Source organism: Sturnus vulgaris, chromosome 4 (genome assembly GCF_052056855.1).
Source record: "Sturnus vulgaris isolate bStuVul1 chromosome 4, bStuVul1.hap1, whole genome shotgun sequence".
NCBI classification, from domain to species: Eukaryota; Metazoa; Chordata; class Aves; order Passeriformes; family Sturnidae; genus Sturnus; species Sturnus vulgaris.
In genome coordinates, this window is record NC_142246.1 from 30371745 (window position 1) to 30515923 (window position 144179).

General features: G+C 35.7%; 1 long non-coding RNA gene across 1 annotated transcript; it reads left to right on the forward strand.

Moving 5' to 3' along the window:
• The first annotated feature begins 28018 nt into the window (after positions 1–28018).
• Positions 28019–80243, forward strand: LOC148223928 (uncharacterized). The gene is made up of 4 exons (XR_015803100.1): positions 28019–28215; positions 74978–75013; positions 77049–77130; positions 79828–80243. It is a non-coding gene; the product is annotated as an uncharacterized LOC148223928 (long non-coding RNA).
• Positions 80244–144179: the final 63936 nt, after the last annotated feature.

Sequence of the window (144179 nt, forward strand, 5' to 3'; positions counted from 1 at the left end):
AGATGGAAATACCAGCTAGCTCTAAAACGGCACTATAGTCCTCTGGTTTGATATGTGAATGTCTCCCGTAATTTCCATTCCTTCAGGAACATAAGTGCTGTGCTGTCTTCCAGCTGGATTAGTGGCGGTTTTGATTCAGCAGAGTCAGGTTTTCCATCTCCATCTTTTCTTTGATTTCTGTGAGCGGCACTTTACAAGGTGAGTTGGGCCTTCTTTGGAGAGAATAATGTTGTAAAACTTTTCTTTTTCTCTGAATTCTACCATCACAGGTTTTTAAATAAGCTCAGAATGACATGTTGGAGAGTGTTTACTAAGTGTAAGCCTGTATATGACCTTCACTTGCAGGGAATACTTTTGGTTACATTTCACTCCTGGAACAGGCAACACAGGACCAAGATCTTTGTGGATCTAGTCTAGGATTTCAAAAAGAGAGAAATATGGTGAATAAGCTAGGTATCTTATCCACAGACTTTAGTAAAATGAAGCTAATTAATGTTTCTGTTCATACAAATGTAAAGGTATAGTTTAAATGGCTTTGGCTGACATTAAACGTGACTTTTCCCCTTTTCTTAATCTCACAAAAATCTCTTCAAACATTGTTTTGGGAGAGGAACTTGAGAGAAAAGATCACAAAAAAGAAATCTATCTTATTGACAGCCTAGAATGTAGAAAATTTGTTTTAGTCTAATCAGTTAAGCCCCCTTTTTTTTTTGTGAATATTGAAGTAGAGAAAGAGAGCAGGCCAGAGGCTTTTGGGTTGCTAGATGGGTTACTTACAGTTAGTATTCACTCTCTGATGAATAGAGATAGTTGAAGCAAAGGAAGTTTTGACCTTAAAAACATTTTTATTAAGTATTTTCTGAATATTGATGGGAATTAAAATGATTCTTATTTTTGTAGGGCTCAAGATAGTAGAGGGATATGATCTAGTGTTTCACTTTTTTCCACAATGCCAATGTTGACACATGAAAAATCACTTGCACTTGGTGGGGTAATACAATGTGTTTTTTTAAAAATCCACTGTCCTATAGATGGAACTGCACAATGCTTATTCAGCAGGAAGAATTGAAAACCAGCCCACTTATGCTTGCTTTTACAAGTTCACCAGGTGGTCAGGTACGACTTTGGGGTTGACTACCCCAGGGCCCACCAAAGACATCCCCAGGACAGAAGACCATATCCATAAAGAGGAGGCAATATATGTTAACAATTTCAGGATATGTATGTTTATTCTGTGAAAATCAATAAGCATGTACCTACAATATAGTGTATGCATCAGTGTTAAGGACTTTTCATTTTTACCAATTTTTGGTAACACCAGGAATAGTTAGAATAAAGAAGTAGCAAAAATTGTTGTTCCAACATTTGAATTACCAGTTGCCCCTTGTTTTACAAAATGGTTTTAGATGGCCATTAGCATTTCATGAAACTCACTCTCTGTGCTGAGATTATTTATTTCTTTTTTAAATTGTAACTCACTCTAATTAAGATAAACTGTTTCTAGTTAATTGAAACCTGGCATTTTTTTGACTGAATTCTAAATGTCTGCAAAGAGCACAGGAATCAGAGTCAGATAAGTGATATTGATTTTGCAAGTGTCTCATTTATTTTCCTGGGTATGCATTACTCATATGCACATCTATGTAAAAAGGCTCCAGAAATCTAGCAGAAAGTGAAAAAAAATCACTTGCTAACAATTAGTACAGCTGAAAACTAGGGATTAGTGGGACTACACATTAGAGAGGGCTATCAGTTACATGAACATGCTTCAGGAAGTTTAATTTTCAGTTGATGATGGCTATTTTTTTGACAGTAAGAGGACACAGCTATTGTCATATATAGAAAAAAGTCACAATAAATGGATGGTGTTCATGTTGAAATAAATGCTTATTATCTTCCCTTTGACCACTTGAAGCTTGATGTGGTGTTTCAAGCTGAAGAACACTTTTATGGTCTGCCAGGGAGGTTTATTATAACTCCAGTTTATCCAAGTAATATCTCATTAGAGCTCTCTGTCAGGGAATTAGGATTCACAATTCCTAACCCCTAAAATCAACACTCTCTAGGTCAGGGCCTGGAGACTCAGGGTTTTGTTCAGAAATAATGGTTAATCAGTATTTACCTTGCACATATCATTGTGACAGCAAAAGGATATACACTCTTTCAAATTCCACAGCTAATCTATTTCTATTTATGTCTCTGAGATGACAGTAGGGAAGGAGGGTGTCTTACTCAGAGGTACTATTTTTCTCACCAGGCAAAGTAGGGACAGGAATTAATCAGCAACGTGCCTGTTGACTCATTTACTTTCAAAACTAGGAAAATAAACAATAAATGCTTAGCAACCAAAGTCATGCACAGTGACTGACTCATGAAAAACCCCAGCTGCAGTCCTCACTGTTTTCCTCCCACTATTAGTTTCAGTAACCCGTTCTATGTTTGGGGGTTTTTTTAAGGGATGACTTAATGACTCCAACATTGCCATCAAAGATGAGTCTAGAGATATGCTTTATATGATTATAGTAACCTCGGTGACAAATGGTAGGTTTAGTGATGTTTGTTAACATAAAACACCTTACAGTGAGATTCAGCATCTTTTCATCTGTATTTTTTACTACCTTTTCTCCCAGCCTACCTGGTGAGCTAAAACCATTAAGCCTTCCAATAATTCAGATTGGTAGGGCTAAGAAAACACAAGGGAAAAGCAAACTTGGATTCAAAAAATCAGCCCAAATTTCATATTCTGAAGTGAATAGTTAAAGAAAAGCATTTGCCTGCTTGTGATACAGTTCCCTCTCTGGATCTTTCCTGAGGCACACAGAAGACGCTGAATCCATAACGATATTTAAGTTCTCTTTGAACTTGTCCTCAAGTCTGTAAATGCCATTTCTCTGCTGCAGTGCCTACTTTTACCACCTGTCAGCAATCTGCACCATCCCTAGAGAGCAGTGAGGTTGCTGAACTGACCCTGCAGGCACCAAGGTGCCAAGTATGTTGTATGTTTGAGAATATCCCTGGGCTTGCATGCCTCAAGCACAGGCAGCTCTCTGGTGGCATTGTCCAGGGCCACAGGTCCCCCCTTGTCTTCCTTTCTGCTACCCCTGGTAGATGGGAGACAGAGAATACATGAAAAACTCCATGAAGTTTTTGGGACACAGTTCCCACAGCACAAGGGTTGCAACGTGACTGAAAAATAATACATGCTGTGGGGGTGGCTTTTGAGTGGGTTTCATGTTGCAGCGTAAGTGGGACAAATGTTACTCATGAGTGCAGCAATGATCTCAAGAAATGAAATTAAAAATTTGAACTCAGTCTATTTCCTAAGAAAATGATGGGTTTGTTGATGCAGTTCATAAAGTAACAGGAATTCATTCTTTTTGCAGAATAGCAGGATTGATGTTGTGGTTCTGAAGGAGCCACTAAGCCCTGATGTTACAAGAGGCACTTTCTCCCAGTTCCCTTTGTTGCAGAGGTTTAAGGAAAGGATATAACCATAATCTACTTCATCCACTTTAAATGAAGCTGAGCTCGTGATAGCACTTAGTCTGCTGAACTCAGTACATAGCATATGGGTTTCCTAATCTTTCCCTCTCTGAAGTATTTCTTTTTCTAAGACTGTGCTGTAGGGTCACTTGTTTGGCCAAGGTCAATTCAGCTCTTTCTCTCAGTAGAATAGTCTGATTTCTTTAAGAGGTACAGAGAACTAGCTCTTTTATAAGTTAAATAAGCATGAATGAAGAAAAAAACCACAGAAATCCTTGACTGAGTAGAGAGGTATGTACAGTGTTTTAAGTTGTTACTACAAATAGATATGAGCTCAGTCATTCTGGTAGTTAATGTCCATTGAGATAACTATCGAAAAGAACTACACTTCTTTATAGATGTAGCCTTATAATCCTTCTGTAAACAAAAAATTAAAGAAAGGTTGCCTGAATAGTGGCTCCAATATATAACCTCTTATTTTAAATAGCAGAATCAAATAAAGCACCACAAAGACACACAATGCACAATGTTTCTTTAAACACATGACAGATAAATAAATAATCCAAAACATATCTGAAGGCTTCTTATTCATATAACTAGGGATTACAATTCAACCATGTGTACCATAAGTTATTTATTACAACACAGAGCAAATATATATTTATTTCAGACATCAATTTGCAAAAGAGAAAAATATGGACAGAACGAACTTTTATTTTGCCTAGATATAATTCATCATGAACTGAGCTCTTCAAAACCCAAATCAAATTCTACTGAAGAAATAAAATATTTTCACTAATATCTCATCCTGAAAATACTGTAAATATTTCATATCATAATATGGAAATGCTCCTTTTTATGGTATATGGCTCATAAAAAAAAAGGACGAAGAAAACAAACAAACCCACAAAATCAACTTCCACCTTTCTTTTCTGGACAAATTTGTTTATTTGCTTGATTTTGCTTTTTAACTCAAGAATGAAAATTTTGGACTCTAAGTGAAATGAAAGCCCATTAAAACAGACTGATCCACTTAAAGATCTGTTCAGGTTTTCTGGAGTCCATTGCAAGAGCAGCAAACTGTGCAGCCTGATAAAGGTAAGACATTTGTTTAGAAAGTTTAGAAAAATATGACTCTAAAGCACATTTTTTAGCATCAACTGTACATAGGATTCAGTTAGTCAGTAATGAACTATTAGATGAACTCATGCAGGGGTGTAAGAGATTTCATGCCTTCCCTTACACCCTTGGGGCTCTTTTCTGTGGTGAGTAACTCCCATTTTTTGCAGATGACAAAACAGTTGCTCTTCCTCTGGTGTCCAGTTTGATTAACAAAAAGACTCTACAAAAATGCCAAAGCAAAAGATCATTTTGCAGAACTAGAATTAGGCATTTTAAATTCTTATTTGCACAAAGAGTATTAACTATTAATAACAGTTAATAATGTAACTATTATTACATTAATAGCTGAAGAAAATGGAGTGCCTGTATTCAGGCCCGAGTACAGTTGCAATTGTCCCACCTACAGGATGCAGCCTCGGGCTGGCTGGCTACAGGTAACCCAGAAAGAGCACAGGAAATCTGGAGTCCTCCTGTACCCCGTTGTGTTAACTGGGTGTCTGCAGGGTGAAGAGGTTACTCTGCACTTTGGAAGACCTGGGAGGGCCCAAGGGTTCTTGTGACATGTGAGAGTCTTAAGTTTGCTTTGTTGTCACCAGTTTAAATCAACATCAGTATTGAATCCTCAGTCTTTAGAAATTTTCTGTAATTTTGCCTTAATCCTAAAACACTCCCCAGAGAACTTAGTAAGTGAAATGTAATAAAAATATTGTGCCAGTGCTTGAAATATAGTAATGAATTTTTTCTTCTTAAAAAAGGTAACATAATCTTATAGATTCAAAAGTATGCTTGCCTTTTAGTAGAATACTAAATACAGGAAGTGGAATACTTTCAAATACAGGAACTCCATAATGTTAAATCCATGTTTTAAGTCATTTTGCAGTATAAATAACCTCTTGTTTAAAATAAGCATATATTTTTAAGTGATACTTTAAATCTACATAGCAAATATGAACCATGGGAAAGATATAAACTCCTACTACATTCTCTGGCTTAAAAAAATATTTTCCTCAAATGCACTTGCAATGAAATAAGTAGTTGCTTAAATTGGAACATGGAAGTCTGAGAAAGGATTGCTGTGGGAAAAAAAATTCCCCCTCTTAGATAAGATCTAAATTATTTTTGCCTATTGTGTTTTGATCTCCTCAAGTTAAGGAGCAAATCCGTAAGAAGCAGAGGAAAAACTATAATCCAAGACTAAAAGGAACAAAACAGGTATTGAAACACTTTGTTTCTCATTTCCTGAGGTGTCATAATCTAATTTTTTAAATTTCAGTACTTCTTCTAAATATCAATTTAATCTTCATTCTTTTTTGTTATTCAAATATCAAGCAAATATGGGTTTTACAGAATATTTTACTAGAGTGAAATGCACATAAATGATAGCTCAAGCCTAAAATGTTGAAAGTAGTTACCCCAGGTCTGTAGAGTGTATGACTTAAAACTCTGTAGGAAGCCATTTTTCAAGTGCCTTTGTACCTCAGAAGAATGCAAACTGTGTCTGAGGATTTACAGTGCATCAAAATACCATTCTTCCTCAAAAGATTACATCGATTTCTGACATTTCTGTAATAGTTCATTAATAAAAATATGTGCTCTACATATATTAACCCTGATGCTGTCTAATGATGAGGATTCTGAGTATAATTTTGTGTCATTACTGGGATGATCCCTTTTTAATACATCCATGGGAGCTGAAATTTGTGATGTTCATGGACCTGAAAATGACACAGGGCTCTCAAAGTAGCTACGGTCACTTGGCACATCTTTAGAGGTGACTTGCTATTTTCAGTACTCAGGTGTCTGGCAAGAAACAATGGACAAAAGCAAGCACTGCCTAAAACATTTATCATCATAAACCAATCCTGAGACAGCCTTTCAAAGGTATACATTTATTCGTGTATGAGAGCAATAAAGAATAACCAAAAATAAAACCAGCAGATGCTAAAAAGAGAAACTTGCAATTACATGCTTATTATTTGTTGCAATTTATTTTTTAAGATTGCTCTGTGAAAAACAGAATAAAAGGCACTTCAGAAAGGTATCCATTCAGAAATATTTTTTTTCTTAAAATCAGAGGTGAAATAGTGTTCTTTCTCAAAGTTGTTGTTTTGCTTGTTTTTCATAAATGAAGCTGATGGTTTATTTACAAGGAAAGCTTTTAGGCATCAGACTAGCAAGGAAGATCATCTTTCTAGACTTCTAGAGTTATGGAAAGTTGGGGTATTCTTGTGAATTGTTCTCATGTTAGTAGTCATGCTTTTTATCTCACTAGAATTGCTATGGCCAGGAAACTCTATTGGGAACATTTCAAATGGGCAAAATGCATGTAACATTCATGTTATCAATTTCCATCATAAAAGTAACAAGCAGCAGCAGTAGGGAAGAATTATTAATTTAGATGCTCTACTTTCATTCCTAGTGAAGGATCAACCACAATAAATCTGCCAGAAATATCTCTCACTGTTTGTGGGATGCTGCCTTAGAGAATGACAAGGAATAGATTTTTTTTGCATACAGCAGAAGCTGGAATTAAAAGCAAACAAAAAGGTGTCTACGATATGCACATCTATATATACACATTTAATTTTTTAATTTTTTTTTTACATGTAGGTCTGTAGGTGGGAAACTAAGGTAAACTTTAGCAGGCTCTCAAGTGAAATATCTGAGTGCTATCTCTAGGTATTCAACTGTTTCAAAATGTCAGTAACCTACTCTTGTTCTCAATCTACAAATAACTTTTTTCTAATTTGGTCTAAGTAAAATTTAATGCCCCAGCTGTACATACAAAGGCAGTACACATGTATGCACATTAGAATAATTGGTAGATTATAAAATATACACAAATCCTTGGGTTTTTTGTAATTGGGTAAGTGCTGTATTTTTTCAAAGAAGAAATTAATTCCTTTGAATGCATGTTAAATGACAATTTCAACATTTTTTCCTCAAAGAAGGCTGTTATATATTTTTAAAATATTTTTGCATGACTTGTCCTTTTCCTGCATACACTTTTAACTGTAAACAAAGAATGTAAGATTTAAATTATGTAGTCAGCCATTAAATCATTTATTTTAAATCTATTTTTCCACTGAGAAGAAAATAATTCCTTCATGATTCCTTTTATATAATTTTTTTTCTCTACTTTGAATATAATATATATAGGATGATTGCAGAAAGAAATTACTGTAACAGTATTTTACTAGTTCTTATTACTATTTTGGAGTACAGGAAATCACACAGGCCTTTTGCCTAGTCATAATAAATCCAGAATTTGAAGCAACACACTGTAACCCTGATTTTTATCTCTTTTTGCTTAGTTAATCAGATTTTTACTGCACAAACAGCAAAAAAACCCACAATTATCTATGCATTGTGTCCTGAAATTAAGCAATTATTTCCTAGAACAATAAAAATAGCAGCCACCTCTACAGATCTTTTTCTCAGTCATATAGTGTTAAATCTAGAAAGATCTACAAAGACAAGTCAAATAAGAAGCAATTATTGCAAATAAGATATGGTGCTTAGATGTCCTTTCATCAAACTTTGGCAAGGAGGAAATTATAAAACTGTCTTAGACTGGAATTGTCAAAATTGTAACAAATAGCACATTTTTAAATTGAAGATATTTTTAAAGATTGTACATTATAAGTACTTGGGATTTTATTCTGTTTGTAAGTAAATAAAGTGAGCAAATTATTATAACTATATATATTTATAAATTGCACATATATAAAGTGTTGTTGATTATAATTATTTTATTGCTTTCAGTTTAGGATTATGCATTTCTGTCAGAAATTTTATATTGCAAGTCAAACTGGTACATTTTTCAATCATATTCATTTGAAAGTGATTTGAAGACAAAATTATCAATGTTTAACCATCAAACTGCCTTTGGTCTTTTCATGAATGCTCCTTTTCAAAACATCTTACTCTTTTCTAATGAAAAAGATGAAGCTTTTATATATCATGCTGAATACTCCACAATTTTGGCACCGTTTCAAATTGCATAATTTAATAGAAATTGTATAATATTAATATAGCATTAACAATTGCAATGAATTGTACTGAAAGATTATTTCAAATTGTAAAAACAAAGTCAGTGAATTACCTAGGTTTTTCTCATGGTGTCTGAGGTACTGTGTTATACAGAAATAAAGTTCTAATAATCAAGATTAGTACCAGAAGAATTGTTCTGGTGTCACCTTTATGAAAACCACCCAGAGTTATTACAGTACCAAAGATCTTCTGTCTCCTGGACTTGAGAAATGAGTGCTTGAAGATCAGTTATGATGTGTCCAGAGTGATGTTAATGTACACAGGTTTCTAAACAGGCTGGTGACCGATGCTGAAGTTACACATGCTGAGAAAGGAACACAGGTCATACTGTAATATCCAAGATGCTACAATACATTCTGTATTGAAACAACCATGATTTAAAGAACAATTCTGAAAATGTTAACGTTTTTAAGTAATCAAAGTCTATGGATCAGTTATACTGAAATACTTCTTGTTGAAAATGAAAGTAAGATTGCCTAAGGATCGATTTGCTGGTTGTTTGCTAGTTTCAACTTACTGTGAAAACCTTAAAAATAATGTGACAATGTTAACAAAATTCATATGGTTGCTATACCAGTGGACACAGTGTGAAAGACATGGTGTTAGGGATCAGGATCTAACTGGACACTGTACAATTTACAGTACTCTGCTAACATTTCACTTGGAAACGTAATTATTTTGTTGCACATATGAAAAATTATTTTTCTAGTTTCTCTATGTTCATGAAGCATTGGACAAGTTTGTGATTTAATAATGAAACTTTATTAAATTATTTTTCTCCTGTAAAACTTTTTGAGGGAGATGATTGCAGGAGTTGGAAATCACCAGCCTGAGTTTGCAATGTTCTCAGAGCTTACTGTCATTGTGATTTAAAACTGAAGTAAATCTTGCAAACTGATTTAAATCATGTATCCATTAAGTCTTAACTGTACTCCGTTCACTGTAAACAGATTTATACTGAAATTATTTCAAATATAGACTGTTTGCAAAAAAAGGCTAAGAAGTACTGATAACACATTCACTTTCTTTCTGTGATTATGACATGCCTATTTTTGGGAAAAGAATCTTTTAAACATATTTGCCTGAACACTCACTGGTACTTACCTGTTTTGTGCAATTTGAATGATGGAACCACCCTGAGCAGGAATGGTGCCCGCAGGCCGTGTCTGTGCATGCTCCTCGTGAGATATGAAACACTAGCTTAGCTCCAAATTCCTGTGACTACACACACATTTTCTTCCCTGAAACTCATCACCAGCTGAAGATCCTTTCTTTGTTCTCAGCAAATGTGATAAATCCTTTCCCTTAGACTTAGAAGACAGAAAATTTCATTTAAATTTAAATCATATTTTAGCGCAATCTGAAATCAACTGGGGAACTAATGTTTGATTATTTCTATTTTTAGGGGAAATGGACAAGCAGTATATGTTTTTGAGAGTCTCAGTGGGGGCACTAAACTGGGGAGTAATATTCCTAAACCATAACACTGACCTAGTGGCAACACAAAGTATTTCTGTCAAGCACTTGTAAACCAGCAGCCCAAATGAAACAAAACAATGAATTTTTTGCATTTCAAAAATTTACATCTGCTCATATACCTGTTCCACATAATGCAAGTTGGCACACATCAAGTCAGAACACATAGTTCCCTTGATACTATGTTAACAAGAACCAGAGAGCAAAATTCAGTAACTGTAACTTTACAAAGTTTTGACAAGTTTTACAAAACTTTTACAAAGTTTTGTGTTCTTTGAGGTACAGCCTTCTGTCTGTACCAAAAACTGCTAAAATTTTGTTGCTGTGAATCTCTAGGTACTAAGGCAAGGGCTTCAGTCAGAAAAGAAACACAGACTGGTGTTGCTGATGTGGAAAGCAACAGCCTTTGCAAGCTGCCCATTATTGGCTGTACTGGTGTGTCCATTGCTTTTTCAGAAAGAAGTTGAGACACATCTTCAGTGAAGGCTTCCTTAAAACCCTATTTATTTATATGAAAGGTATTGGTTTTGGAGAACTGTTGTTCCTTCACATGCTTCTCCTTCCATCCTTCAAAAAAACTAATACAAATACAACACTGGAAATAAGGGTGGAAAGAAAAAATCTATCTGTAATGCTGGTATACTAATTCTAGATGATAAAGATTATATTAGCATGAAAAGAAAATAAATCTGCTTTTAGATGGTAAATTTTTAATAGTTTTCTCTTGCTTATCTATTCCAACATGAAAAGTAAACAAGTAAGTTAACAAGTCAACCTCATATATCACTTATAATGTATTTCCACTTTAACATTTTCGTAAAGATATTAAACAATATTGAGGGATCTTTAGTTACCAAAACACATAATGTACATGTTATTGTATTATATATATTAAATGTATCATATTCTTTAAGGTATTCTATCACTTCAAGAAGTTATGAAGTATTTCTGTTTTGGTGAAGATTACATAGGATCCCTAACTCACTCACTAACTCAAGTACATTGAACATTAATAATTACTTAACAGGTTTTCTGTCCTGGGACTTTTTGCTGACAACCAGGTCCTACTGACTGCTCCTGACAGTCCAAGCTGTTGAAGATGTAACTGCTCAACCACTGGTCATAAATAGCTGCTGGAATATCTGTTTCTTTCACACCTTTTAAGGTACTAGAATAATTCGAATTTACTTAGCTATAAAAACTTATCTGACACTGGATTTATCACATTTCTTTACCCGATGTGGCTATAGAGAACAAGTGTAAGAAACATGGGTGATCCAACAGCAAACAGTTTTAAAGTCGCAGTACTTCAAGTGAAAAAGTGAAAAAAATTATTTGTTTAGGTTTCACTATGATATTTAGTGCCCACAGTGAGTTATTGAATATACTGAAGGAAATATGGATTCATGTAAATGGAAAAAATGAAACGCCTTAACAACTAACAGGACAATTAATTTGATTGCTTTGGAGTGACTGTTATTAGCTCATAGGAAAATTTCTACAGCAGTTCCTTCAAACCAATTTAAGGATTAGTTTTGCATAGTATCCATGATCTTTTCATAATGATATAAGGCGTTGAATGACCAAAAAATGTAAAAAACCCAAACCCCCTAGATGATCTAAAAACTAGGATAAAAAAGAAAAATTACTAGTCACTTAACAAGAAATTTGACTATGAAAACATAGATTAAAATGATCTTGTCATTGAAATGATAGTTCTAGGTCCCCATAAATAATGCCTGTTACATCTATCCATGTGAAACCAGTGAATCTCATGTGCTGCTTACATATACATACACCTTCACCTTCTCCCATTGCACCCTCCCTCCCCAATTTGTATTAGGGGCTCGCCAAAAGTTTTTAAAGGATATTTTCCCTACAGTTTCCTTAAAACCTGTGCAGTTTTAAACATCTCTCAATTAAAAAAAAAAAAAACTGCTGAAAAGCATCTTATCTCTTGATCTTCAGCTCATTCAATAGTAACATTGCCCTTTTCTCCACATAGATCACTGCCAGCCTTTTTTCTCAGTCATACACATTTTTTGACCTGTGATGAAATCTGGTTTGACATATTACCCTGAGAGTGACATTTCTTCAAACTACACTTTCTATGGCCATGGGGAAGAGGAGAATAAACTGTCCAATTCTATATCCATGAACATTTTTGCTTCATTCATTGTTTCTTTTATATTTCTATATACAGTTGTAAAAAAGGAGTCCATTCTTCCATGTGAATTATTTTTCTGAGAAGAGTTTTCATTACTTTTATTTGAAGTATTTTCCTATTTGTCTGCTGGAATTACACTCATTTTCTGCAACAGTCTGTGCTTTCTTTTGCTTATTGTTAATACAATATTCTTTTTTTTAACTTAAATCTGTTTAATTTGACTCATCTTGGCATTTGGGATGTTTCACATTTTCATAACAGCCTGGTGCTTTACAAAATAAATAGTTCAGGTTTTGGTGTTTTGTTTTTTTTTCCAAAAACAGAGCAAAGACAGACATAATTTTTTCAACCACAGAATTAGAAGCATGAAGTCTGATTGGAGGCCAGTAACAGCCTAGCAGTGTACCCAGGGATCCAGGTTGCCCAGAGTTCAATCCTGTTGAACATCTTCATTAATGAACTGGATGATGGAGCAGAACATAGTCTCAAAGTTCACAGATGACACAAATCTGGGACGAGGGATACCCCAGAGGATCACGAGGATCCAGAAGAAACTGAGCAAGATGGAGAAAAGGGCAGACAGGAACCTCATGAAGTTTTACAGAGGACAGGTGTAGAGTTCTGCACCTGGAGAGGAACAATCCACTGCACCAATATACAAAGGGGCTGCCTGTCCCCTGTTTACCAAGTGGCTTGCTGAAAAAGGACCTGGAAGTCCTGGCTCCCATGGATAGAGCCAGCAATCAAGCAATCAAGTATGAGCCAGCTAAGTGCCTTTGTGGCAAAGAGTATCCTTGTGCTGCCTATTGGAGTATTATGTCCAGTTCCAGGCTCTACAATATAAGAAATATTGGCATACTGGAGAGAGTCCAAAAGAGACCATGAAGATTTCATGAGCCTAGAACATTTCTTCTACTAAGAAAAAATGAGAGGAGGGATGCTGGGTGCACGGGGTGATGAACTGGCTGAAGGGCAGAGCTCAAAGTGTTTGGCAAGTGGGAGTACGTCTGGCTGGTGTTCTTCAGTATTTTCCAGTTCAATTCAGTTCCAGGACCAATTCTACTCAATACTTTTATCAATCATCTGAATGCAAGAGTTGAAAGGACCATTAGTGAGTTTGGTGATGGCACCAAGTTGGGAAGTGCTGTTGACTGTATTGAGGGATAGGAGGCCTTGCAGTTTGATGTAGGTAGATTGGAGTTTTGGGCAATGATTAATTGGATGAAAATTAACAAGTCAAAATGCTGTATTCTGCATATAGGATAAGTTAACGCCCTGTGTACATTATAAATTGGAAGAAAAGTGGATGGAGAGCAGTCTGGTAGAAAGGGATCTGGGGGCTCTGGTTGACAGCAGGCTTGGCGTGAGTCATCAATTGGCCTTGAAGCCAAGAGGGCAAACTGCAGATTGGGGTGCAATGAACTCAGTATAACCAATTGGTCAAAATAGATGATTATTCTGCTGTATTTAGTGTTCACCTTGAGTACTGTGTGAACCTCTCAGCCCCACAATTTAAGAAGGATGTGATGGTTCTTGAATTCATCCAGAGGAGAACAACAAAGTTGGTGAAAGGGCTGGAGAGGCTGTGCTGTGAGGAAGGGCTGGGCACTTTGGGCTTGTGTAATTCTGAGAAAAGGAGGCTGAGGGGCAACCTCGTTTATCTCTACAGATTCCTGAAAAAAGGATGTGAAAAGGGAGATACTTGTCTCTTTTCCCTGGTATCCAGTGGTAGGAAGTGTGTGGGAATGGTTCAAAGTTGCACATGGGGAAGTTTAGACTGGACATTAGGAAGTATTTCTTTACTGAGGAGATGGGCAAGAACTGAAACAGGCTTAGAGACGTAGTTGATGCTCCAAGCCTAACAGTGTTTAAGAGGCGTTTGGACAGTGCCCTTGAATAACATGTTTAAATTTTTGGTCAGACCTGAAGAGGTCAGGTAGTTACACTAGAGGATCATTGCAGGTGACTTTTAAATGTGTGGGCATTTTAAATGAAAAATTCTGTTATATCTATTTAATTCTTTAGTAATTTTACTACTTTGGTTTTGGCGTCATGAGTGTGTTCACAGGCTTGACACAGTCTCCTGATGCCAAAAAGTGCAGACTTTTTTATATGCCCACTTTCACTGCAGACATGTACAAGCTTGCCTTCATTGACAGAATTTCCTTTTGAAATTTCACTCCCTTTCCACCTAGCTCTTCTTTAGCACACATTTTGCACTATACCCTATAAAGTCATAAGAACAGCTTTCTGTTGGTGTCACCTTATGAGAAGGGAGCTCTGTCATATGATTCCACTGACTATAAAGCCTAATTTTATCCATTGATATCTCATGTACCCAGGCAAAGGTAATTGAGGTCATACAGGTAGTATCCAATGACTCCTCAAACTTTTATAAAATATGAGGGCTTTTGTAAAGGTATTTGAATGCTAGTCCCAATTCCTGGGCTTACACTTTAAAATCTGTTTTTTTTCTTAATTTGTCCTTTGTTTTGCTTTATTCTCAGTTTAATTTCTACCTGCCACTCAGTACTGGAAGAAGAAAACTTTTCATTCTGAGAGGTCACATCAACACTCCACTAATATTAAATAGGTCAAACTCACACTCAGGTTAAATTGATGCCACCTAGCAAAATAATGCAAGATTCTGATTGCCTAGAAGCAGAGAATAAATTAGACCTTACAGGTTTAACTATCCTAACTACACTAAACAGAAGCAGTTTTTGAAGGTTAATACAGCTGACAAAAGTGATTAAGAAAACTACCTGACCTTATAGAAAAGGAAGCACAGAGCCATTTAAGAGCCTTTGATGTTTCATTGTGTCAAAACCCTATAAAACAGTATGGTTTATCATAGATCACTACTCACTGGGGGAAAGATAATACTCTTACCTGCCCAAAGTCTTTAAAGACAACGCAGCTATCTTGTTTTCATGTAAGCTGCTAGACTCATCAGAAGGACAAAAAATGTAAAGCATCTGCTGAAAATAATTTATAAAATAATTGGTTTTAAAAGTTATCTCCTTGCTGCAGTTCCTGGGAAGAAATCACATGGCACTTTGTGAACACAGGATTTGAATTTCTTATGAGGATGAGAAATACGTTTTTTTAATATATGTATATGCAAAAAAAGTAAACAGATTATTTTTTTTCATTTCAAAAGAAAGAAAGTCTTTCTTCTAGGAAAATCAAACAGAAAAGACAAGAAAATGCATTTTAAAAAATATGATCTTACAATGAAAGCTGTGATTTTTCTACCTCTTTTTTTCCTTGTAAATACCTGCTGTTATTTTGTAAACTCAGGTGTAATTGCCTCTGGTCATAATGGTCTAGAAGGGTTGATTGTATATTCAGGGTAATTACTTACCATTTCATCTAAAATATTTGGATTACTTTGCGTTATTATTATTGATATTATTATTATTATTATTATCATCTCAGGTAAGAAAGAGTTTCTGTACCTACCAATTGCAGACTTGGCCACAAGGGTGGTTGTGTACTTTGTGCAGGTGCAAGAGGAAAAAAATGGACATGACAGTAACATTTCTACAAGGATACATTTGTGAACATAAATTAAGAAGTCTCTTAGGGCTTCTAACTAATCATCTCACCTGGAGGAGATGTGAGTTACCCATTGCATGTGCTCAGACAGAATAAATGGCATGCAGAGTTTCATGGACTCTCCTTGGAAATGCATATAGTTATAAAAAACTTTTTAGTTCCATTTTTCTTCATTTAATTTTTCAAGACAGTTTTTTTTTTCAAGATAAGCACATGCTAGAACTTCTAGTAGGGAATCTATAATTTGCTGTACAAAGCAAATAAGATGATGTTTGTTGTTTATATTGTTTAGTAAAGAAATAAAACTTTAAACAAGTTTTACTTTGGCTTTCCATAGCCTGTTTCTTCATCATGATACAGGGGGTTTATTTTTATTTTATTGTTGGAAATAGCTTTAATAAAGAAATTTTCTTTTCTTCCTCAACATCCAAATTGTAGGGTCTAGACTAGTACCCATATCTGGACCTAAGCTGCAATTCGGGGCACTTTTAAAAAAAAGCTGTTATTGTAATGATTTTGTGTCTCTCTGATTCCAAATTTTCCCCCTTATTTTCAGCATAATTTGAAATTTAAATCTCAAGTATTGGATGTCAGAAGACTTGTACAACTTAATATTCATTAGGAAATAAGACTTCAGTAATTAGACTTAAATATAAAATATTTTTGGTATATAAACATAATACCTTAGTATGGCTCAACTTGGACTTGGAGGAAAGTTTTGGAAAGGAGAGACCATGTTTCTACATTCATGTGTTTTGTGAAAAATAATGCTATCCAAAAGTCTATCTCAATGTAAAACAGACATCTGATCCTGTGATATCTATAATCCTTGTCTAACACTAAAAGAGACAAATTGCAATTTTGTGGTAATGGAAATGTTTTCTTTCCAAATCATCTCCTTCTGACAGTTTCTGCTATTCTGAAGGGCATTCTGTAAACAGAAAATAAACAACTGAGAGTGCAAATATATTTACTGACCAAGAGATGCATTAAACTGCAAGGACTAGCAAACTCCCCACTAAGCATTGGTGCATTCACCATCCTTGATGAGTGTCTGCAAGCTAGGCAGAGTCAGGAGAGATTGCTAAGGGCTCTGACCTCCTGCCTCCTAATTCCTTGACTTTATCCTTGGGATTTTTGTAAACTCTCACATCAGTATTTCTGCTTGTGAATCGTTGCTTTGCTAATACTGTCTCAGTAATTGTACTTTTGTCTGTGCTTTTACTTGTTTTATGTCTCTTCCTTTCACAGGCTTTCTCACAACTTAACTGTTAGTAAGACTGGGTCAAGGTCACGGAGCACTGTGGCACCAAACTAGGGCATAAATTACAGACATCAGAGCCCTAGGGAGAAGGGTTTCAGAAAAATAGGACAACTCTGAACTAGTTTTCTGGAAAGAAACCTATTGACAACCTGAAATTGCTGTGCAAATTATGGATAATTATGAATAATATATTCTCCAAATGTAAAAAAAATGAAAATGTAGTGACATAATTGTGTACAAAATTGAAAAATGTTTTTATTATATTCTTAGTAGGACAATTGTATTCTTACTTTAATTTAGAGGAAAAGATTGAACATAGTTTCAGAAAATGGTAACCACAAAGATTTAAAATTAAAATGCTAGAAATCTAAAACTACTAGTTTAAATACAAAACTAATTAAAAAAATAAATATTTAAACATCTTAATAGGGAAAATATCAAAATTTATGGTGTTTGTGTGGGTTTCATTAAGATGTCTCAACTCAGCCAATGGTGTGTAAAATCACAAAGATTAACATAAAAACTCCAAATGGAAGCAAATGGGAAGCCTGATTGTTGAAGCAATGAGAAAAGGCAACATTGGTCAGCAGTCCTGGCTGATGATAATGTTTTGCTTTTTGGTTCTTTATGACTGATCTAAAATCCTTAAAACCTGCTGAGGAATTTTATTTAAAGAAAAATGAGGCTCTACAAAAACTCTCCAGTCTTTCACCAAATTTATCCCCTTATTTTGGAAGAGAAAAATATACATTCTTACCTTTACTCTGGACACTTTATTTCATCCTTAAGGAATACCAACACCATTGTAAATTATTAGTACAGACAGATTACTTTGCTTGTCACTTTAATTCCAAACAAGTTGTTTTCCAGAATTAAAAAGGACAAAAAGAAGAAAGATATTGGCCGTTCCCCAACTTCTGTACAAAAGCAGAGTAAAGCATGGCAGTTCTGAGGGGATTTTTGTACAAACTGTTCTGATAATGTATCTCGGGTTTTTTTGTGTGGGTTTTTTGGGTGTTTTTTTTTGTTTGTTTTGTTTCTTTTGTTGATGTTGTTTTTGTGGGTTTTGATTTTGTTTTGTTCTGGTATGTTTTTGTTTTGGTTGTTTGGTTGTTTTTTAGTTTTTGGTTTTTTTTGATGCTTATTCCTAACCCCATTAAAAATCTCATTTTGTGTTCTTTGGATCATATCATTCCTTATTTGTCAGTTGCCATATTTATAGACAGAGGTAACATATTTTTAGTCGAATAAGTATATAATGTCATAAATATTTTATATTTACAGCCTAGAAAGGAGTAAAACTCTAATACAGATGAGCAAAGGTTTATTACAGCTTTCTGGAAAAAGGTATTTTCCTGGCTTCATTTCTGAGTATAGTGTCATCTTCTTTTTTAGAGAAACCCAAACACAGATTGGATGTTCAGATCTCTGGTCTTCTAGGATGTGCCTTCTTCTTTTCTCAATCCTACTGAATTGAGAATTATTATTCTAGAAATACACTACCTAAATATTGCCATCCCACAGAAACTCAGCTGAGAACTACACTCCACTTATACTCAAGGTCATGCTATAAGTAGTTCATCTGAAATAACTGAAACGTTCCTTCTAAGATGGGATGAATCTCATCTAAGGTTTACCTGCTTCTATTGCCTATGCAGACAGATTCAAATGTATAAGGTATAAATACAAAAGCCAAGGAAAATATGTACATCTATGAACTAAGATAATACATTTTTATATAAATCAGTATAATGGTAAACTTTTCAGATTCCTTTAATATGTCCCATTTCTCATCCTAACCCCCTTTTTAAAAAATCTTTATTACACAAATATTATTCTGGTATATACAAATACCTGTGTTAGGTATACAGTAATGGATATGATTTCTTCCCTTTTTCTAGTTTACAAAATTTTCTAAAAAATTTATATACTCAGTAAGATCAGCAATGCTTTATAAATGTCTACTTAGCACATGTTTAAGTGTAGTTGAACTTAATGCATTAATCTTGAATAAAAAAGATTTAATTCATGGCTATGCTTCCTGTTCACATCTGATATACCATCAAAATTGTCAGCTAAATAGAAATTATTTAGGGATTTTAAGAATTTCTATTTCAGCAGTAAATCTGATTTGTTTTTAAATTAATTAGCTCAATTTGTCCAAGCTTGTATAAAAATATGAAATTGCAAAAAAGAAAAAATATGACATACAGGCATAAAATTTTGTGACTACAACAAAATAGCTAAATATTTTCCATTATATGTCTGATTTTCCCAGAGTGTGCAGCATCAGACCTTAAGCTGGTGCCAATATGTATCAGGAAATGAGCATATTATGGAGAAAAATAACATAATTCAGAAGTGACTGAGTCTTGTAGAAAATTAAAATCTTACTGCCAGCTCAGAAAGCACTCGAAGTTTAAAAATAAAATTTCACGTTCTGACAATTCTGCAAAGTGTGTTATTATTATAGCTCAAGAGGTTGAGATAACAACATCAGTGAAAAACTGGTAAATACAAGTGGGATTGAGTGATCTCTGCTTCCATTGTAAATTTATTCCTGGTAGTTTTTATTTACTGCAGCTTTCTGCCTGTGGACTTGCTGTACTTCTCTGGGTATGTTCAGCTCCAAACTGTCGGGAGTCAGATTAATATATGGAGAATTCCACAGCCATGTAAGAAATGAATATGTGTGAGATGATGATGAATGGAATTTCATTGCCTAAACTTAGTGTTCTGTTCATTATATCAAGATATAATGAACAACATCAGAAGTGGCAGGCATATGAAACTGCAGGTTCCTTAAACAAAAAGCATTGTTAAAAGAATCCCAAAATATAAGAACCCTTTATGAGGGTCTTATGATCCATTAGAGTTTTATTACTTGAACTAGAGTATATTGTTCCAGTTTCAGGCGAATTTTGGAGGAAACAAAATTAGCAAAAAATTATAAACAAAAAGAGCGTTTTATAAAAAGCATTTTCAGGGCTATGAAAATCCTACTAGTGTTCCTTGTTGATGTGTTATTGCTTTCTCTCCTATCAACAAGTTCTTTTATTTATACACCTCAGAATTTGCAATTTCACAAATTATCAAGAAGTAGATTTCCACTGATGATGTGGGAATTGATGGTGCTGCACTCTGGCAATTACTATGACAATGTTACTGAGTACCTTTCACAGGGGTAAAGCAGAGAGGTTATTAGACAAGAGCTGAGGAGCTGACAGCATGCTTTTCATGTCACACAACAGTGAAGCAGCAACTAGAATATTGGCTGACCATTGTTTTGATGCACCACTTCTCCTTTGTGATATTCCTCTTGCCCTTGTCTCTTCTGTATTATTCTACTGCCACCACAGAGACTATAAATAAATGCTAGAATCCCATCTCTGCCTTTAAACTGGTAGACAAATGTACTGTTTCATTGAGATTTTTCCCGGACCAAGAGTCAGAAGGAAACTTATCAAAATGGTGGACATTTTTTGTTTTACTCCGTGGAAAATTTGTACTGTAATAAACTTTTGTTGGTAAGAGGAATACATTTAATTCTGTAGCCTTCTGGGCTGTCCTCATGGTTTCCAGGTTCTGAGTTAAGTTCAGGCATCAGTGAGTAGATCCTAATGCAGAGCAAAACATTTGCCACCCACCAATTGTAGGTTCTTCAGTCTCTCTTTCTGTCTCTGCCTGCAGACACATAAGTAACCTTTTCCAAACAAAATATAATTTTCTCACAAGAATTAATTTCCAAAAAAGTTACAACATTAAACTTGATTTGGTTTTGCAAGGTTATATGCTCTTCAGGGAACCTCTGTAAGGCTGCATGAGGATCACTTTTTGCCACATTACTGTTAAGCTACATACCATATATACCCTGAAGGTTGTATCAAAGCAGCTATTTTAAGAAACCAAATAGTATGTGTATGAGTACATGCATGTGCACATGCACATGCAACAAATACAATTTTAGTTTCTCAAAAGACATCTCAAAGTTGTAATGTTATCTAATGCTATCTTCTCATTGCAGGTGAAAATCAGTTTTAGATGAAGAGTCTGTTTAATGTTCATTTATGTATTTTAAGTTTTAAAGTTATGATTTTGTATGTTGTATTGGCCAGTGAGTAAGTTAGGAAGGCTGTTCTCTAAAACTGAGCCTGACAGTGCATAAATTAAATAGCAGCTCTACTTCTCAGCTATTAAATCTTTATCTACACATAAATACTTGAAGTGGCTCCTGAGTGCAAGTTCCATAGCTACAGACAAGTATACACTCATGCACTCCCTCTGAGCACCTGGACACTTAGCTCCATCACAATTCACAAATCAACTGGAAAAGGACTAAATTACCCCCATATTCATGGTAACTACAATCCGGTAGTCATGCTCAGACCATGAATAAGCTTTGAGCTTTCTCTGAATCACAGCAGTTGCATTGGTTTTATTCAAAAACTTCCTGGGCTAGATAGAATCTGAGGCCCAAACTCATTATTCTTAGTACCAGAGGATTCAAAAGCAAAAAAGAAAGCAATATGAGCTACAAATTTATTTGGAATGCTTCCATGCTTCACTCAGCTCGGAAATACTCAACCAAAGTTATCTAAGGTGTATATAATCACATAATCACAAACCATATAGTATATACCATGGAAAATTTCTTTTTGCTGGGTTATACTGTAAGGAAGGAATGCTACTGTGTACTTAGAAAAGTAGGTACTAAGATTCTTACACTTCAAAATCTTCTAAAGAGCAAAAGTGAACACAACTCTTACAGAGAGATAAGAATTTCTTCTTAGTCCCATTCATGTTTCGACTTAACGGTTCAGATTATTAATGCAGAAAATCCTCATTAACAATACAACTGAAACTTTTATTTAAAAAAAGCACTTAGTCAATCCTAGTAGCTCTCCCTGTTCCCTGGTGTGGTAGTCACATCTAAGAAATATCCCTGAAAATCAAAACTTAGTCCTTCCTTGAGAAGAAGAGGGATGGTACAGGATATTGTGATGAGCTGAGAGTGCTCTGCCCTCTCTGCTGAGGAAAAAATTGAGAAAAAATTGTTCAGACATAGACCAAGCATTAAGCATCCACTCCCATATACAAGCATCTAAATGCTTTACAGAAAACACTGACTGGTCTTACCATCTGGGAGATGGTGTGAAATGTCAAAATATATCATATTACATCATGCATTTTGTGATATTTGAAAATGGAAATATATCTTCAACAAGGAAAGGGAAAGTGAAGGTTCCACAATTTATACTGGAGCGGGTGCTAACAAGTTGAGAATAGGTTTAACTTTTTATTCAGGATGTTGGTTAATGCAGAATACATTCAAAACTATAATTTTTTGGAAATAATGTTGAAATTATGTGATGAAAATATGTATCAAAAAATATGTAAAAAAATTATTTACTTCTGCAGGTTTTTGTGAGCCGTAAATCCAAGATGTTGAAGGAAAAAAATATTGGAGCAACTCTCTACATTGAGAATAACATGATATTTTTTGTATTTAGATAGTCCATAACTACGGTGCCCTTATATTGCTTTTTTTATGATAATCTGGAATAGGTCACAAGATATTTGTATTTACACAGAAGCAGTCAACATTTCCTTTTTTTTTATATATACTTTGTTTCAGTTTGGGACATGGTGCTACTTCTGATGTTCATAAAGAAGCTCTTCCATTCACAGAGTGATAATTCCCCCTTTTTTGGTTGCTACTATAATCTCATGATTATTCTAATTTAGTTTCATTCATTTGTTTTATGGTAAGATAAATTAAAGCTTCATTTCTTATTCTAATTCTACCAATGTAAAAGCAATAAAAGGTAACTCCAGATCTCACTAAAATAAAAGTGCCTTTTTGGTAAACAAGATAATCCTCCCTGTCCCCCCACCCCCCATTTTTTAGCCGCCAGTTATTTAGGTCTGGAGTCCTTCCAAAACTGAGAGTCATAGATGCATTATGCTAAATTCAGCTGCAGCACACATTTCATCTTATGTTTCTCTATATCCTAAGCCCTCATTTGAGGAAGAACAAGAAGTTTAATTAAATATGTATTGAGACTTTCCTCCACAATGTCAGCCCAGGATGATGATAAATGTGAGTGGCTTGCCAGCACTACAACTACTCCTTTTATCTCTCTCTATTTTTCAGCTGCCAAGAGAAAAGTTCCTCAATCTAAAGTTTATAAGCAACAAAAATGTACAATTAAACCACCCTATGACATTTATGTACCTTTAAAATTACACACACACACATACATATATATATATATATAATTGTACACATAGTTATTGACTTATATGTGCCTATTCAAATATGTCTGTATATATTTATATCTACATATATAAAAGCTTAGGAAGACTTTTTTCTATTGAAAATAATAAAACCTACTTGTAACAGCCTTGAATATACTGAAATGTCTTTCCCATACCAGGGAAATGGACAACAAACTGTAGTTTCAGTAGAGGAAAATCCTATACAATTCAGACACTGCAGAAAGGGAGTTATTGAATGTATAAAAGGAATAAAGAATTTCAAAAGGTACACTTTCCATATTTTGCTTTTACTCTTCTAACTTTATGTTGTCTAAAAGTTTGAATGTCTATTTTTTTTTTAGAATCCTATCTACAATTAATCCATTAGTAAGTTCAAATTCAGCATTCTTGGCTTTCTTTATAATCACTGAAAAATTAATACTCTGCCATTAGACCAACTGCTGTTTCGAATATGAGTTTTATAAATCTGACCTTTGCAGAGAAAGCAAAAGAAGGCTTCAGGTTGGTGGATAGTCTTTTCCATGCCTCTGTCTCCCACTTCTCACTCTTCTGTTATCAAAGAGGGAATGAATCAGTCTTCAGAAAGGATGAACTATTCACTTTCTGCTCTTATGACTGAAATGAACCTATATTCTCAGTATAAATTATTTGCTTTTTTAGATGATTCAAACAAGAACTAAATGAAGATCTGTTTCAAGCAAGTGGGTCATTCTGTCTAATCACTGCTGGCAAAAACCTGGAACTTTTTATTAATCCTCATTTAGATTAAACAGGGCATAGGAGTGTTCTCAAAATAAAATATTTATTCTTCTGTAAAGTTGTATTATTAATGTTACGTGTATAATTTAACATCAGTTTTACATAAAAAAATAAAATTTTAATATGACTGTTTATTTCCTTTACTTGGTAAGTACACACATCCTCAAAACACCAAAGAAAATAATCATTTAAATGACCATACTATACATGCTTTTGTTTTAAAATCCTACATATTATATAGTTAATCTTTACAACAGTGTTATGAAAAACCAGTGTTCCTATCAGAGTGATGGTATACTATAGCTGTGCATTGGCAATTTTGTAAAAGTACACTGATGATATAAAACCATGGAAGTCCTAAAACTATACACACATACATTCTTTCTCAGCCCACCACAAATTTTTCATTCTAGTTTGTGCACAAAGAATGTATGTCTCAATATTTCTATTTCTTTTCTGGTGACTGAAACTGCAATTCAGGCATATTGAGGAAGAGCAAGAATTTAAAAAATATATGAAAACCTAAAAAAAGGAAAGATATTAGTAGTACAGTCTAAACCTGTAATCAATATCATAAATTATCTGTGAGATGTGAGAATAGTTTATGTCACTCCAGTTTACCTCAGGGCTCAACCACTCAAGCTTATGACTTAATAGCACAAACTGCAGGAGCCTTGGACACAAGGTAAGGAAGCTTGTGTCAAAGTGCATGAAAAAAGCTGTATTATCACTTAACCTCACAAAAACTACCATAAGACTTTTACTGAAAGAAGATTTTTGAGTTAGTTAAGCTTCGTCAGTTGCTACAGAACAACCCAAACTTGAGTCCCTGGAAAGCAGCAAAATTTTCTGTAGAGCAGGTCAGGGATCTCTGGCCTCTGCAGCAGGGAGTCATTTACTGCTATCAGCTGTTGCTTTATCCTGCTGCTCCTTTGTGGTCCAGGGTTCCTGTGCCCGGCAGGAAAGCACAGCCAGCTTCTCAACTTGAGGGCAGTGAACCTATTCAGTAGCTGCAAATGTTCAGGAATATCAGGAGCCTTTTTCCTGATACCAGGAGGCACCTTCACTTTCCAGCCTTCACCTGCCTTCCTCCTTCCAGTTTCCTCTTGCCATCCTTCTAGGAACAGATTCCATATCTAAGCTCATGGAAGGAGCAGTGTGGCACCAACTACACAAACTTTTACCACATATAGATCTCCTCGGATATTTTGCACACCAGTGACTATGTTGCCATCTCTTACTGAATAATGAGAATCACTGTACAAGGCTAACTTATGTTGGGTAATTAGCCAGTAGATCACATTCTAATTACTTTCTGAGTTCTGTCATTTAAATGTTATTGAGGGTAAAAAAATGAAGAGGACTCTTTTTAAGCTCACAAGTTTTCTAGGCAGCTTGATTTGCACACGGGAACAACTAAAATAATTCCTAAAACTACGCATTACAAAATTTGAAAAGTAGACCTCTAATGAAATTAAAAATTCTTGTAAAATTTCCAAATCAGCTGTCTCCACCATTAGACTACAAAAAAACTAGGTATTAAGTATCTTAAATAATTTATTTTCAGACTAACTTTTTAACAAATGTACATGAAAATATTTATTGGCAAGTACTTCTTGAAATTATGTATTTGAACCAAAACAAGTACAAAATTAATGGCTGCAGTGTATCCTTCAAGCTGAAATTCCCACTATATAAAATACTTTCCAAACAGTTCCCTACTTTCCATGGTTAAAAAAATCGCTGTATTTATACCAAGTGGAATATGAATGAAGAAACAAAGCAAAAATTCCAGCATCAATGTGTTTATTATTTCAGCTCCCTGACATCCTCTTTGCTGATCTTCCAGGCTGCAGCGTCTTTTTCCATTCTAAATATGCAGACAAATCCTCATGGGCGCACTTGCGTTCAAGTTTCAGAAAAAATAAGGATCACACATATTGATGCTCTATATATGGAAATATTTCTTGTCACACAAAATGGATCTTTTCACTGTCTGACTGTCAACCCCTTCCTGATCAAACCAGACAACACCAGCTTCTGCTGCTTTTCCAGACTCTTGGCAGCCTCTCCTGACATCTGCACATCTTGCATTTACAAGTACACTGATTCCAGAGCTGTCAGTGGATGGAAATAATTTTCAAATCCAAAGTGAATACAAATGGATTCCCTGTAAAAGGCTTTTATTTCTGTGTCAAGTCATAGAGTTGCTAGAACAGAAGCTTCCATTTTACACTTCCCCATTTCCAACAACATCACAGAAGACTGGAAATGTCCCAACAGCAAATGGATGTAAGTTTTTTTTTTAATTCTTTCTGTATTAAATAAACGAAAAAAAAATATCTTTTTTTTCCTTTGGATGTTTTGTTCCATACAAATAAATACAAGGGGAAGGGATCTTGTACTCTGCCTTTCTTCTTTTTCAAAGTAGACTTTCAAACAAACAAACAAACAAAAAAAGTTGTCTGGTTTGTTTATAACACAGTATCACATAAGAGTTATTTGAGTAACGATAAATTACAGTATACAGTACTGACAAGGTAATGTAATCCATCAATTCCCTATTATACCTCACTTTAAAAAAAAATAGAAACTTACAGCATTAAAGAACAGTATTAGTTTGTTTTGGAACTCGTTAACCTGAACGAGTAGTTTATTTTGGATGCTGCAAAACTGTGATCTCACATTTGTGATGTGAGATTGAGGTCTTGACAATTGAGCAGAACTTCATAACTTTTCCATCACAATCAAGCTTTTTAAATGAAAACAGATTCCTTTTAGAATAAATTTATTTGGGGTAAAATTTAACAACTTCAACATTTCTGCACAGAAAAATAAACAAAATTGCCAGACTTTTAACTGCTACTTTAAAAAAACTGCAACCACCAAATAAACCAAAAGAGCTAGAAAGAGACAATTTCTGGTTTTGCCAACACTAGGAAACACACAATATTATTTCTATCCTTCAGTACTTGTAGAGGGCATATAAAAAGTTGGGTACAGATGTTTTAGCAGGGATTGTTCTGATAGGGCAAGGGGTAATGGTTTCAGACTAAGAGAGGGCTGATTTAGATTACATATAAGGAAGAAAGCTTTTATAATAAGGGTGGTGAAACACTGAAACCTTCGCCCAGAGAGGTGGGAGATGCACCATTCCTGGAAACATTTAGGGTAAGGTTGGACAGGGCTCTGAACAACCTGGTTTTGTTGAAGGTGTCCTACTCAATGAAGGGGAATTGGAGTAAAGGGCAAAGTTCCCTTCCACCCTAAACCATTCTATGAGATTCTGCCTTTATTTTATTTTTTTTTTTATTTTCTGAGGAGTCGGACAAAAAGCAGATAGGAAAAAGCCATTTCTGCTGGATTCTTTTGAGTATAGCCCTACTCACTGCTGAATGCAGTATTGGAGTCTTCCAAAACTCCCATTCAGGGAGTCAGATGCAATGGAGCCCTTTAAATTATCAGCAAGCCCATGGTAGTACATAGACCCTGACCTCAGTGACAAAACTTGAGGGCTTTGTTTAGCTGTGAGCAGCCTGGAATGAAATGCCAAACTGTTATATACCTCCAGTATGCAAATCCTTTGGAACATTATAATAGAGATAGATATGTCAGCAGAGAGCTTTACTAGATTGTGCATTTTGCTGCAGGAAGAACAAGTGCATTCATTAATAAGAAGGCATTACAGGACTGTGAGGAAAACAGTGTCAACAAAACTCAACTGGCTTTTGCTTAAAGCCTTGAGAGTAGCAAGTGTCAGCCAAACTCTCACCCCAGTCTGAACTACTGAATGTTGTCTGCATGAAAAAAAGGCTGCTTGACCTACTTTTATCTTCTGGATGAAAAATAGAGGTTTCTGTCTGCTGACAGCTGTTGCACTTCCAAAATAGCAGTAATCAAGTGATTTTTTTCTTCCTTCTAAAAGTAGCTGTGCCGAATCTGTCCTGGATGATGAAGGCTGAATTTGAATTTATCCTGAGGAAATGATGAGTTATCCATTGACCGCTGGTTAGGAAAAGGCACAAGTCACTTAGCCGCCATGTGGTATAAGGTGAGCATGAGAAATAAGAACAACAAATATGTTCTCTGAGACACCTTAGATATATATAGTATGTATAATTGTCTACAATTATAAGAACATATTTGTAAAACTTTATAGAAACTGCATGTTGAGCATTTTATGACATTTTCTCATTTTAGTTAGAATGCAGTAATGACTGGCAGTGTGGGAGTGATGGGAGTATCCTGTGTATACCGCAGGTAGCATCAAAAAGGAGTTCAGTTGTAAAATACTTCCTTTATTACTTGGCCACTGTAGCTATTATAAATTGTCTTATTGCCCTTTACATACCTTATATGTATTTCTTTTATTAATGATAGTTTTTTTTCTTTAAAGTAGAACATTATGGTACAGTAGTAATAGCATAACACAAAAGTTTGTATTTCTAAGAGCAGAATATGATTTAAATGTCTTTTCCTGCATGATCCATTCAAGCACCAATAAAAAGTATAAAAGTTTCAAGATTCTTCTTTAAGGATCTCTGACATGTCACAATGCTTGTTAATGGAGATGATACTAGTCAAAGCTCAGGGTCTCTCTGGGAAGCTCAGTGGAATGGGATAAGCTGACATACTGATTGACTGCAGATGAACTTCTATAAACATTGAAAGTAAACCTTGCGATGTCAGATTTAATTTCAACTTCTAGTCCAAAACAAAAAAGTTCATCTGGAAATCATATTTTCATTTACCTTGTTTCATATGCCGTATTGTTTAATAATTACAGCAATATTATTCCTTGGATAATCCAACAATAAGATGGTAAAATTTTACAGAAAAAGACAATTTATTTCTCTAGATACCATACTGTCTTCAGAACATGTTTGTGTGAAACAAAATCAAAACACAGAAGAGAAGCTGGAAATAAAAGAAATAAGAACAATATAATCAAAATAATAACAGCATTATTATATGCAGGACATAATAACTTATCACATGTACAGCTTTGGATAAAAAACAATTTCCACTAAGTTAAAAAAAAAAAGCAAAACATAAAAACCCCACAAAACTAGCAACAGAAATTAAATTCTAGAATACCATAGATATGGCAATGACTTTTGACCTACTTTTTCTGACTCTGCATCCTTGTAGCTGAAAATAAAAAGATTTTTCAAATATATTAATATCAAAAGACAGTGTTAAAATATCATTGGCCTGTTACAGGTTGAGGATGGTCACTTCACAAACAGGGACAGAGACCAGGCAGAGGTGTTTAACCTGTTCTTTGCCTCTGCCTTCAACACAGATGATGGGCCAAGGGGGTTTCATTGCCATAAGCTGGAGGATCAGGGCTGTGGGAATAATCAGCCGTGAAACTGTGCAAAATCTGTTGCTCCAGCTGAATCCCAACAAAACTATGGGGCCTGATGGGATTAATCCAAGAATCCTCAAGGAGCTAGATGATGCCATTTCAAAGCCTCTCTCAATGATTTTTGAACAATCTTGGAAATCTGTAGAGGTCCCAGCTGACTGGAATCTGGTGAAGATTTTCCCACTTTTCAAGAAGGGAAAGAATGGGAAACACAGAAACTAGAGTATTGCCTCTCTTATTTTAGTGCCCAGTTAAATAATGGAAATTATTCTGGGAAATATTGAAAAACACCTGAAGGACTGCACAGTCATCAGTCACAGCCAGCATGGCTTCATAAGGGGAAAGTTCTGATACCAAACCTGATTTCCCTTTATGACAAGGTAATCCACAAGCTGATCAAGGAAAGACAGCTGATGCAATCTTTGTGGGATTCAGCAAAACTTTTGATATGATTGCACACAGTGTCCTGGAACAAAATATCCAGCATACAGCTGGATAATTGTGCTACATGGTGGGTGAGCAGCTGGCTCACAGGTCAGGCACAGGACATCAGGCTGGTGTCCAGCCACTATTGAGGTCTCACAACACTTCATCCTTGGCCCAGCTGTCTTCAGGATCTTCATTAATGACTTGGACACAGGACTCAAAGGAATACTAAGTTTGGTGACAACATTAAATTAGGAGGAGCTATCAACTTTCTGAAGGTTGGAGAGGGCCTTCAAAGACACCTCAACAAATTAGAGATCTGGGCAATCACCAATCATATAAAGTTTAACAAGGGCAAGTGACACATTCTGTACCTGGGAGGGGCAACCCAGGTTGTGTTATAGACTCAGGAATGAGATGCTGGAGATCAGTGCTGTGGAAAGGCAACTGGAGGTCCTGGTCCATGGCAAGCTGAACACGAGCCAGCAGTGCCCTGGCAGCCAGGAGGGCCAACCCTGTCCTGGGGGCATCAGGCACAGCATCACAGCCGGGCAAAGGATGGGATTGTCCTGCTCTGCTCTGAACTAGGGTGACCTCACTTCAAGTGCTGGGAGCAGTTTTGTGCACTACAATATAAGAAGGATATAAAGCTATTAGAGCGTCTAAAGGAGGGCCACAAGGATGGTGAATCCTGTGAAGGGAAGCTGTATGAGGAGCAGCTGAGGTCACTTGGTCTGTTCAGCCTGGAGAGAGGAGACTGAGGGGAGACTTCCTTGCAGGCTTCAACATCCTCATGAGGGCAAGAGGGACAGGTTCAGATGTCTGCACTCTGGTGTCCAGTGATAGGACTCGAGAAAATGGTATGAAGCTGAGTTGGGGTAGGTTAATGTTGAATGTCTGGAAAGTTTTTCACCTTGAGTGGCTGGACATTGGAACAGGCTCCTCAGGCAAGTAATCACAGCACCAAACCTGACAGTGTTCAAAAGAAGTGTTTGGTCAACACTCTCTGTCACATGATGGGAGTCTTGGGACAGTCCTCTGCAGGGCCAGGAGTTGGCTTCAATGGTCCTGATAGCTCCTGTCCAACTCAGCACATGCTACTATTCTATGATTCTATGATTCTATGATTCTACGATTCTATGAGAGAGATTAGTCTTACCCTAGAAATTCAAGATTTTATCTGGATCTTAGTCACAGCCTCTTTGTATGGTGTCTCCTAACTTTAAAAACACAGCATGGAAAGTCAAAGGAGCATATCTGAGCTATCTGCAGCAATTGCAAAAGATACTGCAAAGGCTGTCTATCTATTCCTACAGCTCTTTGAGTGAGAGTGTTTTCTAATTCACAACAAAGACTCTCTTCCATGTACAACTTAGAGGATTGCTGTTTATAAAAATAAAACTTTAATTGTAGACTGTCCCAATTCAGGAGAAAAAAACATATGTTCAGATGGAGCTCAGATCCCTCAATCTTGTGTTGCTCAACCAAATAGGTCACAGTTTTTACTCTGGGGCATAGACTTTCTTTCCTCCTAGCTCCTTTAAAAAAAAAAAAAAAAAAAAAAGGCATTATAAAACTATAATATAGTTCCTCCTTGCCAATGGATTTGGCACATTATATGACAATTAAAAAATGCAATAAACCCATGAGGCAATAAAAATGCTGTAGAATCTTCTATAAACTAAGCTAACAAGCAATAAAACAAATCAAGTTTAAGTGTAAGAAAGCGTTTTTGCTGCCAGTAGGGAAAGAATTTTATTGAAAAGTATATATAGTCATCTGTGCATTCATACTGTTGAAATAGTGAATATTCTTTAAAGGGCAGTACTGCCGTTTAATTCGGTATTTGAGATCAGCACACATAGTGGAAGGAGTTTTGAACTGCAGGTAACCAATACAGCTGCCCTTAGGGAGCAAAAATGTCCCCAGATAAGTGCAATGATTTGGTTAGAAGCTGAACTGATTCTTTTCCTTAATACACCAGGAAATTGCTATAATAGAGAAAAGAGATAAGACTACATAAACAAATACTTTAGAAGTCCCATTTTAAAAAGAAAGCAGGCACACAAAAAAGGCACTCTCCAATGCTCCTTTAAGCCTGAAGAAACTCCTCCCATTTAGAATATTTGTACCAAAGCTAATATTTCTGCCTCTTCACCTTTCTCTTCACCTAAGAAACAGGGAGATACATGTTGGCTCTCTTTTGTGGTGATAGCATTACATACCAGGGGTAAACTGAAGCCAATGTCTGGATTTAGAAATGCTTGTCACCAGCTTGAGGGTGGCACTTGGCCGGGCTGTGCTGGCAGAGCCTCTGAACTTGAATATGCTCCCTGACACGCTTCCAGCTCTCCAACCTCCAGCTGACTGCTGGCACCAACAGCCTGAGAATAGGCTACTGTGCACAAAGAGATGGAGAGGGACATAACATTTATTTTTTGTTGTTGGTTCTTACTGCCCTTTCAACCTAAAGATTTATAAAACTGTTTTGAGACAGAGTAGAAATAGTGTGCACTTCCTTCTCAGCTCTTTCTCTTGAACTTACTTCTATATTAAAGGTTAAGGGCTACTCAAAGGTACACAAGAAATACCTAAGATTCAAATAGGTTCACTATTAATACTTTATCAAAATTTTAAAGGAAATATTTAAAAAATACTGTCATACTGACTAAGACCTGAAAACACTTAACATTACGTGAAAAGAAGGGAGACAAACATTTAAATTAGAAAACAACTATGTTTGATTCAGGTTATTCAATTTTATCATCCTAATATCATAGCTATACAATTTATGGTCCTTTAATGCTTTCTGAGAAGAAGGGACTTTGAAGTGGCTTTGTTTACCCCAGCTTAATGATGCCCAGTTCTTTAATGAGGGCACAGACTACTGTTTCTGCTGTCAGTACTTTTTGTCTAGAGCACCCCTGTGCAGCTCACTTTGCCCTCAGAGACACAAACCTTCATTGTAAGTCAGCAACTGTCTACACTAGAGTATGAAATGCCCTTACTTTTAGGAGCTGAAAACTTCTGCAAATAAACTACTAACCACCACCTAATAACAATGGGAATCAATCTTGCCTTTTCCTTCCCACTTCTGTTGACAGTGAAAATATACTGAGAATACATGCTTTGCCAGAAATGCCATAAAAGCTCCTACTGGGGCAACAGTCTGTGCAAGGGCCTGCTCTCCTCACTGTCAGAGAGCCCATAATTGGATGAAAACTAAGCTTTGAGTAAACAACCTCCAAATCAGAGGAGTTGGCTCTGAGATGCTTTGAATTTTATTCCAGATTACGAAGGAGAAGTTCTATGTATCCACCACCATTCTGTCAAGCAAAAACAAGCCTCACTCTCAACAGCATGACAGTGCACTGGTATTTTTGTGAGTCTGCACGTGTGTTTGGCAATGTATTCACAGGCATAACTATGTATATATTACCTTTCCATCAATCATATTTCTAAGAAGATTCATGACCATGCACAGCTATCAGTTTGAGATGAGCTTATCTAACTACACTAGCAGATGCCAATACATAAAAATTACATGGTCATGATGGTAATCTTGTATTTTCAATCACAGTGCTACTTGTTACATCCTGTGCTGTCTGTGGCAGTTAACCTACTTTCTCAAGTAGGCTTACAATCATGATGAGGAAAAGAGCAGAGTGTTGAATCTGAGTGGTCTTGATGAAAAGCACTAATTACTTCTTCCGTTTTTAAAAATTCTGTATCTTCAGCAGTTTGGTATGTGATCCTAAAATAAAAAACTGGGAGGAGTATTGAAAGATAGCCTTGGTTCTGTGTCTTCAGGAACTCAAGGACATTTTTCTGATATGATTAAGGAATAGGTAGACTAGCAAATTACCCTCAGGGACAGGACTTTGGATATTAACTCATGCCAGCTACTGTCATTTCTATGTATGCCCTCCTGCCCATATATAAATATAAAATGATTCCAGGTAACAAAACAGGTAATAACATAAAAGTAAGAATCTTCATCTTTCTCATATAAGGTGAAAGAAACTGGCACCAAAACTTATCTCATTCATCTTCTTATGTCCCTTTTTTGTTTTTTTGAGATCTGTGAATGCCTTCAATCTAAGTTTGTGAAAAGCAGAATACAGATGCCTAAAGGCTACCTGAGTTTGAAATTTGACTAATAAATCAGACCCCTGGATTTGTTTTGCACAGAGATTGTGCCTGATTTTACTTTTTTATTTAAGTTTTAAGAAATTACACTAACTGCACTCTCAGTTGTTGAAGACCTAGGTCGTAATTTAACCAATGCTAGTAACAAAGTAACACATGGCTGCTCCCTCCCCAGCCCCTCCATCCCCCCAAAATGTGGGATGGGAAGGAAAATCAGGAAAAGGTCAAATCCATGGGTTGAGATAAAAACTGTTTAATAACTGAAATAAAGTAAAATACTACTACTACTACTCATAAAAAGGAAAATAACAAAAAAATATAACAAAAACATAAATCTCAAGTTAAAAAACCAGTAATGCATAATACAGTTGCTCACCACTTGCTGAGGAACTACCCTGCTCCCATTTATATCCTGGGCCTGATGCTCTGTGGCGTGGAATATCCCTTTGGTCACCTGTCCTGGTCATGCTCCCTCCAGCTTCTTGTGCATTTTTGGCTGACAGAGCATGGGACACTGGAAAATCCTTTACTTAAAGTAAACACTATGCACCAACAAGTAAAACAACATGTCATTAGCAAAAACCTCATACTACATCCAAAGCAAAGAACTGTACTAGCTACTAAGAAGGAAATCAACTCTATTCCAAGTGAAATCAGAACAATCACAACAATAATCATATCACCAGCATAATTTGGCAGTTCAATAGGTGCATTCACTGCCATTTGGTTGGCTTTACTAAGTATACAAAGATTATTAATAGTGGTTATGATACAAGTCTGAAGACTTTTGCCAAAAGAACACTATAAAATTCAGCCAAATGTAAAATGTTCCAGCCAGAAATTTAGGAAGTCTTCATAACTTCCTGAATGGGATTATAAGAGAGCATATTTCTGGACTGTAAATTATTTTTATTACTTGGATTTTTTTCTGCTTGCAGTGTATGAGTTTTAATTTGACCTCACCATTTGGAAGAAGGTTGCCAAAATTGTAAGTGAATCTGACCTGCAAAACTCTGAGATAGAACTTTGAAAAATACCATTTTCATTGAACAGCAAAGACAATAAAACAACTTTTCATATTCATAGTCTTGCATTTCAAACCACTTAGCAGATTTTAAGGATTATAACTAAGCAATTGTAAAGAAAATGCATCATATTTTCTACCTTCATTTTTCTTGACTCAGTTCTAAGGACTTTTTGCTTGTTTTAAATAGAAATGTCATGTCAACTGGGTTATGAGAAGATAATATCATAGCATTAATACATGGGTTAGAGCAATTTTAATTTTAATTTAACATGACACACTTACATGTTTACAATACTGAGTGTCAAAATTGGCTTTCTCAAAAGATCTTCTTTTTCCCCCCACCCCCCAACCCCCCCAAGAAAAAAGGCTAAAACCGATTTGATTTTGGACAATTTTTCATTTATGCTGCAGTCTTTCTGCAAAAAGATACAGCTTCTGGTTTACAGAGAATCACCCACTGGAGAATCTGACTTGCAGAGAATCACACATCATCTTGAGCTGTGAGATATATTGAATTTGGGAGACTATCATGGGAACAAACACTGTATATTTAAAGTGTCCTCTGTTCAGCACTAATTTAAGTGGATCTTTATCATCATCTAATACAGTTATTCTTACATTCTTTAGAGTGACAGACAGAACAAGCAATAGGAGATGTACAAAAAGAAAAAAATTCAGAAAAATAAGAGCTATAGAAATTACCATGAAGAGATAGAGAAGGGAAAGTAAAAGGAGAAGTGCATTAGTGAGTCAGATACTGAGGGGATGGATGTATTCACTGTACTCTTGAAGTAAGCATTGGTAAAGATAAGGAGTTATATTTAGTGGTAATATTGGGACGATGACGAGATTGCAGGACATTGGGGAAAGAACAGACAAGTCAGGGAAGCTTGGTCAGTGCAAGAAAGGGAGATCAGAGGAATTTGTATTATGAAATTGCTCACATCAAAGCACCTAAGTTCTTAGTCTTAGGAGACCAATAAACACTTAGGCTGGAATGAAGACATTCAAAACCTCGACGTTTAACTTTTATGTTCTTTCTCTATTCTGATATTTTGAGCAACATTTCGTGCTAAAAACTAAATTATAACTTTGCTTTTGAATAGAGGCCATTGTGATTTGTTGATCCATACTCTTTGGTTAATGAATAAAATTCTAACATAGGACCAATAAAATGTGTTGCTTTTCCAACTTGTCCTCTAACCCAGTGGGATTAATAAAATAAAATATCTTTTTCTCTTCCAAAGTATTATAACTAAGGGAAGTGGAATGAATTTTCTTTTTCCCAGTACCCCAATTTCTTTCAGAAGTTATAAAAATTAAGAAATGACAACCTAAAACACAGTGATTAAATAACATCTCATTCTTCTTTCTGCAGAGATGGATGATGGTAATATGTAGAAGACTCCAGCACAAGAGCTCAGACCTAGAAATAGAACTTTATTGCACACACTGAATCTTGGTCATATTATCTAAATACTTGAACAATTCAGCAACATTTTTTATGCCCTTATGTTCTTGAAGCTGTTGCATGGGAATATTTGGTGTGTGATACCACCATGGTCTTTATTAATAATTCTCTTAAGTTCTTCTTAGTCACTGGGGATTTGGGGGGCGTTTTTGGTGTTTCTGTTTGATTGGTTGGTTGGATTTTTGTTTTTGTTTGTTTGTTTTAGTGCTTGTTATTGGTTGGATTGGTTTTGAGTTTTGTTAGTTTTTGTTTGGTTTGCTTGTTTGTTTGTTTGTTTATTTCACTAGGGCCAATAGGAGCTATGATGAAGAATTCTGGTATTATTCAGCTGGCATTTTTTCGTGATATGAAATTCTCTTAAGTTTCAAGTTGGTAAGAGACAAGTCTTCTCCTGATTTTGTGTACAGGAGTATTTAATTGTGATAAAATCATCTTGGCATTTATACAGCCTGTATAGTAGTATCTTTGTTACTATCTTATCAATCTTTAACTGATCATGAAAAATAAGTCCTTATCCAAGTTTGTTTTCATTTTCTTCATGGGCTTTGATGCTTCCAAGTCTCCATTAATTGCAGGGCGCACTTCTAGATTTCTAAAAAATTGTCTGCAAATAATAATATCAAATTCAGGTGATTTTCCTTTAGCTGTATTTCAAGGTATTTTTTCCCCCTAGTGGATCATATCTATTTTCTTGTTTATTTAGTAGACTAGTATAGAAACAGAAATTTAATTATTTTTCCACATTAGGATGCTCGTCTCTCGTGTTTCTTTTTTCACGAACCACACCTACTGTCACATCCTTAGTGTCTTCATTTTACCAAGGCACATTTGTCTCCTGAATGATGCTTTAGCTTTTCAGAGAATTCCCTTGACTCCTGTCTAATGTGCTTCCACACTTTGTGTTAATTATAGTGAAAAGTCTACTGGGCCATTTGGGACACTCCTGTATAGAGCACAGTCAACATGTCTGAAAAGCTTATATAATATAAATGGTTTGGTTAATTGTTCTAATTCCCTTTTTAATCACTATATAGCCTTCCACGCTGAACTATATGCTACACTTAAACATATTTACTGGATTTGTCATTTACTAGGAAAAAATATGAGGTGTCTGTTTATATTCCAAAGCTTTGAGACTTTAAAAATCTATTAACATCCCACAAGAAAGAAAAGCAATTGGGACAATATCTTGACAGAAAATGAAACTGCGTGGAGATAGAATGAACTGATGCCTCTTATCCCACTGGTTTGGAAAGAACAGAAACACAAAACATTAGACTTGGAGTGAACTCGACATTCTGGTGAACACTCGCACCTTTGCTTAGCTTCTGTACAAGGCACGCAGTATTTACTGTTGTTTATCTCTGGAAGGTAAACTACACCTGTTTGCTTTTCAGTGTCAGTAATGCTCTTGAAATGAATGTCCCAATGTCATGGTTTCACCCCAGGCAGCAGCCAAGCCCCATGCAGCCACTAGTTCAGTCCCCCACCAACAGGAGAGAATCAGAAGGGTGAAAGCCAGAAAACTCACGGGCTGAGATAAAGACAATTTAATAGGGAAAGCAAAAGCCACACACACAAAAAAAGCAAAACAAGGAATGAATTCACTGCTTCCCATGGGCAGGCAGGTGTTCAGCCATCCCCAGGAGAGCAGGGCCCCATCACACGTAATGGTGACTTGGGAGGACAAAGCCATCACTCCAAACGTCCCCTGCTTTACATACTGAGCATGTATGTCCTATGGTCTGGAATATCCCTTTGGTCAGCTGGGGTCACCTGTCCTGGCTGTGTCTCCTCCCAGTCTCCCATACACCCCCAGTCTGCTCTCCAGCATGGCAGAAACAAAAGCAGAAAAGGCCTTGGCTCTGTTAAGCTCTGCTCAGCCATAACAAAAACACCTCTATATTTCCAACCCTGTCTTCAGCACAAATCCAGAGCATAGCCCCATTCCAGTATCTGCGAAGAAAATTAACTGCACTTCAGCCAAAATCCCAGTCACATCTACTTCTGGACTTTGGCTCCGTGGTACACTCTTGAAACAGTCTTGAAAGAGACAGACTGGATTTTTTGAAGATAACACAAAACTAAAAGATGGATTTCTGGAGCACATATTACATTCTATAACTGGTCTTTTAGACCATGGAACCCAATCAAGACTAATCTGAAGTAGATTCCCCATAAAACACAGGCAATATAGACATCAGACAAAAATTCTTATAATGTAAATTCACTCTGGTAGCTTCACACTACTTCTTGAACTAGAAAAAAAAACTGTCGAGTATTTGTGTGGGAATAAAAGAATGCTTTGTCCTTGCTCAGAACTAAATGATGAGGCAAACATATTCTTGTTCCTCACTTGTTTTTTTTTTCTGAATACACTGAGTAAACAAAAATATCTCTTAATCAAGAAGATATAGAAGGTTAAAAATGGAAAATTAGAAGGCTTAGGCGAAACAAAAGAAATAGAAACACTCTTTTGGAATACATCTCTATGATAAATAGTGACAATTCCTGAAAAACCTCACATTTCATGAAGTTGAAAGGAACAATCCAAAGTTTAGATACTAAATCAGCCTGTTGTATAAGTAGGACCATGATCATGGTTCATGCAAAACTGCTTTATAACCTTTGGTAAATATATAATTCTTTTTACTTTATATGGTTCTTCTTTGCTTGTTCAAACTTATTTTAAAACTCGAATTTAAGGTTTTCATCTTAGATATTTTGCAGTTTTGCCTCCTAATATGCCTGGATTTGACTTTTACCTGCAGTATGATCACATAAACAGGGATTCAGATGCTCAAATGTCTTACTATACCTTAAAAAGAACATTGAAACAGGTATCCTTCACGGTTTCTGAAAACACTAGCCAGTCCAGATCCTCAGTCCCTGAGGAGAAATCAGTCCCTTCAGAATGGATAATATTCAATATGAGAAAGTTTGAAGCCAAAAAAAGAAAAATTGGTAAGGTGAAAAAAGGATAAAACAAATAAGAAAGAACCTTGCAGCAAAATCACATTTTTCTCATGAGACTAAAATATGTCTTTCAGTATGTCTGCAGCAATGTTATCAAAAATTCAGTCTATTGTACCATAAATTGCACAAATTAGTCCTTGAGAAAGGATAAAATTTATCTTGAAGCTAAATACCATGTGCAGGATATTATGAGACACTGGAAATACTAATGGCATGTGGAAGCCTGACTAAAATAATCTAAGAAAATATTATATAAATTCAGAACATTAGTGTATTAATATAGTATTTATTTTTCTATGAAAATTAGAAACACTGCATCAGTCACAGATAATTTGCAATACATCTTTTCTTTCTGGAAGAGACAGAAAGCTAGTCTATTAAGCCACCAAGAATGTAGCGCCACTGATTAATTGGCGTAAAAATTTTAAAGCAAAATATTTATTGAAACAAGTATATTCAAGATTTGACTGTTTCTTGAACTGTAAATTAAAAAACCCCAAACATATACCCACATTCAGAATGGGACTAAATGTCACAGGTCTATAGATACACAAGGAGTCTCAGAGAAGGAAGTCGTGGAGGCCAAAAGTGTTTTCAGATCCATACTTCACCATCGGCCACAGGACATATTCAGCACATAATTTCAGGACATTTATTTTGTAGGACCAAATTGATAGGAACAAATTTCAGGCCTTAATTTTCCAGTTCAAAGTCACCTTCTCTCCCTAAAGATTTTAAACTTTTTTACAAGTTTGCAGAAGCTGAGATTTAGGAAACTGAATATGTGTAGCTTAGAAAAGTCTGCACTCGTTTTATCATCTCTGTGTTCCTATATTGCAAATATGCCTGACAGAATTAGACTCTGAGCACCCAAGCAGTTCAAAATAATACTCCTGAGCAATGTGAACTGCCTCTTTCATATAAATGAGATTATAAACTCCAAGAACATGCTGCCAGCAGATCCTACATGACAGAAGAGGTTGGTTGGATATTTCCAGATACAAAGATCCATATGACTTGTTCTCGGTGTGTCAAGGATATTTTCCAAGTTCATGAAACTTGGAGTGAAAACAGCAAATATTGTTTGTAGAGCTAGTATCTTTGTTTATAAAAGAATTCAACATTTTTTATTCCCTGTTTTGGAAGTTAACCTTCACTTATCAACCACCAAGGAACCCTGCTAAAAAGTCTGAGAATAAGAAACACGTTTAGGTAAGATTTTTTTCTATATTAACCCATCAAAGTTAAATCCTGATCATACTCTGCTGGTAAGGATGAAACAGCTGAAGTTGAGAGGTGTAAGGTATGCTTTCTGAACAGTATTGTACAATAATGTGGTTAATACCAACTCACCTTAACACTTCCATGAAACAGATCCATACTGTGCCAAGCAGGTCATGTCTTACTAAATGATACCTGAAAGAAATAGCATGCACAGAAATTAACTTTCAACACTGGGATGACAGAAGTGCTGTTATCACACATACTGTTTAATTAGATATCATACACTCACCAAAGTATTGTCACTCTCTGTGATCTGATGTATTAATCAATTCTTTAGGCTAGATTAATTCAAATGGCTATGATATAACATAGTCTCTCAGGCTTGTGCCAATACTCCCCCATGGATGGGAGGGCTCTGTTGGTTTTGCAGGAAGCTCCTGCAATGATTTTCATAATTAATTGACCATTTTATCAGTGTATGAACATCTCTCCACTGGCTCCCACTCTTTTATCATTTTGAGCATAAAACTACTCAAATTCAGTCTCAGCAATTCTCGTAGCTATCTTAACTATTTCCTGTCATCCAGCTTGTAAAGGATGACTTGTTTTTGACTGACTTGAGGTTTCAACCACTCTTAAACATTTCACAGATTTTCAAAGGTTTTTTCTTTGCTTTGTAATGCTGATCCCCATAGAGATGCAGTATATAAAAATACATGCATAACTTTATCTCCTTCCCTTTTCTCAAATTCCTTCTTAGAATCAAGACATATTTAATAAATTCGACCTCCTGCTAATAATGTAAACAATAAACTTAAGCTATTTCCCTTGTTCTTAATAGTCTGTCCTCATAAAATCGTGTGTTCAAATCATACACTGGTTTAGGGAGGAAATGTCTGTACAATTTTGTACATTTTGGGCTGTCTTGAAATCAAATGACCATTAGTAAATGGTGAAGAATTAACAAATTAAACCTTTGCTACTATGGAGTTAGGCTGTAAAATGGGATGGTGAATGGGGATGTAAGACAAGGAAGATTTCTTGGAATTACTGCTAGAAATTATTTGTCTTTCTAAAAAGTTATTCATACTCTGTCATTTTAGAGGTTAACTCTATTGGTAGCACTGACTTTAAAAAGTCCCCAAAAAGAGATATTAAAATATAAAGTCTTTTATAGGAGCTAAAATTCAAACTCAGTTGAAATACCCACTCACGGGAGTTTAATGTCAAAGTCATTTGAGTTAGGTCTTACCTTCTAAATTAGTAAAAAGATAATAAGGTCTAAAATACTTAGAAAGTAATGAAGCATTTAAAGTAATCAAGAAATCATTCAGTAATGATAGAGGGCTGCTCACAAAATCAGATCCTGACAGACTACAAGTACTTTAAAAGAAGAGCAGGAGCAGATCTTAATTTAGAAAGCATTGTGAATTACAACAATTATTTAAATTATATTTTAATTATATTTTAGGTCCATATATATAAATGTTTATTTCGATTATAGAATATTTTGTGGCTTGCAGTTGTAAGTACACATAGTATAATTAATAGAGTTTAAAATAGTCTAACCTTTGTCTTTTCAACCAGCTGAGGATGGATACCAAACTCATCTCATCTGGACCAGTTTTGTCCTCCCTTTTTTTCCACCTGGTTCTACATCCTTTGAGACTGCATCCTTGCTTGTATGCATTACTTCTAGCTGCAAAGTACTGCTGTATCTTACTTAATAGTAATTGCACACCAAAGTTGGTCAAATTTTGAATAGTTGCATCTCTGTGATTAAATAGGAAGGTAAACTTTCTATTCTTTATTTTTGTATTTATTTTATTTTTTTTTTCCTGGGATTAAAAACTAAAAAAAAATATATATAGAGAGAGAGATAATAAAAGGAATGAATTTTATAGGATGATTTATTGGTACAATAAGAGCATTCCTTGTTCTTGCAAGAGATTACCAAATAAGCAATGATAGTTGTTCAGAGATTCCTTTAAATATTAAATTTCTAGTTTGTTTCTTTGATAAAGTACAGACATAGTCACAGAATCATTTGATTTGATAAAGTGTGGAGGTTTTGATTCAGCAACTGATCAAACCCAGAACCAAGCTAGAAAGCCAATGACTGAACCCTTTAAGATCCTTACAGTTCCTATTGTAAACTCCTTACAGTTAAATAGAACACATTTCATTTAAAATATATATTTAATATTTTTGCATTTACTTCTGTGTTTAGGTGCTTGTCACTTACTGATGTGCTTCAGGATCCTTTAATTGCTTTTCTGAAGCTGAGCCCAAATGAACCCTATGCTCTGGAAAACCCCTTCAGGAGCAGAGTTCAGACCCAAAACCATATCTGAAATGCCAGCTGAAAATCAGTCCCTTATTGCAGCAAACTTCCTTTTCGAGTTACTTTCATGGAGACAGAATTGAATCAGTTTCATGAGGGATTTCTTGAAGATTTATTTCAAGGATAGCTGGAGTAAACTGTTTTCCACTTACTGAGATTCTAATACAAACAGTGGAAAAAAATAAAATAGCTAGGTGACAGAAGCATATTTACTAGAGCTCTGAAAACCTGGGAGCACCACAAAATTTCTATTTCTGCTTTTACTTATAACTAGTGTTTGCAGAAAGACAAAAGATGAAAGTACAATTGCATGCACATTTTTAAATAAATTTTTGTTTCAGACGAATAAAATGGAAAATCGTTTAGTTTTCTAGGAGGGGAGGCAGGGATGCCAAGAAGCTGAGCCAGAAACAGAGCTGGTGAAAAGCAACCTGGTACAAGGGGAAACTGATCAGCCTAGATATTTGCTTGCTTTAAAGCTTATTCGGTGGAGAGAGAGTAGGATACATTCTTTGGAATTATCTAAGAAACTTGTGATGGCAGAGAACTGAATGTTTTCTCCTGAGATAAATTGCCCCAGAACTTAAAAGGACTCCTTTGGGAAACTATTATTACCACATTGACCGATGAAAGCAAGAATTAATATTGTCTAGTTCAAATCATAAAGAACACTTTCGAACATTTTTCTTGGGAAAAAAAAAAGAGTATGGCTATCTTTAGGTCAGTCTACTTTTTGTTGCTAAAAGACAGAAGGATTATTACCAGTGAGGTTGGTTCATAACTTGATATTGATTTGTAAAATAGGTCAGGATACTATCTAAAGAAAAGATCAGTAGCCTCAGTATTAAGCGATTGCTGTGATTAATTAAAGAAAAACATATTACTAATCTTATCAAAATCAGAGGAAGGTCCATATAGCGTTTTATTTAGTCTGACAGCTTAATGTTTTGTAAAAGGATAAAGGATAAAATATGAGATGAAAGGAAAATGCCTGAAACAATCTTTGTGTAGCACTAGCCGTTTGCCTTTATGGAAATTTGGTTACTTTATTTGCCTGCAAATGTAACAATTATCAAACTCAAGAAAGCAGAATAGAAGTAGTTACATATTCCATTTAAGCAAGAGCACAGAGGGCTAGACAGGAGCAATTTACAGAAAAGAACACTGCTTGCCTTTTTTTATTGCTTGCAAAATGCCAAGAGAGTTTCAAAGTAATAGTATTTATTAATAAATAAATAAATAAATAAATAAAGGAGAATGAGAAAGAAAGAGAAAAATAGGAAAAAAAGTATTGCCTGAGAATAGGCCCAATTTTAAATGTCTTCACCTTTTTATCCTGATATATAAGTCTTTTGTCTGCTTTAACTCTGTAGAAGTTGTATTAATATTTTTTTTGTTTGTGAGATGTGGGGTGTTTCTTATGCTTTTGAAAGTTGTATGGGAATGTTTTTAGCTTCCTTTTTAAAAATTGCTTAGAGTTTTTACATCTAGAGAAGACACACCTTGTCTTGTGTATATTTGATGTTGTTTTTAATGGAAATTTCTGAAATGCTTGCATAATTTTACTATGGTTCAGTTTTATCTCCTTTATTTTTTTGACCAAAATCTCATTTCTCATTTCTCTTTCCAATGCTCACTGCTGTTATGAATGTAATGGTATGTTGTTCTGGTGTAAGCAGGGTTTCTACAATTGGACAGACTGAAAAGGTAAAAATAGAGAAAAAAATTTCCACTCAAGCCATCTTTGTTAGAAAAAAACCTTCAATTCCACATGTCTAATGTTCTATATAATCATTGTTGGTCTTTTCAACCTGCGTGTTTTGGAGAAACTAGAGTTTCAAAAGACTGCAAAAGCCATTTCTTCTGTTGACAGCAAATATTGAACTTTCTTACCTGAAAAAAGATAAAACTTTCTGAAATTTACCTTACTTTTAACACAAGAGTAGCTTATGTTTACCAAAACCAGAGGCTAAATAAAGAAATGCAGTATGTTCCAGCAAGGAAACAGCAGGAATAATTTGTGCTCCACTCAGGATGATATAGCGTCATTTGAGTAGCGATCAGGTATTTGGCTCATATTTCTAAAACTCTTTTGAGCATTTCCCATCTCTAATACCTAGATTGGCTGGATATGCCAACCCAGCGAGTTTCATGCCACCTTGCAGTGCACTTCTCACACCACTGTGCAAGGAGAGATGCAGGGCTGCGGCTCCTCGGGTCTTCTGACACCGTCCACCTTCCAAGTCTGCCACTCTTGTCCTTATGTTGCCTCCTTTCTATTCCCAGTCCTTTACCCCTGGTGTGCACGGGATCCCAAGCGCAGGGGCACTGCAGATTCCTATTTTCCCCAAAGCCAGCACAGCTCTGATCTGCAGAGTTTTGCCCTGTGGCTACAGGCAGCTGCAGCACACCAGGCTGAGAGCCAGGAGCGGCGGCCACACCTTGCGTGCTTTGATCGCTCCGTGTTTCCACGTCTCCTGTGCCAGACGCAGCTTGTCTTGTCGGGAGGGCTCGCACTCAGCTGCCAGCTGCACCTGGCCCAGCACCGTGCAGAGTGCTGCAGAGGGAAGGGGCCTCACTGCCAGGCAGAGCCTCCCCGCTGGAAGAGGCTGGATGAGCTCGTTTGATGGGCTGCTGCTTTGAACTCCCATCACCTTGCTGCCTCCCACATCTGGAGCCTGAGGTGAAGGAAGATGAAAGCGTGTGGGGAGTGCAGAGGCTTGTGAGGCACGCTGGGAATGTTCCCAGCCTCTGAGCAGGGCTCCCGACTTGGCCATTCCCCAACTTGGGAAGTTACATCTCACGGATTAGAGGAGCTATCCCTGTGTGTGTGCAAAATACCAGGGGTGCGCTTGATGTACACTGGAGTGTTTATACATAAACCAGAGGGTGTTAGTAGGTGCTTGCATTTATACTTACAAACAGTGGGTCTGACACTATTCAAAGATCGGGCCAGGATCAATCTCAATACTTTTCAGAGATACTGATGATCACCAAACACTGTAAGAGTCCAGGGTATTTAACGTTTACACACCTCGCTTGATAACTTACCCACTGTATGTTCCCACTGACTTTCACAAGTCTTAAATAAAGCAAACAATGAAAGGAAGAAAAAAGGAGAAGAATTTCCAACAAATACTGCTTTCCAATTCTGCTAGATTTTGTAGTAAATCTATGAAAAGAAAGGGCAAGTCAATATGAAATGCACGTGGATTGTTACACTGAAGCTGAGCGCTGTCTGCAGCTCAGGCTCATGGTGTTGTGCAAAACTAAGGCACTTGCTGGGCTAGCTTTGCTAAATAAGGATGTTTTTCTGAATAGAAAATTTCAGGTGCACATTTTACATTAGTAGCAAAGCATAAAGTGTATTTTTTCTGATCTGTAAATTTTATTGTTTCTGACATCATAACATTCCCTGAATGTTAGTGTTTGAGGAGGCAGAGAAAACTGCCTTTGCAAATATATAGCCATGTGAATCTTAGTCTCCCTGGTCTTTTTAGAATAACAAACAATGATACATAATTAATTGTAATTTTGCTGGAAGTGACATTATCACCTACTCATAAATACCCACAAGGCAAGGACTGTCCCAGGGGAGATAACTTCCTTTCAATGGTGTGATAAAATGTTCTGATCACAGGCAGTATTTATTGTCTGTGTCTCTTGAGAGATGATTAAAACACGAGAAGAGCAAATAAGCAGACATAAAACATCCCCACTATGCTCATTTCATGGGCATACTTCTACTTGTTTAAAACACAGTGAGTTAATATGGGATCTGAGAATTATCATTTTTCCTCCTTCTGCTTTCTCACTGGGTTTTTATTATTGTTTTGGAGAAAAATGGCTAGAGAAATATCTGAAACCTTAATATCTTTTAAAAACTCCTACACTGAGCTACAATCTCTGCTGCAGTAAAATGCATACAATCTCATCACTTAGTTTCCTCTAGCTGGCTTTCATGCCCCTTTGTGAGCACAAATAGAAAGGCATTTCATTACATTCCCTTTTCTGACAAGGTAAACCAGCAGAAATGAAAATAAATTAATTACATTAAAATTATACATTATATGCTTAAATAAAGAATGAGCTGTGATAAAGTCATGTTTTGTGGTTTCTAGATGAATAAAATGCCCTTTTGGATTGATTGCTAGTTCTTCAGAAAGGCAGGTGACATTTACTGCAACACTGGCTGCCGCTTGCAATCCCCTTTTGGAGAAGCTAAGGAGACTTACAATTTGAAAAAATTTTCAAGTTACACACTCAGCTAGGCTGAAACATGGTGGATAGATTCATTTCAGCCAAGCTGGTGAAAATCTCCCATTGTCAAATTTTCCTTTGTTTTTTGAAGTTGTTCTCTCAGTGTATATTTGATTCATACCACCTAATAATAAATATGCTAAGCATAAAATTTATCTGTGCTATCATGGTATCAGTATTTCTCTCTCTTTGTTCAAAGAGAACATAAGATCCTAAACTGAGTTTCAATGTCTTGCTTCTTTTTTAAAAGGCCTTTTTTTTTGCTTTTCTTTTTAAGTAGACATCTTTTTGCATTAATGATGCAAATAATTATTCAATAATTATTCAAAATCTCTTTTTATGACATTGTTTAAATCTTCCATGAGTAGCATCAGCTACTTGCTACAGAAAATATGATGCAAAGTTTTATAGAAGGGTCAAAATGCCTCTGACCATGCAGATCAGACATTGCATTCAGGATTCATTCAGGTTCAGATGCAGCATGAATTAAATGCACCTCTAAATAAAACAAAAAATAACCTGTACTACTCCTTAAACTATTACAGTAGTTTAGAAACTAATATTTAGTTATATGATGCCAAAAATTTGAAATTTTGCCTTTAATTAACGGAAGTTGGAACTTCTTATTTTTCTCTACCATCCAATATCTTTCACACTAAGTTTATGCCTGAGGTTTTAGCTAATTTCTATCTACGAAGAAAATAATTTTAATATTAGTAGGTATATGAACTAGAAAATTAAATATTAAAAGGTAAAAATTATTTTCCTATAAATTTGTGTTGTGGAGGGAAACACTTTTGAGAATTGAAAACACTCATGCTTGCTTCCTATTAATGCTCCAAGGTACATGTGGATGTCTTATTAGATCTAGATAACCATTTTGGGCTGCAAATACGATCTGTCAGAGCCCTTTCTTTTTCACAAGTATCAGCCATTGATAATGAGATTAAAAGACATTTAGATAAAATGCAAGATACATGTTTGCTTGTTTGACAATTTTTGCTTACCTTGAAGGTCTTACATTTAACAATACACATTTCAGCACTAAACAACATTCTAACAGGCATAATGTGATGGTTGGTTTGCATTACCTGGTTCTTCTCTCCTGATTTGAAATGTATAAAGAAGCAACGTGTCCATATAAACCAGTTCAAAGGAATTTATTTTTAACAGCAATTTCCTTTGTTTCTGCAGTCTTCAAAACGCATGACAAAAAATCATTTTCCCCTGATTTCTTACAAGACAACTACATCTTGCTGTTTTGCCACACCATGACTATGCTACAGTATACATTATATGGCATGATTAGAAACATAATGACTCATGATACTACTGAATTTAAAAAATACATTGAAACTTTTTAAAATTTAGACCTTTGAGCAACTCAACAACAAGCAAAGTAATGGTGGTGCAATTAATGCTGCCATTTAAAAAAAAAAGGTAATTTCCTGTAATTTGTGAAATATGAATAGTTCTGTAAATACTCCATGCTAGCTTAACTCCAAAATGAGCTAACATCTGCTCAGTTTTAGGTGAATAAAATACTAGAGATGATTTATGTTGTTTTTCTTCATTGTTAGTTTTCTTTTTTTTTTCTTGACCTAAATAATGGGAATCTTTCATAGTGAAGTCTGACTTTTCTTTTAGCTTCAGTAACACTTTCACTACTCCAAAAATTATAGTAGGAAAACAGGAATAACAGGAAAAAATATTGCAAGTTTGTGCAACTGGTTCTAATTTTCTGGTTTCTAATTTTTTTTTGTTTTCTAATTTTTCATTAGTATTTGGTTTTAAACTATGATAGACATTAACATCACACTAGCACAATTTTGTAATGAAATCACTCATCCAGGTGGCTTGACATGAGAATTAATCTACCAGATATTGCTAAAAAAAAATTAAGAAGACATTTTATTTGCTATTAGAAGAAACAATTACCACTTCTCTTCAGATTTCAGGAGTCCTAGATTCAAACTAAGTGATTTTAACAAGCTGGTAATTGTTCTTGTTCAGTGTCCCTAAATGGGAAAGATATGTAGAACAAAGTCAAATTAAGAAAAAGTCAATAGGTCAAATAATTACCCACTGTCTGTGATTGGGAGATGGCAAATCCATAAAAACAGGGCTCAAAATAAGTCAGGAAAGTGATAAAGATTTTTTGACTTATGAGAGAAGAGTCCTACTTATGAAGAAAAAGAATTGCCATAAATACAAAAAAAACAAGAAAATAATAATCCCTATTATTAGACTTATTAGAAAGGTACTTAGATTATGAAATTTAATTTCTATTTGAGCTTGGATTTGAGTTCAGGTTTCTAACCTAATATGCAAGCTTCAAGTATCTTGGATTCTTGGTGCCTCATCACACAACACAAGAGTCATCATCAAAAGGATGTAGTTACAGTCATGCAAAGGTAGAAGTTATTCCAGCTTCTGCTGTAACCATATCAAACTATGCAAGACAATATTGCAGAATTGCAGAATCACAGAGTCACAGAATCACAGAATCACAGAATGGGTGAGGTTGGAAAGGACCACAGTGAGTCATCTGGTCCAACCTCTCTGCTCATGCAGGGTCATCCTAGAGCACATGTGACAGGATTGTGTCCAGATGGTTCTTTGATATCCACACAGCCTGTTGAGATCCTTCTGAAGGGCTGCACAGCACTCTGGGGCATTGGCTGCTCCTCCCAGCTTTGTGTCATCAGTGAACTGGCTGAGGAGGCATCTGCCCCTTCATCCGAGTCACTGGTGAGCAATGGGCCCAGTATTGAGCCTTGGGGACACCTTTAATGACAAGCTTCCAATCAGATTCTGTGCAGCTGATTTTAACCCTTTGGGATCTGCCATTCAGCCAGTTCCCAATCCACCTAACTGTCCACACATCCAGTCCACACATCCTGACTTTATTACATGATGTGACAGACAGTGTTGAAAGCCTTGCTGAAGTCAAGGTAGACAATATCCACTTTTCTCCACTCATTCATCCAGGTACTTGTTTCGTCATAGAAGGCCAATATGTGGGCCATGTATGATTTACATGTCCATGCTGACTAGTCCTGATCACCTTGTCATCCATGTGGATAAAGATGGCCTGCAGAATGAGATGCTCTATCACCTTTTCAGGGATTGAAGTGAGAACAACTGGCTGGTAGCTCCCTGGGTCCTTCCTCTTGCCTCTTTTCTGTCTTCCAGTCCTCAGGCACTGCCCTGTCTTCACGACCTTTCAAAGAAGGTTGTGAACCACCTTGCTATGATGTCCACCAGCTCTCTTGGTGCTCTTGGACTAATTATGTCAGGGCCCTATGACTTGTGGATGTCAAGTCTCTCTAGGTGTTCTTTAATCCAGCTCTCCTTGACCAAAGGGAAGTCTTCCTTCCAACATTCTTTTACTCTGATATCTTGGGTCCAAGATTCATGAGAACTGATCTTGTCAATGAAGATGTTCTTTGAACAAATCCTGAAGGAAACTTTTTAAACAAGGCTGCTTCTTTTCCGACTTCCCTTCTTTCACTTTTCAATCCTCTGCCTCATATTCACATTCCTAGTCCCTACTTTGCTCTAAAGTGAATGCTAGACACTGTTGTTTTTACAGGACATAAACACAACATATTAAAATCTTTGCTTCTTCTTGTACTTATACAGAATTCCTGCACAAACAGAAGGTTTAGAGCTTTCATCTCTTCCCTTCTGTAAATACTGCTTTCAATTTGATTTTCAAGTATTTTTAAGTTTTTTTTAGGGTGGAGTTTCTAACCTGTTAAACTTAACTTTATGAAGAAGCCTCAGTATTCTTTTACATGCAATTTCTCTTTGAAGTATTTTTCCTAAATAAGTATGCTAAAAATACAATACTTGATTGTGAGATTTTTCATGCTGAGTTCCAGTTTGGATTGAATTTTACAGCTAGGTTATAAATCCCAGAGAGCAGAAGTTTATAATAGAAATGCTTCTAAGTTTGCACACTGAACTGCTTCTGGAATGATTTTCTACACAGTATACAGGCCACTTGAAAGTTTTCTATTTTCTCCTGTAAAGACAAATAGATCCATTTCAGAAGCTGGAACTTCTGAATAAAACCAAAATTGTTCATATAGTATACAATCATGAAACTAAATTCAGTTTATTTAGCAATTCATTTTCTCCTAAAAATCATGTTGTCTTTTTGAGCATTAGGTTTTGCCTATTGAAACTGCCAACAAGCAAAGCAAAGGGTTTACACAATGGGACAGAGCAACATGAATAATCAAGAATATTTGTGCATTTCCTTAGATTAAAACACACTGTGTGATCTCAAAATGTTCCATCGACAACTAGTCTGATAAAATCATCTTAAAACCCTGCTTGTTTTCTTTTCTTTTTAATTTGGTTGAGCACAGAGACAAGTATCTCCATATCAAAATTCATGAGGTATTTTGCTCTTTTTCTTAGGGAAAGAATCATGCATAAAGAGTTGGGGATTCTATGCTAGTAAAAGTAATGACACTTCACTAATGACAAATTTCATTAATTTCAAGAACATTCATCAAATTCCTGTTGGTTTAGGCTTTTAAATTCAGTATGTAAAATATTTGTTAAGGGCATAGGCCTGTATATTTCTGCTAATCTAAGAATCTATTTAATGCCTAAATTTCATAGCTGGTTCCTGACTACAGGTTTTATCAATTTTATTTTTCTGGAGAATATATGTGCTGCATAAACGAGCATTACAGATAATAAATCAAAGTAGAATACCTTGGAATGTATTTCTTTCCAACCACTTACTAAAATCTGCTTTGTGGAATATATAGGAAATACAATTTCTGTAGAAGCAGATTGAAATTGAAATAAGTAATTCTAGTCTTTCCCATTTACTCACAGATTAATCTTCACATTTATACGTATGATGACTACAAATATTTTAGATTTTATAGAGCAGATACACATTTAACCAATGCCTTTGATCATAGTGAGAGAGTAGAAGAGATTTTCATCATCAGTCATGCGTCTACAAGTTTAATAATCATGCATGTCTATACCTTGCTTATAAATACAAACTAGCAAAATCTATTAGGGTATTAATTTACTATTTGATAAAAAATGTTTTAATATAGATGACAAAATTCTTTCTTTACACATCTCTTATCACCCAATATATTTAGAAGCTTGCAAATCAGACTTGTAAAATTCATTCACGCTGAATGAATGCACTCTAATCCACCATGGAATGTGTAAAACAGTAATGAAAATACATGACATTTTCAGAAGAGCTCACCATTGGTCTACTGTTACAGTCTAAATCAGTATATATTAATGATACTAATAACATTTTAATTTGATAGAAGCAATGTACAAAGAAGATACATAGACTTCTGTTGCCATAGACTTCATTTCTTAGGATACTTACTGATGCCAAAGTCATTTCACTATGATACATAGTATATCCTATTACATGAGATGGTGTTAATAGTAGAATGTGACAGAGACATGCACTATGATAATCTTCCAAAAGTTTGGTAATTATATAGCCTTGTCTTTTTCACTATTTCTGTGATGCAAAATTTTACTTGTTTTCCAATTGACATAGATTCTCTTAATTTAATTGATTTAGAATCTGACCTGCTGTTTTCACACATCTTATACTTCTATTTCTCGTTGAATGTCTTGAAAGCTAAAGCATTACGATACTGTTTTTGAAGGGAATGTTTTGACTAATCCATATACATTAAATATAGGAAAAGAAAATTACCTGATTGTTCTATTACAAATAACTATTGATACGGGTTTCCTTCCAGTTGTGTTTGTTACACGAAAAGAAACATAATATTTGTGATGTAAATTTTTCACATTTCCAACCTCCATGAAGTCATTCTAGCAGGAAAAAACAGTTGAAATTCTAAAATATCTAATGTAGTAAGGATTGAAAACTATCCTTTAGAATTCATAACCCATGCCATCACTTTTGCAAGTTTCATCCAAGAAATAAGAGACTGGATTTTTGTTTGGTCGTTTGCTTAAAATTTGCAAAGTTGAAGACCTTTCTCCAAAATTCTCAAGTTTGTAGACATTAAGAGAAAATAGCAGTTCAACATGACAGGTAGACAAATGAAACAGAGACTTTCATTAAATCTTCCTTAATTCAATGCCAAAGGAGTACATTAGAAATAATCATTCTTACTATCAAATATTCCCTGCATGAATGTCTGAGTACCAAACTCCACCAAGAGAAACAGGGACAGAGTACTTGATTTGAAGCATAACTTGTTATGCCACTTGGCAAGCACGGCAAGAAGAGGGAAAAATGTAAGAAATTTACATTTAAATAAAGAACTTAATGTTGTGCTTATATTTGATCCAGATATTAGAAAAAAATATGGACTGTCATTATATAGCCTGTTGACATGCATGTACTGTGTACACTATATACTTAATTTATGATTCACAAGAACACAAAAGGTAATATATCATATTCTCAACCATTAAAAAAGGCAAGAATAAAAGGCAATATTATCAGACTGTGACATAAGAAATTTACCTTTTCCAATTGCCTGCTGTTTGAATTTCAACATTCTGAAACTAGCTATGCTTGCAAAGCAAACTAGGAAAGCTGTTATGGAGTTTGAGTACTATGTTCAGCACATTAGAATGCAAATAAGGTTTACCATTATTTCTGTCCCCCATTCATCATTATTTATTGCATTTTATTTAAATGAAATCTAGCCACTCCCTTAAAAAAAAACAGAAATAATTTTAAAACTCAAATAAAAAAAAAATTCCAGCACAAATCCCCAACCCAAGACAAAAAAAAATCAACCCAACAAATCACAAACAATCAAAAAAGGAAAACCAGAAAACACTGATAGATAGTTGTAGTTGTGAGAAACCGAAGTCATGGTTCAATTTAAAGTGGCAAGAGAGGTGTGAGCATTGAAAAAAATTATATCAAATCTGGCCTTTCAAGCTGGAGACTGAAGTAGGGAATATCAGTTTAGTGTAAAGACTATGCTCAAGTGAAGCTTAAACAAAAGCTTAAACAAAAAGAGATTTTAAGTGTTACTAAAATGTAACACTTTAAAACCTATATTTTTAAGTTAAATTGATATACATATTTGTTGGCTTTGTTGATTAGAGACAGAAAAGTGTGACTAAATTTTGTCTATGTGTTTCTCTGTCAAGGCTGTTGAAAAAAAAAGTTGTATTTTACATAGGATATTTATGAAAATGTCAACAATCTCAGAATGCTCATAGTTGTATAAATATAGCTAAAATACTCTACTTCATTTTGCTGTCAATATTCCAGTCATCTAGAAAGAACAAGCAGCACTGTTACTGGGGTGATTGTCATAGATGAAGTATTGAGGTAACAGATACAAGTAAATTACTTTTTCTATGAAAATAGTTTACTGATATCCATAAATAATGTATACAGTCAAACAAGCTAAGAAGCTCAACAATTTATCAACACAAGTGAACTTCTTACTATTTATATATCTGTAAACAGCAACAGACATAATTTTGGGGTTTTTTTTCATAGAACATATAATTTTGATCCTTTTATTTTTATACAACTATTATGAGTGAAACTTGGCCATTCTGTGATTCTGGAAGGGAAAACAGATTTTTTTTGCATTGTGTGGCAAGCTGTGGCAAGCTAGCTTGAGATGGTTCAGGCAGATATTTGGTTAAGTGATGCTTTGAACGCAAGAAAATGTGGAAACTAGAAAAATTAAAAAGGAATCCAGCATATCTTCAAAGACCAAAATAACCCTCTGCTGCAGAGAGATGATACAGAGTTATTTTATTATGAGTAAATAGGAATTTTATAGAAATATACAATAATACAATGCTATTGTATTTGCTATTTCTGTATGCAAGGCAAGGCATGTTTTTAAATGCTTTAAAATGTTTTTTTTTAATTTTTTAAAAATAATTATAAATCATTAAGTTACTGTTTTTTAAAAAGTGAGAACTCTTATTCAACCTCTCATAGTTTTGTTGGCTTTATACTGTACAAAAAGGCAGCAAAAGAAGTGTAAGCTACATATGACAAAAAATGAAACTAATAAAAGATGGCATTCATAGTCTCTGAAGTTTGCCATTAATTTTCAAAGTAATTCTGAACACATAAGAATGACACATTCACCCCAAGAAACAGAAAATATTTTTTATTTTGCCAGGAAGAAAGAACATTGCAAGCTGATTGCTATGTGATCTTATGAAGAGACATATGTGTCAGTTTATTGAATGTAGTGGACCAATGCCAAAATGTTCAATATTCTCAAGAAAGTGAATACAGAATGGTTTCTGATTCTCCTTCGATTAATGTCTCTGCTAATGTTCTTCCAAGATGTCCTGACAAGGAGTGCTAGGGTGGCTTTCTTAGAACCATTATTTCTGATTACTCCTTTTGCCAGAGGAGTAGGAAGAAAGGATGTGTGAAAAAACAAAAAACAAAAAAAAACGAAATAGGCAGAATACAGAAACAGTTTTTGTCATCTGTTTGTTGTACGTCTCAGTTGTTGAGAACTATTTATTTCTATTAGTCTATTTATTAGTCTTGTTCTGGTAATATTTTTGTTACTTTAAGTTTGCTCATTATCTCTGATGGACAAAAATCCTTGCAGGTTATGAAACTGTAAGATATGGGAGTGCTTCCAAAATTCCAGCTCCACATTCACACCTTGACTGCACATGGTGTCCAAACCCCTTTTCTCCTGTGTTCTGAACTAACAGGTGTGGTCACACATTCATATACATTGCTGTCTATGCTGTCATTCTTCATTTTTTTACTGTGTAAATCTTGAGGACAAAAGTGTTTTTCTTGATCTTCCTCCTCTTGACACACAAATAGCTATGATTGTACCCTAATTTATCAAAGATTCTTGGGTTTGCTTCCTAGGGGGAGACCCTTTGGAAGCTTTCTCCCACATTTGCCCTAAACCAGGACAAATACACATTTTTCTCCTTGGAGTGATCATTGCAGCTAGCTGAGCCCTGGCATATGCTTATTGCACACTGCTAGATACCGTAGGGCAGCAGAGAGGCAGGGGGGCAGGGAGATGAATCAGCAGCTACCCCAGTCACTCAGGCTGCAGCCAACACCCCAGCTACTCTGGTTGTAGTTAAACCAGACGGTGAGCCTAAGCCAGCAGCAAAACCAGACAGTGAGCCTAAGCCTCTGGCCGTTGCTGCGGGAAGGAAGCACACCAGCAAAACTGATCACCAGTGGATGATGATGATCCAGGGGAAGGACCCTCAAAGTGAGCTCCTTATAAAAAATCAGAAATCACAGCAACTGACATGAGATCAAAAGTCCTTTCCCCTGAAAGGACTATTGAGTCCTTATCCCTGAAAGACCTTCATGCCTAAGAAAAGATTACACCCGAAGATCTGATGAATCTATAATTAGTTGGCTGATCTGTCTTTGGGACACTGCAGGCGAGGCTACAATTCTGGATGGCACTGAAGCCACGCATTTGGGATCCATGTCACATGATCCCGTTATTGACCAAGGAATGATGAGGGGGGCTAGTCCTCAGAGTCTCTGGGCATGGGTCCTGGGAAGTGTGGCACAAAGATATCTGTGTGCAGACGATCTTTATATGCAGCAAATCCAGTGGAAGACCATAGAACAAGGGATTCAAAGCTTGACAGAAATGGCAGTGGCAGAGATTGTCTTCTCGGATGACCTAACAACTAGGAATTCAGACTTGGTGCCATGTAAATCTGTGATGTGGTGAAAACTTGTACGACTTGGGCCACATGAATACGCTCCTGCTCTAGCAATAATGAAGTGGGAGGAAAAGGAGGAGACTGTGCTTGATATGGTGAAGAAGCTCCGAGCATACGCAGATGCCATGCATGGCCCAACACATGCCAGGATAGCAGCTGTGGAAACACGTCTGCAGAAATTAGAAGATAAAATACAGGAATATCATAAGAGACTCAGGGAGAAGATTAAAAAGGACCTTCTCTAAATCTCAGCTGTACATATCAGAGGTTCTGGTACCCAACTCAGACATTCCCCAGATAAGGAGAGAAGGTACACCCCACGAGCTGAGCTGTGGTTCTTCCTGCTTGATTGCAGAGAAAACATGAGGAGATAGGATGGAAAATCCACTGCTGCTCTGGCCCAATGGGTGCGTGAATTGACGGAAGGCAAGAGTCAGAGAGGGAGTTCCACCAAAAGGGAAGCAGCTCCAGTTGCTCATAGCCGAACTGCCAGGTATGATGATGATGATGATGATGATGATATGTCCGATCCCCTTGAAGGAACCTCCAAGACATATGCCCAGGGAAAGAAGGATAACCAGGCTTAGAGGGGCCCTGTCTCTAGCCAGGTAGAGGTTGGGGAAAACCGTGTTTTTTGGACTGTGTGGATTCATTCTCCTGGCCCATCAGAACCATGTAAATATGAGGCCTTGGTTGAGACTGGTTTGCAGTGCACATTAATTCCATCGAGGTATGTGGGGGCAGAATCTGTTTCTATTGCTGGCATTACAGGGGGATCTCAAGATTTTGCTTTGGTGGAAGCTGAGGTGAGCCTAACTGGAAATGGATGGAAGAAACACCCTGTTGTGACTGGCCCAGAGGCCCCACACATTTTGGGCATAGACTTCCTCCGAAGTGGGTATTTCAAAGACCCAAAGGCACTCAGGTGGGCTTTTGGAATAGCTGCTGTAGAGACAGAGGGCGTTAAGTAATTGAACACTTTGCCTGGACTGTCAGAGAACCCATCTACAGTAGGAGTTCTGAAGGGAGAAGAGCAACAAGTACCAATTGCCACTTCGACAGTGCACTGCCAACAGTACAGAACAACTCGAGACGCTGTGGTTCCCATTCATAAAATGATCCATGAGCTGGAGAGCCAAGGGGTGGTCAGCAAAACCCACCCACCCTTCAACAGTCCCATTTGGCCTGTACTTAAATCTGAAGGAGAATGGGGATTGACTGTGGACTATTGTGCATTGAATGAAGAGACTCCACCACTGAGCGCTGCCGTGCCGGACATGCTGGAACTGCAGTACGAGCTGGAGTCCAAGGCAGCAAAGTGGTACGCCACCATTGACATCGCCAATGCATTCTTCTCCATTCCTCTGGCAGCAAAGTGCAGGCCTCAGTTTGCTTTCACCTGGAGGGGTGTCCAGTACACCTGGAACTGACTGCCCCAGGGGTGGAAGCACAGTCCCACCATCTGCCATGGACTCATCCAGGCTGCACTAGAAAAGGGCAAGGCTCCAGAACATTTGCAGTACATTGATGATATCATTGTGTGGGGGAACACAGCAGCAGAATTGTTCGAGAAAGGAGAGAAAAATCATCCAGATTCTCCTGAAAGCTGGTTTTGCCATCAAGAAGAGCAAAGTCAAGGGACCAGCTCATGAGATCCAATTCCTGGGAATAAAGTGGCAAGATGGATGGCGTCAGATTCCTACCTATGTCATCAACAACATTACAGCAATGTCTCCACCAACCAGCAAGAAGGAAACACAAGCTTTCTTAGGTGCCATAGGCTTTTGGAGGATGCACATTCCTGAGTACAGCCAGATTGTGAGCCCTCTTTACCTGTCACCTGCAAGAAGAACAATTTCCACTGGGGCCCTGAGCAGCAGCAAGCCTTTGCCCAGATCAAGCAGGAGATTACTCATGCAGTAGCCTTTTGCCCAGTCAGGATGGGACCATGCAGCCAGGAACCATGGTCTGTCCTGGAGCCTGTGGCAGAAAGTGCCTGGGGAGACTCAAGGCCGACCACTAGGATTTTGGAGTCGGAGCAACAGAGGGTCTGAAGCCAACTATACCCCAACAGAGAAAGAAATTCTAGCAGCCTGTGAAGGAGTCCAAGCCACTTTGGAGGTGTTTGGCATGGAAGCACACCTCCTCCTGGCACCCCAACTACCAGTGCTGGAGTGGATGTTCAAACCAAATGTTCCCTCCAGCCACCAATGCCACCAATGCCACATGGAGCAAGTGGATTGCTTTTATCACGCAGTGCGCCTGTATTGGTAAACTGAATTGTCCTGGGATTTTGGAGACAGTTACAAATTGGCCTGAAGGTGAAAATTTTGGCCTCACAGATGAAGAAGAAGAAGAGCAAGTGACCTGGGCTGAAGAAGCCCCACCGTATAAGCAACTGCCAGCAGATGAAACACGCTACGCTCTTTTCACCGATAGTTCTTGCTGCATTGTGGGGATGAACTGGAAGTGGAAAGCAGCCGTATGGAGCCCCACATTGGATGCCAAAATGTGTATTTGTCCTGGTTTAGGCAAATTTGGGAGAAAGCTTCCAAAGGGTTACCCCTGCAGGAAGCAAACCCAAGGTCCTCTCCCCCAGCTGGTTTGAGAAGAAATTTCCTCAGAGAGAAGTTGAAAAAAACTGTTTATTCAACAGGCAAAACACTGTCCAGCACAAAAATGAAAAAAAAAAAAAAATTAAAAAAAAAAAAAAATATAAAAAAAAGAGCCAAACCAATACCAAACAACAAAACCTCTCGCTGCTCTGAAGAGATGGCAAACTGAGAAAGTCTCTCTCCTGTGGTAGCTCGGCTCAGTCTGTTCTCAGTCCCTCTGGCGCTGGAAAATGCCACTGCCCAGGCCAGGCCCCGGTGGCCGCAGGTGCGAGCTCCTGGTGCTTCCCCCCAGGGTCTCCAGTCCAGAGAAGGTTCAAATAATTCCTGGGAAAAGGAAAAAAACAACTTTCCGGGGAACTTCTCTGCTTCAGTTAGTCAAAAACTAACAAAAAGCAAAGGAGAGCTCTCTCCACTGTCCACCACGGTGACACAGTCCAGGAGAGGAGACGATGGAACTCCTGTCTCTGTGTTTTGAAAACAACCTCCTCAGACATTCCACCACTTCTGCTCCCCCCTCCTTCACCCTCAAATCCAGCCTGAAAGGTACGAAACTTATTTCTCAGCTAAACAGACAAATGGCAATACAATACAACATGACAAAGTCACCCCAGGACAGGTCCAAGCTGAGATTTCTGTAACCTGCTTAGCAGCAGGTTTAATATAAAAAAAATCAGGCACATATGAAGCTTCTATTAATGAGCTACGTGCCTAGTGTTCTTTTGAAGCCTGAAGTTTTAATCATATAGGCCTCAATCCTGCTTAAATACTGCCAAAGACCCTCATTAATTTTAGAGATGCTAGATCTTCTTATACTGCATGTCTGAGGTTGGCACTCTCCCCCCTGCTACCCTTTCACTACAGTTCTGTGCTTGGAAGCATGATAAAGGTGATTACATGAAAATCTACATTCAGCAGCTGACATAGAATACAAGTATTCCACATGGTCTGTGTTTTACCTCCTCTACCTGTGTCTAATGCTGTAGGAGATATCACATTTAAACAGCACCTGGGCTTCTTTGACTGAAAAATGTCTTTTTGAGAGCAGGACTTGTACCTAAATCATTGAATTTTGCATACTGGAGAAAGCAGCTGGGGAGAGGGCAGGGCAGAGGCCTTAACAATCTTGTGGTCCTCATAATAATTCTTGGTTTTGTCTTAAGTTGAAAGGTTAGAGTCAATGTCTTTACCTAAGAACTACTTTTTGGTTTAGCATTTAATAACATAACTTAAAATGTGCATATGCTGAACATTATTTGATAGAAAAAATTACATTCCCAGACAGTGCAGTGAAGTATAAAGGATAAGGCTCAGTAAGAGTTTGTGTCTGTCCTGTGAGGAGCAGATAAAATATCCTTGGAAGTATTCTCATCCTTTCCTCTCTCCAAGCCCTTCAGCTAAAAAGCTGCAGTCTGATTTAATAGCTTTCCTTGCAAAGGTTTGAGTACTTAATATGTCCTAGAACTGCTATTTTGTTTCTGTCATTTAGTCAAGTTCTTCAAATTCTGATAGCAAGACCAAACAGGCAATGAAGAAAAACAATATAATTATATTCTTAACACCACAAAATCCCCAAAAAAACAACCAAACAAACAAAAAACCCAAACAAAACAAACAAATGAAAAATTACCCCCAAAATGCAAAAAATCAAGAAACCACACAAAAACCTACCTAAAATCTATCACTGTACAGAAATATAATGCCCCAAGTGCTTACATACCAAGACGAAATTTATCAATTCCTCCGGTGTAAAGTAACAAAACAAAAATTCTTGAAAGAACTAGGAAAGAAACATTTTCCCCATAAACATCTTTCCATTGTCCTTTATTAACACCATTTTCATGCACAGCATCCTACTTAACATGCAGGGTAAAATATTCACCATTTCTGCCAGTGAAGCAGGAAAATGCTTCCCATTAGAATAAATAGCTAAAATTGTTGCCAGGGTCTGAGTATTCTGCAGAGTATTTCAGTATTTCCTTGGTCCTCAGAAACAGTGTCCATATAGGAAATGTGTGGATCACATCTCATGCCTTTTCTCACCTGAACTAGTAGTCACATGTGTACAAAGTTGATTTGCAATATTTATTTTAAATTCTACTAAATTAAAAAAGTTAGAGACTAGATTCCTATCTAGGATATAACTGCAGTTCTTGAAGTGAACTCTTTTTTTCAAAATCAGTATTTATTTGAACCTTTCCATAATAGTCTTTCTATACAAAACCTCTATTTTAGATAAAACATTTTGGAAACAAGAGGGGTCATGGAAACAGACTAAAGAACAATTTTTATTTCTGTGGGATGCTTCATTCATAGTTCAGTGACACTCTAGAACTGAATTTCCTCAGGTTGGTGGTATAAGTGCTAAATATGTACTAGTGTATGCACTTAAAAATGTAATATATGTAAAAAAAAATCAAGCCAACCAAAACCAAAACCACTTAAAAGTAGAAAAAGCAAAATACAGAAGTATGTGCATGTGGATTTATAGGTAACTAGCCTCCCTAAGAACATTCATCTTTGTGACTGAAGATGACAAGGAATATATACTTAAATTTTCTAAATATTTCAGAACTTTATAAAAAGTTGTAACAGTAAATGAAGAAACTGCAAACATTGAAAAGAGAGAAAGATTGAGAAGAACACGTCTTTTCAAAGAATAATTTTTAGAATTAAATTAGAATTTGCAATTTTGTACTTCACTGCATTTAAGACATCTGTGGTACTTCTTATGGCACTAGTACACAAAAAACCACATATACTCATATATAGTTTGAATGTGTATGTCAGAGGACCACACTCAACCAGCAGTAAGAGACAATGTAGTGAATTCACTCTGGAATGTAAATTCAGATAATTGCATTTTCTTTATTATGCTCCTTTTAAATTTGTCTGTTTAAATTGTTGGAGGAATTATCTGGGAATGGAATTCTTATGATGTGACACTGGATCTCAGTGTAGAGTCAATATTCCTTAAACACAGAATATTTTGACTTCTGGTCCTTGCATCAGAGGAAAACTTAATATATTAACAAGTATAATATATCAAAATTTTAATATTTTTCCTTTGTGAGACCAAAATTCTAAACTTCAATTTATGAAGGAACTTGATCTTATGAGTTTTAAGGAAAGAAAAGCAGAAAGGAAATTAAAAGGCTTGTACTATAATTCCTAAAATTAAGAATTTTAATTAAGTCTTTAATGTTGAGGTTTTTTTATTTTTAGCTAATATTACATTTATTTAATTATTATTTTATATAGCTGATGCATGCACATTTCTTCAGTGCAGTTATATGAGATTATTATAATAATTCTAGATACAGATAAATTAGTATAGTCAAGATTTATCTGCCCTTAAGTAAAACAGAACCGGGCATGGGATAGAATACATTGATGCATAACATTAATGATAATGATAAAGAGTTACTTAGATTAAAAATGTCTGGAGACCTTCCTGAAATAAACCCAGTCTGAAATAAAACAACTTTTGGGAAAAAAAAACCACTTTGCCTTGAAGTAAAAATTTGAAGAAGCACTGGAAGTCCTTTCTAATTTCTTTCTTCTTTTTCTTTTAAAAAGAAGAAAAGAAAAAAAAATACAAAGGAAAGAAGAAAGCCTTATTTGAAACAAACTTTTTGATCCTGTCAACTTGATTAAAATTTGTTACACAGGCAAAGACCTGTTTCTCTTCTCTATGCCAGTATTCCCAATCTGTGACAAAATTACCCAACCCCCATTTATTCCTCTGAGAAGCCTGCATTGTTCACTAAAGACACATTTAATTAAGCATAATTTGCAATCCTTTGATCACTTTCATGGTTCTTATTTGAATTAGAAAATTATTTCAATACCCTTCTTAGCTGCAGAAATTCGAACACCAAGATCCAGCAATAAAAAACACTGCCAAATGCATACCATCTGCTATATGATATTATCATTTGAATTCACCCAGTAATTAATTTATCAACTTATTGTGCACAAGACTTCACATCTTCCTTTAAAAGGATGCATGTTTCTTGCATCCCAAAATGTCCTAATAATTCTTTATTAGAGGTTATCAGCTTCCTTATTTTCTACATTCTCTTTTTGTCATTTGTAGATATGTTCAGTAAATATTTTGTGTTTATATTTTCTTTTTTGTCTCCAGACCATTTTTTAATAGAAATGTTGAATAGCACACCATGAAGATCTGAACTCGGAGACGTACTAGAAACACCCGATTTCATTTGATGAAAATTCCAATTTTTGTTTGTCCTGGTTTCAGCTGGGTTTCAGAGTTAGTTTTCTTCTTACTAGCTGGTGTGGTGCTGCGTTTTGGATTCAGTATGAGAATGATGTTGATAACACGCTGATGTTTGGTTGTTGCCAAGCAGTGCTTACCCCAAGTCAAGAACTTTTCCATGTCCCAGGCTCTGCCAGTGAGGAAGTGCACAAGAAGCTGTGAGGGAGAATGGCCAGGACAGCTGAACTGAACTGGCCAAAGGGATACTCAGTGTCACATTCCATGTCATAGAAAGGCATACTCAGTACATAAAGGGAGAGCAGCTGGCCAGGAGCCACTGGTGGCTGCTCTAGATTGAGCTGGACATTGATCAGCAACAAGTGAGCAATGGTATTGTACATCACTTGTTTTGTTTGTGTTTTATTCTTCTTTCTCTCTAATTTTCATCACTATTATCATTAGTAATAGCAATATATTATTATATTGTGTTTAAATTATTGAGCTGCTCTTATCTCAATATTTACTTTTCTTTCTGATTCTCATCCCCACTGGGATGGGGCAGGGAGCAAGTGAGCAGCTATGTAGTATATCATTTCCAGCTTTGGTTAAACTATGACAAATATTCCCAGATCTAACTTATAATTTTGAATCTTTTTAATATAAAATTAAAATAACATGTGATATGAAGCTGCATGAAAATCCAAGTACATTAAAACATTATTATCTTTATTAACAAAACCTCTTATTTCAAGTTGATTTTAAAAAGTTCCATTTTCCTTAAACTAATGGCTTTGATTCTGTGGCCTCAAGCCTATTCTCACCAATTTGTTACATCTCTTACAATGGATATCACAGGAATAGATATGTAATTTATGATAATGCTCCCTTCCTAGAATGCCACTAGAAGCCAGAGCTACCTCATCACTACAATATGCTTAGGATCCAAAAGGTGAGAATTTTCTACATATTACCCTCTCTCATATTTACATTTATTCAAAAAATGTAAAAATAATAAACTGAACCATGTTTTTTTGGCAAGCCAAAGGCAGATATTCAAAACTGCATACTTTGCTCAATAGGGAAAAGATGAAGGGATGAAGAGTATGTGACAGATCCCTGTAATTTTGCTTAATCAGCAGCAAAATAAACGCAGTTGAGAATATATAGACTGTTACTGTCAGAACCATATATTTTTTAGTATTGTCAAACATTACCTTTACCCCTGTTCTATAGTCTTCCAAGATTAACGGAAAATCAGCACTCCTGATCTATAAAATTCCTTGCTTAGCTAAGATTATTATCTGCTTGCATTTGCCAGTTAAAATGTCCAATATTTCCAGGGTTTCTGGATTTAGTTTCTTTATAAATTTCAAATCACTTAAGCTACATTTATTTTCCCCTCAGTTCACTTATTTTTTAGAATCTGAAATACCATTTTAGGCAGAATGCCTTTGTAATTTTTAAAACATGTTAAAATATTTCTTAGATCTCCTTCCTGTATTTTTTCAGATTAAATCCTTTTGCCCACATAATACAACTGCAAACCTGCCCCTTAAAAAAAGTATGCATTTCTAATTGAGACAATTTTGAAATCCTTGCTGAGTTTTTGGAGCTCATTTACCCATTCTTGAAGTTAGTATGATGGAGACAATGAACACATGTTTTCAATGACACTACATAATTTGCACCTTGATAAAGTACTTCCTCAACAGTTCAATGTACAGCTTTGCACAGTGAAAGTATAAACTGTAATACCAAAGTTTAACTATAATTATTACTACTGAGTTTGTGTATGAAATCAGAAATGTTCAAAAGTAGACATTTGTTTTACAAAGAACTCTGGCAAGAAAACTGCAACACAACTCAAAACAAAAGTGCTACTCACAGAAGGGAGGTCATATGAAGGCAAGATTCTGGTGTTGCTGGATGTCCTAAAAATGCTTCAATGTCTTTGAAAAAAAAAAAAAATTAAGAAATTGCTTTTAACAGAAATATACCCTATATACCCTCATTTTGAGGAAAAATCAGGAAAGTGACAACTGGAGAGGTGCCTGCCAATACTGAGATAATCTTTTTATTCAGTAATTGATTTCAAATTTGTGCCTATTTCACCCTCCTCTTCATCCAAGTTCCAGACTGATTAGGGTAAAGACAGAATTTTCTCTCATACTCAAAACATCAGAGAGTTATTTCAAAGTATTCCTAGCTATATCCTTTATTTTTTCTGTGGCGAGAAGTGTAACAGCATGAAAGTTTTCTCCCTTCCCCTGGTTGTGTTGTCAGACTGGTATTTACAGTAATCCACGATTTCCATCATGCAGCAATTTGGATGCCAAGTCACTGCCCACTCCAGGCCTTTTAGGTTAATGTGGAGCATGACTTCTAGCGAGTGAAAAGTTACTGCGAAGTTCTTGCATGGCACTGGTAGAGAGAAAGGAGGTAACATTTTCAAAGCAATGACATAAAGTTAAGCTCTCTCACTCTGTGGGTGGGAAGAACCACTGCCCTTGTTAAGAGCATTTCTGTTAAGAATTGCTCACTGATTTTATATTACACATTTAAGGACTTTGCAGATAGAGAGATATTACAGAGCAACTAGTGCTTGCGTTAAGGAATTAAGGACATTTTTCACTTCAGTAGCTCAGAAACGCAAGGGCCCAGCCTGCCGTTCTGTCTTTTGAGACTTATGACAGTTCTGTGACATGGCACTTTTATAAAAACAATTTCATCTTTTCTTTCCTATTTGATAATATCATAACAAAAGATGCTCACAGCTATAATTATGTAAAGCATATGCACTCCCTTTGGAATTTTTTGTCTCAGTGTACCAACCTAATGTGTTCACAAATCACTGTGATGACTGATAGCTAATCCTGTACCAGCTGTGGGTAAAAAGAAGGAGAGAAAAGGGCAATATTCTGGCACTAATATCAATAATATCCCATGAGTATTGGGACTTCATTTATCCATATATTGCTGCATCACCAGGGACTTAGTTAATGCCAAACTACACAATTTCTTAAGCAGCCAACATGTGGACAGGACTGGCTATAAATAGAGCATTAACTAAACCAGTCATGGAATATTTCTTCTCTGACTATGCATGAAGATAAGCAAATATGTGTATCCCTGTCTTGAGCCTGATATTTGTATGTTTCTTACAGTTTCAACAGGAAAATAATTACAGGACTTGCCTCTATGTTTGCTCTCAATGAGGAGAAGCAACTGCATCCTGTCTCACACATGGTTTTGTTGCTTCATTAATTAAAGCACAATTTTAAAAAGAGCTGATCTAACTTTCAGCTAATGAATAGAAAGCATGCAAAAAATTACTGGTCCGTCTGTGAGCTGTCAATTATTTGACCCAGGAAATGGAAATAGGAAAATGCTTTCAGATTTCAAGGAATAGAACTCACTATCATATATTAGCCCAAGTGTGAATCTGGGACTAGTGAAGCAGGAATGTGTATATCCAAATTAATATGTTAATATGAGGGAGACTGATTAAATGTTAATAACATTTTAAAGAAAACAGAATTGAAATGAAGATTGATTTCAGAGTATATATAGAGAGAGTACTTGTGCATTGCAAATTACATAGACTTAAATTAAGCATGTTAGCTTAGGTTCCAAAACTATCATATGTGTGTCATCCTAAAAGTTTGAAAGATTGATACAGCTTACAGATTTTCTGTAAGACAAAGTAGATCACACTGAGTTCCATATTGTCTGGGTTTTTCTGCTGCTCCAGCTTGCATTTGTTGCAGTACATTATTCCAATACTCCAAATTGCAATGCAGTAATTTTATTAATCATCACTGGAAAAGTGGCCAAACTTACCCCTTTCTGTTCAAAAGGTAGAGAGCTTCCATAAATACAATCAAAATATTACTTGCTACTGCTTCTATTATTGCAAAGGCAACACTTGCATAAAGTAAGCCAGAATTTTTCATGGTTTATTCATCACTCTGAGAACTAAGTTTTGTTGTCAAAATACATACAGCTGGTTCTTATTTCAGAAGACTAATGGTTTGCTGTAATGTTTAGCTTCCAGATTTTATCTGTAGTGGCTCATAGCTATAGGAAAAATAAATTTATATATACATATATATATATATATATATATATATATATATATGTTTTATTTGTGAATTTGCAAATTTCAGATCATTTTAAACATACTGCATTGCTCTGTTGTGGGTGCCTCAACTTTTGATAAAACTACTTAAATGATGTTTGTATAAAAATGGCTTCTATTTATTTGCGTTTGCTCATGAATAGTCAAATACTTGCAGTAAATTGTTTCATCACGCAGCATTATTCGGGTTAACCACTTGTAAGGTGTTTTGCTGGTAGTGTGTTGTTTTAACTCCTTGCCCTACACAGGTCTGGTTAGTTGTATATAATCTTTGAAAGATTTGTTCAAAGGAAACCAAATAGCAATCATTATGTTCAAATTCAGTGCAGAGTCCAACAGAATCAAGGTACAAAACAATTTTCAGTGTTTCCCCTATTTCCCTTGAGAAATGTGCATTAATTAGCAGTAGCCTTCACTATATTGTCATATTATTCAAATCAATTTTGACATTACTTCCTCATGTTGTTGTTTATTTCATTATTTTAGCCCTTAGTGTAAGAAACAAACCCCTTAAACTTCAGACAGGTGACTAAGGTTTCATCTAAATATGTGTTGTACAAAGGATACCTCTTCTGCAGTGCCTGCAGGTATCCCCTAACAGATGTTAACCTCTCAAATCAAGGGCTGTTAGGACAACAAACACACTGGAATATAACAGTCTTTAGGACATCGTTAACTTTTGCAGCCTATACTGTGTTCAGTGTTGACATGATTTTGCTGTTAGCAGAGAACTGCCCTGGGGAGTTTTATTTGGTTCAGATTAGTCTACATGAACTGAAGATACCCCAGCAGCTGTGGTATAGTCTCTTCTCTCAGGAAGAAAGGATAGTGGTGTCTTTCAAAATTGTTTCATTATTTTTTGTGAATACATTATGAAACAGGTTCAGTTAAGTACCTTTTATATTCAAGTGATCAAAAGGAACTTTTCAGTATTTGCACAGACAGAGAAATCAGAGAAAAAGCAGATTTCTGTGAGGAAGACTTTTTTCGAAATTATAAAGCGATCATTAACACATCAAGTTAGACTACGGGTCTGATGTAGAGCAGGAATGAAATTATGAGTAGTATTTATAAACCACTGAAATAGGGGTTCATCATAGAAATGCTGGCACTGCAGTATCAAGAGTTAACCGAGTGCAATTTTTGTGAGGCAAAACTCCTGGAGGTGCCATGTGAAGTTAAAGCAAAATATTAGCAACATACTCCTTGATGTATCTGAATCGCTCCACTTCTAAAACCATCCCCTATGTATGTCTTCTGTATATAATGGAAAACATTTTTTTCATGATGCTTTTTCATGTATCAGGAGAGTATCTTCAGCTGATGACTTAATCCCACACTCATTAGCAAAGTCTATCAAAGGAGGTTTTGCAGTCTTTGTTTGTTTGATACAATTTTTTGAGAACTCATGCTATGCTTCTATTTATCATGATATTTTAGCATCATGGTCTGAAATCAAAGAAACTGAGAATATGGATAGAGATTTTAAAGGTCAGCACTTCACAAAATTTCACATCGGAAGCAAATTCATGTACATTGCAAAAATGTCAGATTTGTTTCATCACAATGAAATTATTTTTACTCTTTGGTATCAATTTTTAGAATTTTAGCTCCTCTGTTTCTTCCTTTACAATTATAAGGAAAACAATTTTTGTTATATCTTTGTACCCAACAGCAGGCCTTTGAGAGCTTAGTATTGGTGCAATATGACACAGAACAAGGGAGATTAAACAACGTTATCAAAGGTCTTTTTTTAATTATGGCAAGGATAATGAAGTGAGCTGTATCTGACAGACCCCTTGGAACCCATTACTCTGCTGTACAGCAGCTCATGCTGACACCACTGAGGTGCAAAACTTCAGGCACTGACAAAGACCTTTAAAAGGCTCTGAAGACCATGATCTAGTTGCCTATTGGGATACTCAATACCATTTTATTTCCATGATAACATTTAGAAAATAATGAGTTTCTCTATAATCAAGAAATTTCAAACAGTAAAGACAGAGCAGCACCTAAAATAAGTTATTCAAGAGGTGATTTACTTTGTCTCAGGTAAAAAAGCTGCTCAAGACAGCCTAGTTAAATGAACTGAATTTTACATGTGTGACTATTAAAAATGGGTCCAGTTTTATTAGTGCAGTTAAATTCTCTCTCTGAAATGAGTGAAAATCTCAGCTTCACTTTATGGGCCAAGATACATGTGCAAGCATTCATTAATGGAACAAAAGAATCTTTATAAACTATACCTAAAATCTCACGAATGCTGAGGAAAAAATATATTTATTCTATGTACGTGATTTAAAAAAAAGTGGCTTGGAGAATATGAATGACTTGCATATGGTCATTGAAAAGGCCAAAATAGGATAAGATATTTCAATGCAGAGCCTAAATTCTGCTTCATTTTCCTCACTCATTGGTAATGTAATCCAAATGCAAGAAAGAAGTAAAAAATACTGCTTGGACACATTGAGACATGGTAAAAACAAGAATGTCCTACATGGAGACTTATAATAAACAATCCACAGTTTTTTTATCCATAATAAAAAAATCTAATATTTTGTTTAAAATGTTTTATATTTCAGTATCTATCAATAAAAAGGGAAATTAACATGGGCAATACCACTTACTTACTTATCTGACTTTATATGTCACAGTAGTACATAACCACTTGAATTACAGAGCTAGTCTAATCTTCTCTTTGAAATTACTGGCCTAAATTTATTTTGTGAAAATATGGGGTTCCTCAAAAGGAAGTTCATAATTCCATCAAGGCATCTTCAAAAATAGTAATTTCAGAAATAATGTTGCATTTTACAGTGTTTAAAACCCAGTGTTTAAATTTTGTTTTCTGTCTACCATGATCCCCACTCTAATCTGCTTGACATCTATAATTTTGCTATAAAAAGAGCTACAATCTCTACTATCTGGTCACATTAAAACTTGAAATAGGCATGGTATAATATTTTATGCTTCCTTCATGAATGAAAGAGGGAAATTGCATTAAATAACCCCATTCCCAGAGAACTAAATTTAAAAACTATTTTATGAAATGTCTTAGGTCAGACTTTTAGAGTATCTCTTTAATTTATAAATATTATCTATTTGTAGACATAAAAACATGACAATAGCATTGTTTATTGTTTTGAATATAAAAGTAAGAAAATATGTCTACAACTCCTCAACTGCCCCTTACAGATCTGGGTCTTAGCCCAAATGGATGAATAATCTTACAAAGATTTTCAGACTCAGAGGAAAATTTTAACAGAAATATTGCTCTAACACAGTACTTTCTGAGTGCTTCACATCCACAGTACAAGAGACAAAAACTAGGAAAAAAATAAGATATTTAAAATATTTGCAATCCTAACTTGGTAGCATTACACAGCAAAAGAGAAAATAATAATAGAAACAAGAATATCAGATGGAAAGTATTTTTTAAGTTACAGAGTCCAACCATATGTTGGCATATATATTCTGAGCCAGCAGTGCCCTGGAGCCAGGAGAGCCAACCCTGTCCTGGGGAATCAGGCACAGCATCACAGCCAGGCAAGGGAGGGGATTGTCTGCTCTGCTCTGAGCTGGGGCAGCCTCACCTCCAGTGCTGGGGGCAATTCTGGACAAACCAACATAACCAAGATATTAAACATTTAGAAAGTGTCTAAAGGAGGGCAGAGGATGGGGAAGGGCCTTGAGGGGAAGCTGTGTGAGGAGCAGATGAGATCACTTGGTCTGTTCAGCCTGGAGGAGACTGAGAGGTGATGTTAGGGCACTCCACAGTTTCTTCCTGAGGGGAAGAGGAGGGGCAGGCACTGATCCCTTCTCTGTGGGGACCAGTGACAGAACAAAGGGAATGCCCTGAGGTTGTGTCAGGGTAGGTTTATGTTGAATTTAGGAAAATGTTCTTCACTCAGAGGGTGGTTGGGCACTGAAACAGGCTCTCCGGGGACTCGATCACAGCACCAGCCTGACAGAGTTCAAGAAGTATTTGGACAATGCTCTCAGGTACGTGGTGTGGTTCTTGGGGATGGTGCTATGCAGGCCCAGAACTTGGATCCAGTTATCCTTGTAGGTCCCTTCCAACTCAGCATTTCATGTGATTCTATGATTCTGTGAACCATTAACCCAGCACTTCAAAGCCCACCATGAAACAATGCACCCAGGTGCCACATCTACATGTGTTTTAAATCCTGTTAGAACTGGTGACTCAACACTTCCCTGGGCAGTTTGTTCCAATACTTGACAATTCTTTCCATGGTGAATTTTTTTCATATCTAACCTAAACCCCACCTGGTGCAACTAGAGGCCATTTTCATTTGTCATAACACTAGTTACCTGGGAGAAAAGGTCAATCCCTACCTCACCACAACCTCTTTTCAGGCAGCTGTGGAATGATAAAATCCCCTGAGTCACCTCTTCTCCAGGCTAAACCACCCCAGTTTTGTCAGCTGTTCCCTGTAGGACAATTCACCAGGATTGTTGTTCTTCTCTGGGCATGTGCCAGTGCCTCAGCATCATCCCTGTAGTGAGGGGCCCAGAGCTGGATTTCCATGTGCACACACAATGTGCAAAGATCTTACAAAATATTCAGTGTAATAGCATCATTAAAAAAAAAAATGAAGAATCATCCAGTTATTATAATCCAAATGCCTCTCAGCAGATTAAATATATTTGCCACCTTAAACGTCTCTTGATTAAATATTATATGATTTCATATGCACTAATTCTTTCTAACAATAATGCTTCTCTGACCCTCTTACTATTGCTATTAAAATCTAAGTGTCTAATAAAATGCAGTTTATGCTTTTCTATATACCTTCTTTGCTTCTGCTGTTCTTTACTCAGCCTCTGTACCAAATGATGGTAAGATTAATGTGCATTCTTTATAACCTTAGACAATTACAGAACTGTTAAAACAAAGTGCTTGATCAAACTCCTGAAAATCATTGCCTCAAATAGTAAAATTCTTTAAAGACGTGGGATGAACTCATTTTCAAAATTATGTAGTCTCTTACCAATGCTAGGAATGGTTTTAGAGTATAGAAGGAAGTTAACTCAAATCAAACTCAATTTTAAATATATTGATTTAAAAGATCTATTGATTAAAATACATATATTTATTTAGGATATATCCTGTAGGTGATATATTTTCTTCCATCTACCCCAAGCCTTGTGTAAAGGGGGCTGATAGTATTGGTTTAATCTTTGGTAAGAAATGGCTAGATAACAAACTCTGAAATCACAGCTGATAATAATTACAGCAGTCTCAGTAGGGAAGCCAAAGATGGATTTATCATGACAAGATAAACCATTTTTAGCAGACTTTGATTCCTTTAGAAGAAGACCACACGGAAAGCTTGAAGGCGTTTGAAATTATGAATTTGTATGAGCTAAATTTTAAATTTGTGATCTGCCTGTCATGAGGAGTGGCTCATAGCTGTGCCACCTGAGGAGCAGAAAATGACTCAGAACATCACCATTTTCTGCTCCCCCATGGGAGATATAAGTTACTTTGGATTTCCTCTTGTGAAGCAGTAACTTGTCTTGTATGCCTGTCCAGATGCTCTAGGAAGCCTCAGAGGAGGAAAAGTCTGCCTGTTTCCAACTCAATTCGTAACTGCTCACTTTGAGGCTTCAGTACCAGCCTTTGTGAATGAAGTCAGGCAGCCCATGAAGACAGGGTTATTAATGTCACTCCTTTCACAAACACTAAAGGACTAAGTCTGAAATGCTTCCTCTTGTTGAGTAGCACCTCATTTCAGCAATAACTCTAAACAGGAAAATTCATGTCTGCTGATGTTGTCATTTCTCCCTCTGTTCTGTGAGTTTTGTGCATTTTGTCCACTTGTAATTAATGCCGGCCAGGGGCTTTATGCACAGAAGCACAAATGGGACGGGACTGCTGTGGAACGCGTCTTGAGCTGCTTTATTGTTACTTTTTCCTCCCAAGCATCAGTCTCATTACAAAGTAGGGACAGCAGGAAGATGCTAGCAGCTCACATCCTCAGCAACAGCCAGAGAACGTGATGTTACAACGCATTTTGAAAGTTTTTTGACCAATCACAAAAGCAAAAACATATTGACAGTAGTTCTATCCAACCACTATAAGTACACGTACCTTTGGTTAAAACAATGCTTGCTTATTTCGAATACAATACCAACTTGTAAACCTTAAAATACAATACACAGAGCTCCATTATTTAGCTTAGACCTTGTAGCCGTGGAAAGGGGTTTTAACCCTTTAAGTGTGGCAGAAATAAGATGCACAGCTACATGGTCATCTTTCATGATAGGAAGAAAGAGACAAGTTTATTCAGAAACACACTTGGTTTTATAGCATGACTCGCAATTCCAAGAGTAGAGAAAAGGTGATTGGTTCAGAGAGAAGACACCCCATTCCCAGGGCCTGGTCATGCACCACAACAGGTGTTCTTTGTTATTAATTCCTTTTTATTTTGACCAAATTATCACCCTGGGAGAAATTCTCCCTAGCCTTGAGCTGGACCAGCTTATCGGCTGGGAACAGAGCTGAAAAGCTCCAGCCTGGAATATTTTTCAGGCTGTAATTTTCTTACTTTCTCAATATGTGTCCCACAGACCTTCCTAATATCTTGCTAGATATAGTTTTCTGCAGTTTAAAGAGTTATTCTAGCCAAGCATTAATACACAGACCATTGTTCTATTTGTCCTTCTTTTCTACATTTCATATAACTTTTCTGCTGACATGCCTTATCCTTCCGCTTAGCTCCAGTTGCAGTTTGCCATCTCTGAGGCCTGCTTTTTTGCAGCTTTCCCAAAACCCTCTGATTTTAAGTATTCCCACAGTAATTGGTCTTGCAAACTGCTGAAATTTTCTTATATTGTATTCCTTTCCTTATGTTTTAGGTCATGATCAATTTAACTTTGAGGATCAAGAAATATGTAAGTATATTTTCAAATTCTGTCCTTGTTCAGTTCTTTATAGAGGCAGTAAATGGAATTTGTGTTAGTTCTGTACATATCTACAGCTTGTGAATAGTAAGAACTTCCTTGAATTTGACAGTGTGATGTGTTGAATTGGTTAGCTGTGTTAAATTGTTGAATTGCTGTACCTAAAAATAAAAGAAAACCAAAACCACAGAAATCAAACAAACAAAAAAACCTCAGTTTGTTCTGGCCAAAAATACACCTGAGCTAAGGAGAATATTAATGATTAGGTATGAAGAATTGTAGTAAAAACCTCTAGGAAAAACTATTACATATGACTGTAACTGAGGATTTATTCTCATGGTTTGTAACAATAAGAACAAAAAAAGAAAGAAATTCCATTTGCTAAAATGATGGCACAAAAGAGAAAGGAAAGGAGATTAACTGAAAGATGAAGCAATCCCTTGCAAGCTGTTTATATTGTAGCTCAGTTGTTTAAGCAAATTCTGAAAAGACAGAGGCAACAGCAAGTTTAGTATCAAATATGTCACCCATTCTCACAGAATAAGCCACAGGCCTTACCTGTCCCATTTATGGTACATGGTGTGCAGGAAAGGAATCCTAAACTTTGTTCTTGCTCCTGTTTCCTGATGACATCATAAAGGTCATTGCATAAGGATACTGAAAATGACTTTGGGCTGATGGAGGAAACCTAAGAGAATTAAACACATAACTTACGTTACATATTCAAATCGTATTTTTCAGGGATAATTTTCCATGTCTTCTTTTTTATCATAATATCTGACTTCTTGAAGCTGGAGATCCTTAAAGCAGAAAAGAAGAACAAGATGCCTTTACCAAATTGAAAATTCTGAATATACAAATGATGGTCTGGAATCTACAAAGTTTGTTTGAAGTAACTAAACTCTATGTGTTGCCAGCTATGCACTCATGTTGTCAGAGCTGGAAACATTAGAGAATGGGATTCTGTAGGGCTGAGGTATCAATGACTAGAAAAAAGCTATTCACATCATAAAACGTGAAAGACTCATTTAGAGAGACAGGAGAGAAAAAGAAAAATATTTCCAATAATGAAACTAAAAAGGAGAGTCCTATGATCTGTCAACAAATTCACAATCACCACTAGAGGAATATTATTAATAGAAATGGCTCAGAAGGCATCCCAAGCAGTGCTCGCAAATGTGTGACTGTAAATGTAAGAAGTATCAATAAATCTTAATGTTTAAAAATAAATGTCTTTTAAGGTAGACTCAAATATATTAGCATATTAGCCAAAGTTTTGAGAGTATTTAACATTATTTAAAATTAAATTAGGTGAAATGAATTGAAAAAATCTCCTTGCATAACTTTTCAACTTAAGACAAAGAGTTTCTCCTTTTTTGAAGTTCATTTATTCTGAGCTATTTTTCCTTGTCTTTTCTTTCTTTCAGAAAGGATTTGCCTTTTTCTTTCTTTAATCAGCTGATGGGATCATTAACCACTGTCTTGAACACACCCAGTTCCTTTGTATGATCATGTCTGTGATTAGGTCTGCATTAAACTGCATCCATCATTGTGCATTTTCCCAATAAGAGAAAGTGTAAGAAAATATCAGTGTAAGGAAATGTTGGTCTTAAAGACTAGCTATATAGTTTTCAAGCTGGAGAAGATAGCTACAGTAGATATGTAGTAGATGGTATAGCTCAGTCAAGGAGTGAGGTTGGCCCAAGGAACGAATCACAGTGCACAAAAATACATAATTGAACAGAGCTATTGATAACATATATCACCTACACTGTAAAGCTAAAGCCCAGGAAGGACCACTGATGTACTCATCGACATGTGAACCAGACACGTGCTTTGCAAGATCAGTCTTTCTTTTCTGCCGTCAATTTCTTTCCTCATTTATTATGTTTTTATAAATATATTCCTGATTATTGTCACCAGCTAGCTTGTGCCATTTCCCATTTGAACATGTGGCCTAGAGATTCATAGTTTCACACAGCAAAAAGCTTGTTTTAACCTTCCCTCCTTTCTGCTCATACTACAGGCCAGTAATGATAATGGAGTTTGCCAAGGACATACCCAACTGCACATTCATTGGCAGGGATAAGAATATATACTATTTAGCAGTAAGTGAATTTTCCAGTATAGTCTTAAGTATGTCCCAGGGCCCTGAGCTCTCCCTTCTTGTCCAAATCCCGGTGTTTGGAGGCTTTTTTTTTTAATAACAGTTGGTTTACATTCTGTAATTGGTTACTGGTTTCTAATCATTCAAAATACAATTTTTTTTTTCACAAGCTGCCACAATACATTGAAGCTAGGAGTTTGAAAGCCTACCTTCTTAAGGAAAAAGCAGCGTGTTCCATTGTTGCTGCGTGATAAAGAACAAATGCCCTTTGAAAGTCTATAAAGCATTTGAACTCCTTACTATTATTCATGTACTGCTTCCTTTTATATTTCTATCGTCTTCCACCAATTTTTAAGAAAGTTGCATATCTGTATATATTCAAGCAGCACACACAAGCCTCAAGATAGACAGCAAATTATCTACATAAATCTTTAGATGTGTTTCAGAGAAACATGACTTTTTATTTTGCTGTCTATTGTCACAGAATGTATGTGACTCACAGCATCTAGATTTTGTGAAAGAATACCAACAAAAATGCCTAGTACATGAGAAAAACAACATGAGCAAATTGTGTTTTGCTTCTAAATAACCACCTGACTCAAGCAATATTAAGGGTAAATAGCTGGTATTTTTATTAACATGTATTTTAGTCCTGTCTCAGCTGCCATTAGTCAGCTTTATGAAGATATTAGTTCTTTATACACTGAAACTCTTTCAGTGATTATTTTAACCATGAATCTCCTGCAACACTGTCATGGTCTTGCAGATGCATCTCTAACAGCTATGAAGGAAAAAAGAACCTTTTGCTCTGGTGTTTGACCATATATCCATGCAGATTTTATCCATTTGATAAGATGGAAGGAAAGGAAGCTATATTTTCTGTTGTGGAGTTGAAAAAAGTTTTTTGTAAGAGCTGTTTTTTATTATAGGAGTAATTACAAACTTGCTAAGTAAGCCACGTAATTAATTTGACTCCTTAGATTTCATTTTGCTACTATAAAATAAGAATTAAATATTGTTCTGACAGGCAATGAAATCATGCAGAGCTTTGGGATTTTCTTGTGAAGAGAGCTATGCAAAATCTGACTCATTTTCTGCGATTATTCTCATGGAAGAAAACTTGTTACTGGGATGTCAGTAGAAAGCAATCATAAAAGGGACACAGACATGGAGATGAACTTAGCTAATACTTGCAGAGAGACAGTTTGTTATTCACTATCTCAAACTTCTGTTTTTACAGTGTATTCTATACAAATGTATTAATATCAGTGGAATGCGTTTATGACAGACTGGCCCTTACTTGTGTAAAAATCCATTTTCCCTGGATTACAAATTTTTTCCAAAGTAGTCAGCATTTGATTAACTGGAAATATTTTTTTTTTCTCATATGAAAGGGCTCTTTTCCTATTCTTTATAATGTTTCGTTTAATTCTAGTTTCTCATACTAAGTTTATTATTGTACAGGAAGTGCTCTGTTTTCACATGTGTATTTTATATCCATTAAAGCTGTCTACGGTCATTATAAACTGCCCCTATAAAACACTGACAATGTCTTCACAGCATGTGATTATATTCTCTTACTAATCTTCCATAACACAATCCTGTTTAGTTATTTCTTAAGCAAGACTAATTGAGTTGCATCAATCAATTCAGTACATAACTAGGACTGAATTAGATATTGACTAAGTCTGTGGTTCTGTTAGAGGTTTGTATACTAATTTGAACAGAAAAAAAGTATACCATTAAGGATAATTATTTATAAAATATATATATTTAGTGAAGAAAAAGATGTAGTGTACAAAGGGCTTTTCCTATCTTTTAAAAAAGTATTTAAACATATATATATATTCACAAAATAAGGCAATGTCCCTTTAAATCATGTGCTAGTCACCCGACCCCATTCTATTTTGGAATCTTTTCCACTAGGGAAAATATGTTCTAAATAAGGAATTAGTATTTTTTTCTGAAAAGAACTCTTTATTTCCCATTCCTAAATGTGTAGGTTTTGATAACGAAAAATATTTTAGTTCATTTATTCAAAACAAAAGTGAATTTAAGACTTATTTTTGTACTTTGATATCTGAAATTATTACTACAATTCAGTATACTTGGAAAATTCTACCTTTTCAGATGCTAAAAACCTGAAATTGATTTATGGCTTGGATGAGAAAGCTTACTTCCAAATGGAATACAGTTTTTTTCCACAAAAAGTAATGTAATGTCTTATGTGATGAATAGACTTTCAGTATTCAAACTGATTACTCAATTTTGCAGAAAACTGTAAGTTTAATGAGACATTGAATTAAAATGCTCAGGAAAAAAAATCTGATTTTCTTCTACTTTATGACAAATGTTCTCCAAACACAACATAAGCAACAATATCCTCGCATCTGCAGTGTTGATGCACTGATTAATTTTGCTGTACTATGAACACATTTAGGAATTTTGCATTTGTTGCACGTATGGAACCATGTCACTGGTGTCAATTTAGTTCTTGGTCTGGGAAATGAGGAAATAAGAATGTGTGTCTTTTCTTTTTTTTTTTTTTTTTCCCTCCATCAAGAAAGATCTAAAAAACTCTCAGACTCTCAGAATTTTCTCCTAACTGGGTATAAAGTAACTGACAATAAACACAATCCTGTTTCTGGAGATGATACTGTTTAATTTCCTGATCCTTATAATTCTTCATTTCTTATAGGTTGAATCTTATTTCTGCTGGAGAAGAAAAAAATCCTACTCATGTTGCACAAAAATTTTCTTCAGAGAAAATCTGGCCTTTTTATACGCAGTACCCTGTAAAGAGTCAAAGTAACAAACACACATAAGCCAAGAAGTGAACAGAGAGAACAGGCCAAATTAATGGCAAAATTTTTTTGCAATTACTAATTTCCCCTATGCCCCCTTTTCTTCATCTGTTATGTTCCTGCAATCATGTGGAGGTATCAGTGTGATTAAACCTAGGCAGAAATGCTTCTCAAGGGGAGCTGTGACCTTCTCTCTTTTTGTGCTTCATAGGCTGCCAGCAATGGTGGTGCTTAACAGAAATCTAAGATTAATTGCCTACCTCACATACTGGGAATGTCTGTCACCTTTTCCTACCCACGAATAAATACACCTCGCTCTCTTTTGCTTTGTGGTTTGATTGTTTTGGTTTTTTCCCTGGCTATGGCCTCCTCAGAAGCTTCTGACTGGTTAAGCTGCTCCTCATTCTTATCTCAATACATTTTCTGCTATAATGATATTTTAACAACTCACTTGCAGAACCATTTATTCTCCTGTTGTTTTATAAATACAGTTCTTCCCAACTTTCATCTACTTCACACAGGCCATGTGTCAGCTTTGCCAGCCTCATCAGGAGTACCTGATTATCCTCTCAGTGAGCTCAAGGTTAAGTATCCTCACCCCAGAGCTTGAAATTCTGAATTGCACCATATCTCATTCACCTCTAAGTCAAAGATAAGAGTTTGAACCCCCTTGTGGAAGATGAAGATGGAAGATTGTTGTTTAAACTCAGCAAGATACGCATTTTTCTTATCTTATTCAGATCAATTTGATTTCTAGCTTTCACAATTTCTGTTGGCTTTTGTAGCAGATTGTCTCTCTGTTTAGCTCTTCCCCAGCAACATTTTCTAACTCAAGTGCTGTGAAAAGTAAATAGATTTCATCACACAGAACAGAAAAAACAGTGATAACAAATAGGAGATGCATAATATGTGATTTTAAAGAATTGTTATGAAAGCCACTTTATAAGGTTCAGTCAGCTCTAAATTATTTCCTTTATAAAAACATTTAAAAATCCCAACCAAAAATATGAGAACATCTTCACTATAACAGGTAATAGAAAGGGGGAATTTAAAAAACATATGGGAAATATGTCTTTAATATTGCTCATTGTTATAAACACTTTGGGTGCAATTATCTGTGTAAAAATTCAGCCATATTAGAAGGGCATTTTGTGAACACCCGTGATTTAGAGTGATTTTGCATCTTAAAAAAACAAAAAAACAATCATATACAGTGATGTATAAATAATCAATGTTCGTCTTGAAAAATAGTTGTTAGTGTCTGTTTGGGAAAGTAACAGTTGCAAGTCAAAGTTGCAAGATAAAAGTGTAATTTGTCCATGTCATTGCCATGAGTGCCATCATCTATGTAAATATAAAATCAAAGCTGCTTTGCTTTAAAATTAATTTTTTTTTATTTTAGGTCTAACATTTTATTAATATTGAATTTTGTTTTGTTATTTCCCCCAACATACTTCCAAAAAAATTCTATATAAACGTTAATATTCCGTGATTTCCTAAAGTAGTTGATAGTTCAGAGGATTAAAAGTAATTTTCAAAAATAAATATAATAATATTCTTTTTATATTCTCTTTCACCATGTAGGATTTATGGGCTGTATTTCTCTTCACTAGAGATCAGAGAATGGTCTAGCAGGCAGTGTCCCTGTCCATGGCAGGTGGCGTTGGAAATAGATCATCTTTAAGGTCCCTTCCACAGCAAAGCAAAGCAAAGCAAAGCAAAGCAAAGCAAACCAAACCAAACCAAACCAAACCAAACCACTCAATGAGACTATGAATATAACAAGATATTTTCCATTATTATATCCTGTGCATGAGTTTCTATTTGCTATACTTTCCACATGAACCTGATTATGAAGAATATTCAGATGATTTTTAAAAAATCTAAAATTTCCTCACTAAAGATTAATTTTAGTGTGATCTGCTTGGATGTCATAGGAGACACATTCAAAATAATCCTTTTGATTCTTTGCAGCTTCAACTTTTTTAAGTGCTTCCAGCCAAAAAGGGGAGTGAAATCCAAAAAGAGTCCAGTTCTCCCCAGTTTCATTAATTTTCTACCTTAATTTTCTTAAAATATCACCATTATTAAAACTTTTATCTTAGTTTTTATTAAAAGTATTAAAATCAGACATTTGAAAATAAAGATTTGAACTTCATCCTTCAGTCTTTAAACCAGCTCATTTTCCATCCTTCTTTTTTTAATTTGGCAACTTTTCCAGGGGTGGCGTTTTATTGTAATAGTGGAATGCATGTTGCTACGCTGCAGTGGAGAGAATCTTGCTGATATGAAGACATCAAGTCAAGAATTGCAGCAATACTTTCAGTGCGGCACGAAAAGAGGCAGTGACACTTTCAAAAAAGAGCTGGCAGTCTTAGGACTTGTTTAGGCAAAACCAAACTGCAGTTCATATTGGATGTCTTTCAAGTTTCTCTAAGTTCTCTTTAATGGTCCTTAATATTAAGTGTTTTATATTATGTACTGTATGTAACAATCTCTCAAAAACAGGTTTTACAGAACAAAAATATACAGCAATAAACTGCTATATTAAGCTGTGTAGAAAAACATGGTTTCCTTTAGGAAATCAGGATTGATTTTCAAAGGAAGGTCCACATTTGCTTTGCATCATCCTTCAGCTCATACTGAAAAGATCACAGTGTAGCCAAGTCTTTGGCTTCTTCTCAGCCATTTCCAAAGAGAAATAATAACTGATGTCAAAATGCTCATTTGGCCACAACATGATGTCTTTCTTCTTGAGAACCTTCCAAACAGCTTCTCCAAGCAATTTCAGAGCAGCAATTATCACTTGTCCTGGTGATTTTATGAAGGTACAAATGTTAAAACTTCACCTGTGAGAAAACACCCATACAATAAAAGTAGCATAACATGCTACACCCTTTAGGAACAAAAAACTGCAGCTATTTCAAAAATATTTTCTTTGCATTAAGTATGGCACAAATATATATGCCTAAATGTGATAGATATTGCATCCGTAGATTAGTCAAGGAGGTTCTTGTGATGGCATAATAGAACAGAGTGTATATGTGTATTCATATTACTATATTCATCATAGAATCTGCCAATTAATCAGTGTTTATATTATTAAAGCATATTTTGGACTATTTCTAAGTACTATGCATTAATATCTCAAGGTAAACACATAATTTATGAAAACAAATGAACCAGACTGACGGACAATGCTTTCTCTCTTCTCATCAGATATCACAACAACTCTCCTCTGAAAATTCAGGTCTCAAGTTCACTTTCCTTGACCAATTTTCAGCAGCCTAAGGGTTATGATTTCAGACAGTAATAGTAAAATTTGGAATTTAGATAAGACTAGCTCCAAGTGGCTATCAGTCCTGATGCAATGATCAGTACACAAAGAGACAACATATACATGTTTGAGATATAACACAATCGACTTCAGTGTAGCATCTTATTTCTTGTGGTTTTCCAGTTTTTCTACATCTTTGTTATGTCTAGCTTGTGTTCAAAATTTTTAAATAGAACCTGTGGAAAATACTCCTATATCCATGGTAACCCGAAAATTGACAATTAAACAAGGAAAAGTGAATGCAAGTAACTTCAGCTTTTCTGAAATGTTACAAAAATAAATATGAACTTCTTTTAGCCATCAAAATTTTTGACAACTGGAAATTTATATTTTACATTGAATTTGCTGTTAATAATTTGTGAATTTTTAAATATATGCTTAATTTTTCCTTCTTTTGTTCAGAATAAGAAAATCAGCTGAATAGCTCCAGTACTCTGGAGTTTTGGAAACCCCCTATATTTTTAGTAATGAAACTTGCAAGTTCATTGCTCTGGGCCCTAGGCATAGGACTCTGTTCCAATGGTCTTTCTTTTTCTTCATGTAGAGTTTAAGAGGTCTGAAGAACTATTTCTCCGACTAATATAATCTTTGTTTAACTTTCTTGAGCATATGTGAAACTATCAACATGGAATGTTTATAAGCCCCAGGCCTGTAAGGATTAGGCAAATAAGACTTTTTTGCTTTCTGCTCCGCTTCAAAAGCAGCTAAGGGTTGTGCATTCCAGTTTCACAAAGCACCTCATTCAGACCTAGTTTTAGGCGCCCAAGTCCAAGACAGAGGGAAATTTCCTGAGTACCTCTCTTCAGAGATCTCTCTTGCCTGTTTAGCCCGAGGTGTTGCAAACCTCATGCTCCGATCTGCTGCTGGAGAGTACCTGTCTCCTAGAGATATCTTGTTTATCAATTACAGAAAATAGATACTATGCTGTAATTGTCAAATTTCTGTCTTGAGTGCTTCACTCCTGAGCCTGACCAAAACTGAATGCAATATTGCTAATACGAGAAGCAGGCATAAGAAGCAGGACAAAATTAGAGTTTTGCTTAACTGAGATCTATCTGTGTCATTCTTCATGTACCTTTTCCAAAACTCGTTTTACTCGGAATCTAATTTTGAAACAGAACCTCATCTGGAAGCAATTGGCATTGCTGTTGATGTTGACTTCAAATGTTAGGGACAGTGATTCAATTTTGATGTTGCCTGACCCAAATCTCAATAAAATCCATAAAATACGAAAAATATTTAAATGTCTCAAATACCCAGGAAAAATATTACCATTTATTTAGACTCTTACAGTTCACCAGTTGATTAGCTTTTTCAATGATCTTGACAAACCATTTTCATTACTAAATATAAAAATAACATGCTAAACACATGTGTAAATATTTTCTAGAAGGAAACAAAATGAAACTATAATTCAAACACTGTGTATATATCTGCTTCTAGTCAGCAGATGTGAGATGACCATTTTGATGTGCCTTTTTGAAAATGTTTGTTAACTCTGATACAAGTATAGTTTTAATAGTGTAGGTTCAAAATCATCACGATGAAGTTAAGCATAAGTCAAAAGCACAGACTTCTGAAAAATGCATTCTCAGGGAAAATATATCTATGGTTCCATTGACCCCTCTAAAGCTTAAATGTAGTGCTCAGAAGAGTCATATTGCCTTTTTATTTTCACACTCAAGACTGCGCAAACTCCATCTTTAGGTTATTTAATAATTTTAATTTTTCTCCATTTCCTAAAGTGTCACCTGATATTTCATCAGCAAATCAATTTTTCTGCTAAAAACCCCAGTGTTTGTATTATGAAACTATTTCCAGCCAATACCAACAAATTAGTTGCAAAACGTGTGATGTGTCCTACTAAAACTAGGAAATAAATAGAAATTAATGAGTTTTTTAGTAATATTGTTTGGTACAACAGACAATGCTTTCTCACATCTAAATTTCACAGTTTTCTAGCTCAGATGAAAAGCTTCTGTCAAATTTGCCTTGCAGTCATTTCAACTTCAACTTAACTTGTTTGCTTGCAATGTTCACATTCTCACTGGGGAAGGAAAACAATGTATAGGAAAACAAAGCTGCCATCAAACTTATACAGCATAGTTTTTTTTAGGCTGATTGCTCCTGGCCTCCTGTATGCAAATCAGATAATTAAAATTTATAATGTAAATGTAAATATGCATAGGAGAACCTCTTTGACAATGATCAAAGGAGTCCTCTTCAATTTTAGAAATCAGAAGATAATGAACCAACAAAACTATCTTTCGGTCTTTCACCTTCACAGATTAACTGAGGGGATTTCTTCTGCAAAAAGATGAACACATAAAACAAAAATCTGTGGAAATGCTGGAAAACTCTTTCCTGAAGTATTTTGAATGAATGCCATAGACTCGCAGTATTTTCTAAACACTGCAGTCTCTCATTAAGGAGGTCTCCGTGAGCAACATATTTCTTTGCCAAGTCAGTGTTCTTCTCTTCCCTGACACATTCTCTTATGAGTATATTACATGAAAAATCTCTGAATGCCAAGACAAAGGGGAAATTCATATTATTTAAGCAACTGGTGTAGCTGGAGAAGGTTGGAGAAGCTAGCGAGACTCAAGCCTGATGGAAGAGCACAGAAGAAAAAGAAGGAACCTGAGAATTTTGTTTTGTGTTATTGTAGATATCCATCAAAACTATCTTGTAAAACAGATCCCTTGCATTATAAGTGAGACTGATATTCAACAAATTTACCAAATGGCTAGACAGGTTCACAAGAACTTCATCTCCCTCTCTCACATGTCCTATTACCTTCTCCAGTAAGCAAACAACGGACTCATAGATCTTACCTTTGCATCCATTATTGCATCCAGTCTTGTCAGGTTTGTGACTGTATGTTTAATAGTTAGGTTACAGCACTTGATCACAGAGATTTCAGCTATGTATTTGCTGTTTCTTATGAAACCTACCTCAGCAATCACTACAGCTTTTGAAATTAATATAGTGAAAGACTTTGAAATACATGTGGTCAATTACTGACTTTACTCTTTGCACCTGCTTCCACCTGATATATCCCGTGCCATCAGGAGTACCCAAAAATGGTGTAACCATGACTTACAAAGACAGCTTCTGAATTACCATGCAGCATTCAAACAGAATCCAAAATCAATAAGCTAATAGAGCAAGAATATATTTATGCTACCCTGACATTTTTCTCAATGCAGATCTCTTGATCATTGATAAATCTTTGTTTCACCAGGCAAAAGAAATAGTAATAATTCAGACATTTAATTTTGGAAACAAGAAGAAAAGGACAAGATTTATTATAGTTTTAGTCTGAAGGTTCTGTATTGCCCAAGCACTTTTCATACTGTCATTTCCAATGTATTGCTCTGACAGAAAAGGTCACAAAGTTTTATGCTGCAAAATAAAGAATAGAATAGAAAAGGAGAAATATAATTGTTTTGGTTGAAAAGTTCAGTAAGGTCTAGAAACATTGGACAGTTGGACACTGATTTTATTTTACTACAGGGTCGCACATTTCAATGACAGCACAGTCAATTCAGTACTGCAGTTGATTCAATTTCCTGTGCCTTGCATGGGAAGAAAAGTACCTTTCTAAAAAGACAGTATATTTTCAATAATCTTTCAAATCATTTGTCTGTAGCAACTGCTTAGAAGGCTGACACTGAAATCCATTTGCTTATCAAAATGTTTTCTTCTCCAGTGTGTAAAGCTTCATGCTGGTTATTGTAAACTTGCCATTGATTTTCCAAACAGTTGCGGAGAGCTGGGGTAAAAGGAAGGTCACATTTTGAAGAAATATGGATAGCTGAAAGGTCTAATAAGTAAAATAGATGACAGATAGTATTTTTGTAACTTGCAAGCTTTTCGTTTTCAAGGCATGTTGAACAGTGCTCGTTTCACTTCATCACAGTTGGCAATGACACAAAAATAGCTTTAATTCAAAGTAAATCAGTTTTACAAGACTTTTCAGTCTTGGAAAACTGACCATTCATTCTAACAATTGCAGCACAAGACTCTTTTTCCCCTTAAACAAAATTACTTTCAATACTATTTTTTTGGGGGGAAAGAAAAGATAATATGATGCTTATTTCAGAGTACTAAGGAGAATACCTGTTTTCCTTATATAATTTTCTTTCCATTGCAAATAGATGAAAATAATATCCAAATACGGTTTTCTGCATGAGTTGACCTTGGAGATGAGAGCTAGGTAACTGTGTTCTTCAAATGTCCTCAGAATAAAAAATTTCGTATCTTGAAATAATCATACTGTAGAAGTTTTCAGAGCTGAATTCTCAATTCTAGAATAAATGACTTGTTATAGAGGAGTAAAGTTACCTGCAATTTCAACTGAAATGATCAGTTTTGTTAATACATTTTATCTGTGACCAGTGCAACATCCTCACTGAAGCTTTGTGTCTGATGTTTGAATTGCCTTTCAGTATTCTTTCCTTTTTTATTAATTTACATAGAAGAATGCTTCTTGTTCCTGCAGAAAAGTAGACATTTTTGAACTGCTAATCCATGCAGTTGAAATGACAGCTAATTCATTAAGAACTTTCACACCTGTTTCCATAGGCTTTCACAGCTATTTCCAAGGGATTCAGTTATGCATGACACTGTTGCAAAAAACATTTTCATAATGTAAGAGGACAACACTATCTATTGTTAGACCAATTAATTTTTTTTTTCCTTTTATTGATAGATAGAAAAGATGAAAAGTATTCATACAGGCTTAGGGCAAACTTCTGTTTTTCATTAAGATTCTGTCCTGGAAGAAAGGAAAGAAATAAAGAACAGAAAGAAATTAATCTTCTTACATAAAAAGACAGAAAGAAAAAGGAATTAAAAGAGGTCGTCATAATACATGAGAAAGAGTTGGGGGTTTTTTTTCTGCCTATAAATCAGGAGCTGTAGTTCTAAATAAATTGAGGTATACCTAATATTTGCTATGCATAATACAAAATTTTCTCATCTTTACAATATTTTGACTGAGTTTCAGTTACTGCATGAAGAATGAAAAACCTTAATTGTATTTTAGGACATTGTTTCAAAACATAGCAAATAAAAGGGAGTGGATACACAGGCAATAAATTAATGTAACTAATAATCTTAATTCATCAAGGAAACTAGGAAAATATATTTAACTAATAAAGTTTATACTATTTCATACTCATTTTAAAAAGTAAAATCTAACAAAAAAAGATCATTTATCTGTACTTTTGTAAAAAGCAACATATATTAGAACATTTTCAATCAAGACCACTTAATGATCATAGAAATTTGTTTTGATTTGTTTTGAGGAAATGTCACTAGAAATAATTATATGAATTTACAGTTTTAAGTTTATCTCCAAAATTAAAAATTGCAATATTAACAAAGCAAATTACTTGCTATGAGTAGACTGCATATCAGATAAGATACCACTGAAAAGACTAAAAATTTTCATTAGGAGTTTTTTAGATTTTGTGTTTGGGCATGCTAAAATTGAAAAGACGATTTGTGAGAAAATTCAGTAATACGTCTGAGAAAGAATGGTAAAACCAAGTCTTTCATACCTCAGATAAAATACTTGAAAAATTACCTCAGGTTGTTTTGTCAACAAGATATGGATGTGACTGAACATCTCATGAGGGAATAAATTTTGTGCAAGAGACAGAGAAGCAGAGAGCAAATCCTGGTGTTCTTGGTTTGTCATGGCTGCAGAGCCTTCCTGACTGTGCCCTGCTCACCATCTATTGACTTGATAACCCTTACAACCATGGAAAAAATATATCCCTCCCTACCAAATGTTTCTACTGAGTGTCAGAGAAAACAGTGAAGACTAGCCAGCTTCCAAACACTTTCCTCCTCAATATAACCCCTTCCCCTGTACTTGTGCAGTTCACTGCTTGTGCTAACTCTACTAGCAGAAGCAATCCAAGAGAAGAAACTGATACCAGAGGGAAGCAGGTGTCAGTAGCAGAGCCATGTTTTTCCTCCTGACAGAACACAGTTTGTCTGTCCTCATCACCCTAAGACTAATGTCTAGAAAACCTGCTTTGTCACTTAAATAAACCACCAAAAGCTCAGCAGAATGCAGGGGCTGCTGACATGAAACCTGAAGGATTATTCTTTTCTCTCTGGATTCAGCCATGACTTCAAGTTTCTCATCAATGTGACACCCTAGAGAACTACTTTTTTTTTTTTGTCTGAAGTCGTTCTGTTATTTGAACACAAATATGTAAGGAATATCTAACATTGATCATGCAGGAATAACCACACTGTTTTTTACCTTTAAATTGCAGATATTGTAGCAGATGTTCGATGTGGTGCACTTCCTTAAAAATACAATAAATATACAGGACTGTGGAGAAATATTGATAACACAGTGGCTTAGAGCTCTGGATTAACCTGGAGAGCTGAAATCCAGGTGCCAATCACTCTGATTAACAGTTCAGAGAAGGCTGCTCATGAAGTGACTCAATGACAGTCCATTTACTGGTGCATTTTACCATAAAGAAGTTAACTCCTTGTCTGGAGCTTGTAAAGCAGCTGGTTGTAACACTGGGAGTTGATTAGGCTATAAAACTGAAGTCATGCTTACTAAGTAATTTGAATCACAAAGTCCTTTCCAATCAGCTGGTACAAAGGTTTACCTATATTCTTGTCTCTTCAAAGATTCTTGTTTTTCACATTGCATGAGAAAATTTATGCCTCTTGCTGTTTCTACTTCTATATCTTATACTCAAGATGTTATAATTCTACCAGTTGTGTGTTTCTCCAAAATCATAGAACTGTCTTGATGATACCACACACCTGTAGAGCACTGTGAGTGTTTTTCAGCATGACATTTTCTCCATACCTGCACTGAGCAAATTTATTGGGAATAAAAAATAGCTACAGAGTGGGTTGAAATGAAATTGATACTTCACTATAAAATACTGATTTGATCATGAAACAAGATATCAGATAAATCTGCAAATTCAATTACACTGAAAATATAGCTTCTCCATACTCGGTAACAGCTAAAATGTATTCAAGTAGACTATGCAAATGGTGAAATACTAAAAAAAAATGCTGTATGAGGTGGCAGATTTGTTATGTAACTGAACTGAAGACCTTTGAAAAGGATGTTGTTTTTAGAGCCTCTTCCTTTACCCATTGGTGCCTTTCATTCTCTTCACCAAGTAATGTAAATTTCTCTTTGTTTTTTTTAATAATGCTAAAGTGAATTCAAACACTAAAAACATGCATTAAAATATTAAAAATTTTAAAGGACAAATATATTATTTTACTCATAGCATTTTAAAATATTATTATTATAGGAATCATAGAACCATTTAGGTTGGAAAATAACATTAGGATCATCAAGTTCAGCTATTAAATGTTAACACATCACTGCCAAGTCCACCACTAAACCATACCTCAAGTGTCACTCCTATAGGTGTCTTAAACAGCACCAGGGTTGTTGACTTGACCTCTTCCCTGGGCAGCCTTTTCCAATGCTTGACCACCCTTTCTGTGAAGAAATTTTTTCCTAACATACAATCAAAATTTTCCCTGGCACAATTTGAGGATTTTTCTTTTGTCTTATTGCTTGTTGCCTGGGAGAAGAGACTCACCTCACTACAACCTCTTTCTAGAGAGATGCAGAGTTATAAAGTCTCCCTTGAGCCTCCTTCTCTCCAGGATAATCACTCCCCATTGCCTCAGCTCCTCCTCATAAGGCTTGTGCTCCAGCCCCTTCACCTCCTCCACTGCCCTTCTCTGGACCAACTCCAGCATCTCAATGTCCTTCTTGCAGTGAGGGGCTTAAAAGTATTTAAGTGCAGGAGGAAAATAATTTCCTAATCCTGCTATCTACACCATTTTTTTTCCACAGCCCGGGCTGCCATTAGGCTTCTTGGACATGTGAACATGCAGCTGGTTCACCCTCAGCCAGCTGTCAACCAACACTCCCAGGCCCTTTCCCACTGGGCTGCTTTCCAGCCACTCTACCCCCTGTACCAGCCTGTAGTGCTGCAGGGGGTGATTGTGGCAGAAGTGTAGGACCCAGAATCTGGTGCTGTTGAAACTCGTGCCAGACTGATGTCTCAGCCCATCTACCTGTCCAGATCCCTCTTAAGAGCTTTCTAATCCTCCAGCAGATCAATACTCCCACCTAATTGGTCTCTGTGAATTTACTGAGGGCACTCTCAATCTCATCAATAAAGATACTCAACAGGACTGGGGGACACCAATAGTAACCAGATGCCAACTGTATGTGGCACTGCTCACCACCACTCGCTGAACATGGCCATCCAGCCAGACATGGGCTGCCAGCTTCTCCAGGAGAATGACATGGGAGATGGTATCAAAGGCTTTGCTGAAGTCCAGACAACATCCACAAGTGTTTGATCATCCATCCACTAGGCAGGTCATAAAAGGAGATCTACGTGGTCAAACAGGACCTGCCTTTCTTAAACCCATGCTGACTTGGCCTGATCCCTTGATTGTCCTGGGGGGATGTGTGTATGTGTATATATATACATGTGTGTGTATATACACATTTGTATATATGATGTGTATGTATATGTATATGTATATGGACGTACATATATGTCCTTATGTATAAGGTATATATATCCTCACACACCTATATATACACCTAGCCTTGTAACTGTAGTTTAGTAAAACATTGCATACAATGCAGATGACTAGAAGTACCAAAAAGTATTCAAAGGGAACTTACGTAACATTACTGAGCTAATTTTTTTTAAACCATTTTTTATCTGAAAAACTTCACATTTGAGAGTCTCTGATCTCCAGAGATATGGTAGAAAGCAAATGAGAATGAGAAAATAGTATATCAATCCAAAAAGCTACCTAGCGCTCTAGATACGCATGCATAAAATCACATATAAAGAAAAAATATTTCTTTCCTGTTGTCAATATAAATCAGATTTTTAAAGTTGATTGAATGGAGTTATTTTTATCTGCTCCATCTTTCCATTTCTACATACAGTGCTCTTATCTTGAAAAAGCAAGGTTGAATGGAAGGATGGGAATAACTCTCCTAAATCAACTCTAATTTAAGACAACTGTGGCAAGGATGATTTTGGTATGTCTTGAAATGAAAGAATTTGGTTGTTAATGGTAGTGTAACAACACATAAAATCTCTCAAATTGCACTGCATTCTGAAATCTTTTGATCAGAGCATTAGAAAAAAGCAGATCAAAGTGATATAAGGATGTTTTTGAAACTTCACTACTAAATTTCCCTATTTCTTTTCTCAAGCGTACCTTATACAAGTATACACTTAATGACTTGGGGATGGGAAGGGGTTTTGTAACAGAAGAAACCTCAGAGAGCTGGGAGAGCAACCACGATCCCACAGAGGTGCAGACAGGAACAGGACCAATAGTAGCCAATTCCATAATGCATAAAGGAAGCTCTTGGGGAGCACTGGTGGTCAGGAGCACCATACATGGGATGTGGCATTCAGCCAGAGCCCTGCACAGCACTCTGTGTGATAATTCACACAGGAGGAGAGCTGGAGCCCTGCCAGCCCAACCAGGTTGTGGTGTGGTACCCAATCAGCAGAAAACCATGGGCAGAGCCTCTCTAAGCACTGCCACCACCACGACTGACACAGTGGCCAGACAGAGCTCCACTGGGGACATGCTCCCACCCTGGTGTCAGCTTCAGACTGTGCCCTGCTCATAGGTCAGCACAGGACAGCATCAGTGAGCACCTCTGGGGAAGGTGTGCCCAGGTACAGGAACTCCCTTGCTCAGTCACCAAGCTCTGGGAGGCAGTGGGTAGGTTGACAGTATCAGCTAGTACGAGAGGGACACAGACAACTGTAATCATGGCCTGCCTCCCTTGGGACAGGCCCAACAGCTGGCTCAAATGCATGATATTGAGGGCTCTATATTGTATTTCCAGATGGCTAAACACAGTGACTTAAGGGACAGGTGGCAACACTGATGAGTTCCTGATGGTCAGCCAGCACATCTCCTCTGTGACTACCCCATCTTTCCAAATGCTCTTGCATATGAAGTACAAGGTCCTGCAAGTGGAATCAAACAGTCATGAAGACATTGGCTCCCAACTACCCCATGTAATGCTATGGTGTTGGGTCATAGTGCCAGCAGAGTGCCCAGATGGTCACACAGACAATGGCATCCTGGCTTGTGTCAGGAATAGTGTGGCCAGAAGGACCAGGGAAAAATTCTCCCCCTGTAGTTGGCTCTGGTGAAGCCACACCTTGAGTTTTGTGTCCAGACCTGGGCCACAATTCTGGAAGGACATTGGGGTGCTGGAGCAAGTCCAGAGAAAGACAACAAAGCTGTTGAAAGGGTCTGGAGGCTAAGTCATATGAGGAGCAGCTGACAGAAATGGGATTGTTTGGCCTAGAGAAGAGGAGGCTCAGGGGAGACCTTATCACTCTCCACAGCTCCCTGAGAGGAGCCAGGTGGGGATCGACTTCTTCTCCCAGGCAACCAGTGACAGCACAGGAGGGCAGAGCTTCAAGGTGTGTCAGGTTCAGGCTGGACATAGGAGGAATTTCTTCACAGAAAAGGTTGTTAAGGGTTGGAACTATACATATACATATACATATACATATACATATACATATACATATACATATACATATACATATACATATACATATACATATACATATACATATACATGTACATGTACATATACATGTACATGTACATATACATATACATGTACATGTACATGTACATGTACATGTACATGTACATGTACATGTACATACACATACACATACACATACACATATGCGTGTGTATATAAATATATATATGAGGGTTACATAAATTATGTTTTCACTTCAGTGGCAAACACTGGCAAAAGAAATAGCAGAGCCATTCTACATCTGGATCTAACATATGCAGTATCTGCTTCATTAATATCTAGTCTCTCTCAGCTTTCATCAATAGTATTTATATCTTTTTATAATCTTTACATGTTTCCTATTTGAACACTTCATGGCCAGTACCATAAATTATTTTGTTTATAAATTCCTAATTCAGTCTACTATGAAAACATATTATTCATACATGTTTATTACAAAATTTCTGAAAATGCGCATAAAATTTTAATATAAGTTAAGCTAAGCAAATACAAGATAAGTTCACAGAATACTTTTAGTTTTCAAACTGGCGTACATATGGAACACAGACCTGAATAGCCAACTAAAGTTAATGAGAATCCATATGTTTGACTCAAAGGCCTTGGCTCAGACTGAACAGGACAGAGTCTATTGCTTTTTTCCAGTTGCTAGATTATAGTGGCCAACAGCTAACTTTAACTAGATACTTTGAATACATTTCTGTTATTATTTTTTCATGTAAGCAATATTACCTTTTGCTACAGGGATACCAGGCAGTCATAAATAAGGGACAGATAATCACTACAATGAAAAAGTAAAATTGTCTCTGGAAAGGAGGATGTGATTTATTTAGTGATCTGAATGAAAAAATTATGATAAAATAATTATGATAAAATCTATTTGGTACACTGAAATATGGCATAAAGTAAGCAAAAAAGCTGTTTACAATGAAATTATATGGAATAACTTTTGTGGTTTGCTGCTCTGAAACCTCAGACTAATTTTTCTTGATGAAACTTAATAGCCATTTTGAAGAGTGTTCATAAATTGTCTAATTTTTGTTGGGCTCTGAAGCACAAATACATAGTAACTCATTAGATAATCTAGGGCATCTGCCCATTTTTGAGTTTACACTCAGAATCTGAGCAAAATGGACTCTATGTTGTTAGAGCCCTTTCCATGTTGATGTTATCTCAATTTTACTGTCTGGCTATTCACTCATGCTTCCTACATGGGGCACATGTGTGCCTGGAGTAACTCTCCTAGGTGCATGTACCTTTGAGAACAACAGTTGCTAAACCTTTCTTCTCACGTTTGTTTTTATAAAGAGCCTCGATGAATCTGATCCTTGCAGTGCTTGAGAGCTCATCTCCATTTCTTCAAGTAAGAGCACATCTGTATGGTGAAGTCAAATAATAACTACTGCAGGATAATTAGGGTGAGGATTTTAAAACCAGAAATGCTTCTGTGTTGAAAAACAATGTTACAGTATTGCTGATGCTATCATCTCCGAAGAAGTTCGGAGAGGTCAAATTGCCAAGAGAGGACCATTTTTCATTAAAAAAATGACTGCTTTTAGAACACCCTTAAAGGGGTTTGTGTGAGGGGAGGAAGACCATAGGTGTTATTTCCTGTGTGTTTTTGTGTTGGGCTGGTTTTATTTTTTTCTGAATTGTATCACTTATTCTAAATAATTATCACCACTCCCTCCAGTCCTTGCACTTATGAATTTATGTTGACCACACACACAGGCAAGCTTGCTTCCAACTGGCAACACCTTTGTGCATGTCAGATGAATCAAAGCAGATTAAAGTAATGGTACAAAAGCACTGGATACAAATAGGGTGGGAAATGGAATGGAAGCAGTCGTAAAAAAGAAACAAGGTCTTCAACAATATCTGCTGTTTGTTTTTTTTTAAGTAAGCAAGTCAAAACATCTATCTGTTCTTGTCACAAGGAATGACTGCAAGCATAGACTCAACCAAGGGATTCAAAATTCAAAAGGACTCACTTATTTTCTTGGTTTGTAAGCTACCTGGCTATTTTGCTATGTTACACTTTTGGCAACAAATACAGACATAATTTCAACAGGGAAGGCTGAAATAAGGACTTTTGAGGTAGAAATTTATAAACTGGTGTTAATAGATAGAGATTCTACTCTACATAATGTGGTGATTTTCATGTTGCAAAGAGAAATATTTGCATTTAAATACTGAACCATGAAAAACTTGTTGTCTTAAATACCAAAGTAAACATTTTGTCTCATACCACTCACTTACAAATTTGCTTCAAAGCTTTCTGCTCTATTTAGCTTTCTTGTACAAAATTAAAGAAATTAAAGCTTGGTCATCTTCATAGTTAGGGAAAATTACTTTACTAATCTCTGCCAAGAGACACAGTGTGATTGAAAATATTTGCCTCCAATATAGAAAAAACTTCAGTAAAGTTGTTTTTAAAATGTTATTGCTGGAATGCTGAACAAAACCAAAAAGAAAACAAAACAAAATCCCAAACATTCAAAGAAAAAAACCAAAATATCACCCCAAACCCAACCAAACAAAAAATAACCCAACTCATTTGTTAGCTATTTGATCATCACAAATCCCTAAACATGGTCTCAGGACAGTGCAGCTTCTATCTGAGCTTTCTTATTTAATAACATAGCTTTACTTTTAAGACAAACTGAACACTATTACTTCCAGAGTTGTATTATAGACAGGAAAAGTAGGGATTTTTCTTTAAAATCTAATCAATGTGATCTGGACCACAAGCAATTACTTGCTTTTCTTCTAACTAAAATAATATTGTTATTGCATATCACTGAAATGTAATGATGCAATTCTTTGGGTACTTCATTTTTTAATTTCCACAGTTTAATTTAGGTACCTGCCATTCAGTTAGGTATATTAGACTATTATAAGTGTAACACCAGCTCCAGGTGTCACCAGATTGTACATAAATTGATATATTAACTGCTACTACTGGAATTCCTACCTTAAAACCCTGAGATTCTTTTGTTGTAAATTTCTGCCTGAAAAATATTCTCTTTATTGCTTAAAATGACAGTGAATTGTTAACTTTTGTTATTCAGAGGTAAATCAGAATAACTTTGCTATATAGAACTTTTATATCAGACCAGACTCAACAGATGGTCCATTGAACAGGACTGTTTTATTAGTTCCACTATATAAATAAAGTCAAACACACACAGAAATATTCTTCTTTATCCTTTAGCATTTTAATACATATTTATTCCTTGACATTTATGTCACTTGATCCAAGTGCAGATGAGGAAAATTAATTAGGAAAATAAACTGGTTGGTTTAGGGTCTCTTCCCCACTTCCAAAGAATGGAATAACTATTAATATTATTCAGTAAAGAATCACCAGTAAAAGCAAATATATTCTACTCTAAAGGAGACATATGAATATATGGTAATTTTACATCCATGTAGAGTTTCATATCTTGGCAATTGCCTGCATGGAATTTCTACTGATGATTTTCCTCTGTTGGAAATTTCTCTTTCTCAAAAAAATTCTTAAATACTTTTGGAAAATATTAAATTACTGAATAAAAAGAAATTATTTGGAAATAATTAAACAATATTAAAAAAATCCAAAAGAGAAGTATAAAAATTATGCAAATACTGAGAATAAGAAAAATTTAAAAGGAAAATTAGCAGAAAGTTTTAAAAGTACAGTTCAAACCAGTGAAAATTTTATTTTGATTTCAAATTTTAAACTGAAAGGATATTTCCTCCATTCAGCTTTGTTGGCGCTGATGCTCTGAAAAACCTCTTGGGAAAAACAAAACCTCTTGCTAAACTTTCTGATAGTATACTTGCAAAAGGCTAAATATAAATTCCTTTTTAATATGTCTATTTTAAATATTTTAATCAATACTGAAGCACAACTGTAATTTATTTCTTAATATTTGTTTAATCTACTATATTGCATTGAAAATGATTGTCAAATGCTTATTTTTGTTAAAGGAATTTAAAGAAAACCTTAAACTGGAAGACATTTAGTCCTAGGTGTAATTTTCACCTCTGAAACAAACAGAGTAGTACTGAATGAAGTTATTTTTCTCTATTCTATCTCTTCAAAGTGGGAAATCAAGCTATTTTCTTTGTTGTGGTTTTTTGGGTTGGTTGATTGGTTAGCTGGTTGGTTTATTTGGTTGGTAGGGTTTTTTGTTGGTGGTGGGTTTTTCGAGATTTTTGGTTGTGTGTTTTGTTTTTTTCCCTTTAAGGGATGTTTTTATGCCAGAGTCTATTTTTTCCCCTGTAATTTACACCACTTTTCAAGGATGGTCACTTCTTTCATACATTCATAGTACATTGTGAAGAACACTAAAACTATACTGTAAAAAGCCGACAGTTCCCTTTTCTTTGTATCTGCCCCAAACATGGCTTAATTGCAGTAATATGAGGAAGGTCAAGCTGCTAGCTCTTCTAGAGAGTATTTCCAATGAAAAATGGAAAGCAGGGATAAAAGCAGACACTGCCTGCTTTACAAGTTTCCCTATTATGGCCTTTGAGGGCTGAGACCTCAGAGTACACTGCATGGTACTCACACATAAAATATTAAACACAGCTGTCTGAGTTTCTTTTGCTATTGCAGCTGCTAACAGTTACATTAAAGGAGAGAATGTGAAGGTACATAGAGGACATTTCAGCTGTTATCTTTTGAATACACTGGGCTTTTCACTGATAGGAATATTCAAAGTGTGCATTGGACACACACCAGATTTGCTAAGTCATTTGCTTTGAATGATATACTAATGTTAGATGAACTTTGGTGACTCATATTTCTTTTTTCTCTTCACTTAGCAGACTTAAGAAGTAATTTTAATACCTGCTGCTGGATGAGCAATGCAGTGGGGTATGAGCTATCCCACAGATTTCTGGAATCTGCATTGTGGACAATTATTTGGCACAGAGACTGGACAGAACAATCAGAAGAGAGACTTTGCTGCTACACATAAATAGGGAAGACCTAATCAAGGATGTGACAGTCATTGTCAACCTTAATCTGACTGACTGACATTGAAGCAATACTATTTAAAATCCTGAGCAAAGTGAGAAAACACACGACTGCAATCAACTGCTTAAGTTACAAAAGAATGCGTTTTGGCTCATTCAGGAAAATTATAGGCAATACAAAAGAAGCAAGGCAAAGAGTTAAAATTTTATGCCTCCTGGCCCTTGATTTGGCAAGGTCTTCTCTCAGGAATCCCAGCTCTCTGCATCTAGCAGCAGGTTTTGAAGAAACACTACCTACAGCAGAGGTGAGTTGAGTTAGATATTGTTTAAGTGGAACGGACATAGGCAAGTGTGAGCTGTTGGAAATCCACGAGAATCCTGAAGGAGCTGGGTGATGTTGAGAGGCTGCTCATGAATGTCCTTAATTCTTGTATGCAAAAAATTAATGGGAAAAAAGAAAATATTAGCTACACCCATCTTCAAAAAGAGAAAGAAGGGGGATTTAGTAACTACAAACTTGTAGGCCTAATGTCAGTACTTAGGAAAATTGTGAAGCAAGTGCTCCTGAAATGTTTTGTATACCAGAGCTGAAAGGCTATTGGGAACAGCCATCTTGGCCTTACCAAAGGTAAATGGTTCTTGACCACACTCATTGCCATCTATGAAGAAATGAAAAGCTCTGTGGGCATGAGATTAGCGATGGATTTGTTAATATTGACTTTAGTAAGCATTTCAGATTGAATCTCTTGTTTAACGAGTAACGTGGACTGTATGTTTATCCTCCTCAACATCCAATGCTGTGGAAAATTTCCATCAGTGGTCTGGATGTGAAATGGCTACTCCTACCTTACCAGGGACATGTCAGACTGACCTCGAGCTGAAGCAGTTGGTTTAAGGAACTTCAGACATTTAAAAAAAGTCAAATGCAAAACCTTGCACGTGGGATCAAATAACCCAATACAATGGTCCAAGCTGAAGACTGACTCAAGTGGGGAAGCAACGCTGCTGAAAAGAGCAAGAGGCTGCTTAGGTGGCTTCAAGACATCCCTTCCAGCCTAACTTATCCACGTGTCTATGAACTGGTTAGCATGGAATGGCGGCTAATTTCATCTTGTATGACCTCAGAGAATTTGTAGAGGTAAAAGCATTATTAAGATGAAATGCTTTCTCTCTTTTTCTCCTTTTCTTGGTTAAAGTCAGAATGATGGTTTGCTCTCTGTACAGTTCTTTTCAATTACTCTTTTTGCCTACAGAAAGATAAAGTTAAAAGGATGATTTCAAATAGCCATACAAAAAGCCAATGCTTTAATTTCCTTTCTGTTGAAAGAAACAGAACCCTAGGAAGGTTTATGAAGTGGTTCAGATAAAAAATACTTTTTTTTTCCCCGAAAGTTGTGATATAAACAAAATTCAGATGAGCTTTCTCCTCTATCCCCATTGAATTTGCATTTCTCAATCAGTTTCAGTGATAATTAAATTTTAAAATGGAGAATTGAACCCTAAAAATAGTAAAAAAACTCCAGAAAGTAACATAAGAAAGAACTAACAAAAGATTTGGGTGAAAATCAGTAGTTTAACTAACAGAGAAGTTTTACCTTAGTAATTGCTTTTTGAGCATAACACAGCTGAACATGCAAGGTTTAAGCTTAATTTAAAGGACAAATTTCTGTGTTATAAGTAGTATTACTACAAGTCAGCTCAAATTCTTAATGGGAAGAGTTATGTTAATTTACTGCTGGTTTTGCTTATTTGTGTTGTATAGATTGGAACTGAGGGAAAGTCATCCATTTTGGGGATGGTGGGGAACTAGAAAAAATGAGGGATAGTTTTATTGATAAATCTTCATTGATGAAAAATTACACTGAAATTACTAAAAAAATGCCAAATCAAATTTTGAAGAGGTTCATAGCATAAGATGTTGAAATGCTGAAAAAATTTCTTCTGTACTTTGCATTATCTCATACAAGAGAGGCTGGTTTATTCGCCGCTTTGTCTTTAAAAGAGAAAATTCTTTTTAAAAGGTGAATAGATAGTCTTGAGTCAAACACAGTCCTATCAGAACAAAAGGCATTATTTTTTTATTCATACATAATAGTTAACAATCTTTAATTGATAAAATAGTATCCAATCAAATAGTAGAAGTAAAAATGCTGTTTTGCAATGAGCTGTTACATATTTTCTCAAGACAAGATCTGAGAACCTCTTAGCTCTGCCTTTATAAACTGGACTGCATGAAGGACTGGAAAACAGATTCTAAAGAAAAGATATGCACTGAAAAAAATAGATGTGCACTGAGTATTAGCTGGACTGAGCTTAAAGGTTTTACATATTGCAACTTTGGAAATGTGCTGGCATCGTGCCCCCACTACCAAACTCCTTAACATGCAGAGACCATATGGGATTTTGATAGAAGCAGCATGACATCAGTTCAATTTCCTTTTTCTTCTAAATCTTAAAGTATTAATATATAAAGAATACTGTTTACCTATCCAACTGAAAGTTAATTCTTTTAATATACAGAAAGAAGGTAAAATGATTTGTGGTATATGAGTCTGTACAAAATATGGCTTGATGTGAATTTTGTACATTGAAGAAATTATAAAGAATTACTTCGGATGTTACAGTCACAGGTAGCTGTCTGCAATTACTTTGGGTAACTTTATAGTCACAAATTAAGAAACAAGGAAACATTTTCAGCAAGAGTGGGAGAATTTGCATTCTGTTATAAATTTTGGAAACAAACATCCTAGTTTTAAAACAAGCCTAATAGTGTATAATTTCTGTTTTGTATTTTTAGAATGCTTTGAAGGTTTGACACACCTTATGAATTATCATGTGGGCCTGTAACAGCTGTAGTTTTGACAGTTATCCTCTTCATCAAAAGGTTTTTTTCATAAGAAATACTCCTACAGTGAAGGTAGAAATAGACTGTGATGTTCAAATTAAACATTTATATGTTGCTCCTTGATAGCTTTTTAAAACAAATTTTGCAAATTTTCTGATAAAATTTGATTCATCTTCTTGATACAATTCATTTTCTCTTTCTTCTCACAATATGGTCTTTTAACTATCTTATTATAACTCTAACTTTAAAAGATAAAGCAAAATAAAGGAAACTCAGCCCTTATTATACACAGTGTTGGTCATAATTTCTTTCATTCACTCTCAGTGACAGCCCTAACATAAAATAATTTAAACTTCAGGACAGAAGGAGCATCATAGTTTATAACCACACTATAATTCCTCATGATAAAAGCAATTTCCCAGTGATCAGCATAAGAAAGCACAGTGAATTCCAATAGGAAGAAAGGATCATCAGAGATATCTGGCTTCAAGGGTAATGTACAACCTGATTTCCTCTAATGGAAAAAATTTCTCAGATTGCTACAAAATATAAACAATAAAATGTTAGGAAAAAAACCAAAACCCTGAAATTAATTATCTCCTATAACAAAGCAACTTGCTTAGTGGATGTGGGAAAGGCTGTGGATGTCATCTACCTATACTTTAGTAAAGTCTTTGACACAGTTTTCCACAATAATCTCCTAGAGAAACTTACTTTCCATGGTGTGGAATGGTGTAAAAACACTGGGTAAAGAACTGCATGAAGGGCCAGGCCCAGTGTGGGTGAACGGAGCTTTGTCTGGCTGGCAGCTAGTCACACGTGTGGCTCCCAAGGGCTCAGTGTTGGGCCCAGTCCTGTTCAGTACCTTTATCAATGATCAGGGATTGAATGCACACTCGGTAATTTCACAGATGACACTGTGTTAGGTAAGAGTGTTGATTTGCAGGAGGGTAGGAAGGTTCTGCAGAGGCATCTGGATCCGTGGGCCAAGGTCAGCTGTATGAGGTTCTGTAAGGCAAAATGCTGGATCCTGTGCTTCAGTCACAACAACCCCTAGCAGTGTTGGGGGATGAGTGACTGAAAACAGTTTAGAAAAAAAGGACCTGGGAATGTGTGGGAGTCAGCCCGACTGGTATTCCAGGTCAGGCAACCATCACCAAAGAAGGGTTGCATGCCAACCCCAAACCTTGGGAGGCATTTGTTCAAGTCGTGGTGACCCCAGGAAAAAGTTCCGAAGAGTTATGGGATTGCCAGTGTTAATACCTCATTTACAGTCAATTATCACCACTCCCAAATCCAGAATGTTCTCCCTTCCTTGCATCCATTGGCCCTCAGTTGGTGCAATGTTCCACCCCTCCTACCCTGTTGGACCCTGCCTTCCCTTACCCCGCCTCTGCACCACTTTACCCTACACCCATTTGACCTTACTTCAACCCCACCTCCTCTCATATCCCTTATTTATACCCTGGGCCTCCCTTCATCCTTGTCTTCCACCACTGGCTCCTAAAGAGACCTCATCCCCTTGGTTATTGTACTCGGATTTTTGGGCCTCGTCTCACATTTACTTTCATTATTATGAAAGTGTTTGATGTTGCTAAATCGTGATTGTCGTACAGCTCTTCTTTTATTTTTGCCACTTTACCCTGAATTTCTGCAAACCCTAAAAAGGATTGTCAGGGACCACCCTCAACCCCGATAGCTGAACAGCTGAACATGAGCCAGGAGTGCTGGCAAGTGGCCAAGAAGGCCAAAGGCATCCTGGCCTGTATCAGAAATGGTGTAGGACTGGGGCAGTGATCATCCCAGATGAGGCTGCACCTCGAGTACTCTGTTCAATTTTGGAAAGATATTGAAGACACTGAAGTCCAGAAAAGGGTAACAAGGCTGGTGAAGGGTCTGGAGTGCAAATCTTAAAAAGAGTAGCTGAGGGAGCTGGGATTGTTTAACCTGGAGAAAAGGAGGCCCAGGGGAAAGCCTTTCGCTCTTTACAGAGCTTGAAAAGAGGTTTTAGCCAGATGGGAACAGCCTCTTCTTCCAGTTAACCACTGTCAGGATGAGAGGAAATGGACTCAAGTTGCACAGGTTGAGGTAATTTTAAGAAAAAATTGCTTCACAGAAAGGTCAAACACTAAAACAGAGTGCCCAGTGAAGTAGTGGAGTCACCCTCCCTGGAATCATTCCAAAAGTGTGTGGACATGTCACTTCAGGGGATGATTTAGTGGTTAAAATGATGACTGTGCTAGGTTGATGTTGGACTTGTTCTTTTCATCATTAACAATTCTGTGATCCTATGATTCTATAATTTTAATGATAAAGTCAATATACAAATTATGTACTATGGATCTTTACTGACCTACTTTTTCAAAGATAATATGAATTGTCTTTGTAAATGATGCCGTTTTAACACTTAAGTTTGAAATCTACCCAGTGATTTTAATGCAATATTGTGCAAAGTATCTGTTTGAAAAACTTTCAGCTTTGAACTTTTATCATAAGCCAGTTTCTGCATATTATTTAATTCAAAAGAGCTTTTCTTTAGGTTGAAGTAGTTAACTGTAAGATCTTTTTTTCAATCAATTACTAAGAAAAAATAGTTAAAGGTTCTGACAAAGCTTATATACAAAAGAGCTTCCAGATATGTAAGCACAGAATTATCATTTTGTATCATTTCTAATGATGATGTATCCATGACATATAGTGATGAACTATACTCTTAATAGCTTTGCATGGAGATCTTAAAATATTGTTGTAATTTGTTGTTCTTTCCTGTGGTCATAATAATGTTATTATTAATGACTTGTTAGCTGAAGCTGAATAGAACCTTAAAATTTGCAACCATAGTAAAAATTATTTTTTCCTGCAGCATACAAGATTGTTACTGTCTATTTGATACCACTGAAATCATCAAACAAGCTTCAATAAACATTAAACATATTTGGTAAAAGTGTTTCCCACATAATTCTTAATCCATAGCTAGAAATTCTTTTTAGTCCAGGAAAGCAATTTTTTTATCCATTTCAAATACAGATGAAGACATCTGCTGAAAAAACATGGAGATAATATATTTTAAACATGGATCATTTCTTTAAAAACATTCAAATAATTTAAAGTGGGGTTTGTATTTATTAAATTACAAATTCGGCAGGTTCCTAAATTTTACATTATAGGACTGTAAAACAATATATAGTATTATAAAAGTAAAAGCATAACAAGAGGGAAAAGTGGATTTAATAAATCTTGTTTTATTGATTCCTTTCACTTAGGTGCAGACACAAAACTCACCAGGATATTTAAGCACAAATTTTCCAATTCTCTTGGATAAGGTTTCAGTGAAAAATATTTTTTTTCTTTTCTTAGAAGCTCTAAACAATTAACTTTTACAAGGCATAACTAGACACTTTTCCTATATTATGCTGAAATATTCTGAGGTTTCATAGAAGTGCACACATAGTGACAAAAAGCCCAAAAAAACAGGTGAAGTTTTCATGTACACATACATTTTAAAATGCCCATCTGCCAGTTAATTCAGTGGCAGTCATCAGTATGAGAAAGGGACAGAAAAAAAGAAGAAATTTTGGTGATCTGGATAAAATAATCAATCATTGCCTCTTACAGGAAAAAAAAATGGTAGTCTAGTTAAAATTCCCTATGTACTTTGATAATAAGTATTTTTTTTCCATTAAAAGACATTAGCATTAATATTTCTATTCATAAACAATGTAAATAAAAACATTTGGGTGTGTGACAGCTGTGCCTGCTAGATAAGAGAAGCATTGTGAAACAGTGGAGAAGTAATTTTCCTGTGACTTATTTATATTCATCACTGCTATAAAAATGAAGGAGAGGGGAAGAAAATCAATCCCAGCATTTGGATGGAAAAGCTAAATAATTATTTTTTGAACATTGTGAATTGGTGTGGCGACACCTTTATTCTGGTTCATTTCCCAGATTTTTAAGATACTAATCAACACAGTGAAGAACTTTCAAGTGGCTCTGAAATGTATTTATTTCTTAGATTTCATGTGTTGTAGGACAGCTGAGCAGATGCTAAAAGCTGTTCTGTGTCTATGTCTGATGACACACAGAGGCCAAAAAGCTTTTTTGACATATAGCTTGATTGAATTGACAAACATCTAGTATCTCCTGTCTGTCAAAGAGGGGGTCAATAGTTCCCTTTAAGAAATAAAAAATATTATTTCTATGGCTATAACGTGATGCACCGCCTCACACTTCTGAAACCCCCTCTAGGTTGTAGCTGGCTTTGCAAAAAGGTACTGCTTATTTTACATATTAAAATATCAAATTGTGAATTCACTGGAACTTACAGTTTCACCAAATCTCTTCCACTTCCCAAATCCTATAGAGACCTGTTATAAAAGAGAAAGAAAGGTCTTACAATACAGTGGTGAAATATAAAATAACATGGTCTTCTGAAATTGCATGGGCTTGATTTCTTAGGGATATCTTGTCCTGAATTCCTTATGTCTGAGAAACCGATGGACAATTTGTTTTTAATGGTATAAAATTATTACTCTCAAAATTCAATTTTACAAATAAGTTTGCTATAAGTTATCATTATCTCCATGTGTACACTCCAGTGATCTCTACAAGAGTGTTTAACACCCTCATAAATCCATGTATACATTTTGGATTAGGAAAAATAATTGTGTACTCTAAAAGCAGCGGATAGTCAAAAATTCACTATGGAGAAAAGTGAGTTCTAGTGCTATCAGTAGAAATGAACCAACTGACCAAGCAATGTGGTCTACAATCTTCTTGTCACCTGTGCAAAGCCCAGCTTAAAACATAATTCCTCCTAGGAAGGCAGGCTCAGAGAGCTGGGGGTGTTCAGCTGGAGAAGAGGAGGCTGCAGGGAGGCCTTGCAGCAGCCTTCCAGGACTTAAAGGGAGCCTATGGGAAAGCTGGAGGGGACTTTTCTAAGGGCACTTAGTGACAGGACAAGAGATAATGCCTTTAAATTGAAAGAAGGCAAGTTTATATTAGATATTCTTTACTGTGAAGGTGGTGAGACACTGGAACAGGTTGCCCCAAGAAGTTGTGAATGTTCCATCCTTGGAAGTGTTCAAGGCCAGGTTGGATGGGGCTTCAAGAAACCTGGTTTACTAGAAGGTGTCATTGACCATGCTAGGGGGCTGGAACCAGATCATATTTAAAGTCCCTTCCAACCCAAACCATTCTGTGAATCTATGATGACTCTCAGGGAAGCAATTTATTGTTCTTTCAACTGAGAAAAGACAAGGGGCTATCTGAGGCTCTTAATATAAAGTTAGAAAAAGAAAAGATTGAGAGAAAGCAAAGAAAAGCAGTAGATTCAACAAAAAATTGTTTCATGTGACTTTAAATAACACTGTAGGGAGATGCTACTCAAATATATTATCCTCTGCATTCCCAAATAGAGCTGATAATTTCAGAATAATTTCCTAGAGGGCAAAAGCTCTCTTTAAATCACTATATGAGCTGACAATTATTTGCAAACGTTTATATATAAAGTAATTAGCAACTATGGATAACTATGGATATTTTAAATCCAATGCCAAGTACACATTTTATGATTACCACATGGTCTGTACCATAATCCAAATATTTCCTTCCCAGCTCTTTATTCTTCCCTTTTTTATGCTCTTTCCCACTGGCTGGTCCTCAGTAGACTTTCTTGTTGTCTGGTCTTAGCAGCTTCTTCTGTCGTGAAGTCCCTGTGCTCAGCTTTCATCCATAACCCTATGCCTGGCACTCTTTATTTAATAATGCCCAAATAAACCCCTATCAGACTAGTGCTCTCAGGGTGACTGTCCAGTCTCTCACCTGTGCTTGTGGTGCAGCAAGTCCAATGGGTTATCTAATCTACATCCTTCATGCCAGCCTTCAGCCTGGGAGGCCAGGCTCTGAAGAACTCTTCTCCCTCTCTTTCAAACCCTCCTCCCTGTGTGTCTGCACACATATGTGTGCAAGCACACACACAAAGAAGAAACAGAAGTTCTGTATTAGGACTGTATTGCAATAAACAATTCTCTCAAAAAACAAATACTGACTTCTTTCCATCCCCACACGCTTCCACTATTGGTAAGAGTAGCATTAAAGAAGTAAGGGGTGTGCACATAGTTTCCTGTTATTGATGGCAAACTTTGAATGTGGCAGAAGCTGACAGATACGTGCACAGAACAAAACAAGATGTGCCACATAGTTTTGGTTCACCAAAGTTCAATGTGTTATTTTTCCTTTGTTGCTGAGAGAAGCTATTTTGAGATGCAAAAGAGAAGGCATATGTTTATGGGTGTTTTGTTTAGAAAATGTGACAGGCTTAAGAATGTTTGTCAATTCTGTCATGGTTTTGTCCCACATGCTGGTGATCTGTGGCTGTAGCTGAAGCAAACTTCCACTCATGATTGCTAAAATTGATACTCTGAGGACATACCGACACAGTGGAAAAGTCAATATGTACATTTTGGTGAGAATTTCTCCAACAGTAGGTTTATCAACATTTTCTCCAGGTTCTTTAAAGTCTGTTAAAGGGTATGGTGTCATTGTGTCATTCCCCCCTACTCCTTCCCACCTCCTTCTTCCACCACCCCCTCCACCACCACTGAAGGTAGTTGCTACTAAATGTGTGTGTAAAGCCGTCTTTTGAAAAAAATGTATCTGCAAGCAGACAGTGTGCAGCAAAAGAAGAAATCTAGTCTCAGATGTTCTCTGAGTCATTTCACTGAGCATGGAATATCTTAGAGAAAATTGTTTAGATCAGATTAGAGTAATTCCATATTAACAAAAGTCTGCAATTATTTTGCAAGCCAGCCCTGCATGGTGTGCCTGTGATAAGCCTGGTAAGAACTGTGCAGCAAAATGCTAGGTCAATAGATGGATTATGAAACTCTTTTACTGTTATATGGATGCTTCTTAGTTTCTCCAGAAGGCATAGATTTCAGACATGACATAACAGTACTGACTAATCAGTGTCTCCATATGGTGCAGAAATTTAAGAGAAAAAATTATGTTGATAGGAAAAGTAATTTGAAATGTGTGTATATATGTATAAATGAGTATATGTAAGTACATATGCAATGGAAAAAAGGGGTGTCTGGAAATTCTGGAAAAGATCTACATGCAGCATCTCATCAGATAGAAGTTTTCCTCTTGAATTGGCAGCAAAATGAATGTCATCATGATATAGAATAAAGAAACAATATTTTCTCTAAGTTTCTTTTTCAGCTGCATCTGGAACATTTTATCAGGTTAGGATATATGGGCAAGAAGAATAGTCAAGTTGCTTGGAATTCAAAAATAGAATAAAAAAATAAAGTAAATAAATGAAAAAGTAGCTAAGTGTTTACAGACAACGCTGGAGTGATGTGCTGTGCTTGTAACTCCTTGTGCGAAGATGAATTCCCCTTAAAAAAAAATTGATTTAAAAAAATGCTCAATTTTACATCCTGATAATCATCTTTTTTAAAATAAATTTTTTACTCCATACATTGAAGTCACAAATGGTTTAGGCCATGTCTCAGGTGACAGCTCTGGGGGCTGTGAGGGAGGTAATGTAAGGAGAAGAGTGTGGAGTAAGAGGTGTCCTTTTCCATTTTTTTAACTTCTATCTTGCATCTTATCTTGGGAGATGTGAAAAGGTGTTTAATGCAAATCAAAACACAATGATTCCTAAATAAAAAAATTTAAATGCTTCCAGATTCATAGCATATCAAAAATAATAGCATTATTTAAGTTTTCTTTGTTTTTACAGTTTCAGGAAGGACTATGGGAATACGTAATCAGTAAGTAAATGTCAGACAAACCCATGAATGCATCACTTTATGTTTAATGCTAACACCAAAGAGATATTGAGGCATACAACAAGAAAAATCTGTTTAGAAGGCCTGTCTTCTCTTCATGTTCGAATTGAATTGAAATAAATCATACAATGTGCTTCAATATATACTTTTGGTTCATGTTTTATCAATACAAAAAAGTAATAGAAAATTACTACGCATTTGTCAAAGCCTTTTTTTCCAAATTAAAAATCTAAACACAAGACAATATGTAGGTAAAAATTACTGATAAATAATAATTCTAAGTACCAGTTATCTTTGGGCATCAAGCTAATTGAAATTAAGCTATCAGTTAATGGCAGCTAACTTTTCAGAAATTAAAGTATTCTCATGTTGTTGCACTGATTAAACGTTGACAATATAAAATGACATGAAGATATAGTAGGGACTCTTTAGGCATAATGAACTGGGATTGTTACATTACATAAATAGCTTTTAAAATAAGTTGGTGTTATGTCTGCTCATCAGAGTTTAATTAAATTGTGATATTATGAAGAAACTGGAGAGCATTAAATTTAATATAAGCTGGACAGACCAGACTGAGAGGTAATTCCTGTTCAAAATTAGAGCATGTGTCAGTCACCATATTATGGGACACTAGGCCATAGCTGGAAGAGCATTTTGTTGATTGGGGAATTTCAGAGTATCTATAAATTTGATATAGATGGAAACAGCATTCAGGCACACTGTTGTCTCAAGTTATTCTTACCCAAAGCACCACCAAAAGCAAATTTTCATTGCCCTGTATCACAGGTGAGCTATTCAATTATGAGGCATGGTTACCACAGCCTACTAAGAGCTGTATATCTAGATTAATTACAAACTCCCGGCCAGGAAGTAAAAAATTACTGCACTAGGCTATAGGGCTACAATATGCTAGGGCAATCCTTTATAACTCTACTATTTATGTGCATTTGTGTATATTCATATATTCATATTTATGTACAATGCTTAGGTTCAGCTCTGTTTACAGAAGTACTATTTTCCTCAAATATAGAAGTCTTACAACAACCTATATATTAAAAAAATAAAAAGAAAGGGATAAAAATGTAACTTGTTTTTTTTTTCTTTTGCACACAGTGAAAAAGAATAGATAATAATCAATATTTGTTTCCCTGATATTGCACTAAATAAAACAAAAAACAATGGAAGGGATTTTGTTTTGTGCTTGAATGTGTGAACCATTGTACACTTATGACAATATATGTAAAATTGAGTGGTGGTAAGTAAAACAGAGAATTTGATCTTCACCTTCTTCACTTCACTGTTAAATTTTTATTAGGAGGGAAGTTGAGCTTTGTGGGAAAAATAATTCTTTGTATCTTACTGTTAAAAAAATTGGAAAACTCTCTTGGCAAGGCATAAATTTAGAGAAAAGTGAAATCTCTAACTTTTGTTTCACCTTAAGAGCTCTCTCTAAGCTGTAGCTGAATTCAGATTGCCTATTATCTTGCCACATTAAAAAGCTAAGTAATTATATGTTCTTTTGTATAACCATCTTATGAGCTTACTTTCATGACTTTTCCCAATAAACTAGCATAATCTCCCTGAAGAAAGAGAAAGTCACATGTAAATCTCACTGTACTATTGCAAAAGGCATACACATCCCTACCTCCACCCACTGTTCGTTTGGGATTCAGCTTTCATTGGAGTGCAGGATTATCTTTCTGTTGACTTCTGTTGACTTCCTGTGTGCATGAAGCTCATAAAACCTCTGGCCTGGTTTATAATTGCATTTCAAATGTTGTTCTGATTCTCAATCTTGCTTTGAAATACCTTCATCTTGGCAGAGATTTGTCTAACTTCCTGTCTGCTACTCAAGCTTTGGGAATTATATTAAAAGTATAACCTTTGAAAAATGGATTGAGATTAACAAGTGCTGCAAGTATTTAATAAATGTTCTCTTAGTGTCATAAAGCACTGGGGGTTTTTCAAGCTGTCAACCAGAGAGACAGTTATTACTATGAATAATAGATTGAGTTTTGAGATAATTTATATTAAAAAATAAATCCTGTAGCAGTAAGACTTGCTCTTGCAGAGAATGTCAAAACCAAATTAACTTGGTAGCACTCTGTACCTGAAAATAACAGCTGTTCAAATAATATTTGTTAAATTATTTACTTGACATATTTTGTATTTTTTTCCCTTTAAAAAAACCAGGATTTTTCTCTCTGTCTATACTCTCAAAATACCAAAGTTTCTGTCCTCGTTCTGGACAAGACAGATTTAATTTTAGCCAGGAGAGGGCATGACCAGGGCCCTGAGGTTATTCTACACTACTGCATGCCATTGCCAGGGATGAATGTGGGTAAAAGAACTCTCTTTTGAGGGAAAGGGAGTCCTTCCAGCCAAGAAAACATGGTGGAAGGAGCTGCCTGATATTGTTCATTGCTGGTGACTTTTCATGTAAATTGTTTCGGTGTTTTATACCTTTTATTATTCATTTTGTTTCTGTTATAGTTCTTTTTCTTATCTCATTGTTGTCTCAAGTAAATTGTTCTTGTTTCAACCCCTGATCTTTGCCTTTTGTGACTCCATTTAGAGAGGGGAGGAGAAGCAGCACCTGATTTTAGCTAGAGTTCTAAAACTGGAGAATACTGTTCCTAAACCCTGACAGTTTCTGCAGTATTAGAGACCATTATGTTTATTTAAATGTCTGGAGCAGTGGACATAAGTATGTTATTTGTGCTACAGAGCAAGATTAAAGCTGATTACTGATAGTCAGATAGCTAAATAAAGCCTAAATGTTTAGTTAAGGAACATTTTATTTGACACAGAGAGAGAGACAATGGGTACTAGGGTGAAGACAGCAGTTTGTTATGTTCAGGCTGTGTGCATTAGCTCCCTGCTTAAAAAGAAATGACCACAACCTCAGCATCTTTTGCCTTCACTACCATATATCTCATCTGAGGTCTTGCCCTTCAAATTTCATTGGTTATATGATTCTTTTGGACATGGAAGTCAGTGTTAATCCCTTTTGACGTGAAAGTAGATTATGCAGAATCTTAAGAAATTTCCCTTAAGGAAAGACTTCTTAAAATAATCTCGTCAGACAAAGGGAACAATGACAAATAGTTGATGAGTCTTTTGTAGATGGTGAATGCAAAATCTTCATATGCAATCTATATGAGTACTATAAAATCACATGAGCATGTTATATCACTTTTGACAAGCTATGATTTGTTACAAATGCATTTCATGACTGAAGAGTTAGGGTGGGAAATAATAGGAGATACCAAAAGTATAAAAGGAAGAAAACAAAATTAATCCCCTTTGTAGATTTTAGTATCCAGACATAGCAAATAAAGGTAATTGTTGAAGACATGGAAAATAACTTGGAAAGAAACAAGCAGAGCATAACTTTGAGAAGACAAGAAAACCAGAAAATGGCACAGGAATCTGAAGGTTGAGGACAACAGAATACTTCACAGGAGATAATTCTGCTTAATGTATGCCAAATGGAGTATATGCATGAAATAATTTTTCAATATTTCAGTATGGAAGGCTTCCATAAAGTGGCAGTCGTTCATAAAGATGACCAAGTAGGGCTCCTTTCTAACATACATTTTGACATATTCTTAATTCAAAACCAGTTTATCTGACTTCAGACATTTTCTAGTGATTGGAAGCAAGCTAGACATTTCATAAAGTCAAAGAACTGCAGAAGTTTTATGGAATAGAGTTCTATTTGAGTATGTGAAAATAAGTTTGAAAGACTATATGACAACCTCTAGAAGACTGTGTTAGAGATCTCATCAACTGACTTCTCGAAATAGTGCTGAGCAGTAAGAAACAAAATTTTACCTCAAGCAAAAAAAAACCAAAACCAAAGTAATAGCATGTTGCCTATTTTTGCACTATATTTTTGAAATTAGAAGCATTATAGAATGAGTAGAATAAAATGTATGATCTTAAAGGTCTTTTCCAACCCAAACAATTTAATGATTTATATATAAATATTTGAAAGCATGTATAGATGCATGCTTACGTCTGAGATCCTAATTTTTTAAGTTCTATCTGAAGGTTACGAAATAGAATCAATTATTTTTCTCTTTAGGTAATATCAACAAAACTGTTTCAATATAATTATATGTATGGCTAATTTATACTTCTAAATGATAGGATGACAAAAAATATTATTCTAAAAAGATAGGCCTGTTGAGATTGTTCTTTTGATGTCTCATGAAAGGTGAAAAATTACATATATTTTAACTCCATGATCTTTAGGGCAACATTATGTCTCTTGGTACACTGCAACCTTCTTCACAAAGGATGCCCTCCAGAACTCAAGGATTAACAAATAATAGAAGGCATTTGAATGCTAAGAATCCATTTTTTGACGTACAGAAGGAAATACTAAAAGCATTGCATAACATGCTCTTATATTTTTGCATTTCATATTGGTCTGAGCAGCAAGTTTAAGTGCAGGACTTTTTTCAGTGCAATGGGTAGTTTACACTCAAAGAAGCAAGAAATCTTTTTTACAGTCTGCAGCTTCCTCATGAGGGGAAGCAGAGGAGAAGGCACTGAACTCTTTTCTCTGTTGACCTAAGGGAACAGCATTAAGCTGTGTCAAAGGAGGTTTAGGTTAAATTTAAGAAAATATTCTTCCCCCAGATGGCGGCTGGGCACTGGAATAGGCTCCCCAGGAAAGTGGTCACAACACCAGCCTGACAGAGTTCAAGAAGTGTTTGGATACAATATTCTCTGGCACATGGTGTTACTTTTGGGAATGGTCCTATGTAGGGACAGGAGCTGGACTTGATAAACCTTATGGGTCCTTTCCAACTCAGGATATTCTCTGATTTTATGATTCTCAATAAATGGAAGTGAGATTGCAAAAGAAAATTATTTGCATTAATTTTTTTCTTTTTTTTTTTGCATTAATCCTATATCAAAACATAGCTTCTTAAAATTTTTTTATGTTTGTTTGCATTCCATTGTGGAAAATCAAATTTGATTTTATGCTGAAGCGCAAGTGATTTTAACAAACAAAGGGAACCTGTCAGTACAAAGGCCTTTAAGATCTCTTGATTTATGTAGAATTTCCCATCTTCCTTATTGTGTCTCAGAGTGATCTCTCATTATAAACACCACAGTAGTTTTGCAGAGTCCTTTTGTGCAGATCTTAGTCATGGTGCTTGGAAGATGTAAATTAAAAAATATTGTAGAAAAAATGCTTGAAGGAAAATTACATGAAATCTGTAACAGAGCTTTATTACTATCAATAAACTCCTATCTGCAGCAGAGACAGTTGTTAAAACTACTTGGAACAAATTACCAGCAGGCAATTAAGCTAGAAAAACAAGAGGGATATGGCATGAAATGAAAAAAATGCTAAGAAATTCAAATTCACTTTTAATATTTCATCATTCCGTTCTTACAGAATGCATAATATCTGTACATGGAGGGTAGATCTGTGCACCTTTTGACCTATCTGCTGACAAACTGTCCCAAAATAATCGTACTTGCAATTAATCTAAATTGTTCAACAGAGCTAAAATAATCTGTATTTTTGTTTGCTAAAACTGCATGCCCCAGAATGTTATTTTTTTAAAGCATAGTATTTACCAGAGGAATAGAAATTTCAGTTTTAAAACCACTCACAACTCCTGCATAATCACACAAGAAAAACTGAAAAGAACACTAGGAATGAAATCAAGTCTAAGGTGGCAAAAGAAGATTGTACAAATTATGAAAGATCATTTAGATAAATCCATATTCAAGCATACAAGGTGTTTTTCTGAAAAAATATGTCTATAAATAAAACCACTGATTACACTAGCAAAATTCCTATCCAAAACCAGATGTTCAGAGTCACTTTTAAATGAAAAAATATTTTCAGAAAGAACTTTGGAGGATTAAATTTTATGCAAGCAAGAGGAATTACAGCTTTTGGATTAGATTCCTAAAGTATTTCCTCCTTTGAATCTGCAGAGATTTGAGGAAAAAATAGTAAAAGGTAGACTTGGATTAATACTCCTATCTCTATTCCAGAAGTGTAAAGAATTAGGATTCCAAGGTGCAGCATGTGGTTCCATCAGTGGAAACAGCACATATCTTACTGAAATGTCAGCATGGTGTCTGGAACCAGAAGACTTGGACAGATTTTATATATCTTTTTTGAGATTTAACCAAAGCAAATTGCCTCCTCTGGGGCATGCCTGAGTTAGTTAGGTAATTCCCTCCGTGTCCACTGAACTCCCCTGTGCTGACAATTCAGTATTTATGCATGTACAGTCCTAACCAAGTGAAAGAGAGAATAGAAAAATAGGAACATAAGTCCCCTGTGAGATGGGGCATGCTCCAAAGATGTTTAACACATACTGACAAGTTCAGAAATGTAGAACGATTAATTCAAACTTACTTGCTGCATACAGAACCCAGAATGCTTCACTCCATTCTGGGAACATCCACTTGGATGGATACAGACAATTGCTTGTTCAAAATTATATGTTAGCTAAGTAACTCCAGTTTGTTTAACCACATTTGTGTAATACTCTTTATATGCTAAAACATGAGGGAGACCTTATTCCTTTCTATACAGTAATTTAGTTATCAAAACAGTGATTCTCTGCTTTTGCAACTGATGATTTAGATTTTTGGGAAGGAAAATAATTACCAATATAATATTTTATTTCCTCCTTGTGAAACTCTATTTTTTCTATTCCAGTGGTTTTGCATTCCAGCCTCTGATGTTAGAGCACAGTAATATCTTTTTATTAGGAGATAGAAAAAAGTAGAGGTTAGAATATTTTGAAGTAAGAAGTTTTCATTTGTTGTCTTTTTAAACAGATTCAACTTATCTGCTAAAGGACTCAGTTAACAGCTCAGCAACATATAGGATGGACAGCTACAGAGAATGCTTACATATTTTACATTGAAGAATAATTTGTTAAAAGAATTCCAAGGACATGATTCAAAACTGCTCATGCCCTGTTAAGCAGCTTACACTTATCAGTTCAATGCAGTCTTGTCAGATGCCTGTGAACCTGCTCTTCCCTCCATAGAGAGAGTGTGCATTCTGCACACTGCTGAGCTCAATGTAACAAAAGTTTTTCAAAGAATCTGGCTTTGTGGCTTTCAGAGCATAGTTCTAGTCACAGACTGAAGAAGATTCCATGTAGATGGACATACTTATGTTTTGAAACCTGTATAACATTGATTAGGCTTTTCCATGTAACATCAACATTCACCGTGTCTTAACATTTTCCCTTCACAATATGTTTCTTATATTTCTTTTTCTTGTATTTATCTGTCTAGGACACTTTTAATATTCATGAACAGCATGGAAGACAATCCTACATCTCAATCCCTATTTTGAAGTGCAATATTTGTTTCTATCACCCTTTCCAGACTCAGTCCATGATCAAAACAGCAAACAGCACAAGCAGAGAAATCGACTGCAAAAAAAGAAATGAAAAGGTGTCAGGAAATGTGAAAGTTAATCTCAACTTAACTCACAGAGTGGGTATTCCCTAGTGAATTGGAATACAGCTTGATATGTTGATAAGGTCTCTGGCTGCTAATCATAAATTAATTGAGTAAACTAATTGATTAAGATTTTTTTCAACCACATTGCTGAAGAGCTTGTAAAATGTCACAGAATATACCTCAAATACTGCAACTGACATCAAATCACATACTCAGATGAGCTGTCAAATGAAATGACTAAAATTCTGTAAGGAAGAGTGCATCCTGTTCAAAGCAATATTTTCCATGTTGAAAGGAGATGGAAAAGGAGATATGAATTAAGACAAATCCATGTTATTTTCAGCAGATTGAAGCTTATGGGAAAGTATCTATCATCATTGCTCATCACTATTCAGCTAACAGGTTATCATGGATTATCATCAGCAGATTAATGAAGTTTCAGAACACACGAAAAATAAATGTATCATTATTCAGTACTTATCTGAGAAACACACTTTTATTCTATAGCAAGAGGACACCAGACAACTCTGCTTCCCATAGTGCACCAGCCTCTACAAAATTTGAGAACAGGTCAAGCCCCTGCATTTATTACCCTCCTAAAGATACTGTAAGAATTTCTGAAGTACTGCAGGAGCCAGCAGTAAACATCAGGGGAGCTTAACACTGCCAGACTATCATAGAAAACCAGCCAGCCTGACTCTGATGTCAGTCTCCTTGGAAAAAATCCACTAGAAGACAATGGAGTTATGTTGGGCATGGAGTGCTATAATTGTGATCTGAATCTCTCCTACAGAATTTAAGGGTGTCTGTTTAAACGAGATTTCAGACCTCTCTATAGGACTGATTGTTAGCTGCAAATGCAAAATTGTTTTACTACAAAAAGCGTTAGTATTTATTTCAGAATCTGATAGTTATTTGAAACTTTGGCACAAAACTACATTTAATCAATGACAAAACATATTTTCCAGGGTACTTTAATTAGTTATGGTCGTACATAATCTGAACTTGACCATCTGATATAATGACTCCATTAAAAAAAAAACATTGTTGGAACATTATTTAATATTAGTCTGCCAGAACAAATTTCTGTCCTGGAAATTTTTCTATAAATAAATTAAAGGTTAAAGTTAATTAAAAGTCATATTTTGTAAAATGAAATAATTAAATGTGCACAGAAATGGCAAATTGGAAGGTGAAATCCAAACTAATTTTTCAACTATATTTTTTCTTTGATAATATCTGATAAGACTAATTCTATTTATGTATTTTCTGTTCTACAAAATCTCTACTCCTTTTAAACAAAACTATACATGAGTTGAATGTAGATCTATTTGTCACGTGCATAAAACAGAAAATGTCTGTACTATTTGCTGAAATGTGTCAGTATACAGTCACTGAAGCGTAACAGTGAACAGCTTGAGGTTCATCTACTTCTGTCTTAAAAGCAAGTTGAAAATCAAGTCACCATAGTTTGACAACAATGTTATCTCTACATTTGAAGTTAATTAGATAATCATAAACAAATTCCAGCAGTTTAAATCAGTCATATATATAAATGTGTAAAACAAGCTTATTAATTCAATGTATTATGGCAAACCCATTATTTTCATTCTTGCACTAGATGAAATTCAAAGTTGCAATTAGCAGTCATCACAGGACATTTTGTACTTCCGGACCAAAAAATCTTCAGCAATTCGAGATCAAAATAGCACTTAGACACTGCAATAGTTATAGTTAGGATCAACATATAGTAGTTCAACATATAAGAAGAGAGCAAAATTATCTTTGTTAAACATTTGGCATAATTTGGCTGGTACTTCTGAGAACAAACAAAAGCTACAATAAAACTTAATTTGAACTGAATTGAGAGACAAAACATGAAAAGATAGTAATGTAGAATGTACTTGGATTTATGCCTGTGGGTTCTTTCAAAACTATGCCAATTTTCATGGATACTCAAGTTTAAGAAAAGCCTTTTGCAAATATGCTCTAAAATCAGAGGCTCTAGGATCTCAAGAATCAATAATGTGGCCCATTCAGTCATGTGAATGCCTAATGTTTCTGTTTCTAATTTATTTGTATTTTTATTCTCAACAAAGTTTGTTTGAAGCTCTTCTCTGTAGAAATGTTTGCATGTATTCCCCTTTCTATGCGGTGGTTGTAGCATGTGACTCTGAATTATATTTCTGAGTTGCCTTTTCAGCTTGATGTATTCTTAGATACAAATATCCCATTCTATGGCCATTGTTCTTCTGTGAAGTGGGAAAGCTTGAACCGATATTCTGGTGTCAGAATATGAGAGAAAAACTTATGTTTCTGATGTTGAAATAAAATAAATATATCTCATTTAAATTAATTCTTTCCTTTCTTCCATCATTATTTTAGTCTAGTTTTTAGCTTTAAATTTTCTTCTGTGTGAAATGAATACAAATCCAAAATTTTCAACAAGTCCACTTTCAAAACTTAGCTGTGGTTCTATATTTCATGTTTTCAGATGTAGTCAGTATAGTTCCAGCAGCTAGAAGTAACATCTTTCTCATTTTAACTTTCCAGTAGAAGCACTGGTGTGAGTTAGAGAACTAAAACATCCACTTCTAAAAGACATGCTACTGGGTTTCTGCTGAGGGATAATAAGGCAAAATCTGGCCTTTCCATTATGGACACTTACTTTCTCCTGCAAGAAATTGTCAGACGCACTCCATGTCCTAATTGGGAATAAGAAACTTGGGCAGCAAGAGTAAGTTTAAAACAGAGTATTATTATTGGTGATGGGAAAAGGCAGGCAGGACTATTTTCCTCCAAAATCCTAACAAGGCTCCAAACTTTATTGATTTTTTTCTTGCTGGAGACTAGAGTAACATAAGAAATAAATCTCTAAGTATTAATATAGTTAAACTATCCTTAAGGTCTCCCACAAGCCATCTGTAAAATAAACCTCCCTCTCCGTTGCATATACATCTAAGAAATGTCTTAAAAGGTTCTCTACCAAAGTGTATGTACATTGAACAAACAGATGGAGAACACTGCTAGGACATAAAATACATCATACACTGTAAAAAGGCTATCCCCTGAGAGCCTGCCAACCTAACTAATTTCCACATATACCTCCTTGTCCCTTCCATAAGTCCAACATTTCAGGGAAAGCTCAAGACTTTTCTGCCTTTGTATCCTTCAGGTTGGCAAAGCTATTATACACACCACCAAAACCTTGGCTTTGTTAAGCACTAGTAAAGCAGCATGTTACACTAAGTTACTCAAAAAGTGCAGTAATTGAGTAAATACATCCATTTTTAATCACTTTTATCAACACTACTAAAATTATTCAGAATTAATAACTGGGCAGGAGGAGTTTATAGCTGTTTCTTTGACCTGCCCATTAGCTTTTTTTTCCTTTCATGTAACACAGGAAATAAGAAACCTACACTAAATGCCATTTAATCAGAAAAATTTATCTCATAGCTCTTCTCTAGTCTTGCTAGTAATAAATTAAATTAAGATATTTTATTCTTGTCTTCTCAGACACATTTGCCTTTTTACATTTTACTAAGACCTTCTATTTCCCACATATATTGCCCTATTTAGTCCCAACACTTCAAACTGCTGATATTAAATGCCTTTTGGTAAACAGAAACAGCAGTTTTATTTAGTCTGTGTTAGATTTCTGCTTAAAGTCATGAAGTGTTTAACTGTAATATTTCAAAATTAGTCATGTAACTTAATTTCAAATGAATAAAAAATTATTCAAATATTTAAGAAGCAATTAGCTATTATTCTTATTGTTTTATATATATAAATTATTAGCTTTTTAGTAATTATCTTCAGGATATTTTATCTCAACCCCCATTCCAATTTCAGAAAGTTGTAATACTAACATAGTTTTTCTGCTCTTTATTGAATCAGATCTGAGCTGTTTGAGCCCAGCTGATTTTTCTGTTTGTCTTTAATTGATTAACAGAGAAATTACATTCCAGCTGAGCATTTGATTCTTAGTAAGATCCTGTTTTGGATGGCAATTTTGTTTGGTAATATTTCAACTGTCTGAAATATTAAATTCACCAAAGTCAGGCAATGAGTCAGTCATAGATTCTGAACTAAAACACTAAAATACTTCAGGTAACTAACTACGCCATAGGTTTCTAGCATTTCCTGTAGAAAAAAAAAGAATCTTGGAATACATGTGAAAAAAAAACAACGAGTAAAATGCTGTTACCAATCTAGGATAGCTGCAAAGTTAATTCTATTACCTCGGGACAAATCAACCTTTCACAGACATAAATGTGAAATTACTCAAACTTTCATATTCAAGTACTCGTTTTACTGGTATGTTAAATGGGAAGACTCTTGAAAGTTTTCATTTCTATTGTTTCATACTGTAAGCAGTAAATGCTCCATGAGATAATTTAAGGTATCCTAAAAAGACCTAGTTTCTTTCCTGTATTATTGATGTTACCACAACTTTGTGTACCTTGCCACACGAGGAGTTTAAATGAATGGTATGCCCTTGTTGCTCATCATTAAACACTTCTTTAAACTTTCTGTTGCCCTGTGCTTTAGTGAAATAAAAGTTGGAAATACACTAAAACGTTCCATCTGTTTGACTTTTTCACACTGCACCAGAGCTTTTTGGACAATTGTTATCCTGAAAACTACCCAAGTCAGGCAAACATATGATGGAGAATATGTTGTATTCTAATTACCAATGAATTGTTTGCAATTTAAATATAAGAAACGGCTTATTATAGTGATCATGTCAAATGTAGTGGTGTCCAAAAATAAAATCCATATTTGGAGTCAGTTTGTCTGGTACAAATATGATTTTAACTTTCTAACAGTGATGGCTTCCATATGATGCTGGAGATGATCAAAATAAGAGGGATGGGAAATAATTGGCTGGAACAGAGGTTTTCCTTTCTTCTTGATAGAAAATGTTTTAGCAGATGCCTCTTAGAAGGAACTATTCCAGCACTCTGGAAATGAAGCACATGAAGCTCACTATTTTATCTGCCAGAAATAAAAATTTTAAAAGAAAAAGGTTTTATTTTGACTGGTATTAGGGGACTGGTTTTAAATACTCACTGCAAGTTACTTTCCTTGAAGTTAGAAGTATATGTAGAAACATAAGTTATACTATTTTAGCTATTACTTGACAATGTAGAAGTTTTGGGGGTTGCCTTGCTCTTGGGCTGAACAATTCCTAGAGGGAGAAAAACTCAGAAACTTCTCTTTATGAAATGGAACTTCCTTCAATGGAACATGGGAATCACATTTCACTTGAAAATTCCCTTGGCATAATGCCATAGCTATTGCCAGTGAGCAAGAAGAAAACTGTGGCCAGTGGAAAATGGAAAAGATTTTTCTCATCAAGTTGAACAGGAGCCTTGAAAATAAAGCCAAAATAATAGTGTGTTTGGCTTCTGAGTATCTAGAAAGTGGATGTGCTCCCAATTATTAGGTGTACTTGTATAAGGATTAATGTGCAGCTCTAACTGAACAATAATTTTTATGATAATTTATGGATTACCATCACTAAACTGACTAAATTTACTCACTCACGTCAAAGATGGAAAAGTATTTTGGGACAGTAGATGACTTTTTTTCAGGTCTTGTTGCTTCTTGCCATATCACAGATCAAATAAGTTTAATTATGTTACCCGTTTATATCCTAGAGCATAACTGGAAGAAGAAACAATGGTTAGTATTACAGCTAAATGTTGATCCGGCATGAAATATTTTTATTAAAAATATGAATTATTAAGAATGGCGATTTTTCCTCTAGTAGAATAAATGCTTCTAACAATCTCATGAGTATTCTTTAAATGAATGCTCTCTGGTAAGTAACCTATGTTGAATAACACTGAAAATAGGTGTATTTCATAGTAGATAACTATAATTTATTGAAGACAAGTACTCATAAAGCATTAATATTAAAGATGACTGACATAGCCAACTTTCCTAACAGCCTTAACAAAAGATCTGATGTTTCTTAGTATCTTCAACAGACCTTTCCCAGTGACACTTCAGGTTCAATTAAACCGATATTTTTAAATTAAACTTTGTTTTGTAAAAAATCCCCCAAAGACCGAGTTGAAACATAGACAATGCATAAAGCAAACTGTACCGTTCCACCTTTTTTCCTGACAGTAAGAGTTGATTAAGATAAAATATTCTAACTAGTTTTTCTACATAATGCCTTAGGGAGCTGTGACAAAAGACCTAAGATCATCAGTTCAAATAATCACAGCACTAACGATGGTAAAACTGATGATGTTGCAAGATGAGCAGCAGGCTAAGTCCTCTGATTCATATTTCTTTCTTTACAGAGCAGATTACATACGTGTGGATAATTGATATTCTTCTTGATTGATTTTTGAAAATTGAACAGCGTTAAGAAAACTGAAAGGTCTTTTGATATATTTTTGTGGTTATCACACATAAAGTTAGTATAAGGCAAAGTAGAGAATCATTCCAGGGGATGAAAAAAAGACTGGAAGGAAAAGAACATGAAAAAAAATCATTAATATCTCCAAACACACAGATTTCAGGAAGCTGAAAAGATATTCAGAAATGTACAATGCCTTTACTCTTTCCTTCTAGCCTGACCTGGTACAACTCTTCCTAGAATGACTTATCATCTCTACACTTGTAAAGTGATGTGTGATTGTGGCACAGTGTGCCTGAGCTATGAAAAGCACCTTCCCTTAAAGTACAAAACAGTTTAGACAAAAATCAACCTAAGCTATGCTCAGCTGCATGTAAAAGGATTTGAAACTCAGGCTGTTCAGGTGAAAAATGTTTGTTATATATAGTAGTATAGTATATACAGTCTGTATAGTAGTGATTGACTTTTAATGGGCAAGAATGTATCTAATGACGTAATCCTAAAGTGCTGTATATCTATACAATTAGCTCTTTTAGCTTTGTTTAGTTACTATTCTAGATATGTCATAAAATAAATTTTAAAGGTCAAACTCAGTGACTATTATAAGCTTTATTTAACACCCCCACAGTTCTTAAGAAAATAGTACATGTTTCATAGTTAGGGATATATTAGAACTCCAAATGCTGTGCTTATAATCATATAAAAGCATACTTAAAAAAATTTAAATGAGCAAACATATTCCTCATTATAGCAAAACATAACAAAAACAAAAGTACCAATGAGAAGTTAACTGTCTTAAAACATCTCTCAACAGAATATTGAAGTATATTTCAAAATATGGCAGAGATAAAGCCACTAATTATACACAGGAAATATGTCTGAGATTTTCATAAATGGTTACTTCATTGATATGTAAAATGCAGTAAATTATTACATTTTAATCAATAGAACACCTTGATATTAGGTGAGGAAATTAAAGGAACTAAGTTAACACAGCTGAATTCCTGTAAGAGGTATGGTGACGCTCCAGAAGTCAAATTACAATTTTAAATTCTGCAGTGATAGGGTCTGGAACAGGCATTGAACTGGGGAATATGGCTTTATATCTTCTAAGGGGACTTGCCTTCACTGGAATTGCTGAATTCCACTGAAATTTCGTGGGTTGGAGTAAAATAAAAATTTTAAGAGAAAAAAACTAAAAAATACCCAAACTCACTCCTGATTCCAAAGCTGGGTTATTTACAATGAACTTAAAAGCCAATAGCATCATAGCTGAAGAAATCCAGGGATAGCAAAGCCCTACCTAAAGGGATAGCAGAGCTCTCAAAATGTTTTACTGGTGGTAAAGTCAATGGAGGTTTATGAATTTATTAGCAAACAGAGCTAAGCTTATCATGGCAATTGGAATGGCCACAAGAATTTTTGAGCAGGGAGAGCCATTTGCACTGTACTGATTGTGGCATTACTGAGCAGGGTGTGAGGAGGCTTGCACATGCCAGCTGAAACTCCTACAGCAGAGTCACCTGAAGAGAGCAAGACACTCATTTGATACATTTCACAGCACTGAATTTAATGATTTCAGCAAATATGCCTTTTTCTATTAATAATAACTTTCACTTTCTTTCTCCCTATAGTCAGCTGTTTACAGTACAAAAAGAAGCTTGCTGAGGCAGGGGGTATGTGGACTTTGTTTTACACAAATGTGTTCTTGCTTACTTCAGAGAATATTCAGTAAAAATTACATCAAATTACTTAATGGCAGCATGTAGAAACTTGCTAGATCTGCAAGAGTACTGAAAGACCACAGAGTGATGTATATTGCTAAGATATTTCTTCAGTCTTTTTTGGGAGATCTCAGTAATAAAGAACAGAAACTAGCTTAGCATGAAGAAGATATAAATAATACTAAAATTATTTTCCTTATTTTGTGCGTGCTTTGCTTATTATAACTATTGCAGAGATTCAACAAAATGGCTATTTGATTTGTTTTAATTCCAAAGAAGTGAAACCTGGCATAACTAAAAAATAAAAATTAATAAACACAACAGATTTCAATACAATTTGAGTATTAACAAGTCACAAACTTTTTCTTCCTCTCAGAAGACACAACATTCAAATTGTTGCAGTGAGCACAGAGAGAGTATAAAAATATTCTCATTAATCTATAGTTTATTATTACAAAGAAGGGACAAGGAAAACTGAGAAAGGTCTCCATCAGTTCCATCAAAAAGGGATCCAAAAATTATGGGAAGGAAGATCTGAGAGTTACATCAGAAATCCCATTACAGATAAGTAAACCTGTAAATTTAAGTGTTGATTTATGCAACTTTTCAGTTTGTTCTGGCTGTAACCAACTCTTCTGTCATTCCCCAGCATCTTTATAGGTAGATGGAAAGCAAAGAAGGCATTTTTCACAAGCTGCTGGTCATAAACTTAGTTACAGTTTCATGCTTGAAAAACTTTGCTCGAAATGTTGAAAAATTGGGAGAATTTTGTCATTATAAATTCCTAACAGCTGAGGACGACAGTACCCTTGACTTGGTGTATGCACATAATTCACATGAATTGATCATGAATTATTTTGTTGTTGTTTATATGAAGCAAAGTGATGTAGAGTCCCGAGGCAGGTGCAAAGGAGAGCTGCTTTATTGCAAAGGCCAGGCCTTTTTAAGCAGCTAGCCCATTATCAGTTACATTCCATTTAAGTACACCAAATATAATTCAACCAACCACCATAAACCACGATGGTTATAGCACGTGCTGGTTATAGAACTTATTTTTCTACCTCCAATTCAGCTGAGTCACTTTCTCATAGTACATTTCTGCTTAGCCAAAGCAGCAGGCTTGAGCCATGATTTCACAATAAGGCCCCTATTCTATAAGGTGATACTTATATGCAATAGTTGCTGTTACAGATTTTGAATACTCAAAAAGACCCCAATCTTCCTTCATCTTGGCCCCTCAGAGACACCTATTTGTGAATAAGAGTTCAGGCAGAAGCAACTAGTGAGCTGTGCTGAGGTAAGTGCACTTGTCTGGCACATTTGAAGTGCAGATGCTTGAAAATATAACTTTTTTCATAATCTGTTTCTCTGCCTAGGCTTTGAGGTATATATCACCCTCTGATGTTGTGGAAAGCACAGAACCGTGAGGAAGCTTGTATTTTACCAAATGGTGAGCTGAAAAATGGTAAATGGAACATGAACAACCCACTCTACGCTGTAGGTAATCAATCTGGGAGATGTGGTGCAGAAAGGTAATTTTTCCAGTGGAAAATGTAGAAGCAGCAGCCTGTGGCAGCCATCCTGGCATTAACGAGAGTCCTGTGTAGAAGAGCGACTTGTTACACTTATCTTGACTTTGATAAAGACTCTCTGTTCTCCTGGGAAAGGTTCATACCAGAGGAATGACTACAGCCATAAACATCATGTGTGAATGTTTTTCCTTTGCCTCCCAGAACGCTGTGTCTGAGTGAACGGCTGATAAGGGCAGAAATGTCCTCTCTAAGGAACAAGTTTGGTGGTGTGGCTCTTTTGTCTTTCCTGTGCATTCCCAAGACTTTCTTTAAATTTTCCTATAGTAGAAACCTAAATTCTGGAGTGTGTGTAATAAAGATGGATCCTGCTTGAAGAAGCAGTGGTCTCTGTCTTTTTCCAAGCTGCCGCAAAAATATGCAAAAATCTGCAATTTCATAAGTATTTTCAAATTTTCATAAATGAATAGCAACTGAGAACTCGTGTTTCTGGCATGAAAAGGAACCAGTTTCTAAACACACAAATATATTCTGCCCAAATACCTTTGATCCTTGTATATCACTATTCTGCACAAATAAACTGCTGTTTGTTCAGGTCTACCATGTAAAACATTATGACCTCATAAAAGCCAAATATGATGCTCCTCCATGAACCTTCCCAAAGAAAGTGATAGTGTGATAAACAGATATCTTTTGTGCAGACAACTCAACTTTAAAAATGGAATCTAAACATGTTAAGAATAATTTCGTCATTTAAGGGTTTCTTTCCCCGGTGACTTTAATGCTGTGATAGCTGCAAAGTCAGAGTGTGATGGTGCAAGTAGTCCTGTTCTTGGGGTTTTTTTAATTTGTTTTGAACGTTTTCCATGGCAATGGCAAGCATATGCTTCAAAGGTATGCTTTTTTAAGGTCTGGAGAGGCCATCTAATTCCTCTGTGACTACCTGCTCATCCACTGACCACACTGTTGGCCTTCAACACTGATTATAGTCACAGAAAACTTCTTGTTACAGTCTTAAGACGTTAGGGCCAAACAAACCAAACACTTTAAATCCCTACAATACTAACTTAGCTATTGTTCTCAGGAGTTTGTAATCTCTTTCTGAGCTACAGAAATCCACTATTGACAAGGTGAGACAATCTCATTCACACAACCTTGATGCAGCTAATTATTCTGCTCTCTTTTCATAGGATGTTGACACAGAAACCCATCACAACTACTATTCTGTGCAAGATAATATAAGACAAACAAAATCAATGTTATGTAACAAGCAAAGATAAAAAATGTCACAAGCATAGCCTTTCACAAATGGTTATGCATTCAGCTCAAGGGATTCTCAGTAACCTGCAAAATCTGAAAAAAATTTCATAATTTTGAAAAGATCATTATAGGGGTGATTACTGAAGTTGGAAAAAACAGTGAAGGCAAGAAAGTAATGTAAAAGTACATATTATTATTCTTAAAGGTTAAATTGAAAAGTGTGTTTGCAATTCAAGCTAATCAATAAATTACTTAAGTTTGAAAAGCAATCAATGTGCAAGCAACAAAATAAACTCAGGTAGTTCATTAAGTCGATAAACCAGGGATCATCCATAGTATGAATGATTGCAGTAGGCAAATTTTAAATAGAAACTGAGCATTGAAAAGCCAAACTTTCTGGTAGGTTATCACATTAACAAGTCTGTGTAAGCTTCAAATATATATATACATGGAGATTGGTACTGACTGTCTAAGCTAGAGAATAAGAAACTAGGAAAGAAGTTTATGCTGCACTAGTCAGAGGGAACCGTTTCCAACTGAGAGAATTACAAAATATCCAATATGTACAAAAATGTGTCTGACCCTCAATTCAAGTGGTTAAAATTCTAAGACATTGGTGCTAAACTGCTAAACTTAAAGTAAACAAATTAACTTCTAAGGAGGAGTGAAATTTGGATCAATTGTTCTAATTAACGTCAATTAACTTCCAATGGGCCAGAAAGTGTTATTTTACATTTTGCAGTGGTGTGTCATTGTTCTAGAAACAAATTTGCAACTCAAATTCCAGCTAGTTTCTGGAGTGCCTGAGCAATTGTAGACCATAATGAAAATTTAGGAGGACATGCATTAGAGATTAAAGGTTTGGAAAGATAGCACTAGCCTCTAAAATGACAGTCATTTTTCAGAACCAAGTTTTGTTACAGCGAAGAGTTCTCACCCTCTTCTCCTCTCCATCATTTCTGGCAGGATAGGTATCAGAAGAAATTCAAAATTGAAGTCTTGGGGTCTTGTGCCGCAGGTCTGCTTGCTCCTGAAGCATCCTCCTTTCTTGCAATAAGAGCAGTAGTAAATAAGAAAACAAACTTACATTTTTCTCAAATTTTAAATGTGGTAGATTTGTATGCTAGTTTTATTCACTGAGCCCCTTGCCCTATATATTTTTATGAAAAAGGCAAAACACTGCAAATATCACAATTTCATATGACTCACAACTCCATAGTAACCCTATTAACAATATATCTGTGAATCATTAGTATGTGAGTGAAATGCCTAGGCAATGACAGAAGGATGGACACCAGAGCCTTCAGATTGAAAACATTTTGATAGCTACGACTAACTAAATTCTATGTCTTCTGCAACTCCATTATAATCAATTTCTGAGTGGAGAGAGGTTCCTGAAGAGTGTGATGATTCAGTATCCCTCTTTTTTTAACAATTTTTTTGTGTGGTCCAGTAGTGCTTGATGTGAAGAGTTAATACAAATAAATACATATTTTCATCTCAAATAACTGAAGATAATCTTAAGAGACAATGCTCTGGTAAGTAAAGAGGTTTGATGAGTACCTCCCAGGAGGATAGCTACATCCAGTAAAATGGCAAATGTAGATAAAGTGGTGGCAAACATGCCTGCAGCTTACCCATTGCTGCTGCCCTTACTACTGCACAGAAAGAGTAATTTTGTTTTTGTGGAGGGACTGAAAGGATAGAAAAAAGTCAGCAGAGGAGAGAAAAGCACACAGAAAAAAGAATTCCTATGTAATCAATCACATATCTGACATTACTTGTAGTTTTTCTGCAGTGAAGTAAACTGAAGCTTTCATAGAACTCAATGCCAGCAGCATCAGTCTTCAAAATGCAGTAAATTCCTTCATAAGTGTCATCAAGAAAGGTCAGGAACATGCTGATGTTATAGGAAAGCCTGGATTATTTGCTTCTAAGCTTGAACAGATGTAAATAGAAGCTGCTACAGCAAAGTTATTCTATAATTAGGTTTCATGCTGGTTTGAAAGTTGCTTGTTATAGATCTTTAAATAGTAGATAATGCCACAGTTTGAAGCTGTTCATTTGGATTTTCTGCTACTTTAACAAAAAAAATTCCTTTCATGTTATATGGGTTTTGTCTCATCATCATTTTTGTGCCAGGCAACTGAAATACCTCTTCTGACTCTATTTTTTGTAATAACAAGCCTTTTCTTAAAGGTTTTTGTTTGCAAGACAAATACCTTTGTACTGTCTAATTTGAAAAATTCTATCCAAATCTAGATATCTAGTGGCAGTTCCAAGAGTTAGGAATCTGTCCCTATCAACTTTTAACTGCTGGTAAGGAACTTCAGACTAACAAAGACGAGTAGATATCTGGATTGTTCCCTCACACAACTTGGACTTACAGTTTAGCAAACCAGTAAACTATCAAATTAGTATGCTATAGAAGCTAGGTATCAAAAAGACTAACATAGGATTTGTGCTTACTAAAAACCACTGGGACAATGGAGTCTGCCTGAAATATAAAGCTTTAATTTCAGGTCTAAACAAAGAAAACATGTATAGAGTATCAGTTGTCCCTGAGTTTCAATGCACAGGGTGCTGGTTTGTAGCTTGTAGATCTATTGATCAACAAGAATCTTGAGCTTGAGATCTCCAGGAAAAAGTAATGCCACCTGATTTTTCCTCGTGTGATTTTTGAAAACAATTCTAAAATCCACAATTATTATACGATCTCTCATTCTGAAGAGACTGAAATGCTGTAACAGGAGGGATGCATAGTTTGGAAATATGCTCACTTCTGTCAAAAGTAGAAAAGTTCCACTAGACCATTAAAGACTTCAAATGCTAGAGAAATCGTGCTAGATTTCACTGAGATTTACCAAATTAAATTAAATTTTTAATTTCTATGTAAAAATATGGAAGATCAAATAAAATTTAAATTGAAAATTAGGGAAAAGGTAAAATGAATTCCAGATCAGATACCTCTTTACTCCCAAAAAATAAAATGTTCTTTTTTTTTTTTTCTTTCTTCTTTCTGCTTACTTGCATGGAGAATATGCAGTGAAACCACATTCTTCAACTTCTTCCTGTACCATCCCTCACTCAGAAACATCTTTTTCACCTTCATCAAAGGGCAGAACTTGTCCTAGGCAGGAACAAAGAAAAAGGGAGAAGTCTTATCAGATAAAATTTGATGCAGATATTATTCCTGCAGTTTCTGCAAGTTTGTAGTTGGCTCCAGCACCACCCTCCACCCACCTTCCTTCGTTTTGTCAAATAATGAAAAAAATATGATTAAAAAAAGTCTATGATTTGCTTATGTATTTTTTTATATAAATGTATCCTAATTCCCTAACTAGTTGTTCCTGCATTGCAGCCTTGTTTCCCTTCCTTCTCACAGGCTCTTCATTTATTTCCTATAACATGGAGAGATATTTTGTAATTTAAACCATGGAAAATGTGTATGTTGATTCCCATGAATTATTTTAGTCCCTTACATAGTTTTCCTTCTCACACTTAATTTAACTTATATTTTATTTGAAAATATTTTGGGACACCCTGGACTGAACAGTGTCTACTGAGCAATATTCACATATTATTCAGGTAGCTGGCACCCTAGTTCTTTCATAAGAAGAAGATACTATTTGAGTGTACGCTTTGAGTGCTGAAGAGCTGAGAGCAGGTTTTCTCTGAAAAACTTGATTCCAAAGATACCTGTTTGGCTCTCAGTAGGACACAAGTTCTTGGTAGCTGTCAGAAGCAGGTTAAAACAGCTTGGATATTAGAACTCTTACACCTCCAATCATTATGGCAATAAGAATCATATATCTTCTGTCTTGCAAAGTCAAAGTCTGACATGTATTGATGTTTCAAGCTTAATGTCCTGTACTGTTTAAAGCTGAATCTCTGCCGACACTGAGGGTACCAAATCTGTAACTTGCAGGAAATAGGGAATGCTTAAAACTCTTTTGAAAGTTCTTGGTTAACAAATATTCTTTATTATGTTAGAGTCATAGACCTGACTGACTCACAGACACCCTTTTATTTGCTTTATATATTTCTTATCCCTGTCATTTTGAAATCCATTTTGAAGTGCAAGCTGTTTATTCATCTTAAAAGTTGCTGAGGCTATCATAAGCATGGATAAGATGGCAAGTGCTATTTTTTAGCCCAAAGTTAACAAAAGCCCATGACTCAAAGGTTGTGGTTTTAGTCTAGCTTTCCCTTTTTCAGCTTTATTTGTTTATAAGTTTGTTTCTGCACTAGGTGCACCAGCACTGAAGTGCACAAGTCATTCCCTGCACTGCTAGTTGTCTTTTTGGCTACATTAGGAATTCATCTAAGATGACAGCCCAGGTTCAGGTACAAGAAGTCTGTTTTCATTCATCATGCGGTTGAGCTAGCTACTCTTTGATTACTCTTGAGACTTTCAAAAGGTCATCTAACTTTAAAAAATTTAATTCAACTTTGTACATAGTTAGGAAACATCCTGAGTTGCAGTCAGGATACCAGGATCTCCAGGATCTGGTTTCAGAACTTTCTGACCCTTTACTCAGTAACACAACTTACAGAAAAAGGCAACACTGAAGGACTTGTGAGTCAATTCCTGCAGGTTATAACCCCATGTTAAGGTAAAAAAGGGAATATTGATTTCCCTTCAGAATAATATACTGGAGTATGGGCAAAAGAAGTTCAGTATTGTCCGTGTATCAAGTCAACCATCCCTGCTAAGGGAAGAGCAGCCTCCAGCACAGAAACAAATAAACAGATAGCTTCTCCTTAATGCAAGAAGCACAATATACATAAACATCCAGAAATTATGCAATGTCAGATAGTTCATCCATTCCTTCTATGTATGTAATTATATATGTTTCATCATTAAGATGGACAGAGGTCTCTTGAGTCCAGATGGTACTATTGTGCCACTTAAGTTGCTGAGATGTACCTAATTTTCTTACAGCTGGTGTCTTAGTGTAAATACACTTGAACAATTTCAAGGACTTGCACTGACATACAGGAATAAAAGAAAATCAAGAATATAGACAAACAAAAAAAAATTGAATTAATACAATGGCTTAAAATGCCTCTCATGGCTATATTTTTCATTACAAAGACAAAATGTTGAAGCATATGACGCATGCGAAAAAACTTGAATGAGTTTCACATTAAAATATACATTAAAATATTATGTAACTGAGACAAGTAGTAAATGCAAGATCTTCAACAAAAGCTCATCCATTAATGCCAAAGTGCCATATAATAGTGTGTGAGAAATAAAACTTCATTGTCTGGGGAACTTCATTCTGTAAAATCCACCAAATGCAAATCTTTGCTTCTGGGCAATATTTATTTTAAAACACATTCTATGCTGCAGTTTTTGATATACTAAAAGGTTTATTTCTCATAAGAACTACACACCTCTTCTTCTAAAATACACTTCAAGAAATTTCAGTTTTTAAGATTCCTGTGTGATTTAAATCAGTGTCTTAATTTGAGCTGAGAAAGAGTTAATTTTCTTCTCAGTATCTGAATACAGTTTTGGATTCAGTATGAGAATGATGTTGATAACACGCTGATGTTTGGTTGTTGCCAAGCAGTGCTTACCCCAAGTCAAGGACTTTTCCATGTCCCAGGCTCTGCCAGTGAGGAAGTGCACAAGAAGCTGTGAGGGAGCATGGCCAGGACAGATGAATTGACCTGGCCAAAGGAATATTCTGCACCATGGAATGTCATGCTCAGGACATGGGGAAGTTCCCAGGAGCTGCCACTGACAGCTCAGGATGGGCTGGCCATTGGTCAGCAGCTGGTGAATAATTTTACTGAGCATGGATTTTCTTCCTTGGGATTTATTCCTGTCTCTCTCTCTCTCCTTTTCATTATTATTACTATTACTATTATTATTATTAATAACAACAACAACAACAACAATAGTAATAATAATAATAGATTTTACTTTATTCCGATTATAAAACTGTTCTTATTTCAACCTAGAGGTTTTAACTTTTTTTCTGATTCTCTTTTCCATCCCACCAGGAAGAGGGAGAGTGAATGAGCAACAGTGATATTTAGTTTCCAGCTGGGGTTAAACTTATAAAATAAAGGAGAAATAATTGACTTTATGAAAAATGGAACATAATTTTGTGACTCCATTTAATTTTTTTCAGAAGAATCAAGCATTACTATGAATTCAGCATGAATCACACTCTATGATACAGATATTGTCTTACTTCCCTATAGTGTTTTATTTTAAAGAATTTTTTCAATAAATCACGTATTCTATATTGGAACCATACACACATCTGCATGTGCATATAGGTGTCTATGCATTTCCATTATATAAAACACACCAGTTCGTTTCTTCACCACTGGAGAAGCAGTACAGGTATACTCACTCAAAGGTGATAGTCTACTTGTGTAGGTCTGGAAGAAAATCTCATTACTTATTTTAATTAATCTTTAGCAAAATAATTATTATGACCAAACTCTTTTACTATTTCCAGGTCAGGCTGCAATAGCACAAGACAAGTGACTTCCTTTAGATTACCATTGTGTATATGCCACTGAAATTAGAAGTATGATAGATTTATCTCACACTCAAGTAGCTAAAACTTCTGCAGAAAAATGATATCTTGGAGAAGATTTTGAAAGACACATTTCCCTCAGTTTGTTTAATCATGCAGAAGCTCATACTATTAAGTATTATTCACTGAAACTTCATACACTAGTGAAGCAGACTGCTTGGATCAGGCAGATTAATCAGACTTGTTACCCAGAATAGAATTATCGAAAAATACTTTGTATAATAAGATAAAAAAATGATAATCCACAGCTGGTGCAGAGGCATGCTCACAGTGGGCCCAGTCACTGCATGGGGCTGCCAGACCCAATGTGATAAGAGTGATAAAGCAGAACAGGACACAGTGCTCTGCATCTTGTTGCCAAGGGGAACACATCCTTAATATTGGTCTAAGGGGAATTTAAGAATTAATTGTTATTCCAATTTTTGTTTTAACAATTTAGAAGTCCAAATTGTGTTATATGAACACTCCTAGTCCAAACTGACACAGAATAGCTGTGTTAATAATATAGGCAAATTTATTACACAAAACCACTGTTCTACTGAAATCTATATTGGCCTTCCTGATGGCCCTCTGAATTCTAAGGATGAAAATCTGTTTTTTCAGGAAAAGAGAATGTGGCATAGGCGCAATTGACACTGTGCTGTCTATGGAGTAAGGACTAACACGTTTATAAAGAGGGTTTCTTCCTTCTCCTTCCCAGGAGAACCATGAAATCAATGATGCATTTCTTCTCAAACTAGGAACAAGTGTTATTATTTTCCTTAATTTTTTTTGAAATGCATTGCTTTCTTTTCATTGTTTCACAGGTAAAGTTTGAAAGATGCCCCTCAGCATCCCCCAGCCCCTGTTACCGCAGGGGTCTGTTATTTTTTGCACAGTGGTCCCCCGGGATTCTTAGGGCTTTAGCACAGATAGTTCTCATTGCTGAAGCTGAAACAGGTCAGGCAGCAGTTACTGACTGCTAAACCAAGCTACAACCAGCTAAGTCCAAGACAAGTGCAGACTGGTGCTAAGGCTCTGCACTGCATTTCCACAGCAGTGGAACAAATTTAATGTACTCTCCAGCCCACAGACTGCTTTCTTTTCACAGGAAAATAATTCTACTCGTTCATTTCAATAGTGATATTACTGGCCAGGGGGATCTTGAGCAATTCAAAGATGATTACAGGGCTCTACAGGGCAGGGAGCACAGGGAGGCAGACTGTGATCTTTCCAACTCTGCCAATCACTGGGAAAGAGAGAGAGATGGCCATGGGCACATCCTGCAAGTTAACACCTGTATGTGCAGCTTTTGTTTCAGGCAGAGCCCTGTCTCTCACGACTACATGACCCTCCAGAAACAAAGACAACCAATGTTCTCTTTCCACTGACCTTGAATATCAAGTTCTTTCCTGATGCCTCTCAGACCTTTAAAGACAGGATGTGGGGGAAGGAGCACTAACTGCAGCAGAGAAATATCAAAGGTAGTAACCACTCAAGTCAATTGACATACTGAAGTTGACACTGGAAGGGATGCACCTGTGATTGCTAAGGGATGTTTAAATGAGAGGCCACTCCCTGTTATCTTCTCACAGGTCACAATGATCAGGAAGTTCCCTATTGCTGTGGGAAAAAAAAAAAAAAAAGTCATTTACATCTTGAAGAACCCAAGAGGGAAGATCCAGGGAATTAAAATCCAATTAAACCTCAATTAGAAAAAGAAACATACCTGCAGGAAAATACGAGAATACTACTCATGGCTTTACTGAGAAAATAAAAGAATAATTTGTTTTTGTGAGGGTCAAAAATAATTTAAAATGAGAAAGGAGAGCCTACTCCATCTTGAGGAGGTGTCTACAATGGTAGAGGCTTGATGAGTCAAATGGCCCCCTCACTGGGAATGTGGAGATTGATGCAGAGAAATGTTCAATACACTCTGCTGCTTGATGCACTTAGAAAAGCCGAGCACACAGCTGGGCACATTTAAAAAGCAGTTTGCCTAGACAGTGATTTGTGTGATGTATAGCACACCTCATTTTTGACAGTAATGCTGCTGTCATGGGGTTGTTACCTGTGGAAAAACAGTAAGTATTTCTAAATCCCAAATAAGCCTAGTTTTTGAGTTGTCAGTCTCACTTAAGGGAGTCTCAGATGGGCAGCAGGATGGCAGGCTTAGATGTCCCAAGACACAGCCTGTTTACAATCAAATCCTTGCTGCATCCCAGTGTTGGTGTCACAGTCTACAGAACAAAGAAGAAATATGAGAGATTTAACATCCTAGTGTTTCCAACAGCAGATTTTCATTTCCTATTCGTTTTCCAATTAGCAAATTAAAGAGAGAGAAAATAAAACTGACATTAGCCACACTGACTGAGCTGTTCAGTTCTTGTTTCTTTCTAGAAAGAAGTCTGTGGATCTTGGTGAATGAAATTGCAGGGGAGGATTGATTGCAGTTTGTGAGGGTTAAAGGAACACATCTATTTGTGTGTCCCCACCTTCCTGCTACTGATATTGCCTTTCTTTTTTCTATGAGTGCTTAAACTTAAATGTTGCAGAAAGGTTTCTTCCATAATGTCATTAGTGAAGTCAGAGCGAGTCTGTGTTCTTATGGCTCCCAGTCCTGTGCTTTAAACAAGCTCAGATCTGCTGTATCACTTTATAATCTGATTTATAAACATTGTTATAGCTCTGAAAATGCCTAGCCCTAAGAGTGATTTCTAAAAAGACAAATTGCATGATGATAGGGTACACATATAAATATTGTGTCCGTTGTTTAAATTTCACAAAACAAATACATTAAAGCAAGTTCTGGCAGGCAACCTAAGGCTTTGAACTATCTGAATTGTTTCAGTGTGGTTCTTTTTATAAGGAACACTTCTTTCCCCAGATGACTGGAGAACATGCTATAGAAAAAGAATGTTAAGTATTTAACTTGCTAAGTTTAAAATAGCTCCAATCAGTGAGCTATTTATTACTTCAAATATTTTCTGGAAGGAAAAAAGAATAAGGCTAAAACTTACTGGTGTACTTAATAGAATTTAAAATAAATTATGGTGTGATAAGACCTTGCTACATTCATGCTTTTGAAGACGTCTGAGAAGGCATTCCTCTGTTTTTTCACTAAGGCTGCATTTTAATCAAACCAAGCTTATAGCTCTCTTAAAATAATATATATGCAAATATGTAGAAATGTCACATATCAGATCATTACGTACATGGAATAAACTTTCTATTTGCATCTAATTTTAGCCACTTTGCAAATAATCTTTCAGACTGTAAGATTCTAGGGGCAGTGTGGGTTTTTCATTTGGAGAGAAGTACAGAACATCCATTAGTACATTTTAATGTTTTACTCTGAATCAACACTTTTCCCTGTGTACGATTTCAATGTCAAATAATTAATAGTCTCTTTTATTGAATGAGACCAGTATTTTTGTTTATTATTATTGTTGTTATTATTATTATCAAGGCATTAACCATGGTCATAGCCAAAAAAACCATAATTATAATGCATATTCTGAAATTTTATGGGATAGAGAAAAAGTACATTATGCAGATAGAAAATGCATTTTTTACTCAATGATAATTAAAAATTTATATGATTAGTTGTTTTTTAGCTACTTTTTAAACTGTTTTTTGCATGTTTGTTTTATCAATTTCACTGAAAAATGTCAAGCTATTGGCATAACAATAAAGCAAGAGGAAGCCTAGCTGGGATTTTTTACACAAAGTGAAAACTGAATCTTTCAGCTAACTTACTCTGGTCATACCATGAAGTGGACTTGACCAGGAATTATCTTCTGAAGACACTCAATACTAATTTGCCATAAGGGAGAGAAAAGTACCATCAGCTTTGAATAATATTGTGGCAAAGATGTTAAGAGATAGCAAATCACTGAACCATGAATCGAAATTTCTGATTTTAATTCTTCATAAGAAGAAAGTAATGTAGAGTCCTGCCTGGTATCAATGGACCTACAACTGATATGCTTTTACAAATTTGTTATATAAAGTTCCTGTTAAAATCTTAAATGGCAAACATTTTGGGGTGTACATGAAGTTCAGCATTAAAGAAGTAATTTTTCTGATAATCCAGAGAATTTTCAGCTGAGAAATGGATGGAAACTTTTGTTATGGGTGTTATATCATCCAAGAGCAAAAGGTTTTTCAAAAAAGTCATGAGTTTTGCTCTTTGTGTACACAGCAAGCCCTCATTTCAAGCATTTTCACATCTATTGGAAATGAAAACATCTTTCTTCACAATCTACCAAGCAGCTAAGACATTTTGGACATAGAGGTTTATAAAAAAGATTCTTAATACACAGTGCACCTATGTCATGAGAGCTATTCTGTCATCCTATAAATCTATAGGTAAATACTACAAGGAAAAGCACACGTTCATTGAGGCTGCATATACTTACATAAGTTAGAATTCTTGTAGCAGTTTCATTCATCCTACAATTCAGATGCTAGGTCAAAATTTGAAGGGCAATTTTTATAGTTCAATTTCATAATTAAATTAATATGTTCAAGAAGCCATTGAAAAGCCACACTGAAATAGTTTTTGAATTTTCTGAAATCTTTTGAAAATTATGAATTGCCTATGAAAGAACACTAACACTCTGTGCTTAAAATTTATGCCTTTAAGAGGGGAAAAAGTAAAAAAGAACCCAGACATTTATTTGACATCCACAAAGCACAAGGAAGCAAATTAACCATTTTTTGCAATCCTTTCTTTCAGAAACAGTGCAATGAATTAAAAGAGCAAGTTGCTTATCTTCATTTTCTCATGGTACGTTTAACCTTTCTTTTATTATTCTATATTATGCCTTTTTGTTTTCTGTATTTATTTATTATCATGCAGAAGGCAGTTTTTTGGATCTAATACACCTCTTGAATATTGTCTTTACTAATTGGGTTTACCTCCTCCTCTGCAATAACCAACCTTACTAGAAAATCAAGCAGTGAAATGTCCTATGGCCTATAAATTAGAGACTCTCTTTCCAGACTTTCAAACTGGGGACTTGGTACCAGGAATACCCCTTCATCTACTGGTATCTTAGCTAGGACAGTCTGTATTTTGTGAGTTATGGAATATCACACACAAAAAAAAAATTGTAAGCTAATAAGTAGCCAAATGATGACCAGAGTGTGTATTTTCTATTCAGAAGCATTTCAAACTCTTTTTATTGCTCATGTACAGGATATTAGCTATTATGTATCAACAGAGATCAACATTTCCATGAGGCTGATGCCAGAATCAGAATTCTCTATATCTGTCCTTGAAAGGACAACCCTTTACTAGGTTGTCATGCAGTCAATTTACTGTCTGTGCGAGGATAAAGAATAAAATCTGCAACTAGCATATTATTTACCTCGTCTAAAACCACAGACAAACTGTAACAAATACCGAAGTATCTTTTCCTCTCAGTGGAATATTAGGAATTTTGAAATTTTTAACTCAGATTTTGCAGACGTCTACATCACGTGTATATCTTAATCAGAGTTTCACACAATGAAGTCTCAGCCTGGCAAACCTGCCACTGAGTCCCTATGCATTGTTATTTCTCTGCCAGGAATACTCTGTCAAGTTCTCCTGTTTCCATGTGGTCCCGGACATCTCTCCATACCAAGCCCAAGCCCAGCAAGGGCAGTGCTAGTCACAGCTCTCAGCTCCTGTCCTCCCAGCCAGGGCAGCCCCGCTCCCCTTACCCAGCTCGGACCTGCAGCTGCCTGATCGTCAGGACTCGGTGCTGCCAATCCCAACTTTGGCAGGACTTATTCCGAGTAATGCACAAAGCAGTGCACATGCCTAGCCTTTTGGAAGGCATTAAATGCTAATCTAAAGAAGCTGAATTCGTGCATTAACACAGCTCACGGTATGCCCTTCTCTGTCTGTCACACACTTAGGAGTGACTGCACAAGGATATGACAAATCATCCACATACAGTGTGTTTGCTCTTATCTGTGCAGACAGAGGGGAGAGGTTTTCAAAGTGTTTCTGCTGCATTACATTTGTTAAGAAATGCACATACTGTTATGTTTTTTACAGAATTTGAAATTTTACATTCAGCCTAGAGACATGCTTCCTAGCTCAGTTAAACTCCACGTCTTTCCAAACATGCAGGGAATGGACCACCCTGCAGTCAGATCTCATTTATTTGTTCTGAAACCAGCTGTGACAAGCTTTAGATCCTGAACGTACATTTATCCTGACAGCTGTCCTAAGGTGTTCAAGTGTGTAGATATGCTCTAATATCTGTTTCTTACAGCACATCATGTGGTAAGTAGCAGTCAGCAAATCCTTCTCTTCCTTAGTCCAGACCTTGGTTATTGTAATTCACTTACAGTTTAAACTGTTACATATTCTGAGTGTAATATACACCAGATGTACCTCACAGGTGAATCTATTTTATTTGAGATAAATCAAATACATCAAAGTCCCACGTCACAACTTTTACTTTGCCTCAGCAAAGAAAATATCCAGGACATAAAAACCTTAAGCTTAAATTTTATATATATATATAAGGGAAGCACTTCTTAAAGACAGAGAGGTTTTTTTGAGCTTTTTGATGATCTCAAAATTTTTACTAGGACAACTAGTTTTTAACAGTGCAATTTTTCACTTGTAGGAAAATAACTTGCACTTCTTTCTGCAAACTTCTCTTTGTTTCCAGGATTATACTTTGTTTATTCAGCAATCATGCTCTATGGAAAACTCCTGACTGAATATAATCCAAAACTGCAAAAGTATCTATTGGATACTTGCTCCCATGTGTTTTTTCTGTGAGCAGTAAGCATGATAAACACGCCTAACCTCTCCTTTGGAGTCAAATGTAAGTAAACAAAGAGGAACTAAACAGAAAGGAAAAAAGCATAAGGACAACTTGAAGAGCTAGAAATTGACAAAACCTGACTATTTTTCATGTTTCAAAGGAAAAGGCAAGGCTGCTGGACCACTTACTCGTGTAAACTCCATAATTTTGGGTAGCATTAAAATACTTTCCCCTTCTATGATAAAAGGATAAAGATGGATGTGGTTTTGAGTAACACTTTTTAGTGGGTGGTATCCCTGTCCATGGCAGGGAAGGGTTGGAACTAGATATTTTTAAGGACCCTTCCAACCCAAACCATTCTAAGATTATGTGATAACTGAGATAGAGTTGACCCTCAACATACAAAATATTACATTCAAATAATTGAAATATAACGCTTTATATAATGGATATTCTATAAATTCAAGTATAGCATTCAGCTATTTTACCATAAAAGTTAGCTCTATTTTACAATCCCTTAAAATAAGCTTCATGTTATTTTCTTGTTAATATGATCTGGGTACTGCCAGATAAGAAAACAGATGCAGAATATGAAAACAGCAGTATTAAAATATTAAAGAAAGAATTTCATCCTAAACTGACAGCACTTTTATTCTGCTTTGACTCTCTTTTGGCTTGTGGAGAAAAATATAAGAATGTATGTAAAGCTACAAAAACAAGATTTTTTTTATTATTTCTTCCAAATCTTTTGCACTGACAAGAAGATAAAAGAACATAGATGAGTATATCAATAGAATTCACATTACACAGGTATAGACTGTCACTTTTCTTCTATTCTTAAATAAGGGGTAGGTATATGCTTACACTTTTCCCAGGAGCAGTGTAAGTAATAGAAGTTATCTGTTATTGCCTTTTTCCCAAAGAAGATTACTCCACTTATGCACCCACTTATATCAATGCAGAGATGTACAATATGATGCATTTTTCAACTCTTCTCAATTTACTACCTGCACATCTATATGGGAAAAACAGTAATTCATGGGAGTTTGTTCCATTTTTGGAAAAGAATATAAACATGGAGGCCTCCTGCATTTCCTCTGTATTGTTTATGTTGAGAATGAGGAAGGTGATAAAAACCCTGAAAAATTTATTTGTGGACACTCATCTGTACCCAAAGCAGAAAATGAGCGTGATTCAGAGAATTTAAACTGTGTATTTTACTTCTATTTTCATTGATGATATATTTTGCACACTCCTGCTTCGTGTTTGGAATGGATCCCAGTCTTATAAATTGCTTTCAACTACATGGTAAGGTCCCAGTATTAGATATAATATATGGAATAGAATATATCCTGGTCTGTTTCCAACACAGAGCAGAATTAGACTTCATTTCATGTCTCATTTTAATGAATTCTTCATGAATTCTTTGTTATTTCATTATTAGAACAGTACAGTATTTTCTCTCTTTAATTTAATTAAGTTCCTTTGAATAATTTATTCACATATGTGTAAGCAGGTATAGTTCTGAGACTTGCTGAAGTCAATAAGAATATTGGCCTATTTTCACTGCGTCTTTTTTTTTTTAATTTTTAAAATTTCTGTTTTGCATCCACAGGGCAACATTTTCTAATATGAAATTTCTTCTTTCATTTTATTTATTCTTCATTTTGTCACATTTTCCCACATGATAGAGTTGCTTAATTTTAAGAATGTACGAATTTCACTATAGGATTTCATTTCTCCCTGATGAAAAACGTCATGTAATCACAGAATCACAGAATATTCTGGAAAGGACCCAATAGGATCATCAAGTCCAACACGTATGTGAATGGCCCATACAGGGATCAAACCCACAACCTTGACATTCATACTGCAATAGAATTGGACTACATGTATAAAATCGAGTATAATTGCACCCTTTCCTTAAAATCTTAATTAATTATTCTAGAGTACATAGAACATTGCTTAGTGCTATCAAGTTCTGTAAAAAATTAGAAAAACTATGATCTAATTAATTTTCTGTTTCTGTAAAATAATTTTATAATTTGATATTCCATTTATTAAAACAAAAAGACTTCTCCATGCTGTTTATGTCAAAAAACAAGTTCAATCTTGAGAAATTTCTAAGGGATAAAAGAAGAATATGATCTTCCTTTTCAAATGTACAGAAACAAATAATGATTGTTCTAGTCCAAACAACATACATGGTTACCAGGACAATTGTAAACCAGAATAACAATAGCCATTATTTATTAACGTTAAATGTTTTCTATAAATTTTCATAAATTTGTGAGACAAAGACTTCTTCACTTAACCTATATACTTTATTATCATCATATTTCCACTGTCTATTTCTAGAAAGGCATGCTGAAAATAGTCAATCACCTTTCTGTATGACTAATAATACGGGACATAGATAGGACCAGTCAAGTGAAAGTGCATAGGATCATGTACATGCAGCAGAAATTCTGAAAGAGGAGAAAGAGGGAGAATATCTGTAATTCTTTCTAATCACTGTGTTTATGTTGTGAAAGTGGCAAACATCTTACATTTCTGTATTTCTTAAGGAATTAATGACCAGTTGGTACTAAATTGCCTCATATTTACCTCGGGTCCATAAGGGTTTCCATTATGCATTATTCTTCAGGAAATGCACCCAGTTGTCATCATTACTGTATAAATGATATAATAACTGATAATATTAAAAACTCTTAAACATACAGCTCTAAACCTTCCCAGAATTCTCCAAATCTTTTATTTTCTATGCAGTTTACTTGATAATCAGTGTGCAGCTAGTCAGTATAATGAAGCAGTTCCTTCACCAAGCTCTTGGGATAGCTTAGCATCAGATTTATGGAAAGTTGCCAGTGTGAAACCTACTGCTGGGGTAGGTTGTGACAGTTCGATTGTCTATCTGTTAGGACTATTCAGCCTTTTTACAATAGTTAAGCATCCTCACTGTAGCTGCAAATACAAAA